Source organism: Lytechinus pictus, chromosome 11 (assembly GCF_037042905.1).
Source record: "Lytechinus pictus isolate F3 Inbred chromosome 11, Lp3.0, whole genome shotgun sequence".
NCBI classification, from domain to species: Eukaryota; Metazoa; Echinodermata; class Echinoidea; order Temnopleuroida; family Toxopneustidae; genus Lytechinus; species Lytechinus pictus.
Window position 1 is genome coordinate 24,678,261 of NC_087255.1, and position 135,852 is coordinate 24,814,112.

The 135,852-nt window shown below is 36.3% G+C and overlaps 2 protein-coding genes and 1 long non-coding RNA gene across 22 annotated transcripts; 2 read left to right on the forward strand and 1 right to left on the reverse strand.

The window, feature by feature from the left end:
* Positions 1 to 36,212: 36,212 nt before the first annotated feature.
* LOC135156009 (uncharacterized) lies at positions 36,213 to 42,962 on the reverse strand. The gene is made up of 5 exons (XM_064106836.1): positions 42,629 to 42,962; positions 40,436 to 40,573; positions 39,799 to 39,999; positions 38,019 to 38,071; positions 36,213 to 36,393 (listed from the first exon to the last, which is right to left on the reverse strand). The coding sequence occupies exons 1-5, from the start codon at positions 42,905 to 42,907 to the stop codon at positions 36,246 to 36,248; spliced, it is 819 nt and encodes a 272-aa protein (XP_063962906.1). The 5' UTR covers positions 42,908 to 42,962; the 3' UTR covers positions 36,213 to 36,245.
* A 7,106-nt stretch (positions 42,963 to 50,068) lies between these two features.
* Positions 50,069 to 82,658, forward strand: LOC129268711 (uncharacterized). 20 transcript variants are annotated; one of them, XM_064106186.1, is made up of 11 exons: positions 50,069 to 50,316; positions 55,007 to 55,067; positions 59,731 to 59,769; positions 61,356 to 61,415; positions 69,372 to 69,476; positions 70,117 to 70,192; positions 71,557 to 71,767; positions 72,420 to 72,580; positions 79,692 to 80,002; positions 80,318 to 80,605; positions 80,921 to 82,658. In XM_064106186.1, exons 5-8 carry the CDS (start codon positions 69,418 to 69,420, stop codon positions 72,437 to 72,439), a joined length of 366 nt encoding a protein of 121 aa, XP_063962256.1. In that variant the 5' UTR covers positions 50,069 to 50,316; positions 55,007 to 55,067; positions 59,731 to 59,769; positions 61,356 to 61,415; positions 69,372 to 69,417; the 3' UTR covers positions 72,440 to 72,580; positions 79,692 to 80,002; positions 80,318 to 80,605; positions 80,921 to 82,658. The 20 variants fall into 20 exon arrangements, 14 of the variants coding, with proteins under 14 accessions (XP_063962256.1, XP_063962255.1, XP_063962254.1 ...); XM_064106185.1 differs by having other exon boundaries at positions 72,420 to 72,506; XM_064106184.1 differs by having other exon boundaries at positions 72,420 to 72,484.
* Positions 82,659 to 125,951: 43,293 nt separating this feature from the next.
* On the forward strand, positions 125,952 to 135,259 carry LOC135155891 (uncharacterized). Its single transcript, XR_010295005.1, has 5 exons — positions 125,952 to 126,030; positions 133,331 to 133,641; positions 133,959 to 134,246; positions 134,561 to 134,849; positions 135,167 to 135,259. It is a non-coding gene; the product is annotated as an uncharacterized LOC135155891 (long non-coding RNA).
* Positions 135,260 to 135,852: the final 593 nt, after the last annotated feature.

Below are 135,852 nucleotides of genomic sequence, written 5' to 3' on the forward strand. Positions count from 1 at the left end.
TGGATGGAAGGTGGCAAAATGCAGAAAAGAATTTCGTAAAAATGACTGTATTTACTACATTGTTTAACACTGCGTTCCCCCATTATGGACTATTTTCTTTATATTTGTATTTGTCGTCACAATCTGTCCTTTTTATGAACAGTATTGTTAGGTTGGCTCTAGATCATATATAAAATTACTTGTATAGTGAAATTTCTTGCCTATTCAATGTATTCATCATAAAATTGAAAATGTCTGTATCGCTGCTATGCAAGACTAAATATATTTTCCTGGCATGGCTTGATGAACATTTGTGGATGATGGTAAAATACAAATTATGGCAGTGATATACAGACTATATAAATATTTTGATTAGAGAAAGTTTGTGGCTTGTCATCAAAATTTGTCGTTAGAAAAATAGCCATTTGTCGTCCGTCAAGTGTTCAGATCTGGGGAGAGTTTCATGAAAAGGACGTGTCGGGCGTTTTATCCTACAAAATAATTTATCCGACACGCAGTTGGGCAGCTTGGGCTACTCCAATAAAAACCATTGATCGGTTTGAAGTCAGTTCCGTTGGTGAAAATGTTGTATTAGCCATCTAATCCATATCCCACTTAACTTTAGGAATATTCCATAAGTATGTAAGTGCGCACTTTTAACTGGTCTACAAGAAGAAGAATTGATTCTTGAAAAGGGGTAAAGTCCTTTAAATCAACTATCCAACTTGAGAAAGTTACCTTTTTACAGTTTTGTCACTTTCTATGCATCCGTGAAACAAAATAAACCAGAATGACCCCCCCCCCCAAAAAAAAAAATGTATATGTAACCATGGTAATTGACAAAGTATCACCGACTCTCCATGCCCGCTATTATCGGGATTGTCATTTGCCATATTGGATTACGCTGGTACTGGCACACTGTACGTGCTTTCCTTAGACTTTTTTAAATCAATAGCCAATCTTCCTGTATCTTCAGTTCTAAATAATTCGGAACCTGTTATGTCAGTGAATCAGATAGTAAGTCAAAGCCATGACGATATCACGAAATCAGTGCAAAGCCTGAGTGGAAGTCTATCTTGCTCTCAGTTCAGAACCAGTCGTTGTGAATTGTGCAAGTTACCAACAATATCAACAGAAAAGGGGGAGAGAGTATGATGATATAACGAAAATGCTAATGATGATTCAACCATGGAGCTATTACGACGACTATTACTACTGCTAACAATAGCTCAATGCTTCAACTACTACTGCTGCTGCTGCTTCTACTACTACTGCTACTACTGTTACTAGTACTACTACTACTACTACTACTACTACTACTACTACTACTACTACTACTACTACTACTACTACTACTATATTACTACTACTACTACTACTATACTACTACTACTTCTACTACTACTACTACTACTACTACTACTACTACTACTACTACTACTAGATATACTACGACTACTACTACTACTACTACTACTACTACTACTACTACTACTACTACTACTACTAGATATACTACTACTACTACTAGTACTATTACTACCGTACTACTACTACTACTACTATTACTACTACTACTACCGTACTACTATAACTACTACTACCGTACTACTATAACTACTACTACTACTACTACTACTACTACTACTACTACTACTACTACTACTACTATACTACTACTACTACTACTATACTACTACTACTACTACTAGATATACTACTACTACTACTACTACTACTATACTACTACTACTACTACTACTATACTACTGCTACTACTACTACTACTACTACTACTACTACTACCACTAGTACTACTACTACCGTACTACTACTACTACTACTACTGTACTACTACTATTACTACTACTACTACTACTGTTACTACTACCGTACTACTACTACTACTACTACTACTACTACTACTACTACTACTACTACTACTACTACTACTACTACTACTTCTACTACCATTCATTGTTGTGATAGAATTTTTAATTACTCTGATTTTTTAAGAGAAAGATTTGTATTTGTCAGGAAATCGCATTTTCTACATTGTTAACTTGACACTAGATTATACCCATTTAAACATGGATGGAAGGTGGCAAAATGCAGAAAAGAATTTCGTAAAGATGACTGTATTTACTACATTGTTTAACACTGCGTTCCCCCATTATGGACTATTTTCTTTATATTTGTATTTGTCATCACAATCTGTCGTTTTTATGAACAGTATTGTTAGGTTGGCTCTAGATCATGTATAAAATTACTTGTATAGTGAAATTTCTTGCCTATTCAATGTATTCATCATAAAATTGAAAATGTCTGTATCGCTGCTATGCAAGACTAAATATATTTTCCTGGCATGGCTTGATGAACATTTGTGGATGATGGTAAAATACAAATTATGGCAGTGATATACAGACTATATAAATATTTTGATTAGAGAAAGTTTGTGGCTTGTCATCAAAATTTGTCGTTAGAAAAATAGCAATTTGTCGTCCGTCAAGTGTTCAGATCTGGGGAGAGTTTCATGAAAAGGACGTGTCGGGCGTTTTATCCTACAAAATAATTTATCTGACACTTACCATGCATAGTGAATGTGCTTTTCAGCCAACCGGAATCAAGAACTGTTGTCAGATCTAACAACTTGTCGGACGTGAAAAAGTTGATGAAATGCTCCCCAGATAGCTATCCTTGAACGTAACAAAGGGGCCTCCTGCATGCATGCCAGCTTGGCGCTCGATCAGCATTTAGATTGGAGAAAGATAATAATAACATGTTATGCAGGAGCCCCTGGTAAAAGAACTTAAAAAAAAACCTTTCTTTGCCCCGTATTTGTGATATTTTGATCCTTTTAATCTTTTTTTAAAGAAGCAGAAAAGGTTTGTAACCGTTTTTTTTTTCTTTCGAAAAAGGAACTCTCTTAGGTTCTTAACATATAGGGATTCTTGATGGTGTGACGAACCTTACCAATATTAGTGTTCTTTACATCATTGATAACGCAATAGGTTGTACAAAGGCGGATCCAGGTGAGGGCTCCAGGGGCCCGCCCCCTTTCCTATTGGCGGAGCAAAACAAGAAAAAATAGGGTAATAAAGAAACAAGGTGAAAAGAAGGGAAAAGAGATGAGAAAACGAAAAAGGAAAAATGAGAGGAAGAAGACTTAGGAAAAAAATAAGTCTTTCATGTCACTATATAAAAATTCTGCTCACGCTTCGTGCTCACCTCGCATTGGCTGTTACATGTCTTGCTCAATATGCTGATATGGAGCTAAAATGTCAAGTTTTGAAGTCAATATTATATAACATCGATCGGACATCGAGCTTTCATTATTCTGTTTGATTTACAAATTGATTTTAAAAAAGTGCTCTGTAAAATGTCCGTTTTATGGTCTGAATATCAACATTTTCAGCTCGCGCTACGCGCTCGCGTTATTTAATTTTTCAGTAACTATTCTTTTTCGTATTCCATAAATTTATCGAAATTTCCCTTTTCAGGCTCAAATTTTGATTGTTGAGTTATATATACCTCTATAATAATTCTATAACAAACTACTCAAAATCTCTTTTTCATTTATCAAAAATTTCAGCTCGCGATTTGCGCTAGCATTAATTGTTAAAATATATCAGCCCATGCATCCTATTCATAATTACAAACGTACTTAAAATTTCCAGTTTTCAGACCTTAATATTAATGAATTTCAAGCTCTCATTAGGCTAATCGGATTAATGAATAAAATTAGATCATTTTCATGAATCGCTAATAATTAAAATGTCTCTATTTTAAGATTGTGATATCGACAAGTTTCATCTCGCGCTTAGGAAGAGCCTCGCGCGGATCCAGGATTTCGTAGGGAGGGGGGGGCCCAAATTCGACCTGATTTTGGCGCCCCTGTGTACTTTTCGGAAAAATGGCGGCCCCTCCCTCCCCCCAGGCAATCATAAGTGCCTTGAATGCATGCTAAATTATCTTATTTCATAGGCACGTGAAGAAGAGGCAACAATCATATCAAGTATCAAAAGGTTTATGTATCTTATATAATCTTGCTCAAATTGTATATACGCTTAGAGACGTCGTTCCGATGTGTTAAGCGCTATATAAATGCGGAATATTATTTTTATTATTATACTCCAAATAGATTTTCAAAAAACAGAATGCGTGTTAACAGTGTAAATAAAACAAATATAAGATACTAAATATGAATATGCTGTAAAAATATACTTTATTGGCAATGTCTATATAAATATGAAAACAATGTTTCTAAGTTCGCATCATTTTGGACGATAAGTTCTTATCTCTCTCTTTCATACAATACAAGTGAAACGTGAATTCCAAGGTCCCATGTATCTTGTATACATCAACTATTTTAAGATGTAACAATAAATGTAAATGATAGCAATGCAGTTTAGGCCTGAGTAAATCCACGTAATAAGTGGAATTCGTTTTAAAAAATAACGTGATTTCCCACTGTAGGTTGGAAACGAAAAGGTGTCGTATCATCAACTGTATCTAGCTGTCTTTTACGCATTACTACATGAAACAAAAATATAGGAACGATATAAACCATAGAGTTATTTCAGTTATTTGAGTATTTGACGATTCGTCAAAAAATAAAAAACGCATCCGAAACTTTCACCATTACAATTAAAGTTTCATTTATTCCTTTACATATTGCAAGTAAACTTCAACATTTCTGTCAATAATATATATTAATATATCCATACACAATTAAGTTCACATGGTGGTATACTGCACATCCTATTTCAGAATATGATATGCGTTGTGGTATGAATGTCTACCCACCTAGAACATGCATGCAAATCGTTTACAAGTAACTAGTGACTATACTACTAAACCGATTTTTACTCAAACGACTTTCCAATAGAGAAATATCAAGAGCACATTCACCTAAGAATAGAAATCCTCATTTGTTCTGATAAATATCAAGAGTATCAGTACAAAATGTAAACAGTGTCAGTATAAAATGTAATTTGAAATTAACAGAAATGTCAAAGAAAATCGGTTATTCAATCTGCTCAGATTAAAGAATAATACTCTCACTACTGCTTAAGTTATATAATTGTTGGCCGTGTACTCCATTCACCGTCCAATTGAAACATAGGACCTATATATAATATTATATTCCACTTGTTAACATTATATTTTCCAATCCGTTTGGGATTAGTGGCTTAAGTGTTGCAAGCAATATAAAAACAACAGTTAAAATCAGACGCTTCGCATTTGTCAAAGTGCAGAGTGCTTCCCTTCATGCAAGAAGAATTCACAACTCTTATTCATATTTTGTTTCTTAGCCTTTAATAAACAAGAGCGACTTTTGTTAGGAATAGAGTTATGGAGTGCTCAGCTCGTGAAGCTCACGAATTACTCATTAAAATATTGACGAATTGCCTACGTGCCCCCTACTAAAACATGGTACAAAAGTCGCTAGGACAGAACATAATTTTTGTCTCGCCTACATCATGTACATAGCAGAGCGAGACAATAATTGGCGCCTCTTTTTGACGATGGGGACGGCGTCAACACTGAAATCTTAATCAAAGTTAAGTTTTTGGAATGTCATAGTTCATGAAACTTGGAAACAAGGGTAATAAAGTATAGCGGAATATCCTGACTACATTTGTTTAAGGTAACATGACCAAGGTCAAATGTAATTTAACGTCAATGCAGGCCTGGCCGCCTGGGTCAATGAACTTAGAAAATGTTGGGAGAATCAACATCGAAATCTTACCAAAATTAATTTTTTGAAATGTCGACATAAATTAAATAGTTTATTGATCTACTAGTAATTCATGAAATTTAGACATAAAAACAATCAAATATCCACTTGTTATACGTTACGCGTTTCACTTGTTATACACATGATCATCAATGACACAGGAAAGCCTCATCTTTCGAGGATGTTCTGAAGTTGTAGCTATTATCTTTCAATCTTTTTGTTAGTTGATGGTGGACTGCATGAAACAAGCGGCCACCATCCCCTTTCACATCTAATATAATTCGAAGACCAAAAGTAGCGAGATTTTCCGTCAGACGTCTTCTGAAAAGTTCTGTTCCAGTACTCCTTTGAGTCCTCTCTGTTAATAAAACGATTTTAAAATGTTTAATTGATAATTGCATGTCTTACATTATCAGAGGGATGATTGATTCAATGATGAGAAGGAGCTGAATCTCCCCCTTATCGTTTACTTTTATTTAATTAATGATTTCTAAGAGGTAAGGGACACGTCCGCTATGTTTTAATTTATGATATTGTTAACGTTTGCTTGATATCTCAGTTTAAAATTATCTAATATCACATTTTCGTCGGCCTGATTCATACCAATAAACAACGCAAACAATCCTTTGTTGTTAGCAAAATTCAAAACTAGAATCAGATATTCCAAAGCGTGTGTAAGATTAAAGCTAATCTCCCACTTTAGATGTATTCAATTTAAAAAATACAATATAAAAATGTACGTCGTATTATATAAACTAGCAGATACACCCGTGTATGTGACAAGTTCGATGGTATAAGTAACATTGAGATGTTTTCTATCATGTAGTGTATATAATTATAAAGTGTTTTGAATTGGAAACATGCGCTAAAAGTAAATATTTATTTTGATATCAATATATGAATTGAGTAACTTGAATTTATTTGGCGTTATTGTGTTTATGTTAATCATCAACCATAATCTTGATATACAATGGATCTTTAACTTGTATGTAGATTTAGTTGTATGTGAAATAATATGTAGAGTTTATGGAGTTTTGAAACTTTTGGAAACCTACTTGAAGTAGATCTAATTTAGTTGATTTGGGATTGTGGGGGCTTAACTTAAAAATAACATTACCTGCCGTTGATACGGCGTGCTAAGCATTTTTCTTTAGTGTTTTAGATCTACTTGACGCCCCCCCCCCGTAGGGATAGTAATTTTTAGTTTGCTTGTGAAAGAAATATGCACCAGTCGGTGACTGGCCGTTTTCTTTGGGGACTTCTCATTTAACAGTATTTTACATAGACCAATTGAGAGTTAACTGGTTCACATGCAAAGTACAAAATTAATGAAGTTAACTTTCTGCCGGTTCATCAGTTTTTACAGGGGCCGCGGAACGGTTTTCAAAGTGGAAGGGGGGCTGCTGTGCATGCAAAAAATCATATTCATAAAATTGTGGTAATTTTTACGTTTTTGCACACGGTTTTGACAAAAGTGGGGGAGGGCCTGAAGCCCCCAAACCCCCGCTTCCTCGGCCCCTGTTCTATCCATGGAATTACCCGACTAGCTGACTGCAAACTGCATGATTTTGCAGTGTACAAAAAAAAACGTCGAATCCAATATCGTTTGGAAAATGACCCCAAAAGCCGTTATAGAAATAGATTACTTGAATCTGTGAAATCATTAATTCCAAAATGTTTTTATGCATGTTTTTATTATGTATGTAATGGTAATGGTAATGGTAATTATACATCAATAGAAATGTTTTGACCTTGTGGGCAAATGACGGGTGATATTCGGTTGGCAAGCCAAATCCACAGAGTGACACACGAAATGTTGACGTGCGCATAAAATGTGCCAGTCTTTCTTTTTGGTAAATGTCAAATATCATCTAATGCGAGTGCCAAGCGCTTGCTGATTTTGTTAGAATTATATACACCTAAACACATGAAGCACTTGTAGGCATTGTAATCATGATTATCATACGCATCTCAGTAGTCAAATATTGCGAGCGCGAAGCGCGAGCTGAAAAATTAGGAAATTTACACCTGAAGAGGGGCGTTCTAAGGCTTGTTTGTAGGAATTCACGTAGACCATGCGCATTTCACTAACCAAAGGATGGGAGTGCAAGCTGAAAATTTTTTATATTCAGATTAGAAAAAGGGACATTTTAAGGACTGATTTTAGGAATTAATGAAGAGCAGACATACCTCACAAATCCACTAATGCGAACGTAAGCACGGACAGGAAATGTTTTATATTAAGACCTTAAAATGATATGTCACTGCATAAAACAATAATAATTCGAAGTGCGAGGAAATATATTTGGTGTATATTGACTTGAAAACGGGAGGATTTAGTAAAACAGGATTATATATCTCGTTAAACAGACAATGCGAGCATCAGGAACAATGAAGACATAGGCCCTGAGCAAATTATGTTTCATAAATTTATGATATTTTTTTATTTTTATGTAATATAACATAACGTAATTATAATATAATATAATAATTTACAATAACTTTTTCTTTCCCACTACGTTTCTCTCACTTTCTCCCTCTTTTTCTCCTTTTCCCCGTTTTTTTTTTGGCCAGCCGATGGGGGGGGGGCCCCCCCCCCGTAGTTACGCCACTGATTCAAAGGAAACAAATATTCAATTTGGCATAACTGAAAAATTTTTGCCGTGAAATGTTTCTTTTCCAACGATTCATCGAATAGGTAGGGAATCAAGTATGTTTCATGCAACTTTTTCTCGACCGTGCGTCATTCATAATTATTTTACGAAGAGGGTCTCATAATTATGAAAAAAGAAGAAATGGATGTTTCAGTTATGAACTTTGATTTCCGAATAGATAGCAGTAAAAGCCAGAAAAATCGTAAAATTGCTCGTGCAAACGAAAATTTGGTAACACCATTTCCATTGTTCTAACTCAGTCATGCATGTTTTATGACCATTGATATGGTTTTTAAATGACAGAAAGAAATCCTATATTTCGATTTATACATCACATGAAGAAAAATTATGATTATGGCAGCAAAAACTTTCACCGAATTACGGTTTCGTTTTTTCTGGGGATTCACTATACTGTATTCTAACTTCTCAATGAGACATCAAATTATCAATCGAGGAATGTTCATGCTTCACCATGTGTTCCTACCTCTCAAATTTGGGCGGAGGTTCTTGTCTAGGGAGCCAGCTTGCTTTAGCCTCTCCGCTTTTCTTTTTCGATTTTCGCAACCTGAAGATTTTTTGCTGGCCATGGTACTTGATAACTTTGTAGATGGGCGTGGTGGTTACACTTCGTAATTCCGAAGGTTCGTAATTCCGAAGGTTCGTAATTCCGAAACACGTAAATTGCCTATACCTCGATGTTCGTTAATCCGAAAACATAAAAGGGTTCGTTAATCCGAACATTTGTGGCGTTATTCCGAAGGTTCGTTATTCCGAAGGTTCGATAATCCGAAAACGAAATAAGGTTCGATGTTCCGAAGGTTCGATAATCCGAAAACGAAATAAGGTTCGTTGTTCCGAAGGTTCATTAAACCGAAAACGAAATAAGGTTCGTTGTTCCGAAGGTTCGTTAGTCCGAAAACGAAATCAGGTTTGTTAATCATTTCGTTTTCGGACTAACGAACCTTCGGAATTACGAACCTCATTTCGTTTTCGGATTAACGAACCTTCGGAATTACGAACCTCACTTTGTTTTCGGACTAACGAACCTTCGGAATTACGAACCTCATTTCGTTTTCGGACTAACGAATCTTCGGAATTACGAACCTTCGGAAATACGAACCTTCGGAATAACGAACCTTCGGAATATCCGAACCTTCGGAATAACGAAGCTTCGGAATTACGAATGTATGCGGGCGTGTTCGCCTGGGCGCCATGAGTTGCAGACTGGCGAGTTTGAATTCACGCCTTGCCCGCTTTCCAGACCATAATGCGCATGCTCGTAACTTCGAGAATTTCTCGGAAGTCTCTTCGGGACGGAATGTATGAATGCGGAAATAATAACACGAATAGTCTTAAGGCCTGAACAAGTTCTTGTAATGTGATCGAGGCAGTCTGCATATACGGTTATCATCAATTTCCACTTTCCAAATAACTATGGAGCGCAAGTTATCCCGACCTACAACTAGCTACACAGCGGGTCATTGCTTGCTTGTTATTGGTGTTGAACGTGACGATGTTAACATGTGCTTTGTAACCTATATGCAATTATAGGTATATGGCTTAAAAAGAATGCAACTTGTATAACTTAAAGGAATTGTTTCACTTTGTGAGCAATTTAAAAAATTATCATATTGCTTTTTCAAAATGGTATGAACATTTGACTAACAGCTCAAAAATACCCATGTGAAAGTTTGGGATCATAACATGTTCGGGAAGTGTTTTTAAAAACTGAAAATCTGAGGCAAAAGTGTTTGAAGAGAAAAATGCACTTCTCGACGGTTGATTCATGATTCTGTTTCCAATTTAAATCGATATTATATAGCGCCACCTTGTGATGTATGCAAGAAAGTAGGCGGAGCTTACCACGGGGAATTTCGCTTCTTGCGTAATCTGTGGGCGAAGTTAGTTTGTTTTGGGTTTTTTCTGTGTCTCCGCTCGGTGTGTGCGATAAGCGATCGATGCATGTGCGTTGCTTATTGCCTGTGTGAAAGGGTGTAGCTGTGTGTGTCGCTTGTGCATAACATTGGGGGAATATCATAGGTCCATGATCATACTGTCAAACTGTGTCGAACTCGTGAATGTCCATTCCGTCTGTGGTCTGTACATTTGAATATGCTACATGTATGCCTCATAATGAACTTTGTAGACTTACAGACCATGGGATTTTGATGAATTTATATTTTGGCGAGGTAAATTAGTAGCAAATAAAACGACAATAACAGAAAAGAACGCGACAAACCGGGGCTACAAATACAATCTCGGATCTACAGTGTAGAGTAGTAGTAGTTTTTTTTTGTGGATCATGGGGGCCGGGGATGGAGCGTGATTTTCCAGAAGCTATATTGTGCCCCCCCCCCCCAAAAAAAAAAAAAAATCCCCTCTGTTCTTTTCTTTAGTTTACCTTTGCATGCACTACAAGATATCCTTGTGGTTGTTGATAATTCTCTTTTACCTGGTCACGATATAGCAAACGTCCGTCGACTGGTTCGAGGAGAGAATGCAATATAGCTCCATGTAATGCAATATCATGGAGCTGTAATATGTATCCGAACTCCACTCTGGTCATGTTACGTCCACGTAGTCACAGGCCTTCGTGTGTCATGTGCATGTTTACATGCACGGGGCATAGCTGGATAGGAACCATAGAGATGTATACTAATTACGCATCTCTATGGTAGGAACTCGGAATAAAGGCAGTGACCTCTCCTTCTCCCCCCCCCCCCCTGGCATGGAAATATCCACCATCGTGGTTTTTTGTGTGTGTGTGTGTGTGTGTTTTTTTTTTTTTACGTTCTCCACGAGCTCCCCCAACAAAGATATTCCCATCCCGGATTTCCCATCCCGTCAAAATCTTCGGTAGGCCTATCTTCACGTAAGATGCTTATGAGAAACTTCCGGGGAGAAACTATATGATCAACATGATCAACGTATTGCCCCCCCCCCCCCTCCGATCGATCGGGGCCTGTCCGTTTTGGACTTTATTTTGGAACGTGGTAGATAGGGTAGTTGCAAACCCAAAACAGCTCAACTCCTAGACCCCGGACTATAATGACTATTAGACCTACAAATTATTATCCATAAACTTTGTTGGTTTTTTTTATATTTTTATTTGAATGTTTTTTTTGTAAGGGGTAATCGTATTTAATTTTATCCATGATTAGGGTCAATAATTCTTTCAGTTTCTCCGCCATATAATCCGCTCATGACATCTTTCAAATCATATCACTTTTCTTTTACATTTTCCATTTCTTTCGGCCGCTCTTTTCTTTTCTTCTGCTTCCCCTCTCTCGATCCTCCTTCCGTAAATTCTTTACAGTAAAAAAGAAGTCTGATTTTTTTTTACACATCCCTGATTATTATATGAACCTTACGTGAAAATAGTGTTTTGTGTTCTTTTCTAGCTCGTTTACCTGAAAACCTGTAAATTGGTTATTGATTTTCTTCATACAATTTATATGAAACCTCAGCGTATATGAAGCATCATTTACCTTCGATCTGGTATTGTTTATATTGGTTGGTTGGTTGGTTTTATTCACGATTAAAAAAATGCATAAATATAAACAAAATAACATTACATAATCAAATAATAAAAAAAAAACAATATAACAAATTAACAATTTAACAGTAATGAAGCTTACAATGCATGTAATACAGAATCGTAGGGATAGACCCGTTTCAGATTGGCTATTAATAGCCAACCTGTTCTTCCCCGGGGTCCCTAAAAATAAATTAATTAAATTAGCATTACAATATGAAAATTTCTAATAAATACGAGTATAACAAATCAATATAAAACAAATGTAAAATAATATATCCTCATGATATCATTCATTTGGGGAAAATAATGAAAAATGAAATAGTGTAATTAGTCACACGTTATCAATCACGAAAGTTCCCTTTTTTGCTCGATCCAATCACTGAAACATTCAAATTCCATGGAACAATTAGTCATACATCATCACCACAACTATCACATAACAATACACTTAAATTCGTGTATTTTAAAACAAATTTTTGTGAATGAGCATAATTGTATTTCCGTCGATATTGAAAGGCCGTCTCTAACAGGGTATGACCCCCCCCCCCTTCCCATGTCGGGGTAAGGGGAGAGGGGGAAAATATAAGTGAGGATGGGGAAGAAGAGAAAGAAGAAAAGTGGAAGAAGGAAAGAAAAAAAATGAAAAGAAAAGAGGATGTCGGACTGACGCCTACCGGAAAAATGATATAACTGTTGGGTCACGAAGGAATGTTCCATTACTCCGTGTATATACCGACAGTGATTAGAATATACTGTCACACAGGGAGGTTCTAATTAATTGCTTCATGTTCCGAGAGAGATTTGAATGTATATAGGTTTTAGGTCTAAATCGCCTTACAATCAAGCCCATTCTTTTTTACGTACAGTGATTAAAATTGCCCGGCCATATGTCCCAGTCGCCAAAATTGTTAGCTCGCGCTTCGCGCTCGCATCATTCAGACTGATCCATTATCATCTTCACAAGTTTCTTACGTGTTGGGCAGCGCTTTTAAAATATTCACTTTTATGTCAGTAAATTTAGTTCGCGCTACAAACAGCTTGTTCTTTATTGTTTTACAACGTCCAGTCATGATCAATTATATATAAAAAATATATATTGTTGAGCATGATATACCCTTTGTATTCATTATTACAAGAAGTGCAAAAGGAATGTCTAGTTTTTATGTCTACATGTAAAAAATAGCTTATTGTGCTTCGCGCTTGCAATTATTGTTTACTAAGGTACATATAATTTGATATTTACATTAAGGTCAATGAACTTTGGCCGTGTTGGGGGTATTTGTTAAATTACCATCCTAACTCTGAAAGTTTATGGATCTAGTTCATAAAACTTGGACATAAGAGTAATCAAGTATCACTGAACATCCTGTACGAGTTTCAGGTCACATGACCATGGTCAAAGGTCATTAAAGGTCAATAAACTTTGGCCATGTTGGGGGTATTTGTTGAATTACCATCCTAACTATGAAAGTTTATGGATCTAGTTCATAATACTTGGGATACAAGAGTAATCAAGTATCACTGAACATCCCCTGTGAGTTTCAGGTCACAAAACCAAGGTCAAAGGTCAGTTAAGGTCAATAAACTTAGGCCATGTTGGGGTAATTGTTGAATTGCCATCATAACTTTGAAAGTTTATGGATAGAGTGAATGAAATGTGGACATGGGTGTAGTTGACAAGTCTTAAGTCACCGTTCAAATGTCATTTATGGTCAATGAATGTGGTATTATGTCATTATATGAATGGTGTTTTTGTGAATGATTATTTTATAGTAGTTTTCAAAGTTAGCACTGCTGCTATATTAAATCGCGTAATGCAGGCGAGACTGCCAGAGGCGTTCCACTTGTTTTTTATCTTACCCTTCTGAAGTCCTTGTTAATGCGATAACTTTAGTTTAACTTAACCTATAGGCTCATATAATTTGGTGTGTATGATACTAGCATAGATCCCAGCAATTCTATTGATTTTGAGGTCAGACATTCAAAGGTGAAGTCGCCACCTTTCACTTTTCTTGCTTGACCAATAACTCCATTTTCCACGTTTAAACAAATTTTAACAAATCTCATATTTCATCAATGGTGAAAGATCCAAGGAGTCCACTTGGCCGGCGCCAATTGGTGCCAGTTCGCGCAAATGCTAAGCGGCTTTGGCGCCTCGTGCCGCCAATAAGATTCAGTGTTTATGGCGCCGTTATGGCCCCACTACGCACCAGTTGAGAGGCAGTTTGAGACACTGCACGCCACTAGGCACCTTATTGGCGACACTAGACACTACAATCGCATTGCATTGGCGTGAAATTACACTAACTGTCGCCGGCTCAGTGCACTCATTGAAATTCTGCCTTGCTGACCGATTCGTGATCGGAGCAAAGCAAATCCACTTCAAGACTTAGCAGATGATGCCATCATTAAGATTTGGAAGTGAATTTGCTTTTATTCCTACATTGGAGGCTGAATTTAGAATGGATTGTCATCGACTTGTCGAGATTGCGAGATAGGCCCGACGTTATCACGCTAACCTGACATATGAAACGTTGTTTGTCAACATGTAGCGAGATACGTTATCTCTTCAAGTCGACATATAAAAAGTTGTATGTTAACAGTTGACCTAAACGGCGAGATGTAATTTTTATATCCGCAGCGTGCGTGCACGTTTATGTTGATTTGTACCCCATGGCCCACTCATAAATCACATTTGTTCTCACGTTTGTGGCAATTTTTCCCCATTCGTATTTTAGGGCTACAATAGAGTAGGCCTATACAGGGGTCCATGGCAGCCATTTTGATTATCAATATACAGTATTTATAACAAACATGACATGAGAAATTACCTATTTCTTTAAGAATCATGTTTTCAGACACTGAGTAGTCCACTCATAACTCACAGTCACATATTTTTGTGGAGCTAATTTTTCCCGTTTCAATTTGTACATAAAAGAGTATACAGGGGTCCATGGCGGCCATTTTGAATATCAAGAAAAGAAATATTTTGTCAAAAATTATGTTTTCAGACAGTATTTCAGTACTCCTGCAGAACTATTACAGGCATTTTATAGTAATAATTTTATAGAAATAGTCTGCTTCGGCATATGGAATAAAATAATCACAAATGGTTTAGTAAATGCCGTAGAAATAAAATCTTAGATTTTAAAAGGAGCGTACCTCTCAAAATGAAAGGTAAAGTCACACTCTTCGTCAGTGCTCATGATGTGACAAAAAAAAGAGAATTCAAAATCCGTTTCTGAAACAGTCGTGAAAGGATGCTAATACATCAAAAAAGCATTGAGACATAGCATGGTCTTTGTTTCATCAGGTTTAATACGAGCTTTAATTCGGCCATCAGGGCTAGTTTCTTCAGGTATCTTCAATTTAAGAGTAAATGCTTGACCAAACAGGTGATCTGTGTGTATAAGTGAATGTAAATAGGTCTGCGGACCAGGCTACGTGTCAATGCTTTCTTGCTGTATTAGCATATTTTCAATATTTCTGACACAAAAGGCACCCACGCAATTTTTAGGTCCTTGCTCTTCACATTTGTATACATACACTGTAATTTCAAAAACGCTGTTTACCATGTGAATCGCACAGTAGTTGTTTAAACATTTTAAACAAGTGTTTAAAATCTTAAACTACAAAGTTTAAATTCAAATATTTAATTATCAATAATTTAAGCATGGTTGTTTAAGATTTTGTTTAATCGGGATGTTTAAATCGTTTAACCAGCTACTGTGCGATTCGCATAGTAAACAGCGTTGTTTAAAGAACAAGTCCACCCCAACAAAAAGTTGATTTGAATAAAAAGAGAAAAATCCAACAAGCATAACACTGAAAATTTTATCAAAATCGGATGTAAAATAAAAAAGTTATGACATTTTAAATTTTCGCTTAAATTCACAAAACAGTTGTATGCACGTCCTGGTCGGTATGCAAATGAGGAGACTGATGGTGTCATCCACTCACTATTTCTTTTGTATTTTATTACATGAAATATGAAATATTATAATTTTCTCATTGTCAAGTGAAACAACGATCAATTCCTCCCTGAACATGTGGAATCAGCATTGTTTAATACTATATGGTTCAGTCAACTTGGTTCGTACTGTCAAATCTGTAAAAAAATGAAATATTGTATAATTCAAACAATAAAAAACAAAAGAAATACTCCTATCAATACTTCTTTAATCAGCACGGTTCCGTTGTATTTCTCCCAGTTTGTGATCATCCTTGTTTTAATATATTATTCATCCTTTCTCTCACAGGTCGTTAATGGCATTTTCGCTCTTGGAAGAAAGGCACGCGATCTCGGTTTCCAAGGGCCGAGGCTTGGTAAAGAAGAAGCAACAGAATTAAAACGATAAAAGCGAGCTGGTGAAGGGGTGATAGGACTGCAGACTGGTTCTAACAAATGGGCCTCTCAGGCCGGTCACTAGCGTACCTAAGGGGGGGGGCAGACTACCCCCCCCCCTGACGAGTCACAACCCATGCAAGGGACATATCCCTGCCCCCCTGACGAGTCTTGAAGACCCTTTTTTTTTTTTGCTTGTCAATTTTTTTTCTGGTACGAAAATCCTTTATTTGTGGTTGAAGACCTTTTTTTTTTTTTTTTGCTTGTCAAATTTTTTGGCGGACGAATTTGCCCCCCTGTGGAAAATCCTAGGTACGCCACTGAGGTCGGTCAACTTTTTGGAAAGACCAGATCGATTATAGATTAGAAAAGGAAGTTGGTCTAGTAGATTGTATGCCCGAGGGGGGGGGGACAGTCAAATGTATTGCTGTACACACGTGTGACCAAATTATTTCCAAACACCCCCTAAACGAGTTTTTCTCTGTGTGCAAAATAACCCCTTAAACAAGTTTCGCGGGCTTCTTTGACACATTTGGCCCCTAAACATGTTGTCCCAGAATATGACCCGGCCTGAACAAGTTTTGTCTACTTGCTAACAATAAGCTATAGACAAAACTATATTCATGGGTATTGCATGCCCCCCAGTATAGGGTTAAAATCCAACAATCGGGAAGAACCCAAGCACTTTTCAGAAACGAGGAGAAATTAAAAAGCCCCGGGGTAAGAGCTTGGGGGAAAACATGTACCCTAAACAAGTTTGACTAGTCTTTAAAAAAAAGCTTTGGAAAAAATAGCCTAATACATTTTGACCCTGCGATTGACCATTGACCAGTCTTTCAAAACCACCCATTTTTTGAAAATCAGTGTTTTTGATACCCTTAACGAGTGCACGCATTTTTTTTTGGTCACGCGTGTGTACAGCAATAGACAGCCCCCCCCCCCTCCGGATTGTAGGACCATGTTCAGGTATTTAAATTCGGATAAAATTATACAAACGCATTGCACCCGCTGGTCATGACAGGGGGGGGGGTGGTAGTATTAGTAGTAGTATTTATTTCCGTATTAAAAACACAATTATATACAATAAAATACGGTGGATAGCCCACATTCAGCGTGACTGGCACAGTCTTCCGTGGGGTCCAAACCATTTAACATTAACATAAGTTAGACACAATAAAACCAGAAGCGAAGAGTTAGCAAAATGGTTTTATGTATCGGGCAGTACAATAATCATGACTTATCTCATTATCTATCATTTATATTTTGTATATTATATATTAGGTGGAGGCCATTATTTCTGATAATTTGAATAATTATTTGAATAAAAAAGAAAATGGTGTATTATTGATCAAAGTTGACGATGGCAGATTACACTGCAAAAACACCGGTGTTGATTTAACACCAGCCTGGTATCTGTTGAAACAACACCAGTTAAGTATCAAACCGATATTGGTTTGACTCTGATTTATTGTTTAAATGCCTATCTGGTGTTAGCCTGAAGCCGAAGTGGTGACGTTTCAACACCTCTCTGGTGTTTTCCGATACAGATACCGAGCTGGTGTTAAATCAACACCGTTTTTTGCAGTGTATATCCTGTGACTCTACAAGCATCGGATAGAGCAGTAAAGTGGTTATAATATGCATGATCAGCAACGATACACTGGGAGCACGTTTTATATGTGACATTTAGCACCTTTCTGAACTGAAATGTGTATAGGTTGCACATAGCTCCGAGACCAGAATGATACAAAGTTCAACTTTTTTTCCAGAGCTTGGTGTTAAATCCTGCCAATATGAGGGACAACATCTAGGCCTTAACATCGGTGTTACATATCTGGATATCGTGTCGGACATTTTTGTATTTATGTATGCAGGGCCTTTAAGAAAAACAGTGTTTAAAACTCTGGTAAGGCTTCAGTGTGTAAATCAGACAAAACGATGAATAATATTTTTAAAAAGGTTGGGACGTTCGGGTATTAATTCTTTCTCTAAGAACTATTCTGCTTCACTACCCAAAATATAAATGCATACATGAAAAAAATATGTATATTTCTTTGCGGAAAAAATCATGCGTATCCATATTTTGAAAAACACCAAAGACATGGGTAGCACTTTAGTATTGAAAAATTACAGTCGTCCGAATTGCCACGATCTTATAGCCCAAATTACGTACCAATACAAGTACCTGTGCATTTGGGTTCAAGATGGGGTTTCCCAAGACCACCAAGTCCATCACGTGATCTGAATCAAATGTTATATCACACAGTCGTGTAATATGACGTTGATTTGAACTCGCTCAATATTGATACGAAAATGAAATATTTTTTTCTTCATAAATATCCCGTTATTGATCGAGAAATTAGCACTTCTAAATCAATTTCTTCAATGTTTACCTTATCAGGGGGACCTTAATCATGTTAATGAACTTAAAGGACAAGTACACCCCCAACAAAAAGTTGATTTGAATAAAGAGAGAAAAATCAAACGAGTATAACACTGGAAATTTCATCAAAATCGGATATAAAATAAGTTATGATATTTAAATTTTCGCTTAATTTTACAAAGCTGTGGTTGTATGCACAGCCTGGTCTGTATGCAAATGTGGGGACTGATGACGTCACTCACTATTTCTTTTGTATTTTATTATCTGAAATATGAAATATTATAATTTTCTCCTCATTGTCATATGAATAAAAGTTTTCTTCCTTCTGAACCATGTGGAATTACCATTGTTTAAACACTTTATGGTTCAAGTCAAGTTAGTCCCTATATTGTTAAATCTGTAAGAATTGAAATATTGTATAATTTAAACAATAAAAAAATAGTGAGGGAAATCATCGACCCTCTCATTCGCATGTCACTAAATTGTGCATATAACCATGTTTTGTGAAAAATAAGTGAAACTCTAAAATGTCATAATATTTAACATCCGATTTTGATGAAATTTTCAGCGTTATGCTTGTTTTATTTTTCTCTATTGATTCAAATCAGCATTTTTCTGGGGTGGACTTGACCTTTTCACCTTTTTTGATGAAAGTGGATCATTGCCATCAATGGCAATCGACAATCGAATATCTGGGAGGTTATTTACTAGGATTTTTTAACGGACTCGCGTACTCCATTCATTATCATACAGTATGTATAGTAACTGTTACGTATGCAGTTGTAGTTATGTTTGGTTGCCTATTATCAAGGATTTATGCATTAATTTTCCAATGCCTGATTTGGGACTTCTTTTTAACTCAGTTATTAGTCATTACTGGATCATAATCTTAGGTTCAAAATTAGATGTATGGGTTCCAAGATATTCGGGCTGAAAGCAGTTATACGTCTATTATAATAATTGTTTCGAAAGGCAGTATTGTATTTCATAATAAAGTATGTATTATATCAAGTGAGTGGTGTGGAAAGTGTATGTTTTCTTTTGGCTTGTTATAAAAGACCGTGTAAGTTGTGCGTAACTTTCTGGGAATTTTGTATGGGCAGCTGTAAGGTAAAAACATTAAACGGCCTGGTAAGTGAGTGTAAGCTCGCCAGCCGGCCAATTTCCTACGGTTTTTTCAAAGTACAAAGCTAAAAGAAATTACACAAGTGATAGAGATCCATAAAAAGATACTGGAATAAATATTGAAACAGATTTGAATCATCGGAGTAATAACAGATAATACATTCAAGTATTACGATGAAAAATGTTTAAAAGGGGAAAGAGGCAAGAGAAAGGAAAAAGGGAGAAAGGGAAAAAGACGGGGGAAGAGAGAGAGGGGGGATTACAAACAAAATAATGAGCGGTTCAGGGCCCATTTGATGTTGACCGGGCGCCGATTCAATGTTTGAATTAAGGGGGCCAAGTTGAAATAGGGGGCGCGAAATTGTTCGAACTGGGAACTGGGGGGCACCAAAATGCGGCTGGATTAAACTGTCCCGTTTTTACGATATTATACAAAAAACAATGTGCTAGCTATTCAAGTCTGTTTAGCGAGATACGTATATATCCTGTTCAGGATTTTAAAAAAGGCTGGATATAAAACCCAGCACGCGCTCGCAATATTTGTTTAGTGAGTTACGTATATCCTATGGGCTCACAGGCCTAATTGAATTCCCATAGACTCGTGTGTTAAAGTGGCACTTAAAAAGAATTCATAAAAAATAAGGAGGAAATTCGAGGGTTGAATGTTTACTACCAGTGGATTTCGAATAAGTAACTACGTATTTCGAATAAGTTACTATGTTTTTCGAATAAGTAACTACGTATTTCGAATAAGTAACAACGTATTTGAATAAGTAACTATGTTTTTCGAATAAGTAACTACGTATTTCGAATAAGTAACTACGTATTTCGAATAAGTAACTACGTATTTGAATAAGTAACTATGTTTTTCGAATAAGTAACTACGTATTTCGAATAAGTAACTACGTTTTTCAAATAAGTAACTACGTATTTCGAATAAGTAACTACGTATTTCGAATAAGTAACAAGTAACTATAACTTCACATTTTGAATAAGGAATAAGTAACTAACTTCACATTTTGAATAAGGAATAAGTAACTAACTTCACATTTTGAATAAGGAATAAGTAACTAACTTCACATTTTGAATAAGGAATAAGTAACTAACTTCACGGACCTTTTGAGATGTTAGTTTTTTTCAGGTCAGTATACATAGGCGTATCCAGGGGGCAAAGCGGCTGCCCCCTCCCCCATGGCGGTGCAAATATGAAAAAGAAAAAAGGAGAAAAGTATAAGAAAAACAATTAGAAGAGGAATCAGAGCTTTGAAAAAGAGTCCTTAAGTCAGTAAAACTTTTCTGCTCGCGTTTTGGGGGTTACATAGTGTTTCTTTTATTTTATTAAATTTTTTTTTTTAGATCGGAATGTCAATTTTTTTGGGCTCTCTCTTCGCTCTCGCATCATTTATTTAATGAAGATACCCTTCCTTTCCATTGTTAGAAATGTGTATAGAATGTCCAAATTTGGGGTAAAAATCTTTAAAAATTAGCTCGCCCTTCGTGCTCGAACAAATATCATTAATTAGGTATTCATCCTGTCAAAAGAGCTCAGAATGTCCGCTGTTCAGGTTGTAAAATTAAAAAGAAACTAGATTTTAATTCGTCATGCGGACGAATTAGGTGGTCTGTCCTTATTCTCGCCATCATGATCACTATTACCATGTTCAAGCAGATCAATATGATCTTCATGATGACAACGGAATGTTCATTATGGATGGAATACTTGTGAAAGACGGGAGATGATAAAGCACTGTGAAAAGGGTCTCTTTGATATATGAAAATACATGTGATATGAAAAAAGTTATTATAATCTGTTTAATCTTGCTAAATTTTAACTTTCATACCTTTTAATTAGCATAAAGGATCATGTACGAGGTGGTAAAAAGAAAAAAAAAATGAAAAAAAAAATCGTCTTGTTCACCCCCAGGACTCGAACCTGCGCCCCCGAGAACTCAAGTCAAATGCGTTATCCATTGAGCCACGATATTCCCCATAGAGATTACACGTTCCCATAGAGATTACACGTAAGCAAATTTGAGAATTACAAATCCAATTTTGCAAGCGAAAAACGGGCATGATCCTGACATCTGATCGAAAAATGGAGGGCACACTTCCGAAAGCTTAGAATCTCAGCTACATCATACCAAAAGCTCAGGGATAACTAACAAGAAAAAATGGAGATATAGCTCACGAAATAGAGGAATGTAGAATCTAGTTTTGAGAAAAAGTCATGTCCCATAGAGATTACACGTAAAATGAGGGAAAATGACATGCCTCTTTTCATCGCAATTTTACACCATGATGCGTTTTTCAAAATGAAAATTTATGTTGACTGACGAGAAAGAGTACATTCTAAACTACAAAATATCGAAATCTGGGCGACAAATGATCAATATTCACGGAGTTATGATCAAATTTGTATAAATTTGATGACGTCATTTTTGAAAAAATGAAATTTTCAGTTTAGGCGCAATTTTGATGACGTCATGATCAAATTGAGGGACAATGGTGACATGAAATCAAATTTACAACTCATACTATATCGATATATGAAAAAAAATTGGGGGTCAACGGACTATTTAAAGAGCTACAGTGAATTTTTAATAGGCATGTTTTTGCCCGTATATGGCCTATAGTAAGAGCTCGCGCGCACACGTGCTGCAAAGTTTAACGGGTGTTAATTTCGTTATTAATGGTCGTAGAAGGTTGATCAAGGTATCAAATTGCTCAGAATTATATTATCAATGCAACGATATAAAAAAAACGGCGTTTCTGCGTTGCTTTGAAGGCGTTACGCGCGGAAACGCGCGCGCATACCTGTGCGTGCGCAAATTTTTGAAATGCTTAAAATGACCTGAAACGTACTTTACTTTGGTCAAAAAGTGATTTTGAGCATTTTAAAAATTTGACGAGCGCGTACGCGCGCGTCGTGACCTCCAGGTGACCTTTGATGACATGACCTGTTGACCCTTGACCTGAAGTTGATGTGATGTTAATTTGATCGATTTTTGATAATTGATAATGGAGATATGATCGACAATGTGATTTTACAAAATGGCGCCTGGATGACGTCATCATGACCTGATGACCTTGAAAAAGTTGATTTTACTTGAAATCATACGGCTTGATGACTGACAGAAATTTGAAGGAAATTGACCATGTCGATTTCGAGTGAACGTGTGTACAAAAAAGTGTACGGAAGAAATAAAAACTAGATTTTAATTCGTCATGCGGACGAATTAGGTGGTCTGTCCTTATTCTCGCCATCATGATCACTATTACCATGTTCAAGCAGATCAATATAATCTTCATGATGACAACGGAATGTTCATTATGGATGGAATACTTGTGAAAGACGGGAGATGATAAAACACAGTGAAAAGTGTCTCTTTGATATATGAAAATACATGTGATATGAAAATAGTAATTATAATCTGTTTAATCTTGCTAAATTTTAACTTTCATACCTTTTAATTATCATAAAGGATCATGTACGAGGTGGTAAAAAGAAAAAAAATGAAAAAAAGTCATCTTGTTCACCCCCAAGACTCGAATCTGCGCCCCCGAGAACTCAAGTCAAGTGCGTTATCCATTGAGCCACGATATTCCCCATAGAGATTACACGTTCCCATAGAGATTACACGGAAGCAAATTTGAGAATTACAAATGCAATTTTGCAAGCGAAAAACGGGCATGATCCTGGCATCTGATCGGAAAGAAAGGTGACACTTTCGAAAGCTTAAAATCTCAGCTACATCATACCAAAAGCTCAGGGATAACTAACAAGAAAAAATGGAGATATAGCTCACGAAATAGAGGAATGTAGAATCTAGTTTTGAGAAAAAGTCATGTCCCATAGAGATTACACGTAAAATGAGGAAAAATGACATGCCTCTTTTCATCGCAATTTTACACCATGATGCGTTTTTCAAAATGAAAATTTATGTTAACTGTTGAGAAAGAGTACATTCTATACTACAACATATCGAAATCTGGGCGAAAAATGATCAATATTCACGGAGTTATGATCAAATTTGCATAAATTTGATGACGTCATTTTTGAAAAAATGAAGTTTTCAGTTTAGGCGCAATTTTGATGACGTCATGATCAAATTGAGGGACAATGGTGACATGAAATCAAATCTACAAGTCATACTCTATCGATATATGAAAAAAAAATTGGGGTCAACGGACTATTTAAAGAGGTATAGTGAATTTTCAATTGCCCCTTTTTTTGGCCATATATGGCCTGTAGTGAGAGCTCGCGCGCACACGTGCTGCAAAGTTTAACAGGTGATAATTTCGTTATTACTTGTCGTAGAAGGTTGATCAATGTATCAAATTGTTCAGAGTTATATTATCGATGCATTGATATAAAAAAATTGGCGATTCTATGTTGGAAGATATCTCAGCTACAACATACCAAAAGCTCAGGGATAACTAACAAGAAAAAATGGAGATATAGCTCACGAAATAGAGGAATGTAGAATCTAGTTTTGAGAAAAAGTCATGTCCCATAGAGATTACACGTAAAGTGAGGAAAAATGACATGCCTCTTTTCATCGCAATTTTACACCATGATGCGTTTTTCAAAATGAAAATTCATGTGAACTGTCGAGAAAGAGTACATTCTAAACTACAACATATCGAAATCTGGGCGAAAAATGATCAATATTCACGGAGTTATGATCAAATTTGCATAAATTTGATGACGTCATTTTTGAAAAAATGAAATTTTCAGTTTAGGCGCAATTTTGATGACGTCATGATCAAATTGAGGGACAATGGTGACATGAAATCAAATCTACAACTCATACTCTATCGATATATGAAAATGAAATAGGGGTCAACGGACTATTTAAAGAGCTACAGTGAATTTTCAATAGACATGTTTTTGCCCATATATGGCCTATAGTAAGAGCTCGCGCGCACACGTGCTGCAAACTTTAACGGGTGTTATTTTCGTTATTAATGGTCGTAGAAGGTTGATCAATGTATCAAATTGCTTAGAATTATATTATCAATGCAATGATATAAAAAAAACGGCGTTTCTGCGTTGCGTTGAAGGCGTTACGCGCGGAAACGCGCGCGCATACCTGTGCGTGCGCAAATTTTTGAAATGCTTAAAACGACCTGAAACGTACTTTGGTTTGGTCAAAAAGTGATTTTGAGCATTTTAAAAATTTGACGAGCGCGTACGCGCGCGTCGTGACCTTCAGGTGACCTTTGATGACATGACCTGTTGACCCTTGACCTGAAGTTGATGTGATGTTAATTTGATTGATTTTTCATAATTGATAATGGAGATATGATCGACAATGTGATTTTACAAAATGGCGCCTGGATGACGTCACGATGACGTGATGACCTTGAAAAAGTTAATTTTACTAGAAATCATAGAGCTTGATGACTGACAGAAATTTGAAGGAAATTGACCATGTCGATTTCGAATGAACGCGTGTACAAAAAAGTGTACGGAAGAAATAAAAATAAAAGATTTTAATTCGTCATGCGGACGAATTAGGTGGTCTGTCCTTAGTCTCGCCATCATGATCACTATTACCATGTTCAAGCAGATCAATATGATCTTCATGATGACAACGGAATGTTCATTATGGATGGAATACTTGTGAAAGACGGGAGATGATAAAGCACTGTGAAAAGGGTCTCTTTGATATATGAAAATACATGTGATATGAAAAAAGTTATTATAATCTGTTTAATCTTGCTAAATTTTAACTTTCATACCTTTTAATTATCATAAAGGATCATGTACGAGGTGGTAAAAAGAAAAAAAAAATGAAAAAAAAATCGTCTTGTTCACCCCCAGGACTCGAACCTGCGCCCCCGAGAGCTCAAGTCAAGTGCGTTATCCATTGAGCCACGATATTCCCCATAGAGATTACACGTTCCCATAGAGATTACACGTAAGCAAATTTGAGAATTACAAATCCAATTTTGCAAGCGAAAAACGGGCATGATCCTGACATCTGATCGAAAAATGGAGGGCACACTTCCGAAAGCTTAGAATCTCAGCTACATCATACCAAAAGCTCAGGGATAACTAACAAGAAAAAATGGAGATATAGCTCACGAAATAGAGGAATGTAGAATCTAGTTTTGAGAAAAAGTCATGTCCCATAGAGATTACACGTAAAATGAGGAAAAATGACATGCCTCTTTTCATCGCAATTTTACACCATGATGCGTTTTTCAAAATGAAAATTTATGTAAATTGACGAGAAAGAGTACATTCTAAACTACAACATATCGAAATCTGGGCGACAAATGATCAATATTCACGGAGTTATGATCAAATTTGCATAAATTTGATGACGTCATTTTTGAAAAAATGAAATTTTCAGTTTAGGCGCAATTTTGATGACGTCATGATCAAATTGAGGGACAATGGTGACATGAAATCAAATTTACAACTCATACTCTATCGATATATGAAAAAAAATTGGGGGTCAACGGACTATTTAAAGAGCTACAGTGAATTTTTAATAGGCATGTTTTTGCCCGTATATGGCCTATAGTAAGAGCTCGCGCGCACACGTGCTGCAAAGTTTAACGGGTGTTAATTTCGTTATTAATGGTCGTAGAAGGTTGATCAAGGTATCAAATTGCTCAGAATTATATTATCAATGCAACGATATAAAAAAAAACGGCGTTTCTGCGTTGCTTTGAAGGCGTTACGCGCGGAAACGCGCGCGCATACCTGTGCGTGCGCAAATTTTTGAAATGCTTAAAATGACCTGAAACGTACTTTACTTTGGTCAAAAAGTGATTTTGAGCATTTTAAAAATTTGACGAGCGCGTACGCGCGCGTCGTGACCTCCAGGTGACCTTTGATGACATGACCTGTTGACCCTTGACCTGAAGTTGATGTGATGTAATTTGATCTATTTTTGATAATTGATAATGGAGATATGATCGACAATGTGATTTTACAAAATGGCGCCTGGATGACGTCATCATGACCTGATGACCTTGAAAAAGTTGATTTTACTTGAAATCATACGGCTTGATGACTGACAGAAATTTGAAGGAAATTGACCATGTCGATTTCGAGTGAACGTGTGTACAAAAAAGTGTACGGAAGAAATAAAAATAAATAAATAAATAAATAAATAAAGAAAGAAAATTCTGGCGAAATCAATAGGTGATCTGTCGTTGACAGACCACCTAATAAACTAGATTTTAATTCGTCATGCGGACGAATTAGGTGGTCTGTCCTTATTCTCGCCAACATGATCACTATTACCATGTTCAAGCAGATCAATATGATCTTCATGATGACAACGGAATGTTCATTATGGATGGAATACTTGTGAAAGTCGGGAGATGATAAAGAACTGTGAAAAGGGTCTCTTTGATATATGAAAATACATGTGATATTAAAATAGTAATTATAATCTGTTTAATCTTGCTAAATTTTAACTTTCATACCTTTTAAATACCATAAAGGATCATGTGCGAGGTGGTAAAAAGAAAAAAAAAGGAAAAAAAAATCACCTTGTTCACCCCCAGGACTCGAACCTGCGCCCCCGAGAACTCAAGTCAAGTGCGTTATCCATTGAGCCACGATATTCCCCATAGAGATTACACGTTCCCATAGAGATTACACGTAAGCAAATTTGAGAATTACAAATCCAATTTTGCAAGCGAAAAACGGGCATGATCCTGGCATCTGATCGAAAAATGGAGGGCACACTTCCGAAAGCTTAGAATCTCAGCTACATCATACCAAAAGCTCAGGGATATCTAACAAGAAAAAATGGAGATATAGCTCACAAAATAGAGGAATGTAGAATCTAGTTTTAAGAAAAAGTCATGTCCCATAGAGATTACACGTAAAATGAGGAAAAATGACATGCCTCTTTTCATCGCAATTTTACACCATGATGCGTTTTTCAAAATGAAAATTCATGTTAACTGACGAGAAAGAGTACATTCTAAACTACAACATATCGAAATCTGGGCGACAAATGATCAATATTCACGGAGTTATGATCAAATTTGCATAAATTTGATGACGTCATTTTTGAAAAAATGAAATTTTCAGTTTAGGCGCAATTTTGATGACGTCATGATCAAATTGAGGGACAATGGTGACATGAAATCAAATCTACAACTCATACTCTATCGATATATGAAAAAAAATTGGTGGTCAACGGACTATTTAAAGAGCTACAGTGAATTTTTAATAGGCATGTTTTTGCCCATATATGGCCTATAGTAAGAGCTCGCGCGCACACGTGCTGCAAACTTTAACGGGTGTTAATTTCGTTATTAATGGTCGTAGAAGGTTGATCAAGGTATCAAATTGCTCAGAATTATATTATCAATGCAATGATATGAAAAAAACGGCGTTTCTGTGTTGCGTTGAAGGCGTTACGCGCGGAAACGCGCGCGCATACCTGTGCGTGCGCAAATTTTTGAAATGCTTAAAATGACCTGAAACGTATGGAAAATTAATTTGAAACGAATTTGAGCATTTTAAAATTTTAATGCGCGCGTACGTGCGCGTCGAGGTGCGCGCGCGGAATTTGATGAAATTTTTAGTTGACCGTTGACCTGAAGTTGATGTATACCAAATATAGTTGATTTTTGATGACTCGTTATCGAGATATGATAATGACCTGATTTTTACAAAATGGCGCCTGGATGACGTCACGATGACCTAATGACCTTGAAAAAGTTAATTTTACTAGAATTCATATGGCTTGATGACTGACAGAAATTTGAAGGAAATTGATCATGTCAATTTCGAATGAACGTGTGTACAAAAAAGTGTACGGAAGAAATAAAAATAAATAAAGAATAAAAATAAACTAGAAATTTAATTCGTCATGAAGACGAATTAGGTGGTCTGTCTTCAATTCAATTTTCAATTCAATGATCCAATATAATGTTAATGTAAAATGATGTATTAAGATATGAATTGATGAATGAAGTACTGATGAACTTATGAACTGATAGATTGAACTGATGTGAAATGAACTGAATTGATGAGCTAAACTGATGAACTACTAGATTGAACTGTGACCTGAACTGAAGTGATAACTTAACTGATGAACAAAATACTGAGAAATGATTATGATCAAAATCATGATCATAATGAAATCTAATGAAAATATAGATAGAGAGAAGGAGAGAGAGAGACAGGTTATAGTCATGTAAAAATACATGAGCTGGACCGAAAGATGAAAGAGGAATCATGATCAGAATGCATACACTTGGAAGCAGAGAGGATAGTGTAATGAAACATGGTAGGGGTAAAATAAGAATACAAAGGGCAAAATGAAGAGCTAGAGGAAATTAAAGAAAATTAGAGGTAATTTGTCACGCTGAAAAATTAAGGCGATATGCTTGTGACATTTTGAATTGAAAATTTGACCATGTTTCCGACATGTTATAAAAAAACGGAGACCACGTACATTACCGATAGCCCAAAGTCTCAGCTACAACATATTAAAATTTGGGAGAAAACTGTGGAATAACAACCGAGATACCCGGTCAAAAAACATTGTCATGCAGATTCATGTTTTGAAAAAAGTGACCTCCCATAGACATAACACACAAATATGACAAATTATGCATTGTCGCCTTGATCAGTATACCAAAATAATCGAAAATTTGACTATGACGTCATCCAAATGAAAAAAAACCTTTAATAAAGACCTTTCAATCACTATAAAACAACGTTAGAAGGAGCACAAACACCACATTCATCTTGCCCCCACCCATTCCTTTTTTGGCAATTGTTAAATCAAAATTTACCATACCATAAACAATATGGATCAGTATACCAAAATATCATGTGTCGCACCACAAAACTTTTTTTGTTTAATTTGTAAGTTCAATTTAATTTACCAAAAAGACCATATATTTCCAGAATAATTTACGACTACAAGACTGTTTACACTCTACACACACATACATGTTCAAATAAGTGCTCTTTAAAATCTAATAAAATACATTTTCAATTCAGATTTACAAATCACTAGAAAACAGTAATTAACAAAATATATCACTTTTATTCTCATTGCTTCATACATGTAGGTTTGAGTCCCACATTAATCACATCAAATGAATTATCCAAACAAAACACAGAACAGACAAAAACTAAACAATTTAAAGTGCTATCAATGATACTAACTCAAAACTTCTTTTCAAATTGTCATAACACAATCTAGTAAATGTAAAACGTTATAAATTTTGTAATAAAGAAATCAACAATCATATCACTTTTGCAACATTATTCATTATATTCATGTAACATGTAATTCTTTTAACAATTACGTACATTTTATAATTATTTCAACATTGACAATCAATTTTCATAATAATCATATTACAATAAAGTTCAATAATTAGTTCTTTAACCCATTGAAAACAAAGACCACATATTTATTGCTAAAAACAAATAAATCCTTATTGTATTGCCAAATTGGCAACAAAAAATGCTGTATGTTCATAAATCTGGCAAGAAATTAACAAATATGAGCATTTTAAAAGGGCTTTGACACATTCACTGATTGCACCATGGATCATCCCGCATCATAGCACAGGTATCATCTTTGTTGTCTCCGGCATCATCGTGTATACATATGGCAGGCATCCGGTGTGGTCGTTGGCGCACCGGCATATCCGGGGAAAATAATGATTTTCTGGCCTGGAGTACATGGATGAGAAATGATCCGTGTCACTCCTGGAAGTTACCATTTTCCTTCTGTGTAGCCACTGAGTACGTACATCCGGGAGTTTTGCACCTGGAGGATGCTGGTCTTAATAGAGGGCTGCTGGTGGTTTATACACAGATGCAATATGGTGCCTTCCACGGGTGGTATGGATCATTTTCCATCCAAGCACTCTGGGACGGAAAATTGCGCAGGCTTGATTTTTTGTTATCACGGATATATACTGGTGCGCCAACAATCACGCTGGATGCCTGCCCAGTGGCTACATGGTGATGCCAGAGCCAACATGGATGCCAGAAACCACACAAATGATACTGGAGCAATGACCCAGGATGGCGTATGTTATGATCAGTGAATGAGTGAAAGCCCTCAATAATTTTGTAATAAAGAAATCAACAATCATATCATTTTTGCAACATTATTCATTATATTCATGTAACATGTCATTGTTTTAACAATTACGTACATTTTATAATTATTTCAACAATGACAATCACTTTTAATAATTAGTTCTTTAATCCATTAAAAACAAAGACCATATATTTATTGCTAAGAACAAATAAATCCCTATTGTAACACCAAATTGTCAACAAAAAATTCCTTATTTTCATAAATCTGGCAAGAAATTAACAAATATGAGCATTTTAAAAGGGCTTTGAACCTTAGACATATTTATTGATTGCACCATGGATCATCCCGCATCATAGCACAGGGATCATCTGTGTTGTCTCCGGCATTTCCGTGTATACATACGGCAGGCATCCGGTATGGTTGTTGGCGCACCGCCATATCCGGGAAAAAAGTGATTTTCCGGCCTGGAGTACACGGATGAGAAATGATCCGTATCACTCCGGGAAGGTACCATTTTCCTTCTGTGTAGCCACTGAGTATATTCGGGAGTTTTGCACTTAGAGGATGCTGGTCTTAATAGGGGGCTCGCAGTGGTTTATACACAGATGCAACATGGTGCCTTCCACGGGTGGTATGGATCATTTTCCATCCATACACTCTGGGACATAAAATTGCGTAGGCTATTTTTTGTTATCACGGATATACTGGTGTGCGAATGATCATGCCAGAAGCCTGCCCAGTAGCAACATGTTGATCCCGGAGCCAACATGGATGACTGTAATAAAGAAATCAACAATCATATCACTTTTGCAACATTATTCATAATATTCAAGTAACATGTAATTCTTTTAACAATTACGTACATTTTATAATTATTTCAACATTGACAATCACTTTTCATAATAATCATATTACAATAAAGTTCAATAATTAGTTCTTTAACCCATTAAAAACAAAGACCACATATTTATTGCTAAAAACAAATAAATCCTTATTGTATTGCCAAATTGGCAACCAAAAATGCCGTATGTTCATAAATCTGGCAAGAAATTAACAAATATGAGCATTTTAAAAGGGCTTTGACACATTCACCGATTGCACCATGGATCATCTTGCATCATAGCACAGGTATCATCTTTGTTGTCTCCGGCATCATCGTGTATAGATATGGCAGGCATCCGGTGTGGTCGTTGGCGCACCGGCATATCCGGGGAAAATAATGATTTTCCGGCCTGGAGTACATGGATGAGAAATGTTCCGTATCACTCCTGGAAGTTGCCATTTTCCTTCTGTGTAGCCACTGAGTACGTACATCCGGGAGTTTTGCACCTGGAGGATGCTGGTCTTAATAGAGGGCTGCTGGTGGTTTATACACAGATGCAATATGGTGCCTTCCACGGGTGGTATGGATCATTTTTCATCCAAGCACTCTGGGACGGAAAATTGCGTAGGCTTGATTTTTTGTTATCACGGATATACTGGTGTGCGAATGATCACGCCAGAAACCTGCCCAGTAGCTACATGTTGATCCCGGAGCCAACATGGATGACTGTAATAAAGAAATCAACAATCATATCACTTTTGCAACATTATTCATAATATTCAAGTAACATGTAATTCTTTTAACAATTACATACATTTTATAATTATTTCAACATTGACAATCACTTTTAATAATTAGTTTTTTAACCCATTAAAAACAAAGACCACATATTTATTGCTAAGAACAAAGAAATCCCTATTGTATAACAAAAATTTTCTTATTTTCATAAATCTGTCAAGAAATTAACAAATATGATTAAGCGCAACCATAATAATGACAATCAACGGAGAAAGAGTTCATGGGGGGGGGGGGGGGTTTCGTACAAAAAATTGAGGTCCAGATAAAGTAACATAACTTTTTTTTTAGGTTAGATTATTTCTTTATTTAATTTTTTTGTCAAAGATGGGGGGGGGGGGTTTCAGACGTTTTCAGAGCCAAAGGGGGGGGGGATTAACTCCCAAAACTACCCCCGTGCATACGCGCCTGATCACAACACAGATACCTTAATTTTTCTACTTTTTTCAGTTCACAAACCTATGAAGCCCCAAACCGGACATTTTTGACAACGAAGTATTTATTACGTACGTACGTAATAAGCACCTCGCCGAACCTGTCGAGGAACCTGTATATAGTATTATAGAGTTTGGATTAATATATGGATGTCAAATTTTTCCATTCTTTTATTTCGATTTCCCCGCCTTTTGTGACTCCTGGGTGTGACTACATATTCACATTACAGCACATTGAATGATCGCTATGTGAGTTTGCTGGACGATATGGGGAGCGGGGGGCGGGGGTCACCTCTCCCACGTGTGATCGAGCTTTGTAGTCAGTTTGTGGCGTGGCAAGAATCAAAATTAACTATATTACGGTCAAAGAAACATCGTCATAAAAATCCAGGGGCCAGCATAGGCAGATCCACTACGTGGTAAAGGGGCCGCCCCTCCTCCATTGGCGACGCGAAAAGAGGGGGAAAGAAAGAAAAAAAAGGAGAGGGAAGGGAAAGGAAAGAGGCAAATAAGAATAGGGAGACGAGTAAATGAAAATAAGGTGAGGGGAAAACTCTGAAAATAAAAAAATCTTGATCATGCAGCTATACATAGTATATAATTTTTTTGCTCTTGCTCCGCGCATCTCGTTGCCTGTTATGAGATAGGCCTACATATATTGCTCAACAGGCTGAAATGGAGATAAACAAAACATATTTAGCTCTAAGCACCTTTTTTTATAATTATGAACATGATATAGGCAGATTGATGCGAGCGCAAAGTTTGAAATTTAAATCCCGAAATAGGATAGGCCTATATACTCTAGTCATATTTTCATGAAAAGGATGGTTATTTTCCCACATGAATAATGCGCGAGGGCGAAGCTCGAGCTGAGATATTTTGAGATGCAGACCATGCATTAAAAAAAAATACAGAGCACTTAAAAATCAATTTGTAAATTACACAAAATAAATAAAAGCTCGATGTCCGAGCTGAATATGTTTTGTTTATCTCCATTTCAGCCTGTTGAGCAAGATATATGTAGGCCTATCTCATGACAGGCAACGAGAGCGCGGAGCAAGAGAAAAAATTTTATATACTGTAGCTGCATGATCAAGATTTTTTTATTTTCAAAGTTTTCCCCTCACCTTATTTTCATTCACTCGTCTAGCTCCCTATTCTTATTTGCCTCTTTTTAAAATCCTTTCCTTTCCCTTCCCTCCTTTCCTTTTTTTTTCTTTCTTTCCCCCTTTTTTCGCGTCGCCAATGGGGGAGGGGCGGCCCCTTTACCACCTGGATCTGCCTATGCTGGCCCCAGTGGATTTTTATGACGATGTTTCTTTGACCGTACAATATAGTTAATTTTGATTCTTGCCACGCCATTAAACTGACTACGAAGCTCGATCACACGTGGGAGAGGTGACCCGGCCCCGCCCCCGCTCTCCCCATATCGTCCAGCAAACTCACATAGCGATCATTCAATGTGCTGTAATGTGAATATGTAATCACACCCCGGAGTCACAAAAGCCCTCAAAAGGCGGGGAAATCGAAATAAATGAATGAACAAATTTGGCATCCATATATTAATCCAAACTCCCGTCCAAACTCTATATACAGGTTCCCTGACAGGTTCGGCGAGGTGCTTATTAATATTTGTGAACAGGCGCGTACGCAGGGGGGTGGTTTTGGGGGTTAACCCCCCCCCCCTTTGGCTCTGAAAACGTCTGAAACCCCCCCCCCCCATCTTTGACAAAAAAAATAAATAAAGAAATAACCTAACCTAAAAAAAAAGTTATGTTACTCTATCTGGACCTCAAATTTTTGTACAGGTTGATGGGTTGGTTTGTACGAAGCCCCAAACCGGACATTTTTGACAACGAAAAAAAAAAAAATTATTACGTACGTACGTGGTATTATTACGTACGTACGTAGTAATTATTACGTACGTACGTAGTAAATACTACGTACGTACGTAATAAATACTACGTACGTACGTAATAAATACTACGTACGTACGTAATAATTACTACGTACGTACGTAATAATTACTACGTACGTACGTAATAATTACTACGTACGTACGTAATAATTACTACGTACGTACGTAATAATTACTACGTACGTACGTAATAATACCACGTACGTACGTAATAATTTTTTTTTTTTTCGTTGTCAAAAATGTCCGGTTTGGGGCTTCGTACAAACCAACCCATCAACCTGTACAAAAATTTGAGGTCCAGATAGAGTAACATAATTTTTTTTTAGGTTAGGTTATTTCTTTATTTATTTTTTTTGTCAAAGATGGGGGGGGGGGGGGGTTTCAGACGTTTTCAGAGCCAAAGGGGGGGGGGGGTTAACCCCCCAAAACCACCCCCCTGCGTACGCGCCTGTTCACAACACAGATACCTTAATCATTCTACTTTTTTCAGTTCACAAACCAACCCATCTTTGCCAACTTTGTATTGGATTGTCTGACCAAGGAATTCTGCAAAGTCCAGTGCTAACTCCCCAGAGACCTTGATGGTTGTCCCGTTAGTCAAGATGACACGCACAGGATTGGCATCCATATATTAATCCAAACTCCCGTCCAAACTCTATATACAGGTTCCCCGACAGGTTCGGCGAGGTGCTTATTAATATTTGTGAACAGGCGCGTACGCAGGGGGGTGGTTTTGGGGGTTAACCCCCCCCCCCTTTGGCTCTGAAAATGTCTGAAACCCCCCCCCCCCATCTTTGACAAAAAAAATAAATAAAGAAATAACCTAACCTAAAAAAAAAGTTATGTTACTCTATCTGGACCTCAAATTTTTGTACAGGTTGATGGGTTGGTTTGTACGAAGCCCCAAACCGGACATTTTTGACAACGAAAAAAAAAAAAATTATTACGTACGTACGTGGTATTATTACGTACGTACGTAGTAATTATTACGTACGTACGTAGTAAATACTACGTACGTACGTAATAAATACTACGTACGTACGTAATAAATACTACGTACGTACGTAATAATTACTACGTACGTACGTAATAATTACTACGTACGTACGTAATAATTACTACGTACGTACGTAATAATTACTACGTACGTACGTAATAATTACTACGTACGTACGTAATAATACCACGTACGTACGTAATAATTTTTTTTTTTTTCGTTGTCAAAAATGTCCGGTTTGGGGCTTCGTACAAACCAACCCATCAACCTGTACAAAAATTTGAGGTCCAGATAGAGTAACATAACTTTTTTTTAGGTTAGGTTATTTCTTTATTTATTTTTTTTGTCAAAGATGGGGGGGGGGGGGGGGTTTCAGACGTTTTCAGAGCCAAAGGGGGGGGGGTTAACCCCCAAAACCACCCCCATGCGTACGCGCCTGTTCACAACACAGATACCTTAATCATTCTACTTTTTTCAGTTCACAAACCAACCCATCTTTGCCAACTTTGTATTGGATTGTCTGACCAAGGAATTCTGCAAAGTCCAGTGCTAACTCCCCAGAGACCTTGATGGTTGTCCCGTTAGTCAAGATGACACGCACAGGAGTGCTGTATAAAATAAAAATAACAATTTCCATTGATAAAAACCTAAACACATTACGTCTAAACACATTTCGTCTTTCGGATGGTGATGTTAAAGGTCGGTCCCCAGACGTAAATAATCATATCTGATTGATACACGTCTGTAAAAACCTAATACACACACACAAATGTTATTATTTTTTTTTGTATCAAAACAGTCAAATGCAATAACTTTTGAATAAACACAATTTGCACACTTCAATTCAATATAACCCAATTGAAGAGAGAAGAGTTAGTTTATACATTAAAAAAAAAAAAAGTTCATCAAACTCCAAAAAGTTTAATTCAAAAATGACCAATTTACTACTAAAAAGATAGGCATCTATTTTACAAATTCAAGATATAACTAGATTAATTCGATTGTGGGCAGTTGATGGGTATGGCTCTGACATGACATGATACTCGATAGACCCTTTCTATAACCCTCAGAGTTACAGCCCGTTAGTCCTACAGCCTACCTTTGATCTTTGACCTTGGGTGGATCACGCCCAAAATCTAATCAGTTGATCTACTCCCGGGGGTGCACCCCTAACATATTGAGACCAAGTTTATTGCCCTTTGATATTGGGCAGATCACGCCCAAAATCTAATTAGTTCATCTACTCCCAGGGGTGCACCCCTGTACCAAGTTTGATGAAAATCCACCCAGACGTTATTGACATTTGGCGTTAATGACGTAAAAATAGCATATTGAGACCAAGTTGATTGCCCTTTGACGTTGGGCGGATCACACCCAAAATCTAATCAGTTGATCTACTCCCGGGGGTGCACCCCTAACATATTGAGACCAAGTTTATTGCCCTTTGACATTGAGCGGATTACGCCCAAAATCTAATCAGTTCATCTACTCCCGGGGGTGCACCCCTGTACCAAATTTGATGAAAATCCACCCAGAGGTTGTTGAGATTTTGGTTAACGAGGTAAAAATAGCATATTTAATGCACACATCTGATGAAAACAGCTGCGCGATATCAATTACGAGCCCAAGATCACTATCTCATCCCTAAACCCAACAAGTTTGGTGGGATCGCCAGGAGAAGTCCCAGCGAGCATCCACACTATCAGATTCCTTGGTAATTAGTATACAAATCCTCCTACCTATTAATGGGAAACTGCGTTTAATAAAGACAGATTTATAACTCTCAGGCTGTCCCAATTAAACAGTGGCAACTGTGGACGCATTCATATATAATAAAAATCCAGATTTGTATCGCAATTCAAATACCAAGATATTTTTACGCTTGTTCAGACAAACAGAAATATCCCGCTAGTCGCCAAACAGAATAATTATATTTGCTCGATGCAAATGATTGTGCCATGGGGGCCACACATACTATTCACACTACACACCACGGACAACAGACAACAGACAACTGATGAAAATGGATGACAATAGATCACTTGAGCTCAGGTCAACTAATAACGATATAAAATGTCATAATTATATCAGTCATCCTTTTAAAACTACAACACTTGTCACATTTTGTGTCCCACTTTTGTTAACAGACCCAAAACAACATTTTTTACACTTTGTAAAATAAAAACATAAATAATCCTAATAAATCAACAAAATATGTCAACAAAGTACAAACCTTCTGCTCCTGATGCCCGCAACAGTTCCTTTTAGCCAAATTTCGTTTTTGAACTGTACAAATGTAACAAAAATCAAATAACATTACAAAACAATTACGTACAATATTACAAACATGCAATTTTATGTCAAAACAGTACACATGAATTTAAAAAAAAATTCCTACCCAAAGCCTGGATTTAGTACCAACATTTCCCAAACTTCCCCATCGTGCACTTTCCTCGCACATCCTTCCGCTTGGTGTCAAATGTAATTATTACTTATCAACTGAAACAGTTTCTCCACCCCTTGTAGTTGTAGTTGTACTGCGATTGTTATATATTTTGAGCTATTGACGTTGATTTGATGCATTGTTAAGTAATGTGTTGAACACCAATGGAGAGGGTGTAGATGGAGGTATCCCCATTTTATGGTGCACCAAAACTCATATTTGGTTCCCAAATTTCAAAAAGTATGGGGGTTGGTGACCAACATTAGTTAAAAACAAAACGATTCTCCACCCCTTGTATTACAATAACATACATTTTGAGCTAGAATTGATGTTAAATCAAACTTTATAATGCACCCAAAACATGGTTGTTATTACCCAAATTTACAAACAAGGGAAACGCTCTCGGCTGTCTCGCCTGCATTGCGCAATTCAATATGATGAAAAATTGAGGTTGGGACATTATGCCCATTAGCAGACGCCTAAAAATGAAATCCTCTGAATATAATCAGTATTTTGAAGTGAATATATTGACTAAGAATCATCAGAAGAATTATTAACTATTATTTGTACCAAGATTGATAACTTTCATGAAATATGAACAAATAACAAAAATTGATTAATTAATTGTGAAAAACATAATTCAAGTCTACTGACCTAAAAATACCTTTGACCTTGACTATGTGATCTGGAATTTGTGTCATATGATTTGCGATACTTGATAACCCTTGGGTACAAGTTTCATGGAATTTGAAGTAACACTTTTGAAATTATGCAAAAAATTCAAAATCTTGATGTTGATGCCACAACATAGTCTAAATTTGCAGACCTGAAATGACATTTGACTTTGACTTTGTCACCTAAAGACTAATCACATGATTGGTGATACTTGATAACCCTTATGTTCAAGTTTCATGGAATAGGAATGTATACTTTCAAAATTACGATAAAAATTAAAAATCTTAACCTCAGGTTAAGATTTGGTGTTGACGCCGCCGCCGCCGTCGGAAAAGCGGCGCCTATAGTCTCACTCTGCTATGCAGGTGAGACAAAAAGGGGTACCATTTAAACAGTTTTGCGTTGGTCATTCATACCTTACCTTACCTTATTTTACCGCAAATACTGGAAGAATGCTGAATTAGCAGTTGAGCTTCCAGGTCTATCTTCTAATTTTGTCAGCTTCTTTCATGCTTCAATAAGTTTCAATAAGTTTAAGGAGGCAGTGGGGCAAGTTGGTGAAAATTGACTTCTCATATCCAGTTAAGAGTAGTGGGAATCATAATGCTTATCTTTAACTGACTGATATAGCCCACATATCACTTTAGCACTCTATTACAACACCAGTTGTCTTCAAAACTACTCATGCTATCCTGATCAAACTTGCAGAATTAGTAGTCTCCAATACAAATTTCAAATAAATGAATTCAAGTTACTAATGGGGTTAATAATTTGACCTTGAAAATATTATGAAGTATTGTTTAATTTGTTTTTAATCCATTACCATAAAAAGAGGTTAAAAAAACAACAACACAAACAAATTTCAACAAAAATTATGATAAACAAAACAATTTACCTCAATTTTTGTTGACGGAGAAGCTCGAAGTCCGTTTTCCTCTCGAATTACAGCTGAACAACACACTTGCAGTCCAGGGGTAAGGTCGGCTACAGCTTGCTCTCCCCATAAGGTAAGGCTTATGATATGACCATCATCTCCAGGCTCAGCAAGTTTGAGTTGCCTTCTCTTGTAATCTGGCGTTTCAGCCAACACTCCCACCTGGAAAAATACCATTAAACAAATGCATTATTTATTTAATTTCAAAAACATAAAAACTTCAGATTAAACATGTTATACTTCAAAAATAAAACAATTTAAATTACTTTGAATTCCAAAAGTTCAATAAAAACTAATGAAAATCTATTTTTTTAAATATTTAAACAGATTCTCACCCTATATCATTTTACTAAATATACCAGTAAAAATGTACATATGGAAACTTTTAAACATTTTTTATCATTCTACAAACTGATTAATGGTTTAATTTTAAATACAATTTTTGGATTTTCTTTTGTTTAAAATCTAATTTTCGTAACACCACAATAAAACAAATACTTTAATACATTTATACATTTATAACATAATCTGTAACAACTTCTCAAGACCATCAAAACAAATAAATGTTGTAAAACACCAAGAGTAACAAAATACAAACCTCTATCAAGTTTCCTTCAACACTGAGTCGTTTTTTTTTTGGACTCCCACGAGCTTCACTCACAGTGACTTTTGGTGGAGTTATGAAGTTATCCACAACAGCCATGTTGACAGCAAAATCCACAATTTCCGGAAACACCTAAAATACAATATCAATTAAATATAATTTTCAAAAATTGCAAAATACTATACTCCACCATTACATTAAAAATGACTGTTTGTAATTAAAAAAATGAATATAGATCTATTTAAAAAAAAAACATTATGAACTCTATCTATGACTACTGGTCTACTGCAAAATACTTCTAACATAATAATAACTGTTGATAAAAATCAAATGCGTCAAATGCAGCACAAAGTGCATCTTTTTCGCCCAACGGTTGTTTTGGTGATACTGCCTAATTGAATGCAACACTAAGAAGCTATCCATCTCAAAACAGCAATTAAAGAGAAAGACCAGTTCTGGTCATGTGATTGCACTGTGCAAGAAATTTGTGGAATCGATCAGAAAAGGTTGATCATCTAGCATATAAGTATTGGTATGTAGGCCTACTGCAATGTTCTGGAATCATCAAAAGGATAAGAAATTTGGCGCAGTCTTGGTAAAGTTACAAGCACTGTACACAGAAAGATGTATATGGGACTATATGCGCGATATCTATTTGGTCCCAATAGATATAATAATTTACCAAATATATCAATAAGTAGACGTTTTCCCGACTTTTCCGGCAACCTTTGTATCATCACGTATTAGTCAAAACATATTTTTTCACATGCATGATTGGTAATGAGAGCTTCCATTTTATTTTTTGGAGAAAAGGGCGTTTCCAAAACTGGTCTTTACCTTTAAGGGGTGCAACTAACCCCAGGACCCAAGTAACCCCAGAGGCTAGACCAGTCTCCCATATATAATACACTAGGCCTAGATCAAATTAATATTGAATAAAACTCTTAGACTAAATCTTAACTTAAGTTTTAAAGTTTAACATGTAGATCTGTTTATGAATCTACTATTGAGTCTTAAGAATTAAATTTTTACTCTTTTTATTTTAAAAATATAGAAATTGTTAAAATGAGAGACTGCGTCTGGACCATATTCTAGACTGAGACTGAGTTTAGTCTCTAAACTGTAAACTGTTCATTTCTATAACTCTAACTATAGCATGCTCTGCACTCTGCAGACTGCAAACAGTGCAATGGAGAATATTGACACAACTATATAATAACATCAAATATACTAGACCAACAATGGCAATGGGATCTGTCTATAGCTTCGAGGGGTTTCTTAAAAATTACATTCAGATTTTTTCAGTCAGCCCTGGCTCATATGACTATGACTCATGAGTCTGGTTTATCAGCCGGGGTTACCATGGTTACTGCGACTAGCCCGCTCACCAAGCCTAACATTTGTTAGAGCGTTCCAGGAATAGACTAACGTTAAACCCAGGACTGACTCAAAAAATCCTAATGTAAATAAGATTAACAAACCCCTGCAAAACAATACGATCTTAGCTTACACTAATTCTTAACTTAAAGGACAAGTTCACCCCAACAAAAACTTGATTTGAATAAAAAGAGAAAAATTCAACGAGCATAACACTGAAAATTTCATCAAAATCGGATGTAAAATAAGAAAGTTATGACATTTTAAAGTTTCGCTTCATTTCACAAAGCAGTTATATGCGCATCCCGGTCGGTATGCAAACGAGGGAACCGATGACATCACTCACTCACTATTTCTTTTGTATTTTATTATATGAAATATGATATATTTTGATTTTCTCGTCATTGTCATGTGAAATGAAGCTGAAGTTTCATTCCTCCCTGAACACGTAGAATTCCATTATTTTAACATTTTGTGGTTCAGGCAATGAGGTCCTAATCGTCAAATTCGTAAAAATTGAAATATTGTATAATTCAAACAATAAAAAACAAAAGAAATAGTGAGTGAGTGACATCATCGACTCTCTAATTTGGATGTAACTGGCTCGTTCATATAACTATTTTGTTAAAAATAAGCGAAACTTTGAAATGTCATAACTTTTTTATTTTACATCCGATTTTGATGAAATTTTTAGCAATGTGCTTATCTGATTTTTCTCTATTGATTCAAATAAACATTTTTCTGAGGTGGACTTGACCTTTAATAGCCTAAATAACAAACACACAAACAAAATTCGGAAATTCAACTTACAAACACATCTGCAGTGCTTTTCACGTTGAGGCTTGTCCCTCCCTTTCCCGTCACTTCGTTGATGATCATTTTTTCCTTGGGATTTATTTTCAACAAATCTCCACAGGCTTCACAATTGATGTCATTAATATAACACGGTTTGATACTTCTTTCATTTTCTCCACCTTCAATGATCATCCCAACTACGAATTCCCTTCCAGTACTGCTAACTTTTCTCCTCTCAAATTTCTCAACCAGCATTACTTCGACTGACGAAAAATCGTTGGTCTTGGAAGCCATCGTGATCAAATAGTATTACACTACCGTATACTTGTTTACTACTAGTGCTGCGCTGGTGCCGGCCATGTGCGGTTTTGTACTAAACTTTTAACACACGTACACTTAAAGTTCGTTACGTGCTGCCGGTGTAGCGGCGGATTCGGTTCCACCGGCGGATACCGTATCCGCCGGCAGATATCGTTCTTAATGGCCGATATCGTTTTTAATCGGAACCATATCCGCCGGGTTTGACGCGGCTTGATGTTTGCAGATTTGGTTCCTCGGCGGATTTGGTTCTATTGACGATACGTGTAATATTTATTTGGACAGACGTCCAACCTCGGCAGCGCGCGCATGCGCGGCTCTGGCAATGTCGTTACCAATGAGGGGAGGGGATTTTCGTCCGCCTTTAGACTTTTAGTGAATTTTTATTCAGGGGCGGATGAGGGAATAGGAGAAACAATGACTCGATATATCATGTATACATAGACCTGGCACATGCGCCAAAACTTTGCTATTTATTATTATCAGATTTTGATGATGTCACATCCCCATTTTCCGTTTTCTTATGTTATCACACAAAACCATATTTTTTTCATTTATTTCATACTTGTGTGAATTATATGTCTCCCTTATAATGAAATAAGTTGCAGCAATAAATATCTAATGCACTAAATCAGTTGTCAATCCAAATTTTCTAGTTCTTGGAGGAAAAATTTTGAATAAACCTAATTTCATATAATAAATTACAAAAGAACAAGTGGAGATGTGACATCATCAGTCCACCTAATGGATATTCATGACGTAACAGGCGGGGGGGGGGAAGTTGCCCCCTGGCGGATTTCACCAGGAATAAAAGAAAAACGGGAAAGGAAAAAAAAGGAGGGAGAAAGAAAGAAAAAAACCCTTTTTAATGGAAAAGGAAGGAAATCGGGAAAATTAACGAAAGAAGAACATTTGAGAAAGAACAAATCATTCCAAAACAGGCATATGTAATGCAATAGCACGGTGGGAAATAAATTAAAAGATGACAAAATGGCAAACAATAGCGCGAAACGAAGGTAAAATGCAATTAGTCAAAAGCTAATTTTTGGAAAACAAAGAAAAGGGACAAGAAAAAAAAAAATAACACGACCGGGCTTCCGATGATTGAAATTAAAGAGCGGGAAGAAAGATGGACTGCATACAACATTGTGCTATAAGCTAGCTAAATTTTATGTAAATAAGCTACCGGGGCTTTGCCCCAGACCCCACACAGTAGGGGCTCTTCATTTATACTGAACCTCAAATTGCTCTATAACGCTTCCCGTTCACAATCACGTTCAATTACTGCACATGCGCCGGGGGGGGGGGGGGGGAGGGTTGGGCTATGGTCCCAAAAAGTTCTACAAACAAGAACAAAAAGAAAGGAGGAAAGAAAAGCAAAGGAAAAGTGTAGAATATGATTTTATTTACTGAATATAATGCCAAAAAATAGCTCAAAGTTAGATTCTTCTTTGTGTGCAGTATGTGAATTTTGTTTCATTTATTGTAAAGCGCGTAGAGAAACTTTCAGTTTTATGCGCTATATAAGGGAAGTATTATTAGTAGTATTATCATGAAAAGGTGATTTTTTTCTCGCTGGCTTCGTTCGGGACTTATATAAAGCAGCTTTTTAGCTCATGTGCTATACTACGCCCCTCGTTTTTTTTTTTACACTTCACGCTACTGCCGCAGAATCCTGTTCACAGTGGCGTACAGACCACCAAAAAAAAAAGGAATCTAAAGAGAGAAGAGTGAAAAATATTATTCTCTTCGCTTCGCTCACTTTTTTTTAAAGATAAATTATGCCCGATACGCAATATCTGGCCTTTTCAAAATAGTCGCCTCATTACACAAAATTTTTGGCTCTTGCCCCCCCCCCCCCCTGCTACGCCGCTGACTCAAGAGCCCTTCTCTACACATGCCCATCATCCCTCCTCAGCACGTCCCCATACCAACGTACGACGTTCGCCTTTGCCAACTGGTCCTTCGCTTCTTCCAACCCTAACATCTTCATCAAGTCCTCAGTCTTATTCCTGTCCATCAACTTCATCCCACATCACTCTCACCTTTGCTCTCTCCTTGACCTCCTTAAGATCCCCATCTTATTTTTGTTCAAACACATGTCTCATTCCCATATAACATCACCGATCTTACACAACTCTTATACACCATTCCTTTCATCTTCAAAGGAATTCTTTTCCCACATAGCAGCTCTCCACATTCCCTAAACTTAACTCACCCAAACTTTGCTCTAGCTGTCACAGATGCCTCACACCCACCACACCATAAATGATCATGAAAAATACATTTCCTTAAAAAAAAAGGAGAGATTTGGATCCCTCAATATCGCCTGTACTTCTGGTGCGCGTGCATGCATGACGTGTGAACGTGATGAATGAAGGATATCGCGATAGCGCAAGAACGATATCTTCCGAAGGGAGTGGCCTTTTTTGGTACTGAATCCGCCGGAGGAGAACCATATCCGCCGGCGGATTTGGTGCCTAGAACAGTATCTGCCAGGCGCAGGATCCGCTGGTACACCGGCCAGCTCGACTATTAGTCAAAATTCCAATGGGGGCGCTATCAGTGGCGTAGCCAGGATTTAAACTTGGGGTGGCGGTAATATGCGAGGGGTGAGGGTGTGGGAGGGGTGTCCCCCCTCGGACGGTATAGGGAGATTTTTTGAAAATTCGTGTATGAAAACGGCATTTTCTTGAACATTACCTTAATTTATTAGGGGTAGTTTTTGTAGTGGCATAGACCAATTCCCTACTCTTGTTCTTTTTTCATTATGTTCCTAATGAATTTGTTTGAGGGAAACATTTTCCTTTTTCCTTTTGGTTTTTTTCTTTTGTTTTACTCGCCGATCAATGGGGAGGGGGCCTTAATTGTGCATCTTAGCTATTCCAGTCAACAGTGGTGCAGCCAAGATTTGTCAACGGCGGGAGCAAAGCGATGGAGCGAAGCGACTGAGCGGGGTATAGGTGTGGGCGGGGGTTTCCCCCTCCCACGGTAGGGAGATTTTTCAAAATATGTGTATGAAATTGGTATTTTCTTGCACATTAAATACCATTATTAAGGGTAGTTTATGTACTGGCATAGACAAATTCCCTACTCTTTTTGTTTTTTTCATTCTTGTCCTAATGAATTTGTTTGAGGGAAACATTTTCCTTTTTCTCTTTTCTAAGTTCCCTTTTTTCGCATTCTAAATCTTGCCCATCGCCCCCATCTCCCCCCTTCTTGCTACGCCACTGGGCGCTATTACCCAAAATCCATCATAGTGAAATTACAAATCTAGGCATTATTTTCTACTCAATTAAATTGATGATCTGTTGTCAATTATGTTGAAATTACAGATCTAATGCCTAGTTTACATTTGGCTTGCGATGTTTATCTACAGACCTGTATACTTCAATGCAATATTCTAAATTTAAAGTTGGTTGTCTTATTCATTATTATACATATACCAGGCATATTATTTATACAGAGTAATGATTTAAGTCAAATGTTAAACTTTGCAGACATTATGTAACTATCATTGTAGGATGTAAATTTTAGCAGTTATTTCATTGGGATTAAGCAAGACTCTTTTTTTGTGTTTTTTTTTTTTAGGAATTGTTGACATGGCTTAGATAAGTAGGAAAAACTTATGCACTGAATTTACATGTTGTTTTATCACATGGCCCAAATGTAAATAACCATCATGCAGACTCTTGTAAAAGATTGTAAGCACCACCACTTCATTATGTGTGTATGGTTTCTCATTATATCAGGGTTAAAAAAAAACACCAAAATATAAAGAGCTATATAGGACCAGCAAAAATACATTGTTATATAAAAGGGTTTTGTTATATGCCACCTCTTTATAACAAGATTCCCCTGTATTCATTTGTGCTAATTGCATTGAGTTCTGACTGTACATGTATACTGTATATTGTTATAGTACTATTTTCTATGTTGACAGTGACTATTTTTGGTTTGTTAAGGGTATAGAAAAATAAGAAAGTTTTGTTATATCCTATATACCTCTTTATAACGAGGTTCTACTGTGTACTGTAGATTGAGTACTATTTTCTATGTTGACAGTGACTATTTTTGGTTTGTTAAGGGTAGAAAGTTCTGTTTATGTCGAGTTTATGAATATTTGTGCATCAAGATATACATTTTAGTTGAATTTAACTTTAATTGGCTATTACTTTCCACTCGTCCCCTACCCCAATAAAAAAAAAATGTGTGTACAGTGCAACTTTGTTATAATGATCGAGGAGTTGTTATACATCCACTGTTACTGTATCAGCGCTTGTTATAACGAGAGTCCACTATACAATATACTTGTTTGCAACCAGTATAGTTTTGATGGTTTTTCCCTCAAATTGACAACAATGCAATAACATAAACAATAGTACATGTATGTATATCAATTCTATTCTCATTACAATTTTAAAAACAAACACTCTTTTTGCGGTATATTTTTGAATTTGAGTTTTTTTTTATTTCTTTCCTTTACCAGTCATGAAATCAAATCAGATGATTTGTTTTTTAGATAACAAAAAAAGACTATATCTTGGTATATCGGTTATCAATAAATAATGTAAAACAGTTTGTTGTATGAGATCGATTTTATCGAGTGTCGAGTAGTTTGTTAAAAATACGTTATACAACAGATGGAGATGTGTGTGTGTGTGTGTGTATGTTTGTGTGAATGGCTATATAGTACTGTTGGAAATTTGCTACAAATTTATGTTAAATGACAAAGGGAGATGTGTGTGTGTGTGTGTACATACATCGAGTTTCCACCGTACAAGTTTTTATTTAATCATCTACATTGATTGTCCAAACAACTTATAACTTCTTTAGAGCGATACACATTAAAATGTAAAGCATTAAAATGAATTGCTTGAATTTGGTATAGATTAGCTTTGATACTCCTTACCAAGCACGTCAAAAAAAATTATGAAATAAGGTGAAATCACAAGAGGTAATTTTTTTGTAAAAATCACAGAAACTGCTCGCCTCCCGAGCAGAGGGTTTGTAGCCAGTACGGCAGTTAGATAACCCACCTTTAAAATTGAATAAATAGCTATTGAATATTCAGAGTGTTGTTTTAGGAGATTGTCATCAAGCGTTTTTTGTGATTTTTGAAAAGTGACCTTGGAATTGATTGGACCAGTAGTTTGCGAGATACAAAACAAAGGGAATGTGTGTGTGGGCGTGTGTGTGTGTGTGTGTGTGATGTACGAAGATGAAAGTGGGTTAACGCACAGGGACATGGATTGTTAGTCTGTTGGGCCATGACGTGAAGTTTATAAATGTGTACTCAATTTGGTTAATTTATAATGAATGGTTATGAAGATATGAATGATGCATTAATTGTTGCCTTTAATTGAAAATTTGACTATGATGACGTCACAAAATTGACAAATTAATGTCATTTTTCTTGTAGAGAATTGTCTGAGCTATAATATATCAAAATCTGGGAGAAAATCGATCACCACTATAAAGCAGGGGCGGCGATTTCTTTTCATGACCGGGTGGGACGAAATACAGATTTTCTACAATATAGTACTTGTACATTTTAAAGGATATTATGCAAGAGAGCGCAGCGACCCAGCGAGAAGATTTTTGCATTTTTATTACTCTAAACACTGCACTCTTGGGCCTCTCCAGAGCCTAAAAGTGTGTTGCAGTCTATAGTCAGTATTTCCTATACATTTTTTGGGGCACTTTTTCCTGAATTTCCTGAATAACAAAATAGATCAAAAGGAAATATTCAAATAACTGAAGCTGAGCAACTAATTACTGCCAAAAACCCTAACACGCAAACATGGCGCTATCACTTCTTTTACAGAAGTAAAAGATTCATGAATAATTCCTAACTTTACTTAATTACACACCTTTTCAGCTTTTTTCACTAACAGTTACTTTCATTAAGCCAATAAATGTTTTCTTTATTCTATCTCATTGTACAACCCATAAAAATGTACTATACAAAGTATATGAAAATATTTTCTTATTTGATATATACAGGAGAACAAAAGTCGGTTTTGGGGAATTGTTAACACCTGCATCCCCCTATTCGCTCGAACGTCGTGCATCGGATCGAGGGATCTATTAGGTGAGGAATATCGCGCATGCTCACAAGTATGCCTCCTCACTGAGAAACTTGCCCAACGTACCGAGCTGACCAGATGATAGGCATACGGCGGGATGAGATGGTGCAAAATTCTCACTCAAGCAAAACAAAATAGAAAATTATATATTTAGGCCTACGGTATATAAAATAAAATAAACTTGAAACTCAAGGCTTCAGGCGCACGTATTCATCATAGTGAATGACCGCGCCACCTAGCTAAACAACAACATTGTCACTGACATTGTCATTGTCCCAGATCACATTACACACGCATACAAAATTTGGGATCGATTGGACCAGTGGTTTGCGAGATACAAAACAAAGGGAATGTGTGTGTGGATGGGCAGTGGCGGATCCAGGGAGGGGACCCGGGGGGCCCGGGCCCCTCCCCTAGAAAAAAAACATGTAACACCCTTTTTTGGAAAAAAGAAGAAGATGGGCCCCCTCCCCTGGCGCTCAAAGGGGGGGGGGGTGGTGGTGAAAAATTATGTTTGAATTTTCGAAGGCAAAAAAAAAATTGTGCTCACTACCCCCCCCCCCCCCCCTTCTGAGCGGAATATCGGCCGGCACGGTTTTCAAATTTGCGCACTAGAAGTGGGCTCCTTTTTCGGCGCCCCCTCCCTTGCCGCCGGCTGGATCCGCCCCTGTGTGTGGGCGTGTGAACTTGACCATAATTTGTACGAAGTTGGTGTTACTTTATGAAATGATTAGTTTGCCATGGTCTAAATACCTGCAAAATTTGGAGGTAACAGGTCACGTGGTTAATGATCGAGATATAGACAAAATCCTATATATGAAAAGTACATCAAAAGAAACGAAAAAATGATATCAACAGTACACATTTTTTATATTGCTAAAGTGACATAATTTTGTATATCAATTTACACCTGGCAAAAGAAAATCCGGCCAAAGATAAAAAAACCAGCTAATTAAGATCCGAACCTCGGGCCGTTAGCAGATCCGATCAGCGCTGAGTTTGCAATGCATGTCCAGTACATTATAGGCGAATTGTCCACGGGCGAGTTGAACCATGCAGATTTGGTATGCATTCTGGACGATTTACTTTAGATTTGTACGTACACCCCATGAGATGTATACTAATTACGCTATGGTACACCCGTACTACGTGTGCATCACTTTACGTTAAATTTAAAATCATTGTTTATACAACTTATCTCTATGTACTGACTGTTGCCTTTGAACTTGTCTTGGAGTTGCTACTTTGAAGTTTGAACAGGGAGGTGCTTTGAATAATTTGACTGTGTTTGAAGGTGTAAGTATTATAGGCCTAGGCCTAAAATCGTGGTTTCGGGAACCACTCGTCGATTTGTATATGCGCACTTGTGTACAAAGTGAATGGAGTTGAAAATGAGGAACCGTGCGTGTGACTGAATAAAGCGGTGCTGTATGAAGTGAACGGTGGTTCCCAATATCACGATAATGCCTATTATAGGATCATACTTATATAAAATAAAGTAATATTTGTTAATGTTTGAATTTAAAACTATAATCTTAGCCTAACTAAGTTAGTAAATACTAAAATAGTAATTAGGGCTTAGTATACTAGGGAGTAGGGTGTCTGATCGCGCACTCGGGTTTTGTGTGCTAAAAAATACTTCCCTGTTCCCATGCCAAGCATAGTCTTGCACACATCCCTATACAGTCCATGTCCATTGTGCGCTCATGCAAAATTGGTCAATGTTTGTAATTACCAAATTGAGATTCAAACCAATACTGCTCGTGATCCTGAAGGTGAAACTCAATAAATGAGGTGTCGGCGCTAATGCGCTTTCATAGCCATACTTTGACCCGTAACTCCGGCGTGGAGTTACCCTACTAAAATATACCCCAATTAAAGGAAATACGTATCAATTGTTTAAATAAGGCCGTAATTTAAAAGTCCCCATGTTTCTTACCTGTTTCGTGTCAATTTTCTAATATTTTTCTAAGTATTTTCTGGAAAAACGTTGACATTAGTAAAAAAAAAAGAAAATTGACACGAAACATGGGGACTTTTAAATTACGGCCCTTATTTAAACAATTGATACGTATTTCCTTGAAATGGGGTATATTTTAGTAGGGTAACTCCGAATGTTGTAAATCAGATCAAAAATCAGATCGAAAATCGGATCGGCAGTTAAGCTTCTAAAATCGAAATCGAATCGGCGATGTTTAAAAACAAAGGAATACACCAAAATTTTGTTCGCGGTCGCGCACATCTTTCTGACAAAGTCACAAAGACGAATGCATTGGAATGGAAGTCGCCAACATGCGCGATCGTTTGGAACATGTTTTAAAGGGGTTTTGAGGTGCTATTGCTTTAGAATAAACCGAGTGATTTTTATGAGAAAGATAAACGAAAGACGCATCTTCCGAGCAAAGGCGCAAAGGAAAATAAAATGAAATTAATTCTCATAGTTCACTCACAGGTTAATGAACGATTGGCGGGACATCTTTTATAACTATTTTTAGGTGCTAGCGATTAAGAATTATTGGAATGATCTCGTACAACGCATCATCTTTAAGTCGCAAGTGCAATTAAAATGTAGTACAAGACGCAAGCACGCACGATGATTTGAAATGTTATTAAAGTGTTTTGGGTAGTTAGCGTTTTTAAATCAATTTATTACTAATTACTATCTTGAGAACTGAACTTTTGATATCTAGGAAGAAATATAAAAGCATCTCCCGACGAAGTTGCAAAGACAAATAAATTGAGGTTGAGAAGATGTAATAATCATAAACGATGTAAGAAAGTAACTCAATGAGCTCTGTCAGTAGCACGATCTTTAAAAGATCACGGCGGGGTCGCTATCACCACGAGGTTGAAAATAAAATGTATATCATCATAAACGATGTAAGAGAGTAACGCAATGAGCTCTGTCAGGACCACGATCTTTAAAATTTCACGGCGGGGTCCGCTATCACCACAAAAGATGTCTATCATCATAAAGGGGGTAAGAGAGTAGCGCAGTGAGCTCCGTCTTTAATACGACCTTTCAAAGTTCACGGCGGCATCCGCTATCACCACGAGGTTGAAAATAAAATTTATATCATCATAAACGATGTAAGACAGTAACGCAATGAGTCCCTTCAATAGTAAGATCTTTAAAAGTTCATGGCGGGGTCCGCTATCACCACGAGGTTGAAAATAAAATGTATATCATCGTGAACGATGTACATGTAAGAGAGTAACGCAATAAGCTCCGTCAGTAGCACGATCTTTAAAGGTTTACGGCGGGGTCCGCTATCACCACGAGGTTAAAGAGAATATGTCTATCATCATAAAGGGGGTAAGAGAGTAGCACAGTGAGCTCCGTCGTTAATTCGACCTTTCAAAGATGTCTATGTCAAAGATGTCTATCCTACATCGGAATAGATAATACCGCGTCTTTCTCCCTGAATAATGCGACCTCTAAATAGCTAACTTAGCACCTCAAAAACCATATTGAAATATGTTCTGAACGACCACGCACTGTTACTAGATCTACGCCGATTTTTTATTTTCGATTTTTTCTTTCAAGGGCCATGATCGAAGATCGGCAAGTGATCGCCGATTGTGGTGAAATCGAATGGAATCGGTTGCCGATTTCAAAATCGGTTACAAGCTTACTAACTCCACGCCGGAGTTACGGGTCAAAGTATGGCTATGAAAGCGCATTAGCGCCAAGGTGTCATATGAAAGAGCAGGTTTTTCTCCATATTCCCCAAAGGGGCTCACCCCCGGAATTTTAAAAATATTTTGATCAAAACAGCGATTTAAACATTGTTTCCATGGTAACTCTGAGATTTACAAATTTCATGAAATGAGCCCCCGACGGATAAGTTGGGCCAGCTCTAGGGTCTATATCCATGTGCTTATTTTTTCTCTAGTCCCAAGGGATCACGAGCAGTTACAGTTTGAAAATACCCTTACCCCACGCTTTGCATATCGTGCTGTGCAGCTTTTGAGCAAAAATTATAACTCGGCGTGTAGAGTAAGGGCCCCATGATTCGACTACTTAAGCAATTCATGTAATAATTCAACCACTTCTTGTTTATGTCTCATCACACTTTTCATATTCAATTATCATTAAAATTGTGATTTTTCTTTTCCATATTCATTGTTTGTAATAATAGTTCATTTTTATATCGCAAAAGAAACTTAAAAATAACCCGTAAACCCCATGATTCGACCTGTTGCTCCATTACTCCATTACCGCGCGTGCAAAGTCTATGTGTCTGTGGAGCTGCGGAACGCACCGGCAGCCCAGCGGCAAAACGGTCGCCGGCTGCTCCGGGCACCTTGCTCGCCATTGCTCCGATGCGGTGTGTGTTTCAGCAGCGCTGTACAGCGGTCGATTCTTGGTGCTGCGTGATGCAAAACGGAGATGGCGCTAACTTATTTTTTCCCAAAGCATCAGGCCTACCTATCCTACGATTTGGATAGCGATCGCAAGAGCAAGTCTTGGGCTGCGATTACCAAAAAGCCCGATCGGATTTCGTAAATTTTGAGGTTTTTATGCAAGTTTTTCCAAACCCTCTCTGCTTAGGAAAACCATAAGGATCACCCTTTTTCAATTTTTCCGCAAACATAGCAACTTTTTCTGGAAAAATTTGATATTTTAGTGACAAATTTGGGGAATGTTTTTGGCATGTTTGATCAAAGTGGTAGTGGGTCTACTAGGCTGTCTACATGTGAGTAATGTAATAAATGTATGCATTATCAATGAAAAATCTGCAAAATAGGTTTTTCTTAGTGTGCGGTTGATTTGACGGGGTCGTTACTCTACCACTTTTTTGTCCATTCTGGACAAAAATTGGATGAATATATTGCCTAGATTTTGGGGGGCTGTATCTTTTGATAGAAACATCGGTGAGCCTTGAAATTTGAAATCTGTTTTTCTGAGTAGTTGATTTTTTTTCAATTATCCCACCATGATGGGGAAAAACAATCCAAAAGGGAAAATTGAAAAATCCTTCAGACACCCTAAACTAAGTCTTAAGACAGGTTAAGTCTTAATACTACTATTACTAGGTTTTAGCATCCAAATCAGTATGGGAATCCTGCTCATGAGCACACATAAGGTCCGGGATAGCCCCGGAACGCTCCCGCAAAGCGGGAGCGTCCTAAACGGGACCCTGCATTTTTTGTGTTGTGGCGATCTGACGGCTAGTTGCAGCTGGTGTAAAATTGATCCGTGTAAGTTAATAAACAATAAAGTGAAAATTGATAATACTTGCCAAGTATGTTCCCTTATTATTACAACACACAAACTTTAACAACTTATCAAAATGTTGAACAAAGGTAGATTTTCCTCTCCATTCGTTCCCTTACAGAGAGTTGTTTTCTTTGTTCTTTTACAACACGATTTGCTTCGATTAGAGCAGCCAAGTTTATGTCTGACAATACACCATTTTGTTTACTATGAAACCCAATGCTGCAATGCTTTGCACGCGTTATACACGCCATTGTGTAATTCTCACAGTTTGGAGTAATCCTAGAAACGTCACAATTACCCAAAAGTCATTGCGAAGCTCATGAATATGGGCTTGCCAGTGCTAGCAGCCGACGCTGAAAATAGGGAATTTGATGTCTCTAGATATATTTTAGTGTAATTTGGGACTCGGGTTCTGGCTATTTATGGGGAAAGAACCATTAGTAATTAGTAATTACCATAATAACATTGCTCGATAGCTAATCAAAATCAAGAAATCAATGGTATTTACCATAGTTTGCAGAGATATCATTAATTGTAAAGATATCATAGTTTTATGCAATGGGCTGTGATGGTTGATATGTATGACATACTGAATTGTTATAATGAGGTTGCACTGTATTATGAAATGTTGAGTGACATCAAAGTATGCAAATTAGTTGTTACCAAATTTAAATTTGTGATGGAATCTAAATTGGTTTTATCATTTTTGTATATTTTTTGGTCATGTTTTACGTGTAGTGTGTTATTTTGTTTTGACGACAGGTGGAATCTGTGACTTGGACCTGGAAGGCTGACGGTGTTCATACAAAATCTCTGATCCAGGGTAAATTGCATTTCTGCCTTCTTTGTGTTGCTATTCTGTTTACATCGCGAGGGTTTGCGGGAGGCAGATGTTAACACCATATTCAATCTCCAGTCATCCATCAATTATTTGCAGTGATCTGTGAAGACCGCGGGGAACTGCCAGAAAAAATAAACATTTTTAATTTTTTGTGGCAGTTGTGGTGGTTTGAAATGGACCGAATTCATTGACGTTTACAACACTGTTTACCATGTGAAGATTGCCAGTGTTTGTGATAACCTGATAACACTGTGTTACACTGCCAGTTGTAAGACAGTGTTATCAAATTGTTATCAGAGACACTGCTATATTGTTTACACGGTCAACAGGGTTATGAACACAAATGAACACGATCCATTTGAAATTGCCATGACCGCCACAACAAATTTAACATGTTTAATTTTTGAATCGGTTCCCGGCAGTATGGACGGATCACTCCGGATTAGGGCTGTAGTATTCCAGTTATTCCAAAAACAGTTATTCTCCTTGGAAATCCGGTTGGTTTTCGGTTAACCTATACCGAATTGTGAGACATATTTTTAATCTGATATGTATCAATTTGCTTGGATTAAACACCAAAGTGTTTATTTTGTTTAGTGGTACAAGGGTTTTGTAGTACTATTAGGAGTGGGCTATACATGGGTCAAAAATACTTTTTTTGTAATTTCAATATGACAACAGTTTTTTTTTATTCCTTGTAATGTATCTCAACATGAAATGACAATATTTTTTGTCTCGGGTCCGAGAAAAAAGTGTGCCGTGCCAAAATCCAAAATGGCTGCCAAAACCCCCCAAAATCACAGCTTTGGCCACAACTTCTTTATTTGGTGGTCTTTTTCTCTGGTTTTGGTGTCTATTCATATGTTTTGGGGGGCAGGTAATTTGTTTTTCCTATAATTAGTACTTTTAAACCATTATTTGTAGAGTTAAAAGGTAACTAGACCAAAATTTTCCCATTTTTGTAGCCTTTTTTCAGCCAAAAAGAAGGTTTTATTATCCTGGGGTTCTGGGATATTAGATGGTACGAGGTCAACAATAGCAAGTAGCTTCATATAGCTATATTGCTTTTATTCCTCTACTTTGGGTTTTACGGATATTTGTGAAATATCTTATTAAATAAAAAAATGTCAATTATCCATTGGGGCTATACAGTATACATGTACAATGTACTGTACATACATACTGGACTGCATATTAATGCATTGGCTACCATGACAGACAACAAGGCCTGTATAAACTATAGTGTCATAGAAATGAGCTCTCAGGTTTAGAATTAGATGCCTTAGAAATTGAAGATATGTTTTGTCTCAGAAATTGAGGACATGTTTTGTCAAATATGCTAATTCAGGGGGCGGAAAGAGGTAATTAACCCCACATCATGGCATTTACACTGTAGCTATTCTGGGCCCCGTTGCATAAAAATTTACCATTATGTTCACTTAATGGTTACTTGCATGGAATCCTTGATTCTGATTGGCTGTTGATCAGCGTTACCATGATAGTTACCTGACCCCATAAACATAGGCCAGTTAGACAACACAACCAGGTAAAAAAAAACCTCCAAATGAAGAAGATACATGGCTAAAAATGTGATGTACGTATGTGATATACATGTATATGTGATATTTATGTGCAATTTACGTTGTTGGTTTCATCATGTAAATCAGCTGACAAGCAATCAAATTCACAATCAAATTCTAAACCTTTGAAGCCTATTTCTATGACACTATTTACAGGACTTGTCATATTCCATGGTGGTCAATGCATGGATGCACGCAGTGTAGTATGTACAGTGCATTGTATACCATATAGCCCCTATGGATAAATGACATTTTCTTTTATTTGATAAGATATATTTTGCAAATATCCATAAACCCAAATTTAGAGGAATAAAAACAATATAGCTATATAAGCTGCCTGCTACTGTTCAACTGGTATCGTATAATATCCAAGAACCACATGAAGATGAAACCTACTTTTTAGCTGAAAAAAGGGCTTTAAAAATTGGTAAATTTAAGTAAAATCCCCTTATAACTCTACAAATAATTATTTAGAAGTACTAATTTTAGGAAAAACAAATTGCCTGCCCCCAAAAACATATGAATAGACACCAAAACCAGAGAAAAGGACCATCAAATAAAAAAGTTGTGGCCCAAAATGTGATTTTGGGGGGATTTGGCGGCCATTTTGGATTTTGGCCCGGCACACTTTTTTCTCGGACCCGAGACAAAAAATATTGTCATTTCATGTTGAGATAAGGTAAAAGGAACACAAAAAAACTGTTGCCACAGTAAAACCAAATATCACCCATTTATAGCCCATTCCTAGTACTATAAGCCTAATTTCATTCATTTCGTTTGAAAATGTGATTGAACAATAATGATTTTTATCAATTTGATGTTGGTTTTGATCAGTTTTATCCATGTTTTAAAGTATTCAACATTATTTCTGCTTCATCTTAAGCTAAAACCTAAAAATGGTTTCAAATTGAAAACCGGTTTTGACTTTAGACGGTCAGTTTCAGTTTGGTTAACCTTTTGACTACAGCTTTACTGCGGATGAGTGACGGATGACTGGGGATTGAATACGGTGTTAATGCCTAAAGCCCCATTTACACATTGACAATTGAAACAGCAATTTATGGCAGTTTTACATTCCGCCATGGTCAACGAGCAATGCCTAAAGCCCCATTTACACATTGACAATTGAAACGGCAATTTATGGCAGTTTTACATTCCGCCATGGTCAACAAGCAATGACTAAAGACCCATTTACACTTTGGACAATTGAAACGGCAATTTATGGCAGTTGTACATTCTGCCATGGTCAACGAGCAATGCGTAAACCCCCATTTACACATTGACAATTGAAACGGCAATTTATGGCAGTTGTACATTCCGTCATGGTCAAAGAGCAACGTGTTGAAACATTAGTTGGGTTGATACAGTACTTGCTAAACTTAAGAATTAGGTTGAAAACTTAATCATCTACGATTAGGTTGCTAATCATCAATCATTAGTGCCATATAGATGCACTAGAAAATTAGCAATTTCTAAGTTTAGTTGAAAATTCATACTCGAAAATTTCTTAGGGTTTATGCTCAATTCACGAGCAGCGGGGGGTCTGCAGTCTATCATTATCCTGTGTGGACGCAATTTAATCAATGAGCTCCACGATTAGCGTGACCTCTCCGTCAACCCTCTGTGCGTCCCTGTAGTTGGGATTATCTTGGCATTTCCGGCCAATGATTGATTGGGAGGGTTGCTTAAAAACTTAATCTTAAACATTAGTTGTCGTGTGGACGCTCATTATTATTTATGGGGTAAGCTCTTATCATTGATGATAAGCAATTGTCAATGATTAGGTACTGTTTAAAGGGGAATCCAACCCAAATAAACACTTGTTTTTATAAGGAAAAGAAAAATCAGTCAAGTTGATTGGTGAAAGTTTGAACAATATTGGACAAATAACAAGAAAGTTATGAATTTTTAAAAGTTGTAAAATTGGTAATCACTATACCCATGGAGACCTCAAATTGGCCGCATATGGGATGTCATAGTGATGTAAGGCAAGGACTACTCTTCCATGTACTCCAATACATATTATGGCTAAAATGTCATTTTCCCCAAAAGTTTTATTTCAAATGATATTTTTCTTTCATGAGGACATGAAACAATATACTACCTGGGTTATATTTAGATTACTGCCCCAGGGAAATGGGTACTTAGGAGAAAACCACAAATCCCTGATAATAAAGTACATGGCCTATGGAAAAGTTATCCTTGCCCCTTGTCATAATTTACTTACCCAGTTGCCAATTTGAAATCTACATAGTATTAGTGATCTAAATTTTAAAGCAGCTGTAACTTTCTTATTGCTTGTCCGATTTCTTTCAAACTTTCACCATTCTGTTTAATCTATTTTTCTCCTCCCCAACACAACATTTTATGGCCAAGGCTGGATTCCCCTTTAAATGTAACTATTGTAGGACATTAGAGGACTGTTGTTGTGGAGGAACGTGGGACAGATTTATTGCTTTAAAGGTAGGCGTGAATAAGATCTCTAAATTTGAATATTACAAAAAAAAAAAAAAAATTTTAATACAATTTTGATAATAGCTAGGTTGGTTCCAAAGAACGACTGGAATCTTGATACACATTTATACTGCCCTCATGCTATCTGAAAGAAAACTATCAGGTTGGATAATTAATGTAGGTGACCTTTGGGAAAAATCCATTCTAGCATATTAATTTAGCATGAAAAATGCATACAGTATTAGTGTTTTGTCAAGTCCGGGGCCCCGTTGCATAAAACTATTGTATCTTTACAATTAATGGTATCTCTGCAAACTATGGTAATTACCATAGTAACGGTGCTCGATAGCTAATCAAAATCAAGAAATCATTGGTATTTATCATAGTTTGTAGAGATAGCATTAATTGTAAAGATATGATAGTATGACATACTGAATTGTTATAATGAGGTTGCACTGTATTATGACATGTTTAAGTGACATCAAAGTATGCAAATTAGTTGTTACCAAAGTTGAATTTGTGATGGAATTTAACTTGGTTTTATTTTTTATTATATATTTTGGTCATGTTTTACCTTTACCTGTACTTTTATTTTTTTGTTTTGATGACAGGTGCTATCTGCCATTTGGACTGAAGAAAGTTTTTGGAGTGTAGGTATATTGAGTGTCTGAAACAAAAGTTGACACTTTTGAATATTCTGCCAAATAAAAAATGTGAAACATTTTCGAGAAATTGTCATATGTATGGATGGTTGAAACTCTCGTCTGTCATATGACAATAAAAAATCTGATAATAATTCATGCTTGGGTGAGCACTGGCCACTTTTGTAAAGGGTATGAAAATTAGGTTGCGCAAGATTTGGTTGTTTAATTTGGCTGAGCGAGAAGTCCCCCAGCATAACAATTGTTAATGGTCTGATGAATTTATGATTAATTATGATGGATATGGGTTTGTGCTGTGTATGATGTGTCCCACCTCTTGCCCCAACCCCACCCAAGTACATTTAAAGGAGAATGAAACCCTGATTTTTAGTGTTATTGTGTTAATCAAGAGTTAAAGAATTCTTATTGTGGTACAGAAATCATGCTTGCACGACGACTGCAAGCGAAGCCAGAGCCGAACGAAGATCCGGTACTATGTTGTCTGCTTCAACCGGAAGCCGCCATTTTCTCACTATCTCTCTCCACATCGCCGGGTTCTGATGTAGGGTATGGAGAGTGGGAATTTCAAAGACAATTGTCAGCTAGTCATCTGCTATTGTGTTTGTTCTGATCATTTTTTGTCAAAAAAGTCACCCATTTCAGCGGCACATCCCTGTTAACCATATTAGGTGAGTAAGCCCCCGGGGGTATTATCACCATCACTGTACGTGACTGAGCTGACAAGCCAAAAAGGCAAAAACCATAGGGAGAGGGGGAAATTGCCCAAATTGCCCCCCTGCCACCCCCAGACGCTGCGCCTGATTACAAAATGTAATACATGTTTACTTATTCATATACTCTTGATTACATAAACCACGTCATACATATCACAACCGATATCTATCATAATTAATCATTGATTCATCACAGACAAGCAATTTCTATTTTGAGGGACTTCTCAGCCAAAATGGACAACCAATTCTTGTGCAACTTAATTTTCATACTCTTTACAAAAGTGGCCAGTGTTCACCCAAGCATGAATTATTTTGATATTTTTTGGTGTCATATGATAGATGAGACCTTCAGCCATTTATTCATACACTGAGCGTCAAAAGAAACTTAAAACCTTTTAGAGTAATGTGCACTAAAATTTACCACATTGAAATGAATGATTTTTAGATTAATGTTAGCTACAGTCCTCATTACCTATGTCAAAAAACAAAGAAATCAAAAGTGCCAAAAATTAGATAAATGCCTTCAAATCACAAGTCCTTTTTGTAAAATCACAGACTCTGCTCCCTTTCCACTGCGCAGACTTTTGAACACTACTATAGCTATTCAGCTTTTTATTTTTCTCTTTTTGTTTTTTTATTTTATTAACATTTTTACTGGATTTGTACAGCAAGCCACAGTGGAAATCACAGGTGTACAAAGATTGTGAAGTTAGTGAAAAAGTTGAATGGGTTGATTCCTTAGTTCGAAGTGCTGCATTTATAAATTTTTAATTTGTGATAAAATTTAAATTTGTGATTGTATGGGTTTTTGTTATATAGTTCAGCTATGATTTACTTATATTTTGTCATTTTTCTTTGTAGGACAGGCGCTATCTCCAGTGTAACAGTTGCTGTATCTGGAGGAAGAAAAGTGTCGAGAGTGTAGGTATACAGCATGGCCCAAAAAGAATGCAAAGATTTTGATCTCTTATTACAACGAGATTCTTGATTGAATACCATTGATTTTTTGCTGTATTGGATATAATATTATATTAAAAGTAATTTGACACCAAGTTCATCATGTATGGATAAGGGGTTTTGATTGTAGGGCTATTTCTTTGAGCCAGTGTCATTTGCAAAATGTGCTACTTTTTCACCAAAAAGCAGTCTCAAAGCAGTAGGAATTTTCTGTCTGACGGCATCCCATGGCACCAGCTCTGTTGACAAAAGCATAATTTTCCTCGCTCTGAAAAGGAAGACAGTATGAATGAAACCGAGGCATTCATTATGTAACTTTGTGGGAGGCCCGGGTGGTGTGATTTCCATTGTTGTGGTGAATCGAGACGTGGTTTGCGTGATCATTGTGATGTTAAAGAGAAATTCCAGTATTTGCAGTAAACACTGATTTCATGAGAAAGTCTGTAAAACAAGGCTTAATTGTCAGTATATCATCGAGGATCTAGATCTGGTACAGTTACATAAACTGAACTTTGTGAAATCTTGAAATCTACGCTGAAAAATGTTCACACTGAAGATCACCAACACAGATAGGCACACGTGGGACAGTGTATTATTATTGCTAAAATAAAGACCCGACGGAAGTGACCGAATCCGCGCTTATTTTGCTTATTTCTCAGCAATTACACAATTTCTTCCAGAATCCTTTGGCACATATTTTTTATTCATACAAACAGACACTTAGGTGGTCATTATATTAGATTCTGTAAAAAGTCATTTTTAGATCGTTACCAAAACTGGAATTTATCTTTAAGCTGGAAAGGTGCGGGGTGGGAAAATTAGGTCATGAACAATTGTGCGTATGGCAGGGGGGGGGGGACTTTGCTGGCCCGAATGGAGATTGGTCTGGTTATTCATTTAATGCGGAAAATGTGTCCAACTTTATGTGACTGTTAGGATTTGGGAATGGATAGGGGATGGGGGGGGGGGGGGGCTCTCCACATGACTGGCTATGCACCTATTTAAAAAAAAAACATTGCAAGGGCGTGTGTGTGGGGGGGGGGGGGGTATTCACCCCAAATTTTGGTAGGTATGTAACATCACAACTTGGGAAGGGTAACTGGAGACACTGGGATAGATATGTGATCTGTTACCAAATCTTAATCCAGTACCATCATTTAGTTGTCACGATGACGTCAAGTTGATTTGAAACTTTGATTCTAAAATTCTAGACATTTCTTGAATGAAATAATTAGCGTCACCGTTATCTTTTCAGATCCGCATATGTACTTTCGTTATTCTTCATGCCCCACTCTGACCTGTCATGCATTAACTGCCGATCACGTCTTTTCCCCACCCCGCACCATGATGCATACTGGCACATCTTGATTCACCACGACGATGGAAATCACATCGCCTGGGCCTCTCACAAAGTTGCGTAATAAATGTCTCGGTTTCATCCATGTTGTCTTCCTTTTTAGAGCAAGGACAATTATGCGTTTGCCAACACAGCTGGTGCCATGGGACGCCGTCAGAAAGAAAATTGCTGCTGCTTCAACACTGCTTTCGAGCGAAAAAGTAGCACATTTTGAAAATGACACTGCCTCAAAAAATAGAATCAAAACGCCTTATCCATACATGATGAACTTGGTGTCAAATTACTTTTAATAGAATATTCTATCCAATACAGCAAAAATCAATGGTATTCAATCAAGAATCTCGTTGAAATAACGGATCAAAATCGTTGCATTCTTTCTGGGCCACCCTGTATAATCAGGATAATGTTAGCATTTTGTCAAGTCCTCGTGGCTGAGTTTTATCCCATACTGTATTGTTGACGGTGGAATAACACGACATGTGAACTGCCCAAATGAGTGCAATCATTGTGCTATTCCATCATTGAATAGATAGTGTGGATGGTTTAAACGTAACAGGCACAAGGCCTTGACAAAAGGCTAGTGTAATGTGAACTTGACTGTATCTTGGGTTACATGTATTTTGGTACATGTAAATAAATTTGGAGGGAATAGGTCAAAGGTCATACAGTGGAACCTCGTTATAAAGAGGTCGGATATAATAAAACCCTCTTATAACAAGGTAATTTTGCTGGTCTCAGCTCTTAATATTTCCTGGGTTTTTTACCCTGATATAATGAGAAACCTGTTATAACAAGGTAATTTTCATGGTCCCAAGGTCCTTGTTATAACGAGGTTACACTGTATTTTGGTGGATATGTTGTGTGCTCTGCAGGTTACATTTGTTGTTGAATTTTTTATATTTTTTAAAAAGATGTGCATCATAGTAAAATCTACACATCTATAGTTTTTAGTGATGCCCCCAGTGTTCCATCTTTTATAGGGTCAAAGGTCATATTTTGGTTCACATTCTTGTGTGTGCTCTAACAGAGGTCTGCATATTTTAGTCGATTTTGACATGCATCAGTTTAAATTGTTCCTTTTTAGTCATGCATTGAGATATGTATTTGGTATCAAATGGAAAAACAGAAAACGTTAATAATAAACATTTAGTTTGATTAAAACTTGTTGATTAGTGTTTCGTGAAATATGGGTTAGTTTTGAGGCTGCTTTCTTCATTACCATAGTAACTACAGTGAAACCTCGTTATAAAGAGGTCAGATATAACAAAACCCTCTTATAACAAGGTAATTTTGCTGGTCCCAACTCTTTATATTTCTTTGTTTTTTAACCCTGATATAATGAGAAACCTGATATCACAAGGTAATTTTCATGGTGCTAAGGACCTTATTATAAAGAGGTTCCACTGTAGTGTATACTGGGTATGAAATCCACAAACCATATATGTTATTATCTCTTCTTGCAGGTGTCTGGGTCCTGTGATCAAATTGCAACGAGAAGTCTTTGTTTTGTCTTGTGATTGTATATTTGTCTGTCTTTGTTTACTCGTTTATCTTTATCTTTCCTAATCTCTGAAGAGATCCTGCTCTCCGAAGAAGAGAGTGAACCGCACCCCGAAGGGTGTGTCTTTTTTTCAAATCTCAGAAGAGATCCTGCTCTCCGAAGAAGAGAGTGAACCCCACTAGAAGGGTTTTCATTTTATCATTGTATTCATTAACGCAAAACTTGATATCATCTTTCACGTCTTTCCTAATCTCCGAAGAGATCCTCCTCTCAGAAGAGAGTGAACCTCACCCAAAAGGGTGTGTCTTTTATCCATTTATTCCATTTCACCTTCATCAATCTATATATTGGAAGACACAAGTTGTTTTCTGTGAATCTATATATTGGAAGACACAAGTTGTCTTCTGTGAATCTATATATTGGAAGTCACAAGTTGTCTTCTGTAAAGAACCAAAGAACCCAAAGAAATATATTACTCAAACTCAATCTTGATCTCTCCTGAAATTGAATCTTCAATTTCTTCTGTTGCTGAAACTGTGAAATTGTGTGGAAATTGTAGAAAATAAGAGATTTGACAAGAGTGTTAGAAACAAGAATTAGAAGAAAACTTTATTTTTAAGTTGATTTTGAGTGAAAAAAAGCTGACTGGTTAATTGCTTGTTTAAGACATTGGATAAAGTTGTTGGTGTACAGAGAGAAAAAAAGTGAATTAATTGAATAACTGAATTGTTGGAAGTTGATTGTGACCAATAGATTGTTTTGGTTGGTTGATTGAGTGATTTGATAAAACTAAAATTTGTGAATATTACCTTTAGCATATAAGGTTGAATTTAGAAAAATAACTAAGACCATCTAATTAGGCAAAACGAGAACACTTCGTACTAGCAGAGAGAAATTACACAATAAAAAATAACATAACACAGAAGTTTATCTTAAAGAGCGCCATCTTGAGGCAAAAACAATACGTTTAAATACATCGTAAACGGAAGTTCACTTACATTGAGGTATAAATTTATTTTGGTCTTTACTGAGACAACGTTTTGAAGAATACATTCCACTTTTGTATTGATTTTTGATTGAAATAAGTACTCAAACATAACAAATTTTCAAAGCAGAAAAATCTTAAATTGAGAGAATTAATATCTCTTATACAAAGTTGTACCATTTAGACACGTAGCTTAATTTCAGATTTGTTTCACAAAGGATACGAATTTTAATTAATAGAGCGCCATCACAAGGCATATACATTATAGTGAATTCTTTTGATTTATATAGACAAGTCAAACTGTAAATCATCAAAATACAGAGTATTAGTAACAGTATTGGGTGACCATATAACAGAAAAGAAATATATTACTCAAACTCAATCTTGATCTCTCCTGAAATTGAATCTTCAATTTCTTCTGTTGCTGAAACTGTGAAATTGTGTGGAAATTGTAGAAAATAAGAGATTTGACAAGAGTATTAGAAACAAGAATTAGAAGAAAACTTTATTTTTAAGTTGATTTTGAGTGAAAGAAAGCTGACTGGTCAATTGCTTGTTTAAGACGTTGGATAAAGTTGTTGGTGTACAGAGAGAAAAAAAGTGAATTGATTGAATAACTGAATTGTTGGAAGTTGATTGAGTGATTTGATAAACTAAAATTTGTGAATATTACCTTTAGCATATAAGGTTGAATTTAGAAAAATAACTAAGACCATCTAATTAGGCAAAACGAGAACACTTCGTACTAGCAGAGAGAAATTACACAATAAAAAATAACATAACACAGAAGTTTATCTTAAAGAGCGCTATCTTGAGGCAAAAACAATACGTTTAAATACATCGTAAACGGAAGTTCACTTACATTGAGGTATAAATTTATTTTGGTCTTTACTGAGACAACGTTTTGAAGAATACATTCCACTTTTGTATTGATTTTTGATTGAAATAAGTACTCAAACATAACAAATTTTCAAAGCAGAAAAATCTTAAATTGAAAGAATTAATATCTCTTATACAAAGTTGTACCATTTAGACACGTAGCTTAATTTCAGATTTGTTTCACAAAGGATACGAATTTTAATTAATAGAGCGCCATCACAAGGCATATACATTATAGTGAATTCTTTTGATTTATATAGATAAGTCAAACTGTAAATCATCAAAATACAGAGTATTAGTAACAGTATTGGGTGACCATATAACAGAAAAGAAATATATTACTCAAACTCAATCTTGATCTCTCCTGAAATTGAATCTTCAATTTCTTCTGTTGCTGAAACTGTGAAATTGTGTGGAAATTGTAGAAAATAAGAGATTTGACAAGAGTGTTAGAAACAAGAATTAGAAGAAAACTTTATTTTTAAGTTGATTTTGAGTGAAAGAAAGCTGACTGGTCAATTGCTTGTTTAAGACATTGGATAAAGTTGTTGGTGTACAGAGAGAAAAAAAGTGAATTGTTGGAAGTTGATTGAGTGATTTGATAAAATTAAAATTTGTGAATATTACCTTTAGCATATAAGGTTGAATTTAGAAAAATAACTAAGACCATCTAATTAGACAAAACGAGAACACTTCGTACTAGCAGAGAGAAATTACACAATAAAAAATAACATAACACAGAAGTTTATCTTAAAGAGCGCCATCTTGAGGCAAAAACAATACGTTTAAATACATCGTAAACGGAAGTTCACTTACATTGAGGTATAAATTTATTTGGTCTTTACTGAGACAACGTTTTGAAGAATACATTCCACTTTTGTATTGATTTTTGATTGAAATAAGTACTCAAACATAACAAATTTTCAAAGCAGAAAAATCTTAAATTGAGAGAATTAATATCTCTTATACAAAGTTGTACCATTTAGACACGTAGCTTAATTTCAGATTTGTTTCACAAAGGATACGAATTTTAATTAATAGAGCGCCATCACAAGGCATATACATTATAGTGAATTCTTTTGATTTATATAGATAAGTCAAACTGTAAATCATCAAAATACAGAGTATTAGTAACAGTATTGGGTGACCATATAACAGAAAAGAAATATATTACTCAAACTCAATCTTGATCTCTCCTGAAATTGAATCTTCAATTTCTTCTGTTGCTGAAACTGTGAAATTGTGTGGAAATTGTAGAAAATAAGAGATTTGACAAGAGTGTTAGAAACAAGAATTAGAAGAAAACTTTATTTTTAAGTTGATTTTGAGTGAAAGAAAGCTGACTGGTCAATTGCTTGTGGATAAAGTTGTTGGTGTACAGAGAGAAAAAAAGTGAATTGATTGAATAACTGAATTGTTGGAAGTTGATTGAGTGATTTGATAAACTAAAATTTGTGAATATTACCTTTAGCATATAAGGTTGAATTTAGAAAAATAACTAAGACCATCTAATTAGGCAAAACGAGAACACTTCGTACTAGCAGAGAGAAATTACACAATAAAAAATAACATAACACAGAAGTTTATCTTAAAGAGCGCCATCTTGAGGCAAAAACAATACGTTTAAATACATCGTAAACGGAAGTTCACTTACATTGAGGTATAAATTTATTTTGGTCTTTACTGAGACAACGTTTTGAAGAATACATTCCACTTTTGTATTGATTTTTGATTGAAATAAGTACTCAAACATAACAAATTTTCAAAGCAGAAAAATCTTAAATTGAGAGAATTAATATCTCTTATACAAAGTTGTACCATTTAGACACGTAGCTTAATTTCAGATTTGTTTCACAAAGGATACGAATTTTAATTAATAGAGCGCCATCACAAGGCATATACATTATAGTGAATTCTTTTGATTTATATAGATAAGTCAAACTGTAAATCATCAAAATACAGAGTATTAGTAACAGTATTGGGTGACCATATAACAGAAAAGAAATATATTACTCAAACTCAATCTTGATCTCTCCTGAAATTGAATCTTCAATTTCTTCTGTTGCTGAAACTGTGAAATTGTGTGGAAATTGTAGAAAATAAGAGATTTGACAAGAGTGTTAGAAACAAGAATTAGAAGAAAACTTTATTTTTAAGTTGATTTTGAGTGAAAGAAAGCTGACTGGTCAATTGCTTGTGGATAAAGTTGTTGGTGTACAGAGAGAAAAAAAGTGAATTGTTGGAAGTTGATTGAGTGATTTGATAAAATTAAAATTTGTGAATATTACCTTTAGCATATAAGGTTGAATTTAGAAAAATAACTAAGACCATCTAATTAGACAAAACGAGAACACTTCGTACTAGCAGAGAGAAATTACACAATAAAAAATAACATAACACAGAAGTTTATCTCAAAGAGCGCCATCTTGAGGCAAAAACAATACGTTTAAATACATCGTAAACGGAAGTTCACTTACATTGAGGTATAAATTTATTTTGGTCTTTACTGAGACAACGTTTTGAAGAATACATTCCACTTTTGTATTGATTTTTGATTGAAATAAGTACTCAAACATAACAAATTTTCAAAGCAGAAAAATCTTAAATTGAGAGAATTAATATCTCTTATACAAAGTTGTACCATTTAGACACGTAGCCTAATTTCAGATTTGTTTCACAAAGGATACGAATTTTAATTAATAAAGCGCCATCACAAGGCATATACATTATAGTGAATTCTTTTGATTTATATAGATAAGTCAAACTGTAAATCATCAAAATACAGAGTATTAGTAACAGTATTGGGTGACCATATAACAGAGATAGTTTGAAAATAAGTTTATCCATTATATAGCTTTGAAATTTGTGTAACTTTGTTTTGGAAGAAAATTTTGTCGTGATGGATACAATTGAATTCATGAGCGTACTTGATGAAATCATAGACATACTGTCGAGCTGCGAGTCAACGATCAATGCAGACTCTGATGAATGTTTTGTTTGTAGCAATGACATCAAAGAAAATGAAAGTGATGCAACATGTGAGTGTTGTAGTAAGCAATTTCATGTGACATGTATGGGATTCCCTTGTGAAGACAAACTGAGTAACCTGAAATTGATCTGGATTTGTTCATTTTGTGGCAATAGCAACATTGCTCATCGCATGTTTGATAAAGTATGCATCCCTTCTCATTTCAATAGATACGAGCTTCTTGTGGATCAAGGTGATGAAGAGTGCATTACTGACATGCCAAACCAATCAACCAAGAAAAGGGACGGAAGAAAATGTACCAGATCAAAGAAGAGGTATGCAAAGAGGGGGAAGAAATCCTGTATGTTGCCTGAAAAACGATGTATTGATGACATGGAAATGAGTGAGTGTGACAGATGTAAACCTGATCGTGTAGACACAGAAAATCTATCCCAATCAGATTATGAACAATTGAGAAATGAAGAATTTGAAGATGATGGTGATGACTGGGTTACTGTAAAATCAAGAAAGACAAAATGGATGGAGAAAATTAAAGAGAGAAAATTGTATTCCAAATCAAAAGGTGATCATCGAACAGACGGGAAAATCAAAAGAAAATCAGTGAATGGTGTAGTCTTGGAACCAGGTGTGACTTACATCGGCAAAGTAATGAAGACATTCTATGAAAGCCATAAGAAAAAAAATGGAAACCAAAAGAAAAATGTATGTAAGGAAAACAAGAATGTAAAAAAAGAAGATGTCAGTTTGCAATCTTATACAGAAACTCTTTTGGCTATATATGCATACAGTGTGCAGTCCCCACATTCAATGAAATTGTACAGTGAGACCTGTGTGCAAATTGAAGCAGTGCAACCACGATCCTGGGCTGACGTAGCAAGTTATTTGCCAAGTACTCGATCAAGAACAGATTCATGTGTTGATATTCATGCATGCACTCGTAATCTTTTTGAACAGATCAAGGATTTGCGAATGTACAGAGTTCATGCTGGTGGCAAGAAAAAAGAACAAGGTAAAGCAAGGAACAAGAAAGGTCAGTGTATCAAAGGGAAGAAAGGTACTGATGGAAATCACTCTTGTGATAAATCGGAGATTAGATTTGACAAAGATGAAAAGAAGAATGAGAAGCTGTATTCAAAGAAATCTATGAATGCAGGTGACCAAGGACTTGATCCAAATACATGTAAAAATGATGAAAACTCAGACAAGCATATTTGCAATATGAAAGACGATAAAGGTTCAGATGGAGTTGTGCAGGCTGATTCAAAGAATAATCTGCTAGAACTGAATTTTGATGAAAATAGGGAAATTGAAATAGACGATGATAGTGGCAGTGATGTTCATATACCAGTGAAACGTTCGTGTGCAAGATATTGTATAGAATCTGATAGTGATACAGACGCAGGTCCTGGATATGATTTATTCGATAGAAGTGTTTCACCAGAACGCAATATGCCTTTGAATGTTTGTGATAGACCAAAAGATATGCCCAGAAATGAACCAGTAGACAATGTCTGTGAATCAGTATTGGAAAATGATGATATGATGAAAAATGATTTTTCATATGTTTCAGATGGTGTAGAAGAAGATGCAGTGTTTGATAATGACTTAAAGAATAGAAGCTTTGATACATTAAAACATGGTACAGACAATGATACTGATATGTCATTTATTGGTGATGCTCATTCAATAAATCCTTTAGAATCTTCTTCAGATACATATATCAAAGACGAAGACATTGAAAAGGCAATAGATGCTAAAATGTACACATGTACTGATGAAACAGAAACAGAAGTTGAATTTGTAGCAGATCTTGGATTACGTGATAGACCGGATAAAGATTTCAAATTTGTACCCCTCCAGAATAATGACAAACAGAACATTTGTTCAAAACTGAATATCAGATATATAGGCAAAAGCTGTGATTCAAGGCTAGATAAAAATAGCTTTATTGGAGTTCCTTTACATAGTAAACAAATTACTGATGATGGCAATTGTTTCTTTCGTGCAATTTCCTATGTAATTTCTGGAACTGAGCGTAATTATCCAATTCTAAGAAATGCCACTGTGAAACATTTATTGCAAACCAAGGACATGTTTAGTAATACATTGAGGCAAGAGTATAGAACAGTCAGAGAATATGTTCTGAAACGTGGAATAATGGAAGACAGAACATGGGCTACAGATACTGAAATTAGTGCTTTAGCAAATTTAATCGATACTGATATTTATTCATACAATGACCAAGTACCATGTTGGCAATTGTACTCTGCAAAGAAACCTGGAAGAATAAATATTGTAACATCTGATAAGGGAATTTATATACTATACACAGGAAATGTTCACTTTAATGTTGTTGAATCTGTAGATTTGGTCAATTTCAATTCATTGGAACAGACAAGAACAACTAAAGAAGATAAAACGTCAAAGAGAACCTTGCCATGTCCATCAAATCAGGCTGATGTTAAAATGAAGCATGTGTTCAAGAAGTGTAGATCCAAATGGCAGTTAGAAGAAGAAATTGATGAAGTAGTGGATAAGTCTCCTGAAACATTTCAAGATCATGTTGACCCAAAGGGAAAAAAACGTAGGCTTACGCTGGAGACTGGTACGTTAAATCATGATAAGAAGAAAAGTACTGCAAATCTTTTTGACATGACATATGAACAGTGTGCAAGTAAATTTAGGAACGAACATCCGTCTGAATCAGTTGTTCACAATGAACGTAACACCAAGGATGAAACCCTTGAAAGTGATCACAAAGACAAATGCACGAGTGTCAATACACAAATAACACTTGTTGCCCAAGGGACATTCAATCAAGGTGATACAAGATTTGGTGACTTAAGTGGAAAGCAGTGTGTTACCAATTCACTATCTGCACTGTTGTATAGCAAGGTAAAAAATGCCAATGATTGGAAAAGTACAGATCTAGACAGGATTTTGAATAACGGTAATGAATTATACTGTTACATACGGCGATCCACTTCACTCGACAACCAATACTTATTGATATCTGATCTATACGAATATTTGGATGCGTACAATGAATTGTTTAACATAGTATGCCGTGAACCAGTCACTGGATTGTTAGATGGAGATGAATTGATATTGGCCCAGTCTCTTTCGATGACATTGAAGCAAGCACTTGAAAAAGAACTCTGTACTGATTCTGATGCATGTTTTGTGACATTTGCTAGAAGTACTTTCATTGTATTATCTGGTCAAGATGTTTTCTTTATATTTGATTCACATTCCAGAAGCAGTCGAGGTTTCCTGATTTGTAACGGACACAGTGTTGTACTTCGTACTCAAAGCTGGCAAGGTGTGTACAAGCATTGCATGAGGTTAGCAAAATCAATGGGATGCCCCCTTCACACCGAATATGAAGTAACTAGTGTATGTGCTAAAGCAACTTCCGGTAAGAATGAAACCTTGAAAGGCTATCCACAGTTACAGGATTTTGTTTGTAATCCAATTCCTTCGTCAAATACGCACAGTGAAAGTCAGTCTGGAAGCTCTGGATGTTCCATACATTGTGAAAGCTTTGATGAAGTTCAAAGATCGGATGAGAGTGTTTCCCCACAAACCATGATTGATAGCCCAAATTTATTTCACTACTCTGAAAAAGCAAACGAAGCAATCATTCATGATGTACATTATAACGGTCAGGAATTGAAACTGAAGAGTGTGACAATTACCTTAACGAAACTAAAAGAACCACAGCTGAATAATAGTTGTCTTCTGAAAAGAAATGACTCTATCAAGACAGAATATGTAAACGAACAAAATGGAGACTCAAAAAATTGTACCAAGTGTGAAAATGACTCTAATAAATTGAATCTAGCAGACAAAGTTCAGAAGTCCAACTCAACTTTAAGTAAAAAACGAAAATTGAGTAACATTGAAAATGATGCAAAAGTTGATGTTCACCTTGGTAATGAAGTTCGAAAAACTAAATTGGGGAAAAGAAAAGAGGATGATGTGAAAAAAACAAGTAGAAATTTATGTGCAAATATCAAGCAAGGAAAAACTACTGAAACAAAAAAAATTGCAAATGCTGACAATTCCGGGAAGAAACGTAAAAGAAAAACTTATAATCAAAAAAGGAATGACAATAAAGAGCGACAGAGAGAAAGACGAGCTGTGACAAAGGCAATAGACAGAAATAGTAAGAAAAAAAAGCAAGTTCTCAATGCAAACATACGTAAAATGAAGAGATCAATTATGGAGAGGGATAAATATGATCATGATGTAATCTGGAAAATGACCAAAAAAAATCAAGTAAAACAAAAATACTGGGAAGAGAAAGACAATGATTCATCATGCAATTCAAAGAAGGCAAGTTATAACAAACAAAGACAGAACAGAAAGTACAAACAAGATCCAAGTTTTAGGGAAAAACAGATCACTTCTATGAAAGACAAATATCACTCTGATAAACAGTATAAACAAAAAACTCTTAATTTGAATAAACAGAAATATAGGACAAATGAACAGTTCAAAGAAAATTTAAAAACCACCATGCGAAATAAAATAAAGCATATGTACCATAACAACAAGAATTTTAAACAAAAGCAAAAATCTACAATGAAAATAAGCATGAGAAAGAGATACTTGAAGGATATGCATTTTAAACAACAAAAAAAGGCTGCTATGAGAAAGAGATACCAGAAGGATATGCATTTTAAACAAAAGCAAAAGGCTGCTATGAAAATAAGCATGAGAAAGAGATACCAGAAGGATATGCATTTTAAACAAAAACACAAGACAGCTATGAAAATAAGCATGAGAAAGAGGTACTTGAAGGATATGCATTTCAAACAAAAACACAAGACAGCTATGAAATCCCTGTCCCAAACTAGATACACAAATAAGAAACTAAGGGAAAAGATACTGATGAGGTTAAATATTAAATATAAAAAAATAGAAAAATATAGACAAAAAGTAATGAAACAGAATCTTAAAAGAGCTCTAGTTAATAAATTCAAAATGTCCGAGTATGATAATGTACTACAGGAGTTTAGGAAGATTATTTCTCATGGTCCAGAATTTGTTTGCTGTGTTTGCTTTAAACTTCTCTTTGAGAACCAAGTAATAAAATGTATGAAGACCAATTATAAACTTCAGACATGTATAAGTGAAAAATATTTGCATGTTTGCAATTCAGAATGCAGATCAGAATGTCAAATACGCCAGTCAGCCAGATCATCACTGTGGATATGCCACACTTGTCACATAAAGTTGCGGTCTGGAAAAGTACCTGGAGAAGCAAACATAAATAATTTACAATTACATCAAGTCCCAGAAGAACTTGCCAACTTAAACACTCTAGAACAGCATTTGATTGCACTACATATCCCTTTTATGAAGTTAATGGCTTTGCCCAAAGGTGGTCAAAATGGTGTTCATGGCCCAGTTGTTTGTGTCCCTTCAAACACTTTTGAAACAGTAGATATGTTGCCAAGACCACAGACTGAAGATCAGTTGATCCGTGTTAAGCTGAAAAGAAAATTGTCTTACAAAGGTTATTATGAATACAGATTTGTAGATAAATCTAACTTGCTTAATGCTGTGCAGTATTTAAAAGCAAATAATAAGTGGTATTTTGATGTTACAGTAAATGATAAATGGGAAAACTCACTTGAACGAAATGAAAAAGATAATGAAAAGGAAGAAGCAGTGGATATCGGTGGTAAAGCTCGTTTAGCCAAATATTGGAAGGAAATGGAAGAACAAATTGATTACATTTTGTCCAAAGACAAAAATGCTAATGAAAACATGCAAGACAACAGTAAAGTACCAAAAAAAATAGATGACAATGACACTGAAGACGATATGGAAGAACGATTATGCGGTATTCAGTTAGACTCGTGTCTCCAGCCAGTAGATATTGGACAGGAAATATTAGATCAGTATTTTGAAGACATAATATGTTGTGCTCCTTGTGAAGGAAGAAGCCCTGTATCAATTCTACAAGATGAAAGCAATGAGGCCAAATGTTTCCCAGTATTATTTCCTAAAGGTCAACCAACATTCCATGATAGAAGAGATGAAAAAATAACATTGGGACGTTATCTGCACAACCGATTGATGCACGTGGACAACAGATTTGCTCAGAATACAGATTACATCTTTTATGCACAATATATTTATGAAATTCAACAGGTTATATCACAAGTTTCTATCGCATTAAGGCAAAGTCAAAACAAAAAAGATGATTCGTCTTCAATAACTGCCTCAGATTTGAAAGATGCAGAGAAAGTTAAAAAAATACTAAAATCAGACAAGGGCTATAAATTTTTAAAGCAAATTCGTGGAACACCTCCATTCTGGCAAAAGACACAAAAAGATGTTCTCGCAATGGTAAGACAGCTTGGAAAGCCCACATGGTTTGCTTCTTTCTCATCTGCCGATATGAGATGGCCAGAATTAATGAATACATTGCTTAGACAAAAAGGAGACACCAGGGAATCGAGTGAATTAGACTATACAGAAAAATGTAATCTTTTAAGATCAAATCCAGTAACAGTTGCCAGAATGTTTGATAAAAGATTTCACACTTTTATGAAGAAAGTTATTTTATCTCCCGCTGCACCGATTGGTAAAGTAGTTGATTCATTTTGGAGAGTAGAGTATCAAGCTCGTGGTTCCCCTCACATTCATGCCTTGTTCTGGGTTCAAAATGCTCCACAGTTGGGTATCGATAATGATGATGATGTCGTACAATTCGTAGATAAATACATTTGTTGCCAGAAACCAGATGAAAAGGAAGATCAAGAACTACATGAAATAGTAAGCAAGGTCCAACAACACAGTAAGAAACATTCTAAATCTTGCACAAAAACAGGGAAGGCGTGTAGATTTAATTTCCCGAGACCACCATCTGGAAAAACATTCATTGTAACACCCGTCGAAGAGATTCCAGCTAAAGATTGTGGGAAAGTGCAAAATAAGGAAAATGACAATGAACAAGTTAAAGCTTCTGAAAAGACTAAAGATGATGCAGAGAAATTGTTGAATTCAGTTAAAGATGCATTATCCAATGGAATCGAGTACAACAGTGTAAACCATCTCTTTGAAAAGCTTGGCATTACACAAAATCAATTTGAGAATGCACATAATGAATTAGCATCACAACAAAGTATAATCATCAAAAGAGAAATACAAGATGTATGGGTAAATCAGTTTAATCCAAGTCTACTAAGAAGCTGGAATGCCAACATGGATTTGCAGTTTGTAACAAATGTATTTGCATGCGTGGCTTATATTGTATCCTACATGTCAAAAGCTGAACGAGAAATCGGATTGCTATTGAGTCATACACTATCAGAAATGAAAGAGGGAAATGATAACGCAAAGGAAAGCATGAAAAAACTTGGCCAGGTGTACATGCAAAATCGTGAAGTGTCTGCTCAAGAAAGCGTCTATCGTGTTTGCAGTCTCAGATTGAAAGAATGTTCTAGGAAAGTGGAATTTATTCCTGTTGGACCCAACCCTGTCAGAATGAGTTTACCATTAAGCGTTATAAAAAGCAGAGCAGATAACGATAATGATGATGATGAGAATGTTTGGATGCCTAGCAAGCTTGACAGATACAAAGCTCGACCTAGAAACACAGAATTCAGTGATATGTGTCTTGCAACATTTTGTTCTCAGTACAGAATCTTAACTGCATCCCAAACGCCAAGTACAAGAAGTAAAAATGTCTTTAAATTAGATAACGATCTGGGGTATATTCAGAAGCGTACTCGTACAGAAGATGCAGTTGTAAGGTATCCCCGATTTTCACCCATCATCTCGCCAGAAAAATATTATTTGAGCATTTTGCAACTCTTTCTGCCATATTTTGAAGATGGACAATTAAAGCCCCCAACATTTGAAACACATCAAGAGTTCTACGAGACAGGTTCTGTGAAAATATGTGGACGTGAATTGGTGAAAGTCTCGTCAATTGTCTGTACTAACCGAAAGAAGTTTGAAATGAATGCAGATGCAATTGATCATGCACAGGAACATCTTGACAAATTTGGTCCATACGAAGATGCATGGGGTCTTTTATGTCCGGAAAAGGAAGTAGAGCGACTTGAACATCCCAAAGAAAATGTAGATGTCGAAGATTGTGATGGAGATCTTGATATCCCTGATTTAAAGAATGAAGCGAAAAAAGATGACTATAGCATCGAACTACGTTCTGTAAAAATTTCCAAACAAGATGGACATTTTTTGATGAGGTCTTTGAATGAGAAGCAACAGAGTGTTTTTTACAAAATACGACAGTGGTGTTTAGATAGAGTAAATGGAAAATCGGTCGAACCGTTTCATATGTTTCTAACTGGAGGTGCTGGCACTGGAAAGAGTCATTTGATCAAATGTCTTTACTATGAAGCAACACGTATACTAGCCCGAATGTTGCCACATCCTGATGATGTCTCAGTATTGAAAATGGCTCCAACCGGAGTAGCTGCATACAATATCAATGGCCATACTATACATAGTATTCTTTCTATTCCAATCAATGCACAAGTACTGTATCAACCGCTGAGTGATGAGAAAATAAGTGTCCTTCGAAATAGGCTGGCTGAATTGCAAATTTTAATCATAGATGAAGTATCAATGGTAAATCAAAAGTTAATGTCATACATTCACGGCCGCCTACGACAAATAAAACAATCACGCGATCAAACTGCTTTTGCTGGTGTTTCAGTTATTGCTGTGGGAGACATGTATCAGTTACCTCCAGTCTTAGGAACTCCTTTATATAAAGACACACTCAATGGTGCATTGTGGAATGCTAATTTCAAGAAAGTAGAACTTGAAGACATTATGAGACAAAAAGACGATACCCAATTCGCTCTTCTCTTAAATAGATTACGTGTAAAACGAGGGGAAGAGATTCTCTGTGATGAAGACCTAGCAATGCTCAAGTCCTGTGAGACTGGTGAAGAATGTGAAAATGCTCTGCATATCTATGCATGTAACAAGGATGTAGATGCTTGGAACAAGAAATTATTGCATACAAAATGTGGAGATGTGATATGCGTAAAAGCACAAGACATGGACAAAGATGTTAAAAAGGGAAATCAAATACGGGAAAAACCTTATACAAAGATGAAAACCCAGTTGCCTTCTTATCTGTGGATTGCAGTTAATGCTAGAGTGATGTTGCTCAAGAACATTGATGTTAGTAAAGGCCTGACAAATGGATGTTTTGGAAATGTAACAGAAATAATAACGGATCATACAAATTTGAATCCAGTTTGCATCAAAGTTAATTTTGAGAAGGCCGATGTGGGTATTCATTCAATCGAAATGTCTCAAGAATCCATTGGTAAGAAATATGTGAGAAAACAATTTCCACTTAAGCTTGCTTATGCTTGCACAATTCATAAAGTACAAGGTTCAACATTAGACAAAGCTGTTGTATCATTAAAAAGTGTATTTCAATCTGGACAGGCATATGTTGGGCTTAGTCGCGTTACTTCGTTATCTGGACTTGTGATAGAACATTTCGATCCTAAACGTATATATTGTAATCCAGAAATTAAAGAACGCATTGAGATTATGAAGCCGTTTATCAAGAATGAAACTTCGAAAGATATTCACGATTATAACTTTTCTTTGGTAATGCAAAATGTACAAGGATTAAAACAGCATTTTATCGATTTCAAATCCCAGTGCCAATTTGTGAATGTAGATTTTATTTGCTTGACCGAAACATGGATTAATGATAATGATCTCTGTGACGTTGTTTTAGATAACTTTCGATTTTATCATCAGCCACGACATCTTTCATACTGTAATTCTGGAGTTGGAAATGTACTCAAAGAACAATCGCATGGAGGTGTTGGAATGTATATCAAGAATACATATTCAAGTAGATTAGACATATCTGTCGACAACTTAGAGTTTATCGCAATTCTTGTCACCAAACCAGTTTCTGTTGTGATTTCAGTTGTTTATCGACCTCCATCATATAGTATCAAATCCTTCTGTGAATCATTAGACAATTTGCTAAATGCATTACACAAAAGAAGCATTAGGTGTATTGTGATGGGAGATTTTAATGAGGATTTGTTTAAAGGTTCTTCACAGGTAAACAAGCTGATGTGTAATAAAGGTTACAAACAGCATGTTGTAAATGCTACTACTGAGAAGGGAACAATGATAGATCATGTGTACAGCAAAGGACTAGATTTATTGGAAACAGAGGTCATCCCTACATATTATAGTTACCACGAAGCTGTTAAGATTGCTTTTTGATATTTATTGTAAAGGCCAAATAAAAAAATAAAACATGTTTAGCGTCCTGTTTTTTCGAAAAAAAGGAAGGAGGCCCTTTACACCTGGAGTAATTTGGCAATTCTATGACATATCTTTTTGCTTTGAAAATGTTACATTGGGGTTGCATAGACAGAATACTTTTTATGTCAAATGCGTTCATTAATAATGTTAACACTTTTAAAAAAGAAACATGTAGTACTGTTTATATTTCTAATCTTCAAATGATTTTTTTTATTTCACTTCTTCAGATAACTTCTTCAATAGACTGCAAAGCACAACGTTACAAAGCTCACTTCTAGAACCCTAGTCACCAATGACAGTGCACCACCATATTCCTTTGCTCACCAGTTGAAACAAACTACCGCCCTCGAGTCAGAAGGCTGTCCTCATCGTCCAACACACAGCGGTAACATCACCCCAGGACTTCAGCCCTCCGGTGATACCTGGTTCAGCGAAGACTAGGCCTTGGGGAGTGTTTACGGCTCTGTCACCAAAACAGCATTGTGGCAGAAGTATGGAACACCAGCATATACATGGAATGTATCGGGACCTTTACAGGGTAAGGAAAGATTGCCAAACTAAAATGTTTGAAAAAGCCTAACTCTACTGTACAGAGTTATTTCAAGCTCCTCCTGATAGATGGCTGACCTCGGCCACTACACTGTTGATTCCCACAAAATTGGCACAGCTGGAGTAAATTGGCAATTCTATGACATATCTTTTTGCTTTGAAAATGTTACATTGGGGTTGCATAGACAGAATACTTTTTAGGTCAAATGCTTTCATTAATAATGTTAACACTTTTAAAAAAGAAACATTTAGTACTGTTTATATTCCTAATCTTCAAATGATTTTTTTTATTTCACTTCTTCAGATAACTTCTTCAATAGACTGCAAAGCGCAACGTTGCAAAGCTCACTTCTAGAACCCTAGTCACCAATGACAGTGCACCACCATATCCCTTTGCTCACCAGTTCAAACAAACTACCACCCTCGAGTCAGAAGGCTGTCCTCATCGTCCAACACACAGCGGTAACATCACCCCAGGACTTCAGCCCTCCGGTGATACCTGGTTCAGCAAAGACTAGGCCTTGGGGAGTGTTTACGGCTCTGTCATCATAACAGCATTGTGGCAGAAGTATGGAACACCAGCGTATACATGGTAAGGAAAGATTGCCAAACTAAAATGTTTGAAAAAGCCTAACCCTACTGTACTGAGTTATTTCAAGCTCCTCCGGATAGATGGTTGACCTCGGCCACTACACTGTTGATTCCCACAAAATTGGCACACCTGGAGTAAATTGGCAATTCTATGACATATCTTTTTGCTTTGAAAATGTTACATTGGGGTTGCATAGACAGAACACTTTTTATGTCAAATGCGTTCATTAATAATGTTAACACTTTTAAAATAGAAACATGTAGTACTGTTTATATTCCTAATTTTCAAATGATTTTTTTTATTTCACTTCTTCAGATAACTTCTTCAATAGACTGCAAAGCGCAACGTTGCAAAGCTCACTTCTAGAACCCTAGTCACCAATGACAGTGCACCACCATATTCCTTTGCTCACCAGTTGAAACAAACTACCGCCCTCGAGTCAGAAGGCTGTCTTCATCGTCCAACACACAGCGGTAACATCACCCCAGGACTTCAGCCCTCCGCTGATACCTGGTTCAGCGAAGACTAGGCCTTGGGGAGTGTTTACGGCTCTGTCATAACAGCATTGTGGCAGAAGTAGCCTCGATCTCCACCAAGACATTTGAATGCCACCCTGTATGGCTCGGCATACTTTTTTTTTTTATTCATACTAACGTGTGTTCATGTCCATTTTTCCACCTCTGACTTACATTTATTTTCTGATACCATGTTTCTGTGTGATTTTAGTCTTATTTTTTTACTGGTATGACAATGTAAACATATACTTTTGTTCCACACAAGATATTTTGGGATTTTGTGTGCACTTCCATGTAACTACATGTATTTTTATACCATAGTTTTTGTTTCTGATTGTTCAATTCCTTTTACGCTCTCATTCCTTTATAGTTGTATCTTATTTGAGACAGAGGAAGAGATAGGGTGAATAGTAGAGAGAGAGAGAGAGAGAGAGGGGGGGGATGCAGAAACAAAGCGCCATTCATGATGAATTTTATTACATTTGTGTTTTAACTTTGCACATACATTGCAAGATTTTGGGAATTTAACACGTTTATTTTTCTGTAAGTTTGTAAATCCTTGTATTCACACAGTGTTTTGAGTGATATATTGTAAAGATAGATCTTATGCATGCTCCTTGGGGAAATGAAGTTATACATGCATGTCACTTATCTTATCTTGGCATTACCATAATTCTTATATTGGTTGATGTTGCTGATATATGAAACAGAATCTGATGGATATCATTGATAACAGTTACTGTTTGTCTTCTTTTTTACATCAGGATAACAGATCTTAGTAGTACAGCGAAAGACAATTCACTGTAATTTGTTATATTGTCATATATTACACGATTATGATTTTCAATGGCACATGTTTGTACACTACAATTTTATGTCTTTAGAGGTCACATATCCAGTTTGTTTCGTGAATAGTCAATATTGGATTATGATTATAATGTCAGTTTGTTTGCAACATTTACCCCATATATAGTGGTACCTTACGATCAACTGTCAATATCTACTGCATTCACTATACATAGCAGTGTCTTGCTTGCTGTAACAAAGAGGTATATAGGGCTGTTAGGGATTATCCATAATGTACATTGTTTTTTAGTTTTATTGTTATTGTGTTTACCTGAACTTATATCTCAATTGCTATGTAGGGGGCCTTTCATATAATCAGTAGGTATCTTGTTTATGTACCTGTTTTATATATGTATTCCATTTCTGCCAAATATATATACATGTTAAAATGCCCTTTTCAGAGATTTCTACAATGCTGCTCTTTTCAGTATGTGCTTTTATTTTAGTATATCAAATTTAATTGGATATGCTGTTTTTAAAATCTATTTCTTTTAAAATGTGTTTGAAGATGATAGGTGATTACCATTTGTAATATTGCATTGCGGTTCTCTTTTAGATCGCCAAGGAAATAGCATGATGTTAAGTTTGTGCAGAATGTCATTTACATGCATGTAGATAGGTCTATGCAATTTAGCTTTGACTTTGGTTTGATAAGCTTTGTTTAGTGCTTTGAACATGATTTTAACAATGAATAGACCTGTTTACTAATGTACTTCATTTCATGTTTCTCTCTATAGTACATGGTAGGGGTGAAATAAGAATACAAAGGTTAGAAGGAAAAAATAAAGAAGATTGGGGAACACTGGAAGACATAATAGAGGGAGAACGAGAGTCACAGGCGGAAAAGGGAGAGGGTGAGAGATTTAACAAAAGAGAAGGGCAGAGATAGATCGAGACATCGCAAGAGAGAAAGAGGGAGGCAAGGAAGGAGTGAAGAGAGAGGGTGAAGAGTAGAGAGAGAGAGAGGGATGCAGAAACAAAGCAAGAGAGAGGGGCAGAACAAGAGAGGAGAAGGGGAACATAGCAAGAGAGGAGAAAGAGATGCAATCGAGACACTCTACTAGCATAAATAGATGTGAATATTTACTATATAGAGAAAGGGAAAAGTTATATAGACATAGACGATGATGATCATGATGATGATGAACATGAAGGTGATGGTAATGATAATGTTAGATGATGATAATGTAAATGATAATGATGATTTTGATGATCATCGATCAGACCATCACGATGATGATGATCATGATGATATTGATGATGATCATGAGCGTGATCCTGACATCTTAATGAAAAAATGAGGGGTGGTTTAGATAGCATATAGTCTCAGCTACAACATACTCGAAAATCAACAAAATCCAAGCATAAATAACGGCGAAATTGCTCGCAAAAGACAGGAATGTAGAATCCAGATTTGAGAAAAAGTCATCTCGCATAGGGATTACTAGTCCAGAATCTGCACGGTCCTTATTTTCCCTACACACTTGATTCAAGCCGTCGAAGATGGCGTTATCAACAAACTCATAATAATGCTACGCAGCCCGCCCAGGTGTCACGCGCGTAAAACATTCCCCATAGACTTGTGTGTTAAAATGGCACTTTTGAAAAATTCATGAAAAATAAATGTGAAATTAGAGGGTGGAATGTTTACTACCAATGGATAGGTTATATATATCTGACATTCCAAATCTGACCAGGATAGGGTACCGTAGCCAGCTCATTTTAAAAATAAATCGCCATTTATGAAGATAACTATGAATGGATCGAATTCATCAACTGAAACAGTAAAATAGCCCTAATTATTCCGCCAGTCAAAAAATAGTTCCAAGTCACTTATTTATCTTCCCAATTTGGGCGAAGGAAGTTCAGTAGTTACCATTTTTAGAATCATGTGTTAGATTTTGAATCATATTTATACATTTTTGACAATCAGCAATATCAAATTGACAAAAATTCGAATGGGTTGGGTCGAACGAATATCTTTAGCCCTCCTGATGTAATTAGGCCCGTGGAACCCCCAGCCTTTTTCGCCGGGCGTCCTAATTTAATGATCACGCCATCATCGGCTGGTAGCAGGTAAGTAGGGAGAGGTAGCGTCAGTGTGGTGGGGATCAAAATTAAAGGAGAATGAAACCCTTGAAACCAGCTGAATCCATATCAAAGAGAAAAATCAAAGGATTACATTGTTGAAAGTTTGAGGAAGATTGAATGAATAATAAGAAAGTTATGAGCATTTGAATATTGAGATCACTAGTGCCATGTAGATCCTCCCATCGGCAATGCGACCAAGATCTGTGATATCACACACGTACAACTCCCTCATTACTTTAGTACTTATTTCACTTATATTCTCACTTTTATAGAGTCTATCACAAGGTGAGGTGTTCTCTTTATGAGATGACAAGTACAGAGGTTTCACAACATTATATCATTGATGAATCGTTTGTCATATGATTAGAATGCAAAAAGAAATGTTTTGGGGTATATTTTCAGTGCAAATGGGAGAGTTGTACGTGTGTGACATCACAGATCTTGGTCGCATTGCCAATGGGAGGATCTCCATAGCATTAGTGATCTCGACATTCAAATGCTCATAACTCTTTTATTGCTAGTCCTATTTTACACAAACTTTTGTAGATCTTATTTTTTTATTTTTCTGCTTTCACAAAAGCTAACTTGCTCCAAGAGTTTCATTCTCCTTTAAATAGGCCAGATTCTGGACTAAGGGATTACACGCCAAAAGTAATGGATCAAGTGATAATAGGATAATAATAAAGTCCCGGAATAAAGTAAATAGGGTTGTTTATTACATTATTTGCGATTCTACGTGATTCAATATTCAAAGGAGACGGTACTGTACAGTGAAAGGTCGAATAGACAAAAAAAGTGAAGGAGAAAATGGTTGGAGACGCCCGGACTCGAGGTCCGAAGTCAAGTGCATTACCGATATACCAAAACATTTCCCATAGCGATTAAACGTAAACGAGAAATGGAATTCTCAAATCCCACGTTGCAAGTGAGATATGAGCATGATCTCGGCATCTGATCGAAAAATAAAGGGCACACTTGTGATAGCTTATTGTCTCAGCTTCAACATACTCAAAGCTGAGCGTAAACAAAGATAAAACGACGGAGATATTGCTCGCGAAAGACGAAAATGTAGAATCCAGTTTTGAGAAAAAGTAATGTCCCATAGAGAATACACGCAAAATGTGAAAAATTGACATGCCTCCTTTAATCGCAAAAATACGCCATGATGCCTATTTGTCAAAATGAAATATCGTGGTTACTACATTTGTAGAGATTATTCTAAGGTAGAACATATCAAAATTTGAAAGAAAATTGATCAACATTTGCAGAGATACAATCAATTTTCCAAAAATCTGCTGACGTCATAATATGAAAATTTAAATTATGAGTTCGGAGGCCATTATGATGACGTCATGAGCTAATTGAGGGTCAAATGAAACATGAAATCATATCTCCGATTCATACTCTATCAAAATATGAAAAAAAACTTGGGGTCACCTTGCATCCTAAAGCGCTACAATGGATTTTGTACAGGCATGTTTTTGCCCATGTATGCTATGTATTACAAAATTAGCTCGCGCGCACGGTAATTATCTTAAACGGACGCTCATTCCGTTATTAATGGGCAGAAAAAGTTGAACAAGGTATCAAAATGCTTGAAAAAATGTGCCAAATATGATGACAGAAAAAATTTGGCGATTCTATGTTGGAAGATGCAATTACGCGCGAAAACGCGCGCGCATGTGCGTGCGCGCGTTTTTTTTTTTGCAAAATGCTTAAAAAATGAAAAAAAAATAATCTTGTTCACCCCCAGGACTCGAACCTGCGCCCCCGAGAACTCAAGTCAAGTGCGTTATCCATTGAGCCACGATATTCCCCATAGAGATTACACGTTCCCATAGAGATTACACGTAAGCAAATTTGAGAATTACAAATCCAATTTTGCAAGCGAAAAACGGGCATGATCCTGACATCTGATCGAAAAATGGAGGGCACACTTCCGAAAGCTTAGAATCTCAGCTACATCATACCAAAAGCTCAGGGATAACTAACAAGAAAAAATGGAGATATAGCTCACGAAATAGAGGAATGTAGAATCTAGTTTTGAGAAAAAGTCATGTCCCATAGAGATTACACGTAAAATGAGGAAAAATGGCATGCCTCTTTTCATCGCAATTTTACACCATGATGCGTTTTTCAAAATGAAAATTCATGTTAACTGACGAGAAAGAGTACATTCTAAACTACAACATATCGAAATCTGGGCGACAAATGATCAATATTCACGGAGTTATGATCAAATTTGCATAAATTTGATGACGTCATTTTTGAAAAAATGAAATTTTCAGTTTAGGCGCAATTTTGATGACGTCATGATCAAATTGAGGGACAATGGTGACATGAAATCAAATTTACAACTCATACTCTATTGATATATGAAAAAAAATTGGGAGTCAACGGACTATTTAAAGAGCTACAGTGAATTTTTAATAGGCATGTTTTTGCCCATATATGGCCTATAGTGAGAGCTCGCGCGCACACGTGCTGCAAAGTTTAACGGGTGTTAATTTCGTTATTAATGGTCGTAGAAGGTTGATCAAGGTATCAAATTGCTCAGAATTATATTATCAATGCAACGATATAAAAAAAACGGCGTTTCTGCGTTGCGTTGAAGGCGTTACGCGCGGAAACGCGCGCGCATACCTGTGCGTGCGCAAATTTTTGAAATGCTTAAAATGACCTAAAACGTACTTTACTTTGGTCAAAAGGTGATTTTGAGCATTTTAAAAATTTGACGAGCGCGTACGCGCGCGTCGTGACCTCCAGGTGACCTTTGATGACATGACCTGTTGACCCTTGACCTGAAGTTGATGTGATGTCAATTTGATTGATTTTTGATAATTGATAATGGAGATATGATCGACAATGTGATTTTACAAAATGGCGCCTGGATGACGTCATCATGACCTGATGACCTTGAAAAAGTTGATTTTACTTGAAATCATAGGGCTTGATGACTGACAGAAATTTGAAGGAAATTGACCATGTCGATTTCGAGTGAACGTGTGTACAAAAAAGTGTACGGAAGAAATAAAAATAAACTAGATTTTAATTCGTCATGCGGACGAATTAGGTGGTCTGTCCTTATTCTCGCCATCATGATCACTATTACCATGTTCAAGCAGATCAATATGATCTTCATGATGACAACGGAATGTTCATTATGGATGGAATACTTGTGAAAGACGGGAGATGATAAAGCACTGTGAAAAGGGTCTCTTTGATATATGAAAATACATGTGATATGAAAAAAGTAATTATAATCTGTTTAATCTTGCTAAATTTTAACTTTCATACCTTTTAATTATCATAAAGGATCATGTACGAGGTATTAAAAAGAAAAAAAAAAGAAAAAAAAAATCATCTTGTTCACCCCCAGGACTCGAACCTGCGCCCCCGAGAACTCAAGTCAAGTGCGTTATCCATTGAGCCACGATATTCCCCATAGAGATTACACGTTCCCATAGAGATTACACGTAAGCAACTTTGAGAATTACAAATCCAATTTTGCAAGCGAAAAACAGGCATGATCCTGGCATCTGATCGAAAAATGGAGGGCACACTTCCGAAAGCTTAGAATCTCAGCTACATCATACCAAAAGCTCGGGGAAAACTAGCAAGAAAAAATGGAGATATAGCTCACGAAATAGAGGAATGTAGAATCTAGTTTTGAGAAAAAGTCATGTCCTATAGAGATTACACGTAAAATGAGGAAAAATGACATGCCTCTTTTCATCGCAATTTTACACCATGATGCGTTTTTCAAAATGAAAATTCATGGTAACTGACGAGAAAGAGTACATTCTAAACTACACCATATCGAAATCTGGGCGACAAATGATCAATATTCACTGAGTTATGATCAAATTTGCATAAATTTGATGACGTCATTTTTGAAAAAATGAAATTTTCAGTTTAGGCGCAATTTTGATGACGTCATGATCAAATTGAGGGACAATGGTGACATGAAATTAAATCTACAACTCATACTCTATCGATATATGAAAAAAAAATTGGGGTCAACGGACTATTTAAAGAGCTACAGTGAATTTTCAATAGACATGTTTTTGCCCATATATGGCCTGTAGTGAGAGCTCGCGCGCACACGTGCTGCAAAGTATAACGGGTGATAATTTCGTTATTACTTGTCGTAGAAGGTTGATCAAGGTATCAAATTGTTCAGAATTATATTATCGGTGCATTGATATAAAAAAAATTGGCGATTCTATGTTGGAAGATACAATTACGCGCGAAAACGCGCGCGCATGTGCGTGCGCGTTTTTTTTGCAAAATGCTTAAAATGGCCTAAAACGTATGGAAAATTAATTTGGAACGAATTTGAGCATTTTAAAATTTTAATGCGCGCGTACGTGCGCGTCGAGGTGCGCGCGCGGAATTTGATGAAATTTTTAGTTGAACGTTGACCTGAAGTTGATGTATACCAAATATAGTTGATTTTTGATGACTCGTTATCGAGATATGATAATGACCTGATTTTTACAAAATGGCGGCTGGATGACGTCACGATGACCTAATGACCTTGAAAAAGTTGATTTAACTTGAAATCATAGGGCTTGATGACTGACAGAAATTTGAAGGAAATTGACTATGTCGATTTCGAGTGAACGTGTGTACAAAAAAGTGTACGGAAGAAATAAAAATAAACTAGATTTTAATTCGTCATGCGGACGAATTAGGTGGTCTGTCCTTATTCTCGCCATCATGATCACTATTACCATGTTCAAGCAGATCAATATGATCTTCATGATGACAACGGAATGTTCATTATGGATGGAATATTTGTGAAAGTCGGGAGATGATAAAGAACTGTGAAAAGGGATTCTTTGATATATGAAAATACATGTGATATGAAAATAGTAATTATAATCTGTTTAATCTTGCTAAATTTTAACTTTCATACCTTTTAAATACCAAAAAGGATCATGTACGAGGTGGTAAAAAAAAAAAAAATGAAAAAAAAAAATCATGTTGTTCACCCCAGGACTCGAACCTGCGCCCCGAGAACGCAAGTCAAGTGCGTTATCCATTGAGCCACGATATTCCCCATAGAGATTACACGTTCCCATAGAGATTACACGTAAGCAAATTTGAGAATTGCAAATCCAATTTTGCAAGCGAAAAACGGGCATGATCCCGGCATCTGATCAAAAAATAAAGGGCACATTCCAAAAGCTGAGAATCTCAGCTACAACATATTCAAAGCTCAGAGATAACTGATAAAAGAAAATGGAGATATAGCTCACGAAATAGAGGAATGTAGAATCTAGTTTTGAGAAAAAGTCATGTCCCTTAGAGATTACACGTAAAATGAGGAAAAATGACATGCCTCTTTTCATCGCAATTTTACACCATGATGCGTTTTTCAAAATGAAAATTCATGTTAACTGACGAGAAAGAGTACACTCTAAACTACAACATATCGAAATCTGAGCGAAAAATAATCAATATTCACGGAGTTATGATCAAATTTGCATAAATTTGATGACGTCATTTTTGAAAAAATGAAATTTTCAGTTTAGGCGCAATTTTGATGACGTCATGATCAAATTGAGGGACAATGGTGACATGAAATCAAATCTACAACTCATACTCTATCGATATATGAAAAAAAAAATTGGGGTCAACGGACTATTTAAAGAGCTACAGTGAATTTTCAATAGACATGTTTTTGCCCATATATGGCCTGTAGTGAGAGCTCGCGCGCACACGTGCTGCAAACTTTAACGGGTGATAATTTCGTTATTACTTGTCGTAGAAGGTTGATCAAGGTATCAAATTGTTCAGAATTATATTATCGGTGCATTGATATAAAAAAAATTGGCGATTCTATGTTGGAAGATGCAATTACGCGCGAAAACGCGCGCGCATGTGCGTGCGCGCGTTTTTTGCAAAATGCTTAAAATGGCCTGAAACGTATGGAAAATTAATTTGGAACGAATTTGAGCATTTTAAAATTTTAATGCGCGCGTACGTGCGCGTCGAGGTGCGCGCGCGGAATTTGATGAAATTTTTAGTTGACCGTTGACCTGAAGTTGATGTATACCAAATATAGTTGATTTTTGATGACTCGTTATCGAGATATGATAATGACCTGATTTTTACAAAATGGCGCCTGGATGACGTCACGATGACCTAATGACCTTGAAAAAGTTAATTTTGCTAGAAATCATATGGCTTGATGACTGACAGAAATTTGAAGGAAATTGATCATGTCAATTTCGAATGAACGTGTGTACAAAAAAGTGTACGGAAGAAATAAAAATAAACTAGATTTTAATTCGTCATGCGGACGAATTAGGTGGTCTGTCCTTATTCTCGCCAACATGATCACTATTAACATGTTCAAGCAGATCAATATGATCTTCATGATGACAACGGAATGTTCATTATGGATGGAATACTTGTGAAAGACGGGAGATGAAAAAGCACTGTGAAAAGGGTCTCTTTGATATATGAAAATACATGTGATATGAAAATAGTAATTATAATCTGTTTAATCTTGCTTAATTAGGTGGTCTGTCAACGACAGATCACCTATTGATTTCGCCAGAATTTTCTTTCTTTATTCTTCTTTATTTATTAGGTGGTCTGTCTATGACAGATCACCTATTGATTTCGCTAGAATTTTCTTTCTTTATTTATTCTTTATTTATTTATTTTTATTTCTTCCGTACACTTTTTTGTACACACGTTCACTCGAAATCGACATGGTCAATTTCCTTCAAATTTCTGTCAGTCATCAAGCCCTATGATTTCAAGTTAAATCAACTTTTTCAAGGTCATTAGGTCATCATGACGTCATCCAGGCGCCATTTTGTAAAAATCAGGTCATTATCATATCTCGATAACGAGTCATCAAAAATCAACTATATTTGGTATACATCAATTTCAGGTCAACGGTCAACGAAAAATTTCATCAAATTCCGCGCGCGCACCTCGACGCGCACGTACGCGCGCATTAAAATTTTAAAATGCTCAAATTCGTTCCAAATTAATTTTCCATACGTTTCAGGCCATTTTAAGCATTTTGCAAAAAAACGCGCGCACGCACATGCGCGCGCGTTTTCGCGCGTAATTGCATCTTCCAACATAGAATCGCCAAATTTTTTCTGTCATCATATTTGGCACATTTTTTCAAGCATTTTGATACCTTGATCAACCTTCTACGACAAGTAATAACGAAATTATCACCCGTTAAACTTTGCAGCACGTGTGCGCGCGAGCTCTCACTACAGGCCATATATGGGCAAAAACATGTCTATTGAAAATTCACTCTAGCTCTTTAAAGAGTCCGTTGACCCCCATTTTTTTTTCAGATATCGATAGAGTATGAGTTGTAGATATGATATCATGTCACCATTGTCCCTCAATTTGATCATGACGTCATCAAAATTGCGCCTAAACTGAAAATTTCATTTTTTCAAAAATGACGTCATCAAATTTATGCAAATTTGATCATAACTCCGTGAATATTGATCATTTTTCGCCCAGATTTCGATATGTTGTAGTTTAGAATGTACTCTTTTTCGTTAGTTCACATGAATTTTCATTTTGAAAAACGCATCATGGTGTAAAATTGCGATGAAAAGAGGCATGTCATTTTTCCTCATTTTACGTGTAATCTCTATGGGACATGACTTTTTCTCAAAACTAGATTCTACATTCCTCTATTTCGTGAGCTATATCTCCATTTTTTCTTGTTAGTTATCCCTGAGCTTTTGGTATGATGTAGCTGAGATTCTAAGCTTTCGGAAGTGTGCCCTCCATTTTTCGATCAGATGCCAGGATCATGCCCGTTTTTCGCTTGCAAAATTGGATTTGTAATTCTCAAATTTGCTTACGTGTAATCTCTATGGGAACGTGTAATCTCTATGGGGAATATCGTGGCTCAATGGATAACGCACTTGACTTGAGTTCTCGGGGGCGCAGGTTCGAGTCCTGGGGGTGAACAAGATGATTTTTTTTTTCATTAGGTGGTCTGTCGATGACAGATCACCTATTGATTTCGCCAGAATTTTCTTTCTTTATTTATTCTTTATTAGGTGGTCTGTCAACGACAGATCACCTATTGATTTCGCTAGAATTTTCTTTCTTTATTTATTCTTTATTTATTAGGTGGTCTGTCAACGACAGATCACCTATTGATTTCGCTAGAATTTTCTTTCTTTATTTATTCTTTATTAGGTGGTCTGTCAACGACAGATCACCTATTGATTTCGCTAGAATTTTCTTTCTTTATTTATTTATTCTTTATTAGGTGGTCTGTCTATGACAGATCACCTATTGATTTTGCCAGAATTTTCTTTCTTTATTTATTTATTTCTTTATTCTTTATTAGGTGGTCTGTCAACGACAGATCACCTATTGATTTCGCTAGAATTTTCTTTCTTTATTTATTTATTCTTTATTAGGTGGTCTGTCAACGACAGATCACCTATTGATTTCGCCAGAATTTTCTTTCTTTATTTATTCTTTATTTATTAGGTGGTCTGTCAACGACAGATCACCTATTGATTTCGCCAGAATTTTCTTTCTTTATTTCTTTATTCTTTATTAGGTGGTCTGTCAACGACAGATCACCTATTGATTTCGCCAGAATTTTCTTTCTTTATTTATTCTTTATTAGGTGGTCTGTCTATGACAGATTACCTATTGATTTCGCCAGAATTTTCTTTCTTTATTTATTAGGTGGTCTGTCTTTGACAGATCACCTCTTGATTTTGCCAGAATTTTCTTTCTTTATTTATTTATTTCTTTATTCTTTATTAGGTGGTCTGTCAACGACAGATCACCTATTGATTTCGCTAGAATTTTCTTTCTTTATTCTTTATTTATTTATTCTTTATTTCTTTATTAGGTGGTCTGTCAACGACAGATCACCTATTGATTTCGCTAGAATTTTCTTTCTTTATTTATTCTTTATTCTTTATTTATTTATTTTTATTTCTTCCGTACACTTTTTTGTACACACGTTCACTCGAAATCGACATGGTCAATTTCCTTCAAATTTCTGTCAGTCATCAAGCTCTATGATTTCAAGTAAAATCAACTTTTTCAAGGTCATCAGGTCATGATGACGTCATCCAGGCGCCATTTTGTAAAATCACATTGTCGATCATATCTCCATTATCAATTATCAAAAATCAATCAAATTAACATCACATCAACTTCAGGTCAAGGGTCAACAGGTCATGTCATCAAAGGTCACCTGGAGGTCACGACGCGCGCGTACGCGCTCGTCAAATTTTAAAAATGCTCAAAATCACTTTTTGACCAAAGTAAAGTACGTTTCAGGTCATTTTAAGCATTTCAAAAATTGGCGCTCGCACACGTATGCGCGCGCGTTTCCGCGCGTAACGCCTCCAACGCAACGCAGAAACGACGTTTTTTTATATCATTGCATTGATAATATAATTCTGAGCAATTTGATACCTTGATCAACCTTCTACGACCATTAATAACGAAATTAACACCCGTTAAAGTTTGCAGCACGTGTGCGCGCGAGCTCTTACTATAGGCCATATATGGGCAAAAACATGCCTATTAAAAATTCCCTGTAGTTCTTTAAATAGTCTGTTGACCCCCAATTTTTTTCATATATCAATAGAGTATGAGTTGTAGATTTGATTCCATGTCACCATTATCCCTCAATTCGATCATGACATCATCAAAATGGCGTCGGAAGTTAAAATATCCATTTTCCTTGTTATGACGTCATAACAATTATGCAAATTAGGCTCTAACTCCGTGAATATTGGTCAATTTTCGCCCATTTTTCGATATGTTGTAGCTTAAGTCTTACTCTTTCTGAATTATTGCCTTTAATTTTCATTTTAATAAACGGATCATCCTCAAAAATTGCAAATAATAAAGACATGTCATTTTTCCTCATTTTGCATGTAATCTCTATGGGACATGACTTTTTCTCAAAACTAGATTCGACATCCCTCTATTTCGTGAGCCATATCTCCATTTCTTCTTGTCAGTTTTTCCTGAGCTTTTAGTATGTTGTAGCTGAGATTCTAAGCTTTCGAAAATGTCAACCTATTTTTTCGATCAGATGCCGGGATCATGCCCGTATTTCACTTGCAAAATTGGATTGGATATTCTCGTATTTTCCTTACGTGTAAAGTCTATGGGAAATATTTTAGCTCAATTCTTTCTTCTTTATTAGGTGGTCTGTCAACGACAGATCACCTATTGATTTCGCTAGAATTTTCTTTCTTTATTTATTCTTTATTCTTTATTTATTAGGTGGTCTGTCAACGACAGATCACCTATTGATTTCGCCAGAATTTTCTTTCTTTATTATTCTTTATTCTTTATTAGGTGGTCTGTCTATGACAGATCACCTATTGATTTTGCCAGAATTTTCTTTCTTTATTTATTTATTTCTTTATTCTTTATTTATTAGGTGGTCTGTCAACGACAGATCACCTATTGATTTCGCCAGAATTTTCTTTCTTTATTTATTTATTTATTTATTTATTTTTATTTCTTCCGTACACTTTTTTGTACACACGTTCACTCGAAATCGACATAGTCAATTTCCTTCAAATTTCTGTCAGTCATCAAGCCGTATGATTTCAAGTAAAATCAACTTTTTCAAGGTCATCACGTCATGATGACGTCATCCAGGCGCCATTTTGTAAAATCACATTGTCGATCATATCTCCATTATCAATTATCAAAAATCAATCAAATTAACATCACATCAACTTCAGGTCAAGGGTCAACAGGTCATGTCATCAAAGGTCACCTGGAGGTCACGACGCGCGCGTACGCGCTCGTCAAAAATTTAAAATGCTCAAAATCACTTTTTGACTAAAGTAAAGTACGTTTCAGGTCATTTTAAGCATTTCAAAAATTTGCGCACGCACAGGTATGCGCGCGCGTTTCCGCGCGTAACGCCTTCAAAGCAACGCAGAAACGCCGTTTTTTTTATATCGTTGCATTGATAATATAATTCTGAGCAATTTGATACCTTGATCAACCTTCTACGACCATTAATAACGAAATTAACACCCGTTAAACTTTGCAGCACGTGTGCGCGCGAGCTCTTACTATAGGCCATATATGGGCAAAAACATGCCTATTAAAAATTCACTGTAGCTCTTTAAATAGTCCGTTGACCCCCAATTTTTTTTCATATATCGATAGAGTATGAGTTGTAAATTTGATTTCATGTCACCATTGTCCCTCAATTTGATCATGACGTCATCAAAATTGCGCCTAAACTGAAAATTTCATTTTTTCAAAAATGACGTCATCAAATTTATGCAAATTTGATCATAACTCCGTGAATATTGATCATTTGTCGCCCAGATTTCGATATGTTGTAGTTTAGAATGTACTCTTTCTCGTTAGTAGACATGAATTTTCATTTTGAAAAACGCATCATGGTGTAAAATTGCGATGAAAAGAGGCATGTCATTTTTCCTCATTTTACGTGTAATCTCTATGGGACATGACTTTTTCTCAAAACTAGATTCTACATTCCTCTATTTCGTGAGCTATATCTCCATTTTTTCTTGTTAGTTATCCCTGAGCTTTTGGTATGATGTAGCTGAGATTCTAAGCTTTCGGAAGTGTGCCCTCCATTTTTCGATCAGATGTCAGGATCATGCCCGTTTTTCGCTTGCAAAATTGGATTTGTAATTCTCAAATTTGCTTACGTGTAATCTCTATGGGAACGTGTAATCTCTATGGGGAATATCGTGGCTCAATGGATAACGCACTTGACTTGAGTTCTCGGGGGCGCAGGTTCGAGTCCTGGGGGTGAATAATGATTTTTTTTTTTTTTTTTTTTTTTAATACCTCGTACATGATCCTTTATGATAATTAAAAGGTATGAAAGTTAAAATTTAGCCAGATTAAACAGATTATAATTACTTTTTTCATATCACATGTATTTTCATATATCAAAGAGACCCTTTTCACAGTGCTTTATCATCTCCCGTCTTTCATAAGTATTCCATCCATAATGAACATTCCGTTGTCATCATGAAGATCATATTGATCTGCTTGAACATGGTAATATTGATCATGATGGCGAGAATAAGGACAGACCACCTAATTCGTCCGCATGACGAATTAAAATCTAGTTTATTTTTATTTCTTCCGTACACTTTTTTGTACACACGTTCACTCGAAATCGACAAAGTCAATTTCCTTCAAATTTCTGTCAGTCATCAAGCCTTATGATTTCTAGTAAAATCAACTTTTTCAAGGTCATCAGGTCATGATGACGTCATCCAGGCGCCATTTTGTAAAATCACATTGTCGATCATATCTCCATTATCAATTATCAAAAATCAATCAAATTAACATCACATCAACTTCAGGTCAAGGGTCAACAAGTCATGTCATCAAAGGTCACCTGGAGGTCACGACGCGCACGTACGCGCTCGTCAAATTTTTAAAATGCTCAAAATCACTTTTTGACCAAAGTTAAGTACGTTTCAGGTCATTTTAAGCATTTCAAAAATTTGCGCGCGCACACGTATGCGCGCGCGTTTCCGCGCGTAACGCCTTCAACGCAACGCAGAAACGCCGTTTTTTTTATATCATTGCATTGATAATATAATTCTGAGCAATTTGATACCTTGATCAACCTTCTAAGACCATTAATAACGAAATTAACACCCGTTAAAGTTTGCAGCACGTGTGCGCGCGAGCTCTTACTATAGGCCATATATGGGCAAAAACATGCCTATTAAAAATTCACTGTAGCTCTTTAAATAGTCCGTTGACCCCCAATTTTTTTTCATATATCGATAGAGTATGAGTTGTAGATTTGATTTCATGTCACCATTGTCCCTCAATTTGATCATGACGTCATCAAAACTGCGCCTAAATTGAAAATTTCATTTTTCAAAAATGACGTCATCAAATTTATGCAAATTTGATCATAACTCCGTGAATATTGATCATCTTTTGCCCAGATTTCGATATATGGTGGTTTAGAATGTACTCTTTCTCGTCAGTTAACATGAATTTTCATTTTGAAAAACGCATCATGGTGTAAAATTGCGATGAAAAGAGGCATGTCATTTTTCCTCATTTTACGTGTAATCTCTATGGGACATGACTTTTTCTCAAAACTAGATTCTACATTCCTCTATTTCGTGAGCTATATCTCCATTTTTTCTTGTTAGTTATCCCTGAGCTTTTGGTATAATGTAGCTGAGATTCTAAGCTTTCGGACGTGTGCCCTCCATTTTTCGATCAGATGCCAGGATCATGCCCGTTTATCGCTTGCAAAATTGGATTTGTAATTCTCAAATTTGCTTACGTGTAATCTCTATGGTAACGTGTAAGCTCTATGGGGAATATCGTGGCTCAATGGATAACGCACTTGACTTGAGTTCTCGGGGGCGCAGGTTCGAGTCCTGGGGGTGAACAAGGTGATTTTTTTTCATTTTTTTTTCTTTTTACCACCTCGTACATGATCCTTTATGGTATTTAAAAGGTATGAAAGTTAAAATTAAGCAAGATTAAACAGATTGTAATTACTATTTTCATATCACATTTATTTTCATATATCAAAGAGACCCTTTTCACAGTTCTTTATCATCTCCCGACTTTCACAAGTATTCCATCCATAATGAACATTCCGTTGTCATCATGAAGATCATATTGATCTGCTTGAACATGGTAATAGTGATCATGTTGGCGAGAATAATGACAGACCACCTAATTCGTCCGCATGACGAATTAAAATCTAGTTTATTTTTATTTCTTCCGTACACTTTTTTGTACACACGTTCATTCGAAATCGACATGGTCAATTTCCTTCAAATTTCTGTCAGTTATCAAGCCCTATAATTTCAAGTAAAATGAACTTTTTCAAGGTCATCAGGTCATGATGACGTCATCCAGGCGCCATTTTGTAAAATCACATTGTCGATCATATCTCCATTATCAATTATCAAAAATCAATCAAATTAATATCACATCAACTTCAGGTCAAGGGTCAACAAGTCATGTCATCAAAGGTCACCTGGAGGTCACGACGCGCGCGTACGCGCGCGTCAAATTTTTAAAATGCTCAAAATCACTTTTTGACCAAAGTAAAGTACGTTTCAGGTCATTTCAAGCATTTCAAAAATTTGCGCGCGCACACGTATGCGCGCGCGTTTCCGCGCGTAACGCCTTCAACGCAACGCAGAAACGCAGTTTTTTTTTATATCATTGCATTGATAATATAATTCTGAACAATTTGATACCTTGATCAACCTTCTACGACAAGTAATAACGAAATTATCACCCGTTAAACTTTGCAGCACGTGTGCGCGCGAGCTCTCACTACAGACCATATATGGGCAAAAACATGTCTATTGAAAATTCACTGTAGCTCTTTAAAAAGTCCGTTGACCCCAATTTTTTTTTCATATATCGATAGAGTATAAGTTGTAGATTTGATTTCATGTCACCATTGTCCCTCAATTTGATCATGACGTCATCAAAATTGCGCCTAAACTGAAAATTTCATTTTTTCAAAAATGACGTCATCAAATTTATGCAAATTTGATCATAACTCCGTGAATATTGATCATTTTTCGCCCAGATTTCGATATGTTGTAGTTTAGAATGTATTCTTTCTCGTCAATCAACATAAATTTTCATTTTGAAAAACGCATCATGGTGTAAAATTGCGATGAAAAGAGGCATGTCATTTTTCCTCATTTTACGTGTAATCTCTATGGGACATGACTTTTTCTCAAAACTAGATTCTACATTCCTTTATTTCGTGAGCTATATCTCCATTTTTTCTTGTTAGTTATCCCTGAGCTTTTGGTATGATGTAGCTGAGATTCTAAGCTTTCGGAAATATGCCCTCCTTTTTTCAAAGTCATTAGGTCATCGTGACTTCATCCAGGCGCCATTTTGTAAAAATCAGGTCATTATCATATCTCGATAACGAGTCATCAAAAATCAACTATATTTGGTATACATCAACTTCAGGTCAACGGTCAACTAAAAAATTCATCAAATTCCGCGCGCGCACCTCGACGCGCACGTACGCGCGCATTAAAATTTTAAAATGCTCAAATTAGTTCCAAATTAATTTTCCATACGTTTTAGGCGATTTTAAGCATTTTCAAAAAAAAACGCGCACGCACATGCGCGCGCGTTTTCGCGCGTAATTGCATCTTCCAACATAGAATCGCCAATTTTTTTTATATCAATGCACCGATAATATAATTCTGAACAATTTGATACCTTGATCAACCTTCTACGACAAGTAATAACGAAATTATCACCCGTTAAACTTTGCAGCACGTGTGCGCGCGAGCTCTCACTACAGGCCATATATGGCCAAAAAAAAGGGGCAATCGAAAATTCACTATACCTCTTTAAATAGTCCGTTGACCCCATTTTTTTTTCATATATCGATAGAGTATGACTTGTAGATTTGATTTCATGTCACCATTGTCCCTCAATTTGATCATGACGTCATCAAAATTGCGCCTAAACTGAAAATTTCATTTTTTCAAAAATGACGTCATCAAATTTATGCAAATTTGATCATAACCCCGTGAATATTGATCATTTTTCGCCCAGATTTCGATATGTTGTAGTTTAGAATGTACTCTTTCTCTTCAGCCAACATAAATTTTCATTTTGAAAAACGCATCATGGTGTAAAATTGCGTTGAAAAGAGGCATGTCATTTTTCCTCATTTTACGTGTAATCTCTATGGGACATGACTTTTTCTCAAAACTAGATTCTACATTCCTCTATTTCGTGAGCTATATCTCCATTTTTTCTTGTTATTTATCCCTGAGCTTTTGGTATGATGTAGCTGAGATTCTAACCTTTCGAAAGTGTTGACCTTTTTTTCGATCAGATGCCAGGATCATGCCCGTTTTTCGCTTGCAAAATTGCATTTGTAATTCTCAAATTTGCTTCCGTGTAATCTCTATGGGAACGTGTAATCTCTATGGGGAATATCGTGGCTCAATGGATAACGCACTTGACTTGAGTTCTCGGGGGCGCAGGTTCGAGTCCTGGGGGTGAACAAGATGATTTTTTTTTTCTTTTTTTTTCTTTTTACCACCTCGTACATGATCCTTTATGATAATTAAAAGGTATGAAAGTTAAAATTTAGCAAGATTAAACAGATTATAATTACTTTTTTCATATCACATGTATTTTCATATATCAAAGAGACACTTTTCACTGTGTTTTATCATCTCCCGACTTTCACAAGTATTCCATCCATAATGAACATTCCGTTGTCATCATGAAGATCATATTGATCTGCTTGAACATGGTAATAGTGATCATGATGGCGAGAATAAGGACAGACCACCTAATTCGTCCGCATGACGAATTAAAATCTAGTTTTAATTTTCATACCTTTTAAATACCATAAAGGATCATGTACGAGGTGGTAAAAAGAAAAAAAAAATGAAAAAAAAATCACCTTGCTCACCCCCACGACTCGAACCTGCGCCCCCGAGAACTCAAGTCAAGTGCGTTATCCATTGAGCCACGATATTCCCCATAGAGATTACACGTTCCCATAGAGATTACACGTAAGCAAATTTGAGAATTACAAATCCAATTTTGCAAGCGAAAAACGGGCATGATCCTGGCATCTGATCGAAAAATAGAGGGCACACTACCGAAAGCTTAGAATCTCAGCTACATCATACCAAAAGCTCAGGGATAACTAACAAGAAAAAATGGAGATATAGCTCACGAAATAGAGGAATGTAGAATCTAGTTTTGAGAAAAAGTCATGTCCCATAGAGATTACACGTAAAATGAGGAAAAATGACATGCCTCTTTTCATCGCAATTTTACACCATGATGCGTTTTTCAAAATGAAAATTCATGTTTACTGACGAGAAAAAATACATTCTAAACTACAACATATCGAAATCTGGGCGAAAAATGATTAATATTCACGGAGTTATGATCAAATTTGCATAAATTTGATGACGTCATTTTTGAAAAAATGAAATTTTCAGTTTAGGCGCAATTTTGATGACGTCATGATCAAATTGAGGGACAATGGTGACATGAAATCAAATCTACAACTTATACTCTATCGATATATGAAAAAAAATTGGGGGTCAACGGACTATTTAAAGAGCTACAGTGAATTTTTAATAGGCATGTTTTTTCCCATATATGGCCTATAGTAAGAGCTCGCGCGCACACGTGCTGCAAACTTTAACGGGTGTTAATTTCGTTATTAATGGTCGTAGAAGGTTGATCAAGGTATCAAATTGCTCAGAATTATATTATCAATGCAATGATATAGAAAAAACGGCGTTTCTGCGTTGCGTTGAAGGCGTTACGCGCGGAAACGCGCGCGCATACGTGTGCGCGCGCAAATTTTTGAAATGCTTAAAATGACCTAAAACGTACTTTACTCAGGTCAAAAAGTGATTTTGAGCATTTTAAATTTTTGACGAGCGCGTACGCGCGCGTCGTGACCTCCAGGTGACCTTTGATGACATGACCTGTTGACCCTTGACCTGAAGTTGATGTGATGTTAATTTGATTGATTTTTGATAATTGATAATGGAGATATGATCGACAATGTGATTTTACAAAATGGCGTCTGGATGACGTCACGATGACCTAATGACCTTGAAAAAGTTAATTTTACTAGAAATCATAGAGCTTGATGACTGACAGAAATTTGAAGGAAATTGACCATGTCGATTTCGAATGAACGCGTGTACAAAAAAGTGTACGGAAGAAATAAAAATAAACTAGATTTTAATTCGTCATGCGGACGAATTAGGTGGTCTGTCCTTATTCTCGCCATCATGATCACTATTACCATGTTCAAGCAGATCAATATGATCTTCATGATGACAACGGAATGTTCATTATGGATGGAATACTTGTGAAAGACGGGAGATGATAAAGCACTGTGAAAAGGGTCTCTTTGATATATGAAAATACATGTGATATGAAAAAATTAATTATAATCTGTTTAATCTTGCTAAATTTTAACTTTCATACCTTTTAATTATCATAAAGGATCATGTACGAGGTGGTAAAAAGAAAAAAAAATGAAAAAAAAAATCATCTTGTTCACCCCCAGGACTCGAACCTGCGCCCCCGAGAACTCAAGTCAAGTGCGTTATCCATTGAGCCACGATATTCCCCATAGAGATTACACGTTCCCATAGAGATTACACGTAAGCAAATTTGAGAATTACAAATCCAATTTTGCAAGCGAAAAACGGGCATGATCCTGGCATCTGATCGAAGAATTGAGGGCACACTTCCGAAAGCTTAGAATCTCAGCTACATCATACCAAAAGCTCAGGAATAACTAACAAGAAAAAATTGAGATATAGCTCACGAAATAGAAGGAATGTAGAATCTAGTTTTGAGAAAAAGTCATGTCCCATAGAGATTACACGTAAAATGAGGAAAAATGACATGCCTCTTTTCATCGCAATTTTACAACATGATGCGTTTTTCAAATGAAAATTCATGGTAACTGACGAGAAAGAGTACATTCTAAACTACAACTTATCGAAATCTAGGCGACAAATGATCAATATTCACGGAGTTATGATCAAATTTGCATAAATTTGATGACGTCATTTTTGAAAAAATGAAATTTTAAGTTTAGGCGCAATTTTGATGACGTCATGATCAAATTGAGGGACAATGGTGACATGAAATCAAATCTACAACTCATACTCTATCGATATATGAAAAAAAAAATGGGGGTCAACTCACTATTCAAAGAGCTACAGTGAATTTTCAATAGACATGTTTTTGCCCATATATGGCCTGTAGTGAGAGCTCGCGCGCACACGTGCTGCAAAGTTTAACGGGTGATAATTTCGTTATTACTTGTCGTAGAAGGTTGATCAAGTTATCAAATTGCTCAGAATTATATTATCAATGCAATGATATAAAAAAAACGGCGTTTCTGTGTTGCGTTGAAGGCGTTACGCGCGGAAACGCGCGCGCATACCTGTGCGTGCGCAAATTTTTGAAATGCTTAAAATGACCTGAAACGTACTTTACTTTGGTCAAAAAGTGATTTTGAGCATTTTCAAAATTTGACGAGCGCGTACGCACGCGTCGTGACCTCCAGGTGACCTTTGATGACATGACTTGTTGACCCTTGACCTGAAGTTGATGTGATGTTAATTTGATTGATTTTTGATAATTGATAATGGAGATATGATCGACAATGTGATTTTACAAAATGGCGCCTGGATGACGTCATCATGACCTGATGACCTTGAAAAAATTGATTTTACTTGAAATCATAGGGCTTGATCACTGACAGAAATTTGAAGGAAATTGACCATGTCGATTTCGAGTGAACGTGTGTACAAAAAAGTGTACGGAAGAAATAAAAATAAACTAGATTTTAATTCGTCATGCGGACGAATTAGGTGGTCTGTCCTTATTCTCGCCATCATGATCACTATTACCATGTTCAAGCAGATCAATATGATCTTCATGATGACAACGGAATGTTCATTATGGATGGAATACTTGTGAAAGACGGGAGATGATAAAGCACTGTGAAAAGGGTCTCTTTGATATATGAAAATACATGTGATATGAAAAAAGTAATTATAATCTGTTTAATCTTGCTAAATTTTAACTTTCATACCTTTTACTTATCATAATGGATCATGTACGAGGTGGTAAAAAGAAAATAAAAATGAAAAAAAAAATCATCTTGTTCACCCCCAGGACTCGAACCTGCGCCCCCGAGAACTCAAGTCAAGTGCGTTATCCATTGAGCCACGATATTCCCCATAGAGATTACACGTTCCCATAGAGATTACACGTAAGCAACTTTGAGAATTACAAATCCAATTTTGCAAGCGAAAAACGGGCATGATCCTGGCATCTGATCGAAAAATGGAGGGCACACTTCCGAAAGCTTAGAATCTCAGCTACATCATACCAAAAGCTCGGGGAAAACTAGCAAGAAAAAATGGAGATATAGCTCACGAAATAGAGGAATGTAGAATCTAGTTTTGAGAAAAAGTCATGTCCCATAGAGATTACACGTAAAATGAGGAAAAATGACATGCCTCTTTTCAACGCAATTTTACACCATGATGCGTTTTTCAAAATGAAAATTTATGTTCACTGACGAGAAAGAGTACATTCTAAACTACAACATATCGAAATCTGGGCGAAAAATGATCAATATTCACGGAGTTATGATCAAATTTGCATAAATTTGATGACGTCATTTTTGTAAAAATGAAATTTTCAGTTTAGGCGCAATTTTGATGACGTCATGATCAAATTGAGGGACAATGGTGACATGAAATCAAATCTACAACTTATACTCTATCGATATATGAAAAAAAAATTGGGGTCAACGGACTTTTTAAAGAGCTACAGTGAATTTTCAATAGACATGTTTTTGCCCATATATGGTCTGTAGTGAGAGCTCGCGCGCACACGTGCTGCAAAGTTTAACGGGTGATAATTTCGTTATTACTTGTCGTAGAAGGTTGATCAAGGTATCAAATTGTTCAGAATTATATTATCAATGCAATGATATTAAAAAAACTGCGTTTCTGCGTTGCGTTGAAGGCGTTACGCGCGGAAACGCGCGCGCATACGTGTGCGCGCGCAAATTTTTGAAATGCTTGAAATGACCTAAAACGTACTTTACTTTGGTCAAAAAGTGATTTTGAGCATTTTAAAAATTTGACGCGCGCGTACGCGCGCGTCGTGACCTCCAGGTGACCTTTGATGACATGACTTGTTGACCCTTGACCTGAAGTTGATGTGATATTAATTTGATTGATTTTTGATAATTGATAATGGAGATATGATCGACAATGTGATTTTACAAAATGGCGCCTGGATGACGTCATCATGACCTGATGACCTTGAAAAAGTTGATTTTACTTGAAATTATAGGGCTTGATAACTGACAGAAATTTGAAGGAAATTGACCATGTCGATTTCGAATGAACGTGTGTACAAAAAAGTGTACGGAAGAAATAAAAATAAACTAGAAATTTAATTCGTCATGAGGACGAATTAGGTGGTCTGTCTTCAATATTTATGATCATGCTCATTTTCAATTCAATGATCCAATATAATGTTAATGTAAAATGATGTATTAAGATATGAATTGATGAATGAAGTACTGATGAACTGATAGATTGAACTGATGTGAAATTAACTGAATTGATGAGCTAAACTGATGAATGAACTGATAGATTGAACTGTGACCTGAACTGAAGTGATAACTTTACTGATGAACAAAATACTGAGAAATGATTATGATCAAAATCATGATCATAATGAAATCTAATGAAAATATAGATATAGAGAAGAGAGAGAGACGGGTTATAGTCATGTAAAAATACATGAGCTGGACCGAAGGATGAAAGAGGAATCATGAGGATAGTGTAATGAAACATGGTAGGGGTGAAATAAGAATACAAAGGGCATAGAGGTAATTTGTCACGCTGACAAATTAAGGCGATATGCAATGCATGTCCAGTACATTATAGGCGAATTGTCCACGGGCGAGTTGAACCATGCAGATTTGGTATGCATTCTGGACGATTTACGGTACTTTAGATTTGTACATGTACTGTACGTACGTACTACGTGTGCATGCATCGAATCAGGGACAACTCGGAGTTGTTACTTTGAAGTTTGAACAGGGAGGTGCTTTGAATAATTTGACTGTGTTTGAAGGTGTAAGTATTATAGGATCATACTTAGGCCGGCCAAATCGTGGTTTCGGGAACCACTCGTCGATTTGTATACGCGCACTTGTGTACAAAGTGAATGGAGGTGGAAATGAGGAACCGTGCGTGTGACTGAATAAAGCGCTGCTGAAGTGAACGGTGGTTCCCAATATCACGATAATGCCCTTAGGGGTATAGTCACGTATTGTATTACCGGACACTATTATGATTCCGGACGCGCATATTACTGCGTTCTAAAACAAATTCGTACCGTAAGACTTCCGCAATTCAATTTCACAGAGCAATACATAGAACAAGATTGCAAAAACAAGGCGAAAAATCCAACTTTTACCTAATTATCTCTAAAAATGACAGAAAATGCTTAAAATATCATATAACATAGTTTTGTATTAACAATTGATATATTTTCTAACGGAAATATGGGCCTGATTTGCCGAATTTCAATCTCGTCCACTCCTTCGATCGAATGATGAGGTGTGGTGTATTGTGGGTGATCGTCGATGGCTAGTTCTCAAGGTACCCGTGCGCGAGGTTTACCGTGAGTAGAGCCGTCGATCGGGAGCGCATCGATAGAACTTGATGAGCGTCACGTTACGAACGCGAGCATATTATTATTGGAAAGTGCCATGGAACATCAAATGCAGCTAACAAGACAAAATAAAATAAGTTATCAAACACGAATTTATTACCAACATCTGCTCAGATTCGTTAAAAAAGCAAATAATACTTAGAATTTACTCATGATATGATATAAGAAGAAAAAAATCACAAAAAATTGTTCTTACATCATTATAATCAAGGATATCTTTACCCGTCCGGCGCGCGTCCGGAATCATGATGTAATTTGTCGCGCACGAAAATAATTGTTTTTCGTGGAGGGGTATGCGGCAAGTGCGATGCAAAGAAAATGGTTGGTAAATATAAAATAATTTTATCATATTCATAATTTTCATAATATTTGGAATAGCAACTGAATTTTTCTTGATGGTATTTCCTCTAGTTGTCATTTTTAAAGCACTGAAATAAAGGTGTCCGGCAATAGGATACACTGCCATATATAAAATAAAGTAATATTTGTTAATGTTTGAATTTAAAACTATAATCTTAGCCTAACTAAGTTAGTAAATACAGGGTGTCTGATCGCGCACTCGGGATCGGGTTTTGTGTGCTAAAATCCTTCCCAGAGATTGCACACATCCCTATATACAGTCCATGTGCATTGCGCGCTCATGCAAAATTGGTCAATGTTTGTAATTAGCAAATTGAGATTGAAACCAATACTGCTCGTGATCCTGAATGAAGGTGAAACTCAATAAATGAGGTGTCGGCGCTAATGCGCTTTCATACTCATAGCCATACTTTGACCCGTAACTCCGGCGTGGAGCACTCAAGGGTTCATTTCTATTCTGCCTGTGGGGAATCTACAGGTAGGACTATGGTATGCCAATGCTGTACACAGCACACACTTTAAAATATCATTAAAATATCACTTTTGTGACCAAACATACTAGTTTCCATACAGTTGCAATTTATTTATCGCAAGTAACTTGGGAGTAATTTTTTTATTCACCAGAGCGCTCGAAAAGTTGAATTTTGGGCATATTTTTGTATACGCCCTCTATTGGTGGAAAGTAATATGGCACTACAATTTTGGTTTTTCAATCTCTATTTTTAATTAAGAAAAAATAATTTAAAGATTCAAATTTACTTAATAGCCAAGTTATATGATGAATAGCTGTACTGGAACCTGACAGTGTAAAAAAATCAAGGATTTGTCCCAAAGGAAAAGAGAAAATAAACCAAACATTGCCAACCTTATTTCACCACACAAGGAGGAGTAACAGAGAACAAGGTTATATCATAACCTTGTTCATAGAATGAGTGGGCGTGGAGTTACCCTACTAAAATATAGGGCCTAACTTAGGCCCTAGGCCTACCCCAGGCCCTAGGCCTACCCCAATTCAAGGAAATAGGCCTACGTATCAATTGTTTAAATAAGGCCGTAATGTAAAAGTCCCCATGTTTCTTACCTGTTTCGTGTCAATTTTCTAATATCTTTTTAAGTATTTTCTGGAAAAACGTTGACATTAGTAAAAAAAAAGAAAATTGACACGAAACATGGGGACTTTTAAATTACGGCCCTTATTTAAACAATTGATACGTATTTCCTTGAATTGGGGTATATTTTAGTAGGGTAACTCCGAATGTTGTAAATCGGATCAAAAATCAGATCGAAAATCGGATCGGCAGTTAAGCTTCTAAAATTGAAATCGAATAGAAAAGCGAAGTTAAAAAAGAAAGGAATACATCAAAATTTTATTTATACCACGATCTTTAAAAGTTCATGGCGGGGTCCGCTATCACCACGAGGTTGAAGAGAAGATTTATATCATCATAAACGATGTAAGAGAGTAACGCAATGAGCTCCGTCAGTAGCACGATCTTTAAAAGTTCACGGCGGGGTCTGCTATCACCACAAAAGATGTCTATCATCATAAAGGGGTAAGAGAGTAGCGCAGTGAGCTCCGTCGTTAATACGACCTTTCAAAGTTCACGGCGGCATCCGCTATCACCACGAGGTTGAAAAAAAGAATGTATATCATCATGAACGATGTAACAGAGTAACGCAATGAGCTCCGTTTGTAGCATGATCTTTAAAAGTTCATGGCGGCATCCGCTATCACCACGAGGTTGAAAATAAAATGTATATCATCATAAACGATGTAAGACAGTAACGCAATGAGTTCCTTCAATAGTAAGATCTTTAAAAGTTCATGGCGGGGTCCGCTATCACCACGAGGTTGAAAATAAAATGTATATCATCGTGAACGATGTAAGAGAATAACGCAATAAGCTCCGTCAGTAGCACCATCTTTAAAAGTTCACGGCGGGGTCCGCTATCACCACGAGGTTGAAAATAAAATGTATATCATCATAAACGATGTAAGAGAGTAACGCAATGAGCTCTGTCAGGACCACGATCTTTAAAATTTCACGGCGGGGTCCGCTATCACCACAAAAGATGTCTATCATCATAAAGGGGGTAAGAGAGTAGCGCAGTGAGCTCCGTCTTTAATACGACCTTTCAAAGTTCACGGCGGCATCCGCTATCACCACGAGGTTGAAAATAAAATTTATATCATCATAAACGATGTAAGACAGTAACGCAATAAGCTCCGTCAGTAGCACGATCTTTAAAATTTCACGGCGGGGTCCGCTATCACCACAAAAGATGTCTATCATCATAAAGGGGGTAAGAGAGTAGCGCAGTGAGCTCCGTCTTTAATACGACCTTTCAAAGTTCACGGCGGCATCCGCTATCACCACGAGGTTGAAAATAAAATGTATATCATCGTGAACGATGTACATGTAAGAGAGTAACGCAATAAGCTCCGTCAGTAGCACGATCTTTAAAATTTCACGGCGGGGTCCGCTATCACCACAAAAGATGTCTATCATCATAAAGGGGGTAAGAGAGTAGCGCAGTGAGCTCCGTCTTTAATACGACCTTTCAAAGTTCACGGCGGCATCCGCTATCACCACGAGGTTGAAAATAAAATTTATATCATCATAAACGATGTAAGACAGTAACGCAATGAGTCCCTTCAATAGTAAGATCTTTAAAAGTTCATGGCGGGGTCCGCTATCACCACGAGGTTGAAAATAAAATGTATATCATCGTGAACGATGTACATGTAAGAGAGTAACGCAATAAGCTCCGTCAGTAGCACGATCTTTAAAGGTTTACGGCGGGGTCCGCTATCACCACGAGGTTAAAGAGAATATGTCTATCATCATAAAGGGGGTAAGAGAGTAGCACAGTGAGCTCCGTCGTTAATTCGACCTTTCAAAGATGTCTATGTCAAAGATGTCTATCCTACATCGGAATAGATAATACCGCGTCTTTCTCCCTGAATAATGTGACCTCTAAATAGCTAACTTAGCACCTCAAAAACCATATTGAAATATGTTCTGAACGACCACGCACTGTTACTAGATCTACGCCGATTTTTTATTTTCGATTTTTTCTTTCAAGGGCCATGATCGAAGATCGGCAAGTGATCGCCGATTGTGGTGAAATCGAATGGAATCGGTTGCCGATTTCAAAATCGGTTACAAGCTTACTAACTCCACGCCGGAGTTACGGGTCAAAGTATGGCTATGAAAGCGCATTAGCGCCAAGGTGTCATATGAAAGAGCAGGTTTTTCTCCATATTCCCCAAAGGGGCTCACCCCCGGAATTTTAAAAATATTTTGATCAAAACAGCGATTTAAACATTGTTTCCATGGTAACTCTGAGATTTACAAATTTCATGAAATGAGCCCCCGACGGATAAGTTGGGCCAGCTCTAGGGTCTATATCCATGTGCTTATTTTTTCTCTAGTCCCAAGGGATCACGAGCAGTTACAGTTTGAAAATACCCTTACCCCACGCTTTGCATATCGTGCTGTGCAGCTTTTGAGCAAAAATTAAAACTCGGCGTGTAGAGTAAGGGCCCCATGATTCGACTACTTAAGCAATTCATGTAATAATTCAACCACTTCTTGTTTATGTCTCATCACACTTTTCATATTCAATTATCATTAAAATTGTGATTTTTCTTTTCCATATTCATTGTTTGTAATAATAGTTCATTTTTATATCGCAAAAGAAACTTAAAAATAACCCGTAAACCCCATGATTCGACCTGTTGCTCCATTACTCCATTACCGCGCGTGCAAAGTCTATGTGTCTGTGGAGCCGCGGAACGCACCGGCAGCCCAGCGGCAAAACGGCCGCCGGCTGCTCCGGGCACCTTGCTCGCCATTGCTCCGATGCGGTGTGTGTTTCAGCAGCGCTGTACAGCGGTCGATTCTTGGTGCTGCGTGATGCAAAACGGAGATGGCGCTAACTTATTTTTTCCCAAAGCATCAGGCCTACCTATCCTACGATTTGGATAGCGATCGCAAGAGCAAGTCTTGGGCTGCGATTACCAAAAAGCCCGATCGGATTTCGTAAATTTTGAGGTTTTTATGCAAGTTTTTCCAAACCCTCTCTGCTTAGGAAAACCATAAGGATCACCCTTTTTCAATTTTTCCGCAAACATAGCAACTTTTTCTGGAAAAATTTGATATTTTAGTGACAAATTTGGGGAATGTTTTTGGCATGTTTGATCAAAGTGGTAGTGGGTCTACTAGGCTGTCTACATGTGAGTAATGTAATAAATGTATGCATTATCAATGAAAAATCTGTCACAGTGCAAAATAGGTTTTTCTTAGTGTGCGGTTGATTTGACGGGGTCGTTACTCTACCACTTTTTTGTCCATTCTGGACAAAAATTGGATGAATATATTGCCTAGATTTTGGGGGGCTGTATCTTTTGATAGAAACATCGGTGAGCCTTGAAATTTGAAATCTGTTTTTCTGAGTAGTTGATTTTTTTTCAATTATCCCACCATGATGGGGAAAAACAATCCAAAAGGGAAAATTGAAAAATCCTTCAGACACCCTAAACTAAGTCTTAAGACAGGTTAAGTCTTAATACTTCTATTACTAGGTTTTAGCATCCAAATCAGTATGGGAATCCTGCTCATGAGCACACATAAGGTCCGGGATAGCCCCGGAACGCTCCCGCAAAGCGGGAGTGTCCTAAACGGGACCCTGCATTTTTTGTGTTGTGGCGATCTGACGGCTAGTTGCAGCTGGTGTAAAATTGATCCGTGTAAGTTAATATACAATAAAGTGAAAATTGATAATACTTGCCAAGTATGTTCCCTTATTATTACAACACACAAACTTTAACAACTTATCAAAATGTTGAACAAAGGTAGATTTTCCTCTCCATTCGTTCCCTTACAGAGAGTTGTTTTCTTTGTTCTTTTACAACACGATTTGCTTCGATTAGAGCAGCCAAGTTTATGCCTGACAATACACCATTTTGTTTACTATGAAACCCAATGCTGCAATGCTTTGCACGCGTTATACACGCCATTGTGTAATTCTCACAGTTTGGAGTAATCCTAGAAACGTCACAATTACCCACAAGTCATTGCAAAGCTCATGAATATGGGCTTGCCAGTGCTAGCAGACGACGCTGAAAATAGGGAATTTGATGTCTCTAGATATATTTTAGTGTAATTTGGGACTCGGGTTCTGGCTATTTATGGGGAAAGAACCATTAGTAATTACTAATTACCATAATAACATTGCTCGATAGCTAATCAAAATCAAGAAATCAATGGTATTTACCATAGTTTGCAGAGATATCATTAATTGTAAAGATATCATAGTTTTATGCAATGGCCTGTGATGGTTGATATGTATGACATACTGAATTGTTATGAGGTTGCACTGTATTATGAAATGTTGAGTGACATCAAAGTATGCAAATTAGTTGTTACCAAATTTAAATTTGTGATGGAATCTAAACTGGTTTTATCATTTTTGTATATTTTTTGGTCATGTTTTACGTGTAGTGTGTTATTTTGTTTTGACGACAGGTGGAATCTGTGACTTGGACCTGGAAGGCTGACGGTGTTCATACAAAATCTCTGATCCAGGGTAAATTGCATTTCTGCCTTCTTTGTGTTGCTATTCTGTTTACATCGCGAGGGTTTGCGGGAGGCAGATGTTAACACCATATTCAATCTCCAGTCATCCATCAATTATTTGCAGTGATCTGTGAAGACCGCGGGGAACTGCCAGAAAAAATAAACATTTTTAATTTTTTGTGGCAGTTGTGGTGGTTTGAAATGGACCGAATTCATTGAAGTTTACAACACTGTTTACCATGTGAAGATTGCCAGTGTTTGTGATAACCTGATAACACTGTTACACTGCCAGTTGTAAGACAGTGTTATCAAATTGTTATCAGAGACACTGCTATATTGTTTACACGGTCAACAGGGTTATGAACACGATCCATTTGAAATTGCCATGACCGCCACAACAAATTTAACATGTTTAATTTTTGAATCGGTTCCCGGCAGTATGGACGGATCACTCCGGATTAGGGCTGTAGTATTCCAGTTATTCCAAAAACAGTTATTCTCCTTGGAAATCCGGTTGGTTTTCGGTTAACCTATACCGAATTGTGAGACATATTTTTAATCTGATATGTATCAATTTGCTAGGATTAAACACCAAAGTGTTTATTTTTGTTTAGTGGTACAAGGGTTTTGTAGTACTATAAGCCTAATTTCATTCATTTCGTTTGAAAATGTGATTGAACAATAATGATTTTTATCAATTTGATGTTGGTTTTGATCAGTTTTATCCATGTTTTAAAGTATTCAACATTATTTCTGCTTCATCTTAAGCTAAAACCTAAAAATGGTTTCAAATTGAAAACCGGTTTTGACTTTAGACGGTCAGTTTCAGTTTGGTTAACCTTTTGACTACAGCTTTACTGCGGATGAGTGACGGATGACTGGGGATTGAATACGGTGTTAATGCCTAAAGCCCCATTTACACATTGACAATTGAAACAGCAATTTATGGCAGTTTTACATTCCGCCATGGTCAACGAGCAATGCCTAAAGCCCCATTTACACATTGACAATTGAAACGGCAATTTATGGCAGTTTTACATTCCGCCATGGTCAACAAGCAATGACTAAAGACCCATTTACACTTTGGACAATTGAAACGGCAATTTATGGCAGTTGTACATTCTGCCATGGTCAACAAGCAATGCGTAAACCCCCATTTACACATTGACAATTGAAACAGCAATTTATGGCAGTTGTACATTCCGTCATGGTCAAAGAGCAACGTGTTGAAACATTAGTTGGGTTGATACAGTACTTGCTAAACTTAAGAATTAGGTTGAAAACTTAATCATCTACGATTAGGTTGCTAATCATCAATCATTAGTGCCATATGGATGCACTAGAAAATTAGCAATTTCTAAGTTTAGTTGAAAATTCATACTCGAAAATTTCTTAGGGTTTATGCTCAATTCACGAGCAGCGGGGGGTCTGCAGTCTATCATTATCCTGTGTGGACGCAATTTAATCAATGAGCTCCACGATTAGCGTGACCTCTCCGTCAACCCTCTGTGCGTCCCTGTAGTTGGGATTATCTTGGCATTTCCGGCCAATGATTGATTGGGAGGGTTGCTTAAAAACTTAATCTTAAACATTAGTTGTCGTGTGGACGCTCATTATTATTTATGGGCTAAGCTCTTATCATTGATGATAAGCAATTGTCAATGATTAGGTACTGTTTAAATGTAACTATTGTAGGACATTAGAGGACTGTTGTTGTGGAGGAACGTGGGACAGATTTATTGCTTTAAAGGTAGGCGTGAATTAGATCTCTAAATTTGAATATTACAACAACAAAAAAAAATTTAAAATACAATTTTGATAATAGCTAGGTTGGTTCCAAAGAACGACTGGAATCTTGATACACATTTATACTGCCCTCATGCTATCTGAAAGAAAACTATCAGGTTGGATAATTAATGTAGGTGACCTTTGGGAAAAATCCATTCTAGCATATTAATTTAGCATGAAAAATGCATACAGTATTAGTGTTTTGTCAAGTCCGGGGCCCCGTTGCATAAAACTATTGTATCTTTACAATTAATGGTATCTCTGCAAACTATGGTAATTACCATAGTAACGGTGCTCGATAGCTAATCAAAATCAAGAAATCATTGGTATTTATCATAGTTTGTAGAGATAGCATTAATTGTAAAGATATGATAGTATGACATACTGAATTGTTATAATGAGGTTGCACTGTATTATGACATGTTTAAGTGACATCAAAGTATGCAAATTAGTTGTTACCAAAGTTGAATTTGTGATGGAATTTAACTTGGTTTTATTTTTTATTATATATTTTGGTCATGTTTTACCTTTACCTGTACTTTTATTTTTTTGTTTTGATGACAGGTGCTATCTGCCATTTGGACTGAAGAAAGTTTTTGGAGTGTAGGTATATTGAGTGTCTGAAACAAAAGTTGACACTTTTGAATATTCTGCCAAATAAAAAATGTGAAACATTTTCGAGAAATTGTCATATGTATGGATGGTTGAAACTCTCGTCTATCATATGACAATAAAAAATCTGATAATAATTCATGCTTGGGTGAGCACTGGCCACTTTTGTAAAGGGTATGAAAATTAGGTTGCGCAAGATTTGGTTGTTTAATTTGGCTGAGCGAGAAGTCCCCCAGCATAACAATTGTTAATGGTCTGATGAATTTATGATTAATTATGATGGATATGGGTTTGTGCTGTGTATGATGTGTCCCACCTCTTGCCCCAACCCCACCCAAGTACATTTAAAGGAGAATGAAACCCTGATTTTTAGTTTTATTGTGTTAATCAAGAGTTAAAGAATTCTTATTGTGGTACAGAAATCATGCTTGCACGACGACTGCAAGCGAAGCCAGAGCCGAACGAAGATCCCGTACTATGTTGTCTGCTTCAACCGGAAGCCGCCATTTTCTCACTATCTCTCTCCACATCGCCGGGTTCTGATGTAGGGTATGGAGAGTGGGAATTTCAAAGACAATTGTCAGCTAGTCATCTGCTATTGTGTTTGTTCTGATCATGCGTATTGAAATTCAATGAAACTCTTTATTCCCAATGATATTCCCATTGATAGTCCATGCCATACGTAACAACCCTGCAGTATCTAGAAATATTTTGACAAAATGTCTCGCTACTGCTGTGTGAGCCATACAAATTTGCGCCAGCCCTGAAAAAGGCACTCAGCAGGGTGGAGGGGGGGGGGTGTCCCCAAAATGTTGATAATGAGGTAGGGGTACTAGGCCATGACCGACTGCTTAGCTGACAACCCAAAAAACAAACAAAAACAAAAATCATTCGCAGCATTTGCGTGTCCCCGTGGCGCTGCTCAGATACTCAGATACTCAGATTTGGTTGCAACGGGGGTGTGCTGCTGAAGTTGCGAAACCTGTAGTCGTCTTTAAGGGTCATTTTGGCGGACAAGGGTACCGATTATTAGGGGTTTTTATTCAAGAAAATGATGTTTTTGTGTACTTTAGCGACTGAATGGGCAAAAATATCTAGTATCTATAGTAAAATTACAAAACTACACCTCATGTTTAGGGATTTTTTTCGGCAAAACCATACCCCATGTTTAGGGATTTTTTTGTCAAAAAAGTCACCCATTTCAGCGGCACATCCCTGTTAACCATATTAGGTGAGTAAGCCCCCGGGGGTATTATCACCATCACTGTACGTGACTGAGCTGACAAGCCAAAAAGGCAAAAACCATAGGGAGAGGGAAAAATTGCCCAAATTGCCCCCCTGCCACCCCCAGACGCTGCGCCTGATTACAAAATGTAATACATGTTTACTTATTCATATACTCTTGATTACATAAACCACGTCATACATATCACAACCGATATCTATCATAATTAATCATTGATTCATCACAGACAAGCAATTTCTATTTTGAGGGACTTCTCAGCCAAAATGGACAACCAATTCTTGTGCAACTTAATTTTCATACTCTCTACAAAAGTGGCCAGTGTTCACCCAAGCATGAATTATTTTGATATTTGTTGGTGTCATATGATAGATGAGACCTTCAGCCATTTATTCATACACTGAGCGTCAAAAGAAACTTAAAACCTTTTAGAGTAATGCGCACTAAAATTTACCACATTGAAATGAATGATTTTTAGATTAATGTTAGCTACAGTCCTCATTACCTATGTCAAAAAACAAAGAAATCAAAAGTGCCAAAAATTAGATAAATGCCTTCAAATCACAAGTCCTTTTTGTAAAATCACAGACTCTGCTCCCTTTCCACTGCGCAGACTTTTGAACACTACTATAGCTATTCAGCTTTTTATTTTTCTCTTTTTGTTTTTTTATTTTATTAACATTTTTACTGGATTTGTACAGCAAGCCACAGTGGAAATCACAGGTGTACAAAGATTGTGAAGTTAGTGAAAAAGTTGAATGGGTTGATTCCTTAGTTCGAAGTGCTGCATTTATAAATTTTTAATTTGTGATAAAATTTAAATTCGTGATTGTATGGGTTTTTGTTATATAGTTCAGCTATGATTTACTTATATTTTGTCATTTTTCTTTGTAGGACAGGCGCTATCTCCAGTGTAACAGTTGCTGTATCTGGAGGAAGAAAAGTGTCGAGAGTGTAGGTATACAGCATGGCCCAAAAAGAATGCAAAGATTTTGATCTCTTATTACAACGAGATTCTTGATTGAATACCATTGATTTTTTGCTGTATTGGATATAATATTATATTAAAAGTAATTTGACACCAAGTTCATCATGTATGGATAAGGGGTTTTGATTGTAGGGCTATTTCTTTGAGCCAGTGTCATTTGCAAAATGTGCTACTTTTTCACCAAAAAGCAGTCTCAAAGCAGTAGGAATTTTCTGTCTGACGGCATCCCATGGCACCAGCTCTGTTGACAAAAGCATAATTTTCCTCGCTCTGAAAAGGAAGACAGTATGAATGAAACCGAGGCATTCATTATGTAACTTTGTGGGAGGCCCGGGTGATGTGATTTCCATTGTTGTGGTGAATCGAGACGTGGTTTGCGTGATCATTGTGATGTTAAGCTGGAAAGGTGCGGGGTGGGAAAATTAGGTCATGAACAATTGTGCGTATGGCAGGGGGGGGGGACTTTGCTGGCCCGAATGGAGATTGGTCTGGTTATTCATTTAATGCGGAAAATGTGTCCAACTTTATGTGACTGTTAGGATTTGGGAATGGATAGGGGATGGGGGGGGGGGGGCCTCTCCACATGACTGGCTATGCACCTATTTAAAAAAAAAACATTGCAAGGGCGTGTGTGTGGGGGGGGGGGGGGGTACTCACCCCAAATTTTGGTAGGTATGTAACATCACAACTTGGGAAGGGTAACTGGAGACACTGGGATAGATATGTGATCTGTTACCAAATCTTAATCCAGTACCATCATTTAGTTGTCACGATGACGTCAAGTTGATTTGAAACTTTGATTCTAAAATTCTAGACATTTCTTGAATGAAATAATTAGCGTCACCGTTATCTTTTCAGATCCGCATATGTACTTTCGTTATTCTTCATGCCCCACTCTGACCTGTCATGCATTAACTGCCGATCACGTCTTTTCCCCACCCCGCACCATGATGCATACTGGCACATCTTGATTCACCACGACGATGAAAATCACATCGCCTGGGCCTCTCACAAAGTTGCGTAATAAATGTCTCGGTTTCATCCATGTTGTCTTCCTTTTTAGAGCAAGGACAATTATGCGTTTGCCAACACAGCTGGTGCCATGGGACGCCGTCAGAAAGAAAATTGCTGCTGCTTCAACACTGCTTTCGAGCGAAAAAGTAGCACATTTTGAAAATGACACTGCCTCAAAAAATAGAATCAAAACGCCTTATCCATACATGATGAACTTGGTGTCAAATTACTTTTAATAGAATATTCTATCCAATACAGCAAAAATCAATGGTATTCAATCAAGAATCTCGTTGAAATAACGGATCAAAATCGTTGCATTCTTTCTGGGCCACCCTGTATAATCAGGATAATGTTAGCATTTTGTCAAGTCCTCGTGGCTGAGTTTTATCCCATACTGTATTGTTGACGGTGGAATAACACGACATGTGAACTGCCCAAATGAGTGCAATCATTGTGCTATTCCATCATTGAATAGATAGTGTGGATGGTTTAAACGTAACAGGCACAAGGCCTTGACAAAAGGCTAGTGTAATGTGAACTTGACTGTATCTTGGGTTACATGTATTTTGGTACATGTAAATAAATTTGGAGGGAATAGGTCAAAGGTCATACAGTGGAACCTCGTTATAAAGAGGTCGGATATAACAAAACCCTCTTATAACAAGGTAATTTTGCTGGTCTCAGCTCTTAATATTTCCTGGTTTTTTTACCCTGATATAATGAGAAACCTGTTATAACAAGGTAATTTTCATGGTCCCAAGGTCCTTGTTATAACGAGGTTACACTGTATTTTGGTGGATATGTTGTGTGCTCTGCAGGTTACATTTATTGATGGATTTTTTATATTTTTTAAAAAGATGTGCATCATAGTAAAATCTACACATCTATAGTTTTTAGTGATGCCCCCAGTGTTCCGTCTTTTATCGGGTCAAAGGTCATATTTTGGTTCACATTCTTGTGTGTGCTCTAACAGAGGTCTGCATATTTTAGTCGATTTTGACATGCATCAGTTTAAATTGTTCCTTTTTAGTCATGCATTGAGATATGTATTTGGTATCAAATGGAAAAACAGAAAACGTTAATAATAAACATTTAGTTTGATTAAAACTTGTTGATTAGTGTTTCGTGAAATATGGGTTAGTTTTGAGGCTGCTTTCTTCATTACCATAGTAACTACAGTGAAACCTCGTTATAAAGAGGTCAGATATAACAAAACCCTCTTATAACAAGGTAATTTTGCTGGTCCCAACTCTTTATATTTCTTTGTTTTTTAACCCTGATATAATGAGAAACCTGATATCACAAGGTAATTTTCATGGTGCTAAGGACCTTATTATAAAGAGGTTCCACTGTAGTGTATACTGGGTATGAAATCCACAAACCATATATGTTATTATCTCTTCTTGCAGGTGTCTGGGTCCTGTGATCAAATTGCAACGAGAAGTCTTTGTTTTGTCTTGTGATTGTATATTTGTCTGTCTTTGTTTACTCGTTTATCTTTATCTTTCCTAATCTCAGAAGAGATCCTGCTCTCCGAAGAAGAGAGTGAACCGCACCCCGAAGGGTGTGTCTTTTTTTCAAATCTCAGAAGAGATCCTGCTCTCCGAAGAAGAGAGTGAACCCCACTAGAAGGGTTTTCATTTTATCATTGTATTCATTAACGCAAAACTTGATATCATCTTTCACGTCTTTCCTAATCTCCGAAGAGATCCTCCTCTCAGAAGAGAGTGAACCTCACCCAAAAGGGTGTGTCTTTTATCCATTTATTCCATTTCACCTTCATCAATCTATATATTGGAAGACACAAGTTGTTTTCTGTGAATCTATATATTGGAAGACACAAGTTGTCTTCTGTGAATCTATATATTGGAAGTCACAAGTTGTCTTCTGTAAAGAACCAAAGAAACCAAAGAAATATATTACTCAAACTCAATCTTGATCTCTCCTGAAATTGAATCTTCAATTTCTTCTGTTGCTGAAACTGTGAAATTGTGTGGAAATTGTAGAAAATAAGAGATTTGACAAGAGTGTTAGAAACAAGAATTAGAAGAAAACTTTATTTTTAAGTTGATTTTGAGTGAAAGAAAGCTGACTGGTTAATTGCTTGTTTAAGACATTGGATAAAGTTGTTGGTGTACAGAGAGAAAAAAAGTGAATTGATTGAATAACTGAATTGTTGGAAGTTGATTGTGACCAATAGAGATTGTTTTGGTTGGTTGATTGAGTGATTTGATAAAACTAAAATTTGTGAATATTACCTTTAGCATATAAGGTTGAATTTAGAAAAATAACTAAGACCATCTAATTAGGCAAAACGAGAACACTTCGTACTAGCAGAGAGAAATTACACAATAAAAAATAACATAACACAGAAGTTTATCTTAAAGAGCGCCATCTTGAGGCAAAAACAATACGTTTAAATACATCGTAAACGGAAGTTCACTTACATTGAGGTATAAATTTATTTTGGTCTTTACTGAGACAACGTTTTGAAGAATACATTCCACTTTTGTATTGATTTTTGATTGAAATAAGTACTCAAACAACAAATTTTCAAAGCAGAAAAATCTTAAATTGAGAGAATTAATATCTCTTATACAAAGTTGTACCATTTAGACACGTAGCTTAATTTCAGATTTGTTTCACAAAGGATACGAATTTTAATTAATAGAGCGCCATCACAAGGCATATACATTATAGTGAATTCTTTTGATTTATATAGATAAGTCAAACTGTAAATCATCAAAATACAGAGTATTAGTAACAGTACCGGGTGACCATATAACAGAAAAGAAATATATTACTCAAACTCAATCTTGATCTCTCCTGAAATTGAATCTTCAATTTCTTCTGTTGCTGAAACTGTGAAATTGTGTGGAAATTGTAGAAAATAAGAGATTTGACAAGAGTGTTAGAAACAAGAATTAGAAGAAAACTTTATTTTTAAGTTGATTTTGAGTGAAAGAAAGCTGACTGGTCAATTGCTTGTTTAAGACATTGGATAAAGTTGTTGGTGTACAGAGAGAAAAAAAGTGAATTGATTGAATAACTGAATTGTTGGAAGTTGATTGAGTGATTTGATAAAACTAAAATTTGTGAATATTACCTTTAGCATATAAGGTTGAATTTAGAAAAATAACTAAGACCATCTAATTAGACAAAACGAGAACACTTCGTACTAGCAGAGAGAAATTACACAATAAAAAATAACATAACACAGAAGTTTATCTTAAAGAGCGCCATCTTGAGGCAAAAACAATACGTGTAAATACATCGTAAACGGAAGTTCACTTACATTGAGGTATAAATTTATTTTGGTCTTTACTGAGACAACGTTTTGAAGAATACATTCCACTTATGTATTGATTTTTGATTGAAATAAGTACTCAAACATAACAAATTTTCAAAGCAGAAAAATCTTGAATTGAGAGAATTAATATCTCTTATACAAAGTTGTACCATTTAGACACGTAGCTTAATTTCAGATTTGTTTCACAAAGGATACAAATTTTAATTAATAGAGCGCCATCACAAGGCATATACATTATAGTGAATTCTTTTGATTTATATAGATAAGTCAAACTGTAAATCATCAAAATACAGAGTATTAGTAACAATATCGGGTGACCATATAACAGAAAAGAAATATATTACTCAAACTCAATCTTGATCTCTCCTGAAATTGAATCTTCAATTTCTTCTGTTGCTGAAACTGTGAAATTGTGTGGAAATTGTAGAAAATAAGAGATTTGACAAGAGTGTTAGAAACAAGAATTAGAAGAAAACTTTATTTTTAAGTTGATTTTGAGTGAAAGAAAGCTGACTGGTTAATTGCTTGTTTAAGACATTGGATAAAGTTGTTGGTGTACAGAGAGAAAAAAAGTGAATTGATTGAATAACTGAATTGTTGGAAGTTGATTGAGTGATTTGATAAAACTAAAATTTGTGAATATTACCTTTAGCATATAAGGTTGAATTTAGAAAAATAACTAAGACCATCTAATTAGACAAAACGAGAACACTTCGTACTAGCAGAGAGAAATTACACAATAAAAAATAACATAACACAGAAGTTTATCTTAAAGAGCGCCATCTTGAGGCAAAAACAATACGTTTAAATACATCGTAAACGGAAGTTCACTTACATTGAGGTATAAATTTATTTTGGTCTTTACTGAGACAACGTTTTGAAGAATACATTCCACTTTTGTATTGATTTTTGATTGAAATAAGTACTCAAACATAACAAATTTTCAAAGCAGAAAAATCTTAAATTGAGAGAATTAATATCTCTTATACAAAGTTGTACCATTTAGACACGTAGCTTAATTTCAGATTTGTTTCACAAAGGATACAAATTTTAATTAATAAAGCGCCATCACAAGGCATATACATTATAGTGAATTCTTTTGATTTATATAGATAAGTCAAACTGTAAATCATCAAAATACAGAGTATTAGTAACAGTATTGGGTGACCATATAACAGAGATAGTTTGAAAATAAGTTTATCCATTATATAGCTTTGAAATTTGTTTAACTTTGTTTTGGAAGAAAATTTTGTCGTGATGGATACAATTGAATTCATGAGCGTACTTGATGAAATCATAGACATACTGTCGAGCTGCGAGTCAACGATCAATGCAGACTCTGATGAATGTTTTGTTTGTAGCAATGACATCAAAGAAAATGAAAGTGATGCAACATGTGAGTGTTGTAGTAAGCAATTTCATGTGACATGTATGGGATTCCCTTGTGAAGACAAACTGAGTAACCTGAAATTGATCTGGATTTGTTCATTTTGTGGCAATAGCAACATTGCTCATCGCATGTTTGATAAAGTATGCATCCCTTCTCATTTCAATAGATACGAGCTTCTTGTGGATCAAGGTGATGAAGAGTGCATTACTGACATGCCAAACCAATCAACCAAGAAAAGGGACGGAAGAAAATGTACCAGATCAAAGAAGAGGTATGCAAAGAGGGGGAAGAAATCCTGTATGTTGCCTGAAAAACGATGTATTGATGACATGGAAATGAGTGAGTGTGACAGATGTAAACCTGATCGTGTAGACACAGAAAATCTATCCCAATCTGATTATGAACAATTGAGAAATGAAGAATTTGAAGATGATGCTGATGACTGGGTTACTGTAAAATCAAGAAAGACAAAATGGATGGAGAAAATTAAAGAGAGAAAATTGTATTCCAAATCAAAAGGTGATCATCGAACAGACGGAAAAATCAAAAGAAAATCAGTGAATGGTGTAGTCTTGGAACCAGGTGTGACTTACATCGGCAAAGTAATGAAGACATTCTATGAAAGCCATAAGAAAAAAAATGGAAACCAAAAGAAAAATGTATGTAAGGAAAACAAGAATGTAAAAAAAGAAGATGTCAGTTTGCAATCTTATACAGAAACTCTTTTGGCTATATATGCATACAGTGTGCAGTCCCCACATTCAATGAAATTGTACAGTGAGACCTGTGTGCAAATTGAAGCAGTGCAAGCACGATCCTGGGCTGACGTAGCAAGTTATTTGCCAAGTACTCGATCAAGAACAGATTCATGTGTTGATATTCATGCATGCACTCGTAATCTTTTTGAACAGATCAAGGATTTGCGAATGTACAGAGTTCATGCTGGTGGCAAGAAAAAAGAACAAGGTAAAGCAAGGAACAAGAAAGGTCAGTGTATCAAAGGGAAGAAAGGTACTGATGGAAATCACTCTTGTGATAAATCGGAGATTAGATTTGACAAAGATGAAAAGAAGAATGAGAAGCTGTATTCAAAGAAATCTATGAATGCAGGTGACCAAGGACTTGATCCAAATACATGTAAAAATGATGAAAACTCAGACAAGCATATTTGCAATATGAAAGACGATAAAGGTTCAGATGGAGTTGTGCAGGCTGATTCAAAGAATAATCTGCTAGAACTGAATTTTGATGAAAATAGGGAAATTGAAATAGACGATGATAGTGGCAGTGATGTTCATATACCAGTGAAACGTTCGTGTGCAAGATATTGTATAGAATCTGATAGTGATACAGACGCAGGTCCTGGATATGATTTATTCGATAGAAGTGTTTCACCAGAACGCAATATGCCTTTGAATGTTTGTGATAGACCAAAAGATATGCCCAGAAATGAACCAGTAGACAATGTCTGTGAATCAGTATTGGAAAATGATGATATGATGAAAAATGATTTTTCATATGTTTCAGATGGTGTAGAAGAAGATACAGTGTTTGATAATGACTTAAAGAATAGAAGCTTTGATACATTAAAACATGGTACAGACAATGATACTGATATGTCATTTATTGGTGATGCTCATTCAATAAATCCTTTAGAATCTTCTTCAGATACATATATCAAAGACGAAGACATTGAAAAGGCAATAGATGCTAAAATGTACACATGTACTGATGAAACAGAAACAGAAGTTGAATTTGTAGCAGATCTTGGATTACGTGATAGACCGGATAAAGATTTCAAATTTGTACCCCTCCAGAATAATGACAAACAGAACATTTGTTCAAAACTGAATATCAGATATATAGGCAAAAGCTGTGATTCAAGGCTAGATAAAAATAGCTTTATTGGAGTTCCTTTACATAGTAAACAAATTACTGATGATGGCAATTGTTTCTTTCGCGCAATTTCCTATGTAATTTCTGGAACTGAGCGTAATTATCCAATTCTAAGAAATGCCACTGTGAAACATTTATTGCAAACCAAGGACATGTTTAGTAATACATTGAGGCAAGAGTATAGAACAGTCAGAGAATATGTTCTGAAACGTGGAATAATGGAAGACAGAACATGGGCTACAGATACTGAAATTAGTGCTTTAGCAAATTTAATCGATACTGATATTTATTCATACAATGACCAAGTACCATGTTGGCAATTGTACTCTGCAAAGAAACCTGGAAGAATAAATATTGTAACATCTGATAAGGGAATTTATATACTATACACAGGAAATGTTCACTTTAATGTTGTTGAATCTGTAGATTTTGTCAATTTCAATTCATTGGAACAGACAAGAACAACTAAAGAAGATAAAACGTCAAAGAGAACCTTGCCATGTCCATCAAATCAGGCTGATGTTAAAATGAAGCATGTGTTCAAGAAGTGTAGATCCAAATGGCAGTTAGAAGAAGAAATTTATGAAGTAGTGGATAAGTCTCCTGAAACATTTCAAGATCATGTTGACCCAAAGGGAAAAAAACGTAGGCTTACGCTGGAGACTGGTACGTTAAATCATGATAAGAAGAAAAGTACTGCAAATCTTTTTGACATGACATATGAACAGTGTGCAAGTAAATTTAGGAACGAACATCCGTCTGAATCAGTTGTTCACAACGAACGTAACACCAAGGATGAAACCCTTGAAAGTGATCACAAAGACAAATGCACGAGTGTCAATACACAAATAACACTTGTTGCCCAAGGGACATTCAATCAAGGTGATACAAGATTTGGTGACTTAAGTGGAAAGCAGTGTGTTACCAATTCACTATCTGCACTGTTGTATAGCAAGGTAAAAAATGCCAATGATTGGAAAAGTACAGATCTAGACAGGATTTTGAATAACGGTAATGAATTATACTGTTACATACGGCGATCCACTTCACTCGACAACCAATACTTATTGATATCTGATCTATACGAATATTTGGATGCGTACAATGAATTGTTTAACATAGTATGCCGTGAACCAGTCACTGGATTGTTAGATGGAGATGAATTGATATTGGCCCAGTCTCTTTCGATGACATTGAAGCAAGCACTTGAAAAAGAACTCTGTACTGATTCTGATGCATGTTTTGTGACATTTGCTAGAAGTACTTTCATTGTATTATCTGGTCAAGATGTTTTCTTTATATTTGATTCACATTCCAGAAGCAGTCGAGGTTTCCTGATTTGTAATGGACACAGTGTTGTACTTCGTACTCAAAGCTGGCAAGGTGTGTACAAGCATTGCATGAGGTTAGCAAAATCAATGGGATGCCCCCTTCACACCGAATATGAAGTAACTAGTGTATGTGCTAAAGCAACTTCCGGTAAGAATGAAACCTTGAAAGGCTATCCACAGTTACAGGATTTTGTTTGTAATCCAATTCCTTTGTCAAATACGCACAGTGAAAGTCAGTCTGGAAGCTCTGGATGTTCCATACATTGTGAAAGCTTTGATGAAGTTCAAAGATCGGATGAGAGTGTTTCCCCACAAACCATGATTGATAGCCCAAATTTATTTCACTACTCTGAAAAAGCAAACGAAGCAATCATTCATGATGTACATTATAACGGTCAGGAATTGAAACTGAAGAGTGTGACAATTACCTTAACGAAACTAAAAGAACCACAGCTGAATAATAGTTGTCTTTTGAAAAGAAATGACTCTATCAAGACAGAATATGTGAACGAACAAAATGGAGATTCAAAAAATTGTACCAAGTGTGAAAATGACTCGAATAAATTGAATCTAGCAGACAAAGTTCAGAAGTCCAACTCAACTTTAAGTAAAAAACGAAAATTGAGTAACATTGAAAATGATGCAAAAGTTGATGTTCACCTTGGTAATGAAGTTCGAAAAACTAAATTGGGGAAAAGAAAAGAGGATGATGTGAAAAAAACAAGTAGAAATTTATGTGCAAATAGTATCAAGCAAGGAAAGACTACTGAAACAAAAAAAATTGCAAATGCTGACAATTCCGGGAAGAAACGTAAAAGAAAAACTTATAATCAAAAAAGGAATGACAATAAAGAGCGACAGAGAGAAAGACGAGCTGTGACAAAGGCAATAGACAGAAATAGTAAGAAAAAAAAGCAAGTTCTCAATGCAAACATACGTAAAATGAAGAGATCAATTATGGAGAGGGATAAATATGATCATGATGTAATCTGGAAAATGACCAAAAAAAATCAAGTAAAACAAAAATACTGGGAAGAGAAAGACAATGATTCATCATGCAATTCAAAGAAGGCAAGTTATAACAAACAAAGACAGAACAGAAAGTACAAACAAGATCCAAGTTTTAGGAAAAAACAGGTCACTTCTATGAAAGACAAATATCACTCTGATAAACAGTATAAACAAAAAACTCTTAATTTGAATAAACAGAAATATAGGACAAATGAACAGTTCAAAGAAAATTTAAAAACCACCATGCGAAATAAAATAAAGCATATGTACCATAACAACAAGAATTTTAAACAAAAGCAAAAATCTACAATGAAAATAAGCATGAGAAAGAGATACTTGAAGGATATGCATTTTAAACAAAAGCAAAAGGCTTCTATGAAAATGAGCATGATAAAGAGATACCAGAAGGATATGCATTTTAAACAAAAGCAAAAGGCTGCTATGAAAATAAGCATGAGAAAGAGATACTTGAAGGATATGCATTTTAAACAACAAAAAAAGGCTGCTATGAGAAAGAGATACCAGAAGGATATGCATTTTAAACAAAAGCAAAAGGCTGCTATGAAAATAAGCATGAAAAAGAGATACTTGAAGGATATGCATTTTAAACAACAAAAAAAGGCTGCTATGAGAAAGAGATACCAGAAGGATATGCATTTTAAACAAAAGCAAAAGGCTGCTATGAAAATAAGCATGAGAAAGAGATACCAGAAGGATATGCATTTTAAACAAAAACACAAGACAGCTATGAAATCCCTGTCCCAAACTAGATACACAAATAAGAAACTAAGGGAAAAGATACTGATGAGGTTAAATATTAAATATAAAAAAATAGAAAAATATAGACAAAAAGTAATGAAACAGAATCTTAAAAGAGCTCTAGTTAATAAATTCAAAATGTCCGAGTATGATAATGTACTACAGGAGTTTAGGAAGATTATTTCTCATGGTCCAGAATTTGTTTGCTGTGTTTGCTTTAAACTTCTCTTTGAGAACCAAGTAATAAAATGTATGAAGACCAATTATAAACTTCAGACATGTATAAGTGAAAAATATTTGCATGTTTGCAATTCAGAATGCAGATCAGAATGTCAAATACGCCAGTCAGCCAGATCATCACTGTGGATATGCTACACTTGTCACAGAAAGTTGCGGTCTGGAAAAGTACCTGGAGAAGCAAACATAAATAATTTACAATTACATCAAGTCCCAGAAGAACTTGCCAACTTAAACACTCTAGAACAGCATTTGATTGCACTACATATCCCTTTTATGAAGTTAATGGCTTTGCCCAAAGGTGGTCAAAATGGTGTTCATGGCCCAGTTGTTTGTGTCCCTTCAAACACTTTTGAAACAGTAGATATGTTGCCAAGACCACAGACTGAAGATCAATTGATCCGTGTTAAGCTGAAAAGAAAATTGTCTTACAAAGGTTGTTATGAGTACAGATTTGTAGATAAATCTAACTTGCTTAATGCTGTGCAGTATTTAAAAGCAAATAATAAGTGGTATTTTGATGTTACAGTAAATGATAAATGGGAAAACTCACTTGAACGAAATGAAAAAGATAATGAAAAGGAAGAAGCAGTGGATATCGATGGTAAAGCTCGTTTAGCCAAATATTGGAAGGAAATGGAAGAACAAATTGATTACATTTTGTCCAAAGACAAAAATGCTAATGAAAACATGCAAGACAACAGTAAAGTACAAAAAAAAATAGATGACAATGACACTGAAGACGATATGGAAGAACGATTATGCGGTATTCAGTTAGACTCGTGTCTCCAGCCAGTAGATATTGGACAGGAAATATTAGATCAGTATTTTGAAGACATAATATGTTGTGCTCCTTGTGAAGGAAGAAGCCCTGTATCAATTCTACAAGATGAAAGCAATGAGGCCAAATGTTTCCCAGTATTATTTCCTAAAGGTCAACCAACATTCCATGATAGAAGAGATGAAAAAATTACATTGGGACGTTATCTGCACAACCGATTGATGCACGTGGACAACAGATTTGCTCAGAATACAGATTACATCTTTTATGCACAATATATTTATGAAATTCAACAGGTTATATCACAAGTTTCTATCGCATTAAGGCAAAGTCAAAACAAAAAAGATGATTCGTCTTCAATAACTGCCTCAGATTTGAAAGATGCAGAGAAAGTTAAAAAAATACTAAAATCAGACAAGGGCTATAAATTTTTAAAGCAAATTCGTGGGACACCTCCATTCTGGCAAAAGACACAAAAAGATGTTCTCGCAATGGTAAGACAGCTTGGAAAGCCCACATGGTTTGCTTCTTTCTCATCTGCCGATATGAGATGGCCAGAATTAATGAATACATTGCTTAGACAAAAAGGAGACACCAGGGAATCGAGTGAATTAGATTATACAGAAAAATGTAATCTTTTAAGATCAAATCCAGTAACAGTTGCCAGAATGTTTGATAAAAGATTTCACACTTTTATGAAGAAAGTTATTTTATCTCCCGCTGCACCGATTGGTAAAGTAGTTGATTCATTTTGGAGAGTAGAGTATCAAGCTCGTGGTTCCCCTCATATTCATGCCTTGTTCTGGGTTCAAAATGCTCCACAGTTGGGTATCGATAATGATGATGATGTCGTACAATTCGTAGATAAATACATTTGTTGCCAGAAACCAGATGAAAAGGAAGATCAAGAACTACATGAAATAGTAAGCAAGGTCCAACAACACAGTAAGAAACATTCTAAATCTTGCACAAAAACAGGGAAGGCGTGTAGATTTAATTTCCCGAGACCACCATCTGGAAAAACATTCATTGTAACACCCGTTGAAGAGATTCCAGCTAAAGATTGTGGGAAAGTGCAAAATAAGGAAAATGACAATGATCAAGTTAAAGCTTCTGAAAAGACTAAAGATGATGCAGAGAAATTGTTGAATTCAGTTAAAGATGCATTATCCAATGGAATCGAGTACAACAGTGTAAACCATCTCTTTGAAAAGCTTGGCATTACACAAAATCAATTTGAGAATGCACATAATGAATTAGCATCACAACAAAGTATAATCATCAAAAGAGAAATACAAGATGTATGGGTAAATCAGTTTAATCCAAGTCTACTAAGAAGTTGGAATGCCAACATGGATTTGCAGTTCGTAACAAATGTATTTGCATGCGTGGCTTATATTGTATCCTACATGTCAAAAGCTGAACGAGAAATCGGATTGCTATTGAGTCATACACTATCAGAAATGAAAGAGGGAAATGATAACGCAAAGGAAAGCATGAAAAAACTTGGCCAGGTGTACATGCAAAATCGTGAAGTGTCTGCTCAAGAAAGCGTCTATCGTGTTTGCAGTCTCAGATTGAAAGAATGTTCTAGGAAAGTGGAATTTATTCCTGTTGGACCCAACCCTGTCAGAATGAGTTTACCATTAAGCGTTATAAAAAGCAGACCAGATAACGATAATGATGATGATGAGAATGTTTGGATGCCTAGCAAGCTTGACAGATACAAAGCTCGACCTAGAAACACAGAATTCAGTGATATGTGTCTTGCAAAGTTTTGTTCTCAGTACAGAATCTTAACTGCATCCCAAACGCCAAGTACAAGAAGTAAAAATGTCTTTAAATTAGATAACGATCTGGGGTATATTCAGAAGCGTACTCGTACGGAAGATGCAGTTGTAAGGTATCCCCGATTTTCACCCATCATCTCACCAGAAAAATATTATTTGAGCATTTTGCAACTCTTTCTGCCATATTTTGAAGATGGACAATTAAAGCCCCCAACATTTGAAACACATCAAGAGTTCTACGAGACAGGTTCTGTGAAAATATGTGGACGTGAATTGGTGAAAGTCTCGTCAATTGTCTGTACTAACCGAAAGAAGTTTGAAATGAATGCCGATGCAATTGATCATGCACAGGAGCATCTTGACAAATTTGGTCCATACGAAGATGCATGGGGTCTTTTATGTCCGGAAAAGGAAGTAGAGCGACTTGAACATCCCAAAGAAAATGTAGATGTCGAAGATTGTGATGGAGATCTTGATATCCCTGATTTAAAGAATGAAGCGAAAAAAGATGACTATAGCATCGAACTACGTTCTGTAAAAATTTCCAAACAAGATGGACATTTTTTGATGAGGTCTTTGAATGAGAAGCAACAGAGTGTTTTTTACAAAATACGACAGTGGTGTTTAGATAGAGTAAATGGAAAATCGGTCGAACCGTTTCATATGTTTCTAACTGGAGGTGCTGGCACTGGAAAGAGTCATTTGATCAAATGTCTTTACTATGAAGCAACACGTATACTAGCCCGAATGTTGCCACATCCTGATGATGTCTCAGTATTGAAAATGGCTCCAACCGGAGTAGCTGCATACAATATCAATGGCCATACTATACATAGTATTCTTTCTATTCCAATCAATGCACAAGTACTGTATCAACCGCTGAGTGATGAGAAAATAAGTGTCCTTCGAAATAAGCTGGCTGAATTGCAAATTTTAATCATAGATGAAGTATCAATGGTAAATCAAAAGTTAATGTCTTACATTCACGGCCGCCTACGACAAATAAAACAATCACGCGATCAAACTGCTTTTGCTGGTGTTTCAGTTATTGCTGTGGGAGACATGTATCAGTTACCTCCAGTCTTAGGAACTCCTTTATATAAAGACACACTCAGTGGTGCATTGTGGAATGCTAATTTCAAGAAAGTAGAACTTGAAGACATTATGAGACAAAAAGACGATACCCAATTCGCTCTTCTCTTAAATAGATTACGTGTAAAACGAGGGGAAGAGATTCTCTGTGATGAAGACCTAGCAATGCTCAAGTCCTGTGAGACTGGTGAAGAATGTGAAAATGCTCTGCATATCTATGCATGTAACAAGGAAGTAGATGCTTGGAACAAGAAATTATTGCATACAAAATGTGGAGATGTGATATGCGTAAAAGCACAAGACATTGACAAAGATGTTAAAAAGGGAAATCAAATACGGGAAAAACCTTATACAAAGATGAAAACCCAGTTGCCTTCTTATCTGTGGATTGCAGTTAATGCTAGAGTGATGTTGCTCAAGAACATTGATGTTAGTAAAGGCCTGACAAATGGATGTTTTGGAAATGTAACAGAAATAATAATGGATCATACAAATTTGAATCCAGTTTGCATCAAAGTTAATTTTGAGAAGGCCGATGTGGGTATTCATTCAATCGAAATGTCTCAAGAATCCATTGGTAAGAAATATGTGAGAAAACAATTTCCACTTAAGCTTGCTTATGCTTGCACAATTCATAAAGTACAAGGTTCAACATTAGACAAAGCTGTTGTATCATTAAAAAGTGTATTTCAATCTGGACAGGCATATGTTGGGCTTAGTCGCGTTACTTCGTTATCTGGACTTGTGATAGAACATTTCGATCCTAAACGTATATATTGTAATCCAGAAATTAAAGAACGCATTGAGATTATGAAGCCGTTTATCAAGAATGAAACTTCGGAAGATATTCACGATTATAACTTTTCTTTGGTAATGCAAAATGTACAAGGATTAAAACAGCATTTTATCGATTTCAAATCCCAGTGCCAATTTGTGAATGTAGATTTTATTTGCTTGACCGAAACATGGATTAATGATAATGATCTCTGTGACGTTGTTTTAGATAACTTTCGATTTTATCATCAGCCACGACATCTTTCATACTGTAATTCTGGAGTTGGAAATGTACTCAAAGAACAATCGCATGGAGGTGTTGGAATGTATGTTAAGAATACATATTCAAGTAGATTAGACATATCTGTCGACAACTTAGAGTTTATCGCAATTCTTGTCACCAAACCAGTTTCTGTTGTGATTTCAGTTGTTTATCGACCTCCATCATATAGTATCAAATCATTCTGTGAATCATTAGACAATTTGCTAAATGCATTACACAAAAGAAGCATTAGGTGTATTGTGATGGGAGATTTTAATGAGGATTTGTTTAAAGGTTCTTCACAGGTAAACAAGCTGATGTGTAATAAAGGTTACAAACAGCATGTTGTAAATGCTACTACTGAGAAGGGAACAATGATAGATCATGTGTACAGCAAAGGACTAGATTTATTGGAAACAGAGGTCATCCCTACATATTATAGTTACCACGAAGCTGTTAAGATTGCTTTTTGATATTTATTGTAAAGGCCAAATAAAAAAATAAAACATGTTTAGCGTCCTGTTTTTTCGAAAAAAAGGAAGGAGGCCCTTTACACCTGGAGTAATTTGGCAATTCTATGACATATCTTTTTGCTTTGAAAATGTTACATTGGGGTTGCATAGACAGAATACTTTTTATGTCAAATGCGTTCATTAATAATGTTAACACTTTTAAAAAAGAAACATTTAGTACTGTTTATATTCCTAATCTTCAAATGATTTTTTTTATTTCACTTCTTCAGTTAACTTCTTCAATAGACTGCAAAGCACAACGTTGCAAAGCTCACTTCTAGAACCCTAGTCACCAATGACAGTGCACCACCATATTCCTTTGCTCACCAGTTGAAACAAACTACCGCCCTCGAGTCAGAAGGCTGTCCTCATCGTCCAACACACAGCGGTAACATCACCCCAGGACTTCAGCCCTCCGGTGATACCTGGTTCAGCGAAGACTAGGCCTTGGGGAGTGTTTACGGCTCTGTCACCAAAACAGCATTGTGGCAGAAGTATGGAACACCAGCATATACATGTAATGTATCGGGACCTTTACAGGGTAAGGAAAGATTGCCAAACTAAAATGTTTGAAAAAGCCTAACCCTACTGTACTGAGTTATTTCAAGCTCCTCCTGATAGATGGCTGACCTCGGCCACTACACTGTTGATTCCCACAAAATTGGCACAGCTGGAGTAAATTGGCAATTCTATGACATATCTTTTTGCTTTGAAAATGTTACATTGGGGTTGCATAGACAGAATACTTTTTAGGTCAAATGCTTTCATTAATAATGTTAACACTTTTAAAAAAGAAACATTTAGTACTGTTTATATTCCTAATCTTCAAATGATTTTTTTTTTATTTCACTTCTTCAGATAACTTCTTCAATAGACTGCAAAGCGCAACGTTGCAAAGCTCACTTCTAGAACCCTAGTCACCAATGACAGTGCACCACCATATCCCTTTGCTCACCAGTTCAAACAAACTACCACCCTCGAGTCAGAAGGCTGTCCTCATCGTCCAACACACAGCGGTAACATCACCCCAGGACTTCAGCCCTCCGGTGATACCTGGTTCAGCAAAGACTAGGCCTTGGGGAGTGTTTACGGCTCTGTCATCATAACAGCATTGTGGCAGAAGTATGGAACACCAGCGTATACATGGTAAGGAAAGATTGCCAAACTAAAATGTTTGAAAAAGCCTAACCCTACTGTACTGAGTTATTTCAAGCTCCTCCGGATAGATGGTTGACCTCGGCCACTACACTGTTGATTCCCACAAAATTGGCACACCTGGAGTAAATTGGCAATTCTATGACACATCTTTTTGCTTTGAAAATGTTACATTGGGGTTGCATAGACAGAACACTTTTTATGTCAAATGCGTTCATTAATAAGGTAAACACTTTTAAGAAAGAAATTCAGTACTGTTCATATTCCTAATTTTCAAATGATTTTTTTTAATTTCACTTCTTCAGTTAACTTCTTCAGATGACTGCAAAGCGCAACGTTACAAAGCTCACTTCTACAACCCTAGTCACCACTGACAGTGCACCACCATATCCCTTTGCTCACCAGTTGAAAGAAACTACCGCCCTCGAGTCAGAAGGCTGTCCTCATCATCCAACACACAGCGGTAACATCACCCAAGGACTTCAGCCCTCCGGTGATACCTGGTTCAGCAAAGACTAGGCCTTTGGGGGGTTTTTACGGCTCTGTCATCATAACAGCATTGTGGCAGAAGAATGGAACACCACCATATACAGGGTAAGGAAAGATTGCCAAACTAAAATGTTTGTAAAAGCCTAACCCTACTGTACTGAGTTATTTCAGGCTCCTCCGGATAGATGGTTGACCTCGGCCACTACACTGTTAGATTCCCACAAAATTGGCACACCTGGAGTAAATTGGCAATTCTATGACATATCTTTTTGCTTTGAAAATGTTACATTGGGGTTGCATAGACAGAACACTTTTTATGTCAAATGCGTTCATTAATAAGTTTAACACTTTTAAGAAAGAAAAATTCAGTAGTGTTCATATTCCTAATCTTCAAATGATTTTTTAAAATTTCACTTCTTCAGATAACTTCTTCAGATGACTGCAAAGCGCAACGTTGCAAAGCTCACTTCTACAACCCTAGTCACCAATGACAGTGCACCACCATATCCCTATGCTCACCAGTTCAAACAAACTACCGCCCTCGAGTCAGAAGGCTGTCCTCATCGTCCAACACACAACGGTAACATCACCCCAGGACTTCAGCCCTCCGGTGATACCTCGTTCAGCGAAGACTAGGCCTTGGGGAGTGTTTACAGCTCTGTCATAACAGCATTGTGGCAGAAGTAGCCTCGATCTCGACCAAGACATTTTGAATGCCACTCTGTATGGCTCGGCATACTTTTTTTTTTTATTCATACTAACGTGTGTTCATGTCCATTTTTCCACCTCTGACTTACATTTATTTTCTGATACCATGTTTCTGTGTGATTTTAGTCTTATTTTTACTGGTATGACAATGTAAACATATACTTTTGTTCCACACAAGATATTTTGGGATTTTGTGTGCACTTCCATGTAACTACATGTATTTTTATACCATAGTTTTTGTTTCTGATTATTCAATTCCTTTTACGCTCTCATTCCTTTATAGTTGTATCTTATTTGAGACAGAGGAAGAGATAGGGTGAATAGTAGAGAGAGAGAGAGAGGGGGGGGGGGATGCAGAAACAAAGCGCCATTCATGATGAATTTTATTACATTTGTGTTT

Excerpts from the sequence above, each read along its gene's own strand:
- LOC135156009 (XM_064106836.1), bottom strand. The coding sequence starts at position 42,907 with ATGGCTTCCAAGACCAACGATTTTTCGTCAGTCGAAGTAATGCTGGTT. Across the intron at positions 40,000-40,435 it reads TTGAAGGAAACTTGATAGAG|GTGGGAGTGTTGGCTGAAAC; the intron begins GTTTGTATTTTG and ends GTATTTTTCCAG. Across the intron at positions 36,394-38,018 it reads GCGGGCATCAGGAGCAGAAG|CACTCCTGTGCGTGTCATCT; the intron begins GTTTGTACTTTG and ends TATTTTATACAG.
- LOC129268711 (XM_064106186.1), top strand. The coding sequence starts at position 69,418 with ATGCCAAACCAATCAACCAAGAAAAGGGACGGAAGAAAATGTACCAGA. Across the intron at positions 70,193-71,556 it reads TAAAGCAAGGAACAAGAAAG|ACAAGAACAACTAAAGAAGA; the intron begins GTCAGTGTATCA and ends TCATTGGAACAG. Across the intron at positions 71,768-72,419 it reads TAGGCTTACGCTGGAGACTG|AAGCAGTCGAGGTTTCCTGA; the intron begins GTACGTTAAATC and ends TTCACATTCCAG.